This window comes from Centrocercus urophasianus, unplaced genomic scaffold (assembly GCF_019232065.1).
Source record: "Centrocercus urophasianus isolate 14NV4802_14NV808 unplaced genomic scaffold, USGS_Curo_1.0 seq_10, whole genome shotgun sequence".
Classification (NCBI taxonomy): Eukaryota; Metazoa; Chordata; class Aves; order Galliformes; family Phasianidae; genus Centrocercus; species Centrocercus urophasianus.
In genome coordinates this window covers 13,288,475-13,410,755 of record NW_024884142.1, presented here as the reverse complement: position 1 = coordinate 13,410,755, position 122,281 = coordinate 13,288,475, and the positions used below count along the sequence as shown (strand labels likewise).

General features: G+C 39.8%; 1 protein-coding gene across 7 annotated transcripts; it reads left to right on the top strand.

Moving 5' to 3' along the window:
* Window positions 1-3,843: 3,843 nt before the first annotated feature.
* Window positions 3,844-101,064, top strand: ERICH1 (glutamate rich 1). 7 transcript variants are annotated; one of them, XR_006168215.1, is made up of 8 exons: window positions 3,844-3,932; window positions 20,140-20,331; window positions 39,096-39,230; window positions 66,662-67,039; window positions 69,061-69,252; window positions 72,204-72,385; window positions 73,439-73,592; window positions 84,739-85,456. XR_006168215.1 is itself a non-coding variant. In XM_042815025.1 (7 exons), the coding sequence occupies exons 1-7, from the start codon at window positions 3,911-3,913 to the stop codon at window positions 99,997-99,999; spliced, it is 1,179 nt and encodes a 392-aa protein (XP_042670959.1). In that variant the 5' UTR covers window positions 3,859-3,910; the 3' UTR covers window positions 100,000-101,064. The 7 variants fall into 7 exon arrangements, 2 of the variants coding, with proteins under 2 accessions (XP_042670959.1, XP_042670941.1); XR_006168210.1 differs by having other exon boundaries at window positions 3,859-3,947; XR_006168212.1 differs by lacking the exons at window positions 73,439-73,592; window positions 84,739-85,456 and adding an exon at window positions 98,476-98,556 and having other exon boundaries at window positions 3,859-3,947.
* The last annotated feature ends 21,217 nt before the right edge of the window (window positions 101,065-122,281 follow it).

The following is a 122,281-nucleotide window of genomic DNA, read 5'->3' as shown; positions in this document are numbered from 1 at the left end:
GACCTTTCTGAGGAAGGCTTCATCTGGAGGCTTCTCCACCTCCAGGATGAACTATGGATGACAGACACCTTCAATGACAACCCCACCAGCACCTGGTGTCCAATCCTAATTCTCAGCTCCTTCATCTTCCACTTTCCTTCTCTATCTTTGTGATTTTATTATCAAGACTTAACCTTTACATTTGCTAGAATAAAATTTGTTGTTGCAAGACAGAGCTCAGTAGATGTGACAAACCTAGGATGCTTTTCTTTGACAAAGCAAATTGAATTTTCAAGAAAACATTCAACATGGGGATACAAGATTAAGAGCAGAGGAAGGACTTTGGGTGGAAAAGGAGCAGCTACGAAGGACGATGGGGAGGTAAAGATAAAAAGCTCTGCTGTATACTACTCCTTGTACTATTTGTGCATTATATTAATTCCGAGTCTCTAAATTACTGATATTGCCTTCTTGGATTTATGTATGTCTTTCACTGTATTTTTGTTCTGTTATATTACCATCAATGCGTCTACATATAGCATTAAGAACATCTACTGAAGACAACAGGTACTTGTGAGAAAAAAGCCCTCCTCTATATTATGCCTCGTACATTTAGTGCCAAATACATACTACCTTACACATACACTGTAAGGAAAGGAAACTTTTCAAGATGATAAGAATAAATGGTTATAAAATTAATAAATAAACAAATTTGAGGGCTAAGGGTCAAAGCCATACTGGAAGCTATCTGTTCAATTTTCAAAACTGGCAAGGACAGAGAAATACGAAGAGCAAGCAAGGAAAACATGTAGCAGATAAATGCCCTTGCTTGTGCACAGAAAAAATCAAAATGATAAACAGGAAAGAATAAAGTGAGACCAAGTATGTAGAAGCGATGACTGAGAAATCTGACTGCAGTGATTCCCTCCCTCTTATCACAACTGAGCGTGCACCAAATGAATAAACTGCCACTTGACATTTCCTTTAAAAAAAAAAAAAAGTAAAAGGAACAGTACTTACTCTAATGAATCATTTTGGCCTCTGCAGCAGAAAGTAGCTGTGATGAACTATAATCTGTTTCGGGAAGTATAATTCTATAATGGAGAATATATGGGCTGAAATATGAGAAGTTGTAGTCTCAGGTCTACTTTAAAAGAGATTCTGAATCATTCCTGCCCACTTCCACTTATATTTGATCATAGCTGTTGACACACTCTTTCTGCCATGCATAGATACATTTCCCTACTAGGGGTAGGAAAGCCATATGGTTCGTGGATGACTATGAATTTTCATAAGGCAAACTAAACTACATTTAATTTCTTTCCCTAGTTATCCAAACAAAACTACCCATTCATCAAACAGAATAGTTCACCATCAGGTGGGACATTCTGGCCCATACAGCATATTTCTAACAAGTGCAAGTCTCTCTTCAATTCCATCATCATCAACAAGCTAACGCTACATTTCAGCACTATTGGCTGCCCCATTTCCAAAGCCTGCTTAGACAAACTGCTTCGCTTGGTGGTAAACTGGAGCAGCTAATAACAATTGTCTTGTTCACACAGTAGAACTGAAACAGCTGTTTTTGTTTGACTGATACAGTTTGAAAGAGCCCCCTGATGGTGCACTTCAGAAAAAACAAGTCTTTATTTCAATGTTCTTTTTATTACAAAACTACTCATAGGACTATCACAGCTATGCAGGAAAATTGCTTTGACTATGTGCAACTGCAAACAGGGAAAAAAGTTCCTGCCTATTAGAGGCAGGTGTGAAATATTGCTTTGACACCTTAGTCAAAGCCCAAACTATGCCAGTGACTATTCCTATGTTAATAATTTAGCCAGACAATGCTCCCAGTCAGGCTGAAAGCAGTCACTACATTGTCCAAGAATATTCCCTATCAGGACTGTACCCTTGGCCACAGACTGCACTCAGAGGGGATGGAAGTCTCCTGCTGCTCTCAGGCTCAGGTGTGACGGCCCGCCTCATTTAGGAATGCATTGCTCTTTAAAGCCAGCGCACTTGTTCAGTGAGAGCTTACTTTACATTTTTGAACTGACTAGAAATAATTATTAGCTGGTCACAATGGACCTCCACGCGTGTAATTTCTGTCTTGGCTTGGCAGCTTGTGACAGCCCAGCATAGCCCACAGCATCACTGCTGATACTGATGAGCCTTTCCCCCACACTGACACAAACTCCTGCTCAGCACTGGGGAACCAGCACCCATGTGGGAGCCTTGGGCTCATCTGTGCAGCTCGGTCTGTTGCACAGACTGCGCAGATTCTCCCAGCACCTCCGCTGGGCAGGCTGCCTATTGAGGGCTCCTTTGCAGCCCTTAGGGTTTTGCTTTAAGCATATCTTCACTTTGTACCAGAGAAACTTAAAAATTGCACAAGGACTTCAAATTCTAAAAAGTTAACAAAGAGCAATCTATGCCCAGCACTGCTTTCAGGGCATGTAGCTAAGTGTATAGCCAGATATTAATACCACCAATAGCACTAAAATGAAAAGCTAAAAATAATCTATAACAGAACCAACGAATTTATTTGACAGTCCCAGTTTTCACTTCACGTTTGACTGAACGGCAGCACAATACGTGCATTATTTAACTTCAGGATATTATGTTGGATCACACAGGGTCTGACTGCAGCACCCAGAATTAACTCTCCAATGCTTAATAACATCGTAATTCATAAAACCATTGTACACGCTCGGAATTCATTTTAACCACATAGTGAACGTCTTGAAAAGACACGAAATGAGTCGGGGGGGACGAGGAGGGGAGGGCACGGCGGCAGCGCGTTAAATACAAATGCTAACAGCCGGCCAGCCTTGTAAGAAAAGCCGCACGCAGCGATATTAAAGCTTGTAACACCGAAAGAAAATTCTTCGCGAGGTTCATTTAGAAACGGCTTTTTTTTTAGAAAACGGGATTGCTGCAGAGCTGAAAGCGCGGCGGTACAAAAGTTTCACTCTTCCTCCTTTACCTATTTCTTCCGACACCACGCAAAGACAGAAGCGAAGCCGAGCGCAGGTGCGGCAGCACAGCACCCCGGGTCCACTCGCGTTACGGAACATCACCTGCCCGGCACGACAGCCACTTTTCCACAGCGGCCCCGCGCCAGCCGTTCCCTCCCGCGCCGCCCCCCGAGCCGCAGCGCGCGGCGCTCAGCTCGCAGCCGAGCACACGCCGCAGCTCCACTGCCCGCGGCCGCCGCTGCCCGCGGTTCTTGCAGCGGCCCAAATAGGGTACCTCGGGCTCCTCGCCGAGGACGCCGAGCCGCTGGAAGTTCGGCAAGTCGAGGCCGCGACACTTCGATACCTCTGCCAGAAGTGGGGCACGGCCGCCCGAACCGGGCTGCGGGCGGGACGGAGCCCGCCGGCGTCTCCTCATGGGTCGCGCGCTGCCCGCACCCCCGTCCCGTCGACGGCCGCCGAGCGCCCGGCCCCGCGCCTCACCTCCCGCCCGACGCCCCCCGGCCCCAGGCGCAGCGCCCGGACCCCGCGGTGCCGTCGCCCCCCTCCCTCAATCAGCGGTGCCCCGACGGCGGCCCCCGCCGCCCGCCTACCTTTCTCAGCGCTGACATTCTAGTGCATTATTCACCGGGCAGGTGCGGGCTGGGCGCGGCGGCGCCGCCGGCTCAGGGTCGGGGAGAGCGCGGCCGGCAGCGGCAGCAGCGCCCTACGCCCAGCATCCCGCCGCCGCGCGCGCCCCCGGCGGCTCTGCGCGGCAGCGCGCCCCCTACCGGAGCCGGCAGACGGTGCAGGTAAGGGGGGAGGGAGGGGCCACGCGAGGAAGGCACGCCCCCCGTCGCCGTGTCAGCCAATGGAGAGACCCCGAGCTCTTGACGGACGGGTGCGGCGGGGAACAGGAAGGAGGACGGGCGCGGGCCGGCTGACTGTGCGGTTAGGTCGGGCCGTGCTGGGCCATGGCGCTCAGCAGGAAGGAAGGTGAGGTTGCGGCAGGTGAGGCGAGCTGGGCAGCCTCGGCGGCGGTCGCCCAACGCGCTGGGCGGTGCTCTGGTGGTCTCTTGCCTCCGCCCTGCTCGCGGCGGGGCTCGGCCGTCCTCCTGTCCTGACTCGTCCCGGACCGCTGGGGCTGAGCGGGGTGGCAGGCGGCGGCAGGTCGGTGTCCGCGCCCGCCCCGAGTCCCGCGCTGCGCTCGCTGACCGCCGTTCCCCGTAGCGCCGGGCTGCTATGGAGACGGGACTTGGTTCGGTTCGTTCGGCGTTTGAGGGTGTGAGACCGCACCTCGCTCTGGAAGAATGCGGTTATAAACATCGGTGTTTGGTAAAGTGCTGTGCTGGTTGTTGTACGGTACGGCTGAGCGCTGGCCGTCTGAGTTCGTACCGTCTGTAGTGGCCGTGTGAGCGACTCGTAAGTTTTCACACAGTCCCAGACCCGACTCTCACCTAATTGATAGAGTGCGAGGTCGGTGGCAGCTCTGAAGGAGGTACGAAAGCAGAGCAGAGCTCTCTCGGTTCGAGATACAGCTCCATCCCATAGCCTGCGGAGCGATCACTGTGTATGCAGCATGCCTTCTGATAGGGCAAGGCAGGAGGACAGATGAGTGTTTTGAGAGAGAAGGTTAGCCAGTGGGGAAAAGAGAGTTTCGTTAGTGAACGTGGGACTCTGGGGCTGAGAGGAAGGAGAGCAGGTTTTGTCCAGGGGGTGGTGGGGCCCCAGCCCTGCAGATGCCCACGGTCAGGCTGGATGGGGCTGTGAGCACCTGACCTGGCTGTGGTGTCCCTGTTCATCTCAGGGGGTTGCACTGAATGGCCTTTAAAGGTTCCTTCCAGACAACTCTGTGAAATTCTAACTGACCCCAGCTCTGTTAAACCACAGATCAAATAGAAAAACACTCCTTTCTGTAAGGTGGAAGAAAAAGCTACGGTGATCTTGCTTGAGTTATAGTTTATACCCTTTAACAATAGAAGCCACTCATGTGCCTCTCTAAGCAGTGGTGGTTTGAAATTGGACAGAAAATCCAGCAAAGAATAGAAGGCTGATAGCATGCAATGCGGGCACCTGGGTTGAAATAAAAAAGTTGAAAGAGTCTGCAGCTTCATCTGAGCTGGCACTGCTGCTGATGGCAATAAGTAGAAGATACTGAAGATTGTTGTTTGGTTTTGTCCGAATTAGAAATGAACACTGGAGTTTTTAATTTTGCTTTGAACTTGGCCAAAAGATAGTATAAAAAGGCTGGTCAGCAGCTTGTTTGGGTCATTTGTCACTGGAAAGGATCAAAGTAACTTGTAGTAAACCAGCAGTGCTTATAGGCAGAGATCTACTTGGGAATGGGCTGGGAAAGTACAGTTCTCATTATTGTGGTGTTGCATGTGTAGTTTTTCTTGTTTTCAGTTGCATATATATCAATGATGCATAGCAGAGCTAGGTTCACTGAGCAGTTCTCATTCAATGCGTTATCAGCAGAATGATTATCCACAGCGGACAATATATTTCATTGCTGTTAATTATTAGTTGCTTCTTCAAAGCCATATTAATCACATTAATTAATCATATTAATCAATTAAAGCTTGCGTGGTTCCAAGATAAAGCTGCCATACAGGCTGACACGGTGGTGGCCTGGTAGGGGGTAAGCAGTGAGGTGCTGGTATTGCTGCCTTGCACATCACTGACCTTCATTGCTAGTAAGTGCTACCAAGCCATGTGAAGGATGATCCAGTGCTACTACGGGCTTCCTGTTTGGGGGGGTTATACTGGAAATGTGGTGACTGATAGCCAACACCTCCACTAACAAAAACATTTTGAACAGAGAGTATTGCGCTGCAGACTGCTATTTCAGTGTTTTTGTGGTGAAACTTAGGTTTTGGGCAGGAAGCTCCTACTTGTATGAAGGTTGGAAGGAAACTGTAGTTCTTAAGTTGTTGTTTTTTCCTTTTGATTTTAATGGCTATATTACGTACATGTACTTGATCCTTGCATCATATTTTTTTTTTTCTATTTGCTAATTAAGAGCAACTCTCCTTACAGATCTTAATGGGGTTATTTTTTAATCTATGTAATTTTTCTGAAAACCCTGTGAGGATCTTTTCTTTAGGGTAAGTGTCTTTTAATAGGTTTTTACAAATAAATGTGATCTAGAAATGGAGTTTGATGTCTGGCAAGGGCTGTCTGTGCTCTACAGAAGGTATATTGACTGTGTGGTTTTGTGTTTTGGCTGGCTTATAGAATTTGGTTTTTGTGGTGCTTTGTTTGCTTATTTGTTGATGGGCTTTTTTGTTTTTAGCTTTGGTGGTTTTTGGTTTTTTGTTTGTTTGGGGTTTTTTTGTTTTTTTTTTGTAGGGGCGGGAAAGGTGTCTTTTTTCTTGGGCAGCTCTCAATGCATCTTGCAGTCAGTGACCAAAGATTTATTATGGCTGATAGTGATCTAAACTTTATTTGAGAAAGTGGGTTTGTTTATTTGGATAGCAGCTAAATAAATCGGTGATAGCAATGTTTTCTGTGATTAAATGTAGGGGTTGCACTGGAATAAGCACGGTTGAATCTGCCATTAAAACTTATTAGGGGTTGGAGGAAATAAATTGTAGGCTGCTGTTGCTGAGTTCAGCTTTGAGCCTGAGTGAGTAATGTAGCCAGAGAAGGAGGCTGACATGGTAGGAACAAAGAAGCAGATGTGGTAGATCCACCAGCTTTGTATTTAGGAAGTCTGTGAGGGTAACACATGCAGATAACTGAATGTGATGTTTCTGATGTAACGCGGCCTTTAGGGTTCTTAGCAGTGGAAGGGGGTGTGTTGGGTTTATTGAGATTAGGGTTCTTGGGCTTTTTTTTTTTTTTTTTCGTGGAGAAATCCTTGAAGATCTACCAGGCTGTTTGCCATGGGCAGTCTTTGATTTCTTATAGAATCAGAAAATGGTTTGCATTGGAAGGGGGACACCTCCTTCTAGACCAGGTTGCTCGCAGCCCCTTTATGCTTTTGGTTGTCTCTAGTTCAAAAGGATTGCAAAGAAAATAGCCAACAAGTGTCTAGAAACTTGCACTTCTATGGCTTGCCTAATGATTTATATTATAGTGCCCTTACAACTACTTGAAAGAAAGGAAAATCTGTCATTGTAGCTCCATAATGATGGGCTATTTGACATGATATTGATTTTGTTGTTAGAGGCACGTGGGAACATCTGTAGCAATTGCTGGATATTATGCAGCAAATACTCAAGTCACAGCTGAGTGTGATGTATTTTCTCCCTGAGGAAGGCTAGATGGGCATGCAGTTGTTTATATTCTATGTATTCTATTTGCTCAGTGATACTTCTGGCAGTTTCAAGGTTTTAAGACGTGTATTCTGAAATTCATTTCAGTTGCTTTCAAGTGGAGAGAGCAAGTTCTTTTTAGAATTTTTTTTTTCTTTTTTTTATCGGTAACCTGTAGTCCGAATTGCTTTTTTCACTTGTTTAACTTAGAGCAGTGCTTCGAGCAGCTGAGTTACAGTTTGTTTTCCATGCTACCTGCAGCACACAGCAGAGGATCACCCAATACCAGCAGTGTTTCTAAGTTAGAATAGAAAAAGACCCTCCAAGACATAGCAAAAGCCTTACTGTAGTTGCTCAAAGGAAAAAGGCTACTACTTGAACTCTAGCTTGCGTGTATATGCTTGATTTGCTCCTCTCAGGCCATATAATCTTTGCGTTCTCTGAAGCAGGAAGAAGTTTCTAGGTTAAAGTAAGGCTTGAACTTTCTGAAGTTTGGGCAGTTTACACAGCCAGTGTTTGTAGGATTTCGGTGACCAGTGGTGTTTGAAGTGCACAGCTCGTGGAGCTTTGCTGAGGTTGGTTACTTTTTTTTCCTTCTTCACCACCCCTTGAACTCTCATCTCAATAAATAAATAATTACACTTGGACCAACTTAAGGTAGCAAGAAAGATTAATTTTATTAATTTTAATTATCAAACTTGTTCTTCTTTATAAGGATAGGTGTGAGACCTTTATGTTTTGAGTGAGATCTGTTTGATCCTGCAGTATGAGAGAAGTGTGATGACACACCTAGAAACATGGATAGTGTGCACAAATTGATGCGATGGTGCAGATGCTTTATTTTCCCAGGGTAGTAGTGAGAGCACACAGTTAACAAGGTTTTGCTGTGGGGCAGACAGGGTTCTCATGAACAGCTGGAACAAAATCCTCCTGTTCTCACTGTGTTGACTGTGTAACTTCTTGTTATCTGTGTCATGTCAAGTCAAGTTTATTAGATGTCTAGGAGCTTGCAGTCGCAATTAAAGTGGCCTACTGAGAGATCCCTAAAGCCTCTGTTGAGACAGGATGGCACGATCTATTAGTCAGATTCTTATTGAACTACACAGTCATGCAGAACTTGCTGACAGATGTAACACCAGTCGTACTGATTTGAAGCTGCAGGGTGACACAGAGATCATGCTTACTGAAGCTGAGTCAGTTTCATCTTAGGTAAGAAGGGAAAACAAATGTCTGCTTTCTGTTGTGTGTGTCTTAGTTTTGAATCTATGATTGCCATGAGTCACGTTGGCCTGGGGGGCCGCAGGTCAGTCTGAGTGGTACAGCAATGCCTCCTGAGACTTACTACTTAATTTAGGTGAATGCACAGCTGTGGGTTATGCAGACGCTGTTTCCTTTCTCCTCTACTGACATCTTAAGCTGTATACTTAAATAAGTTGCTCTTGTTCAAAAGTTGCCTCCAAGAAGGGAGAACGATGTATTACTGTCAGGTAACAAAGTGTTTTTTCTTATACTACAGAGCATAGCGCTAGGTGAAAGGTAAATGGAGATGCAATGTAATGGACTGCTATATCATAGCACAAAGCTGGAAGTTCTTTATTACAATTCAATAACTGCATTAAGAATAAGGCAAGTAAAAGCTAGGCTATTAGTATCCGATTTTAATGTCTAATGGGGCATGGAATGCTGATAAAATTTTGGAGAAAATGATGTATGAGATCTTGACGCAAGCTGTAAGATAGTGAGGTTAGTGTTACACAGATTAAAAATGACAGCATCTCAGCTTCTTGTGAAGCTCCCCATGATATAAAGGTTAACAGCTGTACTCGCATGCAGGTAGCTCAAACACAATTTGTGTGACCTTGAATACAAGTATATCCTTCTGTTTTATTTCCAAATGGGATGTTTCTTCCTTTTCCACCTAAATATGTGATGGTAGCTTTATTGAGAGTAACGTTTTCTGGTGTATAGAATGCCTATGAAATAAATTGTAAAACTGTTCCTGTGTTTGGACATTCAGCCAGAAATGTACTTTTTTCCTTTAAGCTGTCATTCACATTTGATCACAATAGAAAAATGTAAAAGCTGTATAAGGAAAATTGATTAAACAGTAGAAAATACTCAAGTAAACCATTTTTAGTGTTTACACTTCTTGAAGGGCTTCCAGAGTCTCGTGGAATATGTTGTGTGTATTCAGTGAGGGTAAAGCAAAATATTTTCTGCCATCTTCAGATGGGTTAGCCTTAGTGATTTTTCTGGCTTGAAAGTGCAAGTGAATTCCACCTTAAAATGTTAAGCTGAAAAACTACTTGGTAAATTCCTCAAGAAGGAGTTTCGGAGAATAGTAGTGCCTTTGAGAGACAAGGACTTTCTGGAATTAAAAAAAGAGAGAATCTTACTATGCAGAATTATTCATTTGTAGGTAAACACTGCCAGGTGGAAACAAGATATTGTGGCTGATCTGCAGAAGGGCGTACTCTTTGACCCAGACCTCTGTATTTATCTACAGTGGCATCTTTCAAGAGATGGATGGTCTGCCCTAGCCTGCGTTTTCTGCAACAGCTCCTTCAGTCCCTGCTTTTGTCATGCACTGTTGTTTAGCTGTCCTCATAAGAACCTGTTACCATAGCTTCACCTGCAGGATGAGGGATGTTTATAGACTGTGAACAGAAAGCAAAATAATGTGAAATTGGAGACTTCCCATTCTTCTACATGTAAAATTGTACTTTGAATGTATCTCAGATTCTGTATGTTTTGTACCAGTTATTTGTATCTTTTGGAAAGATCAATTTGATTGCCACCCATGCTGGTGTTTTGCTTTCATACTGTTGCGTTCATACTGTTTGTGGTGGAATGGGAGTATGTCAGTCTTAGCAGAGCTGAACTCATTGGTAGCGAGAAAATGATAACCTTTTTCTTCTTCTGACTTGGACAGGGGTACCCCTGTTATAAATATGACAGATATCCTTGTAGTGTGAACACTTAGGCAACGTGGTGTGTAATTGTATTCATAGTATACTTATTCTCTTCCTCATATCCATTTCAAAAATGGGAAAGTTGTATATATGTTTGTCTGTTGGTAGTTACATGTGAGTGAACTTGACTGGAAGATTGTCTTTGAACTGATGATTTGTGGCTTTGCTTTTGTCTGGAAGCAATGTATATGTGGCTCTTCTTGTATTATGAAACTTTCTTATCAGATGTGCTGTGCATTGATTTCCATTGACTGTAATGGGGCCTCTACAGTTTAATCCCTAGTGAAAGCATTTTAGATGCTGAGTGACTGGCCAGCTGAATACTCTTCAGTTTTCTTGGGGGGCCGGTTAATGTGTAAACAGTGTGATGTCTTGCACATGTCTATCAATAGGTGTTGTAACTGCAACTGCATGTTGTTTGTACTGTGCAGTATAAGCAGGGTATCTTTTGTCTTTTGGGAACTTGCGCTGATTCTTAGCTATAGCTCTGCATGCTAGGCCAAATAAATAAGAAGTCGATCAGCTTGGCCAGTTGAGCAACTCCTTCAGAAGTACAAAAGACCTAAAATACGAATGTCCATATTGTATGATAAAAGATGAAGTAAGCATTGTTGAAAATGGTTTAAGGGAATGGAAAACACCTCCTAGCCAGAAGTCCTTATCAGTTTTCTATCTGCTAGCTGGTAAAAATGACAATCTGGCTGATGTTTTCTGTATGTAGTGATCTCTTAAAATACTTTTGTACCTTGTCTCTTCAGGTCTTAGTGAAATCCATCTATCTTTTATTTTTTTTCTTCTGCAAGTGGTCTCACTGAGTGTCCTGGTTGAGAGTTGACTATGATTAGAGAAGCAATGATGATTGAGGTATCAGGGGGAAATTCTTTACAGAGAGAGTGGTGAGGTGCTGGAACAGGCTGCCCGGAGATGTTGTGGATGCCCCGTCCCTGGAGGTGTTCAAGGCCAGGTTGGATGGGGCCCTGGGCAGCCTGGTCTAGTATTAAATGGGGAGGTTGGTGGCCCTGCCTGTGGCAGGGGTGTTGGAGATTCATGATCCTTGAGGTCCCTTCCAACCCTGGCCATTCTATGATTCTTACACCTGATATAAACCATGGCCCTATGCAAGCTGCTCTAGCTGACCTAGTTTGAGCATTAAATGATGTCTGGAGGTCCTTTCTTGCCTTAACTGGCCTGTGATTTTGTGGCAGTTCTGTAAAATAAGCATCCCAAAATAGCCTTTGTAGGTGGTATGATACTTGGAGAACAACAGATCCTTCAACGATTATAATTCTGTTGAATGTTGGAGAATAATTCTGTGCTAACAGAGACGAACTGAACATTTTGATGAAGCCTTGTCCAAACATTCTGTTCATTCCGTTGTCTTCTGTTCTGCTGTACTCTTTTCTTCTCTGCATTAGCCAAAAAAATGAGTTAACCTATCTTGCACATGAGATGGTTTCAGAAGAAACTCCTGACTTCCCAATTTGCACAGCACTGCTGTTATTAGGAGAGAGATCAAGTAGGGCGAGTCGCGAGCCTCTCAGAGCTCTGTGTTTGTTGCTCCTGGTGCCATTTGTTTTATTCGTGCTGCCCAACTTACATGTGAGTAGGCAGCAGGCAACCAATTGAGAAACGCTGCGGGGGTGCTTACAGCATATGTGGCACGTAGCCAAAAGCAAGCGTTCTCCACAGAAATGTTTCTTGAGGACGCAGTCTCCTCCTACACTCAGCTGGACAGGAACACTTCTGATGCTGATCAGAACGTTATTTGTTCAATTATTGAAAGTGTTTTTGCCATAATCTGTAGTGCTAACTGAGTTTTCAGTTGTGCTGTCAACCCCAGGAGAATCTCTGTAAATCTGCAGTGCTATTCCTGTATTGGCACATGTGCAACTGTGGGTAGGTTGCACACGTACATAAGACAAGAAACTTAGTGGTGTCAGCTGAACACTTAGATACCAAACAATACATTTAACCGATGGAAGGCTTTTTCTTCTTAGGAAACTGTGGCAGAAAGATCCTGGATATTCATTGGTATCTCTACCCGATGTGCTCTGTACTTTCTCCTGAAGTTTGTTTTCCTTCTGTGATGTCAAACTGCAGGCACAGAGTGCTTTTTCAGTTTTCTGATATATTTGTTCTTCACTGTTTACATAGGCGAGTTGTCAAGTATTAGCCACTTAGCAGCTTACTACCTGTTACAAGTTGTTTTCCTTCCTGAAAATGTTGGCTTGTTGTTGTTGTTGCTGGGTAGTTCCTGGAAATATGCATCTTTGAGAGTTGCTTCAGCTCAATCATGAAGTAGGAAAATCCAGTGTGTATCGGTTACAAGCTGCTTGCTTTAGTAGCATTGTGCATCTTAATCTGGAAAGCAAACTTGTTTCACTTCTGAAATCTAAATGGAAAATGAATTCAGAAGACTAAAGAATGTATGGGTTTGGGGTTTTATGTTTGTAGGTATATCAGAATTGAAATTTTCTTAAAGGATGCATCAACTCTTCTCTTTGTATGGTGTTTACAGTTTTCTGCATTGGCTGCAAGACTCCAGTGCTTTTGTTTGAAGCCGTAGAAGTACAACAGAAACCATGTATTTTGCTGTAAAATGACTTAAGCATATAATAAAATCATAAAGAAGATCCACACTTTAAATGCAGTTATTTTTTGAATGAAAGTAGAGATTACTGTTCTCTATTATTGACTGTTTAAACTGGTGCTTACAACTACTGTAGGACAAATTGGGCTGCTTTTCCTTTAAGTAGAAAACTTGAAGTCTGTAGGATTCCTGTGAGGAAGTAGAGCAAAGTCTCACTCTAATGTTTTAACTGCTGGCCATATGCATTTTTATTTACTGCTTATAAGTATGACTGTGGCTTATGTACTGCTAGAGTCAGGGGGAAGGAGGTAGGGTTGCATGTAAGCAAAGTTTGGGATCTTGGTTATTTCACTAGCATTCAGTGTAACTCAGCTTTTTTTTTTTTTTTTTTTTTTTTTTTTTTTTTGTCAAGAATGCCTGTCTTGTGAACCATCAATAACTATGAAAGTCAGTTTAACCAATATTGTTTGTGCCATGTCTTCTTTCTGTTGGCTTTATCTTCAGAGACTTGCTTCAGATTCTTGATGGTCTGAGTTTACCTGTGTGTATGTAATGAATCCAGATTCCATTTTCATTTTATGTAATACAACTACTGTAGCATTTGGAAAACTTTGTTTCCCTTGGTGATAACTAAGAAACTTTTTTTCCTAGCTGTTTTTAACTAATATGGGACCTGGAGGGATTGTATGTACCTAATCTTTTGGCTTAGTTCTTTAGCATGTCAGTAATTGGCTGTAAGGATCCCTGGAGTAACTCTTGAAGAGCACAAGATTGAAAGTAACTTTGGGAGTTTGTTCTAGTCTTTTTTGTTGGAAACAGCCCTGTAGCTTTTATAGAAGTTTAGAGTTCAATGAAAGAGGTTTAATAACTGCCTTATTTTATTTTGTTTATGAGAAGATTGTAGAAAATCTTCTAGATGTCTATCATTGCACTTAGCTTGGCAGTTCTTATATATCGATAGTATTTTTGTGACCTGGTCTTATACAGCCTTATTCTTGAGCTACATAACACTTCCTACTATTTCATACTTGAAGTTCTTCTTACATTTCTTTGCTCATGCTAAACAGCTCAGGATTTGTGTTCTTCTGTGTCTTGCTGGTTATTGTAGAAACTTCTCTATACAGCAGACTTAAATTTGCACAGTGTTTCCAATGAGATCTTTCTGGAGTTGTATTTTAATGCAATACGTTTTCCTGTCTCATTAAAAACTGTTTGGCTCAGTAGGATCTGGATCACACTGTCATTACACACAACTTTAATCACCCTGGTGGCTGAGTCTCTGTCGTGATTGGTAATACACACAGGTTTTCTTGCACAGTCACCTCTGGTTTATTAATCTCTACTTAGGAATTTTTGCTTGTCTTCACAGAATCACAAGGTTGGAAACGGCCTGCAAGATCATCTAGTCCAACCACCCTCCTATTCCTATTAGTACCACAAGCTACTAAACCGTATCTCGTAGCTCCTCATTCAGGTGCCTCTTGAACACAACCAGGGACGGCGACTCCACCACCTCCCTGGGCAGGAGGATGCTCATAAGCATCGAGGCTACCCCAAGAAAAATGTAGTTCTTAAGGCATTTTTCTCTTTAATCTTTATAACCTTGTTAACAGAGGCAGTGTCAGTCTAGCTTGGTCTTTCCCTACAGCAGAGGAGCAAAGATTCTCTTAGAAATTGTGCCAGGTATTTCTGTTAGTAGTATTACTGTGCATTGCCTCCCTTTCTTTTTTATCTTTTATTTTTTTTTTTTTTTTGCCATGTCTGTAATAAGATTTCCCTTGTGCAATTTTGAACTACATTGGTGCAACACTCACAGCTGTGACCCTCCACTACTTCACTACGACATGGACCTCAAACATGCACAGTCTGGGGTCTGGCAAATTCAAGTACACCCAGCATGCAGAGTCATTTTTAGTTGATGATTACAGAAAGAGTAATGCTTTTATCCCCTTTGGTAGCTTGATTTCAACAACGTGTATCAGTGATATAAACAAAACTTATCCATTGCAGTATTAAAGTCCTGTCACCTTCTTAAAAAAGAGGACAAAAAATGTGGCAAGCAGTTCTCCACAGTTGTGTGCACTCATGTTTGGATTCTGAAGATGCTGGCGATGGACAAGTCTTCCCACATGTGACACTGAACTAAAAGAACAAGTAATTAAAATCACAGAATCATTAAGGTTGGAAAAGATCTCTAAGATTGTGGAGAGGTGTGGATTTGAAGGATGGACTGTTTGATGGATTAGGAACTGGCTGGCTGGATGCAGCCAAAGGGTTGTGATCAATGGTTCTTTGTCAGAGTGGAGGCCGGTCACAAGCGGTGTCCCTCAGGGGTCGGTCTTGGGACCGGTGCTCTGCAGCATCTTCATCAACGACACAGACGATGGCATCGAGTGCATCCTCAGCAAGTTTGCAGGTGACACCAAGCTGAGTGGTGCTGTTGACACGTTGGAGGGAAGCCAACCAGAGGGACCTGGGCAGGCTGGAGAAGTGGGCCCATGAAAACCTAACGCCCACCTGAGCACACTGCTGGCTCATGTTCAGCTGGCTGTTAGCCAGCGACTCCTGGTACTTTTCTGCCATGTGGCTTTCCAGCCACTTGGATGAGGTTATTGTGATCGAAAGTGCAGGATTTGGCAGTTGGTCATGTTGAAGCTCATCCTGTTGGCCTCAGTCCTTTGATCCAGTCTGTCCAGATCCCTTTGTAGGCCTTTCCTACCATAAGGCAGATCAGCACTTCCTCCCAGCTTGGTGTCATCTTTGAACTTGCTGAGAGTGCACTGTGTCCCCTTGTCAAAATAACCGATGAAGATATTGAACAGGACCGGTCCCAACACTCACTCCTGGGACACGCTGCTGTTTGCATATAGATTTAACTCCATTCGCCACCACTGGGCTTGGCCATTCAGCCAGTTTTTTATCCAGCAAGCCGTACACCTGTTTAAGCCATGAGCTGCCAACTTTCCCAGGAGAATGCTTTGGGAGACAGTGTCAAATTCCAGTGTGATTAACAGGGAGCTCCAAGACATGGAGACCCCTGAGCTGTGTTCATCAAGGGTAGAGGCTTTGAACTTCCATCTGTTGTCATAGTGTGGCCGAATGTTCAGAGTCATCTTTCTTCAGTAACACATAGCTATGGAGACATTCTTCTATGCATTGCAATATACATTCTCAATAGAACTCAGAAAGCGTCTTTAATTTTTGGCACATTGCAAATAATGTGTTGTCAATTGTACCTCAGAGGATCAGAGCCGTGATAAACTACTTTGGTAGCTTTTCAAGACCTGTTGTGCATTGGCCGAACTCAGAGCCCTGTTGAGCCTGACCTGAAGTGTCTCCAGGGTGGGACATGCACTGCCTCTCTGACAGCCTGCTTCAGTGCTTCACTGCCCTTATTTAAAAAAAAAAAAAAAAATAGAAAATAAATTAAAAAAAAAGTCGTCTTCTATCAAAAAGACCCTGCTAAAGACTCTGTCCCCTTCTTTCTTACAGCCCACCTTTGGATACTTAAGTGTGCCTTTATTAATTCTTGCTTAGCCTATATCCTATGAAACATATGGATGTCCTTTCGCTTTTTGGGAAATTAGGATTATTGAAAGCAATGAAGTGCTGTTGTTTATGTATGTTGTTCCTTTTGGCACATCTACACCACTGCCATTCTTTGCCCTTAAAATTCTTTGCTTCTTTCTCTCACTTGCGATTTCTCATCTGTTAGAACAAAGCAAACTCCAGAACTGAGAGCGCTGATATGTTTGCTGTATTTCTTGCAGCAGGGCTCTCCTTCTTCCTTGTAATTGGCTTCATATTGCTGTTCATCTTTCTTTCTTGTTCAAGTTCAGGCTCAGTTCTGGAGATAATTCCCTTTAAACTATTCTTTCTCTCCCAGACCGAAACACTACAATTTTCAAGAATATCTTCTGAAGCTTAGTGGGAAATATTAAATCATTTATGTCTTATGTGTGAGCATTGTATATGAATGTGGTGACTTTTTTTGGTTCTGATTCTGAATACCATATCCTTAACTTTTCTGTGCTTTATAAAGAATTAATTAGATCATTCAGAAGCGTATCTCAAAATTGCTTATGGTGGTTAAGAAACATCCATCTGCTATCAAGAGTAAAGTGTTCCTGGATCGCTTTCTTGAAGGAGAGTATAAATCAGCGTAGATCTTTCCTCAGTAATCCCTACTGGAAAACAACAGAAATAAATATGTTTACATAGCTGTGCTACTGGAATGGTGAGAGTGAGTCTTATTCTGTTTTGGAGCTCTGATAAGAAAGTTATTTCTCTGATAGATACTTTGCTCCATGCATTTTCTTCAGTCTTCTCTGAGTTCTGGGAATCTGAGGAGTTTTTACCAGATTTACAGATAGAGCTCTGGTGCTGCATAGTTCCAAACAAGTTAGGGAGAGTTCTAAATGCGGGAGAAAAGCCATTGAGTGGTGAGACTGACCAGCCTCCTGTAGTTAAGCCAACACTTGTTGACATAACAGGATTATTTTTTATTACTAGGGGGTTTTTTGTTTGTTTTTTAAGTAATTGCAGTAATAGAACCCCGAGGAGACAGTATCCTCTATCATCTGAGAGGTTTTGGTAGCTCAGCTCTGAGAGACTCTTAAAGCCAAAGCAGAGTGCTTGTAAAGCTGTTGTGGGGTAGCAGGATAGATATTGTTTCATCAGTCTAATTCCCTTGTTGGTATACAGGAAAACTTGTTGCAACAGTGTTGGACCATGGGCAGATTTCATTCATTTATTTGTTTATCGCAGGCCGCAACACAGTTAGGATTCTTAATATCTCAAGCTAAATTAGTCAGGTTTTTTTTCTAACTACTTAGGAATGCCATCTTTTAAAATTTTCCCAAGGAAGGTTTACCGCTGGGGTTCATTAATTCCTGCTGTACTCAGAAGGCTTGAAGTATACCTGGTTCCAAACAGGCAACTTGTTATGCCCTAGATGTCACTGCTACCTGTTTCCGTTCTGTTGTGGCTATTGGGCTTATTGGTTTCCTAAGGAGATGCCTGCTGTACTCAAAGGCATCAGATGCACAAGTGCTGCAGGCAGTAAAGAGCACCCAGCTTCTTCTCCCCTTGTTCATGCTGAAAACCAGAAAGCTTTTGTGTTGGCAGCTGAACTACATCTCTTCTGAGTAAATACATTGCTGCTACTGATCTAGACATTTATTTCTAACCAAGAGGGTTTTTGTTGAAAGTATGCCTTCCTAGGTATTTGTACCTTTCAAGGGCAAGTGTTTCAGGTTGCTTTCTCAGACATCGGTGTTACAGATGAAGAGAGTCCGTAAGAATAAATGTGTATTAAAAATGATCTCGTGTGTTGCCTTCTGAAGCAATGCCAATGTGCATATGAGTATAGTTTGGATATTTTTAAAATGAAGAAAGGAGCCATTCTGGGGAGAAGTGAAATGCGAACAGATGACTTGGGGAGTCCGACTTCAAGTGAGGAGTGGAACATCTACTGTAGCTACTAAGGAGGGTAGCTACAGCAGATTTGGAGAACACTTACCTCCTTGGTAAGATTTACCATTATCTCAAAGAAGTACTTGTTTTGGGTGCAGTACAGTACAAGTGCCTGAATCTGGGGTTGGTTGAAGTGTTGCAGTAGCTGTGCTCACGGAGAAAGGGTTCAGGGTAAACCTCTTAGACAGCTTCCTTTAGAGTCAGAGTTCTTCACAAAGCAATTAGGTTTGTCTTACTGTACTTGTTGGTTATTTCTCTTCTTTCCTTTGGAGTCAGTAACTGTGGGTTTTGTATTTCTAGTGGAAGAATACCTGGGCAAGGAAACTTCAGAAGGAAAAAGTGTGTTTGGTACATACTGATTTGTTGGTGTCTTTCTGCAATAATTATCCAGCAAAATGGTTGTTTTCTTGAAGTGGGTATCTCTTGTAGCTTGTATCAGTATATTTGATGCCACTTTATCAGGAGTATGTGTAGTAAAACTAAATTCAGGTGAAGCTTTCTGCTCAAGTGACTCTTCAAGCTCGGCTCTTTTCTTGGGTCTTTTTATAAGGTCAATGATTATTCAAGAAATTTGGTCCAAACAAAAAGTGATTATGCATAAACTAGTAGGAGCTCAAAAAAAAAATCCAAGACATTCTTCCCTGCAGCTGTGACATGACAATTGAAACCCATCACCAAGGCGGTGTGGGGAGATGATGGGAAGATGGAGCTTGTATCTCCAGGACTGGGAGTTCAAGGATTTCCCAACTCAACGAATCTGATTCTTTAGCTGTAAAGTTAGGCCATTTATTGAAGGGATCTGTGAACTGCTACTGTGTATTTCTATAAACTTCTTTAAGCAGAATTACTTCAAGAATCTGCACCAAGTCACTTGTATGAACCGTATAATTTCTGTTAAAATTGGAATTAAAGTCAGATATTTTCCTCTGAATCTCTGTTCCCTCCTTCTCGCTCCCCGTCTCCCTGCAATATCTGGTTGAAGGTTTGGAATTTATGAAACTGGGGATCATAGAATCACAAGGTTGGAAATGACCTATAAGATCATCTAGTCCAACCGTCTCCCCATCACCATTGCCACCACAAGCACTAAACCACATCACGCAGCACGTCGTCCAGACGCCTCTTGAACACTGCCAGGGACGGCGACTCCACCACCTCCCTGGGATTGTTCTGCAATAGACAAAAAATCAACAGAATGTTACTTGAACCAATTGAAATGTACATGCATTTGTATACAGATGATAATTTTGTTAATGACTAAATTCTTTGCGTATATTCCTTTTCTTTAATCAAATGATGCTTGCATTTGACTGCAGATTGCAGGTGAAATGAGAAGGTAGCCCATAAATAAGAGCAGTTCTACTTTGGTAGAAATGATTGTGTTACCATGTGTTTCTACTGCTGCTTACCAGCTTTTCTATATGATTAAGCAGTTTTAGCTTACTGATTTTTTTTTATTTTTTTTTTTTTTTAATGAGTGATTCAATTGTAATGCCCCATCCCAGGAGAGATCTGTACTTCAAGCAGCTTTGTAACACTTCTGTAAGAAATCTTTAAAAGTATCTGTTTTAAAAGAAAATTAAAAATAAATGTATTTAGTCTGGAAATGTACTGTGTTAATTTATTGCCAAAATCTAGTCAAATAGAGCACTTTATAAGTCACCTTGCTAGTGGTCCCTGGGGTTTCAAAGCTGGTCTATTCTGGCGCAGTTTAGGATTTTAATATATTAAATCTTCAACTTTATTACATGTGAGAGGTAGGGACTATTGAAGACAGATTTGCACTGGATATGAGGGAAACTCTTGTGTCAATTAGCGTTTGGTTTCATGTACTTTCAATGTCTTAAGCTACCTTTTAAATCACTGATTATTTTTTCCCTATTTAAAACTCTTCTATTACTCCACAGTGTTCATAAAGAAAGTGCTGAAACGCCTCTATCCTGAAACTTCATCTTCTCCTGTACATGATTCGAGTGGAAAAGAGGAGGCGGTTCTCATAAATCTGGGCTCAAAATCCAAAGAGAATGATTTGGAAAATGTTCAGGCTTTGTCAGCAGATGCTAGTACATCAAGTGGAACACTCAGCAAATCATCTCGAGGTGAGACTGCACGCTCCTTTTTCTGATAATATGCTTTTAATATAGTTATTTGAGAACAGTGTAATATCTACTACTTTTCATCCAATTGATGCTAGCAGACAAATAAAAGGGCTACTGGTGCTTAAAATACCTGTGGTCAGTGCAGAAGCCTTCCAAAATCATCCTTGTGTATGTGTGTGCATGTATCATTAGCAGTAACTAATATGAAATTGTGGGTTCAGGAGTTGGGCTCGATGATCCTTGTGGGTCCTCCTACCTCAGGATATTCTATGATTGTTTCTGTAATCTATTTATCAGTACAATTTTCTAATTGTTACAGCTCCCCTCAGTTATTAGAGATGCACCCAAAGATCAGGCGTGTGAAATGATCCAGCACTAATCCCTACCCTTATGTTGCAATAGAAACCCCAGGTGCCTGTAAGCACAATGGAAGTCAAATGCCAATTCAGTCAATGTATTCATATCCTGCTGAAGAGTATTATGTTCAGTAAATGTGCATGTGGTAAAAGTGACGCACTATTTTGACAGGTAGGTAAAAGGCCACTGGCAAATGGGTTGTAAAATGTGGATGCAATGCCAGAAGATGATGGAGTTGTGAAATAAAGTAGCTGTGATATTACTTGCGGGTGAAAGGCTCTTTGCTCAAGTATGGAAAAAGTGTGAATTGCTTTGTGTTGTTTGTCTACAATAAAGTTTGCATAACTGAAGGAGGCAATTAAACTGTTTGACTTGAAATTAAAAGCCATGTTTCCAGAGAGCATCCTTAGGGATGGTGCTTAGAGCTGTTACTTGCAAATAAGGAAGTGATGATCACAGATGTGGTCATAGACTGGAGATTGAAGTCCTGAAAGAAGTAACTGAATTGGCTGGTAGAATTAGAACCCTGGACTTCATGAGAACAGATTTCTCTGTTGTTCGCAGGTCTAATTGTTAGGATCCAGTGGAAGAGTGATCTAGATATGCAAAGGAGCTTAGGAGAGCTGGTTAATCTTGAAGAATAACTTTCCCAAAGCACGAGAGTGGCCTATTTTGACATGCAGAAAGTGAGCAGTTTTGGCAGGATGCCTGACTGCTTTCAAATGCATCAAGAAGCACAAAGGGAAGATGAGGCAAGACTCGCCTTCACAGGTCTTGATAGCCAGCTCTTTGTTCTTAACAACCAGGATAAACAACTGTGAGATATTGGCTACTTGCATTTATGGACTGCTAACCTCATGGAGGGAAGCTCATACAATACAAAAAGCAGCTCTACAGAAAAGGACCTACATCACTGATGAGCAGTGCATCCTAGCAAAGGGGACTGACTGCGTGTTGTGCTGTGTTAGCACTATGGCCAGCAGGTTGTAGGAAGCAATCATTCCTTTTGTGAGACCACAATGGATTAGCACTTCACTTTGAGACAGTTTTGGAGTGAGGCCATACTGAAATTACTGTGATCAGTGGGCTCCTTTGTAAAAGAAAGGTAGTTACAAACTAGAGTGGATCCAGTGGAGGACGCCATGGTACAGAGTGCTGGATCACAAATAAGGTGAGACTGAAAATTGAGCTTGTTTAGTTTTGAGATCATTAAGAGGAAATCTCATTACTTTCCTATGCCTATTTAGTAGTTAATACAGGGAATATTTCTTTCAGATGTTTAACAACAGAGCAAACATGTTGTGACAAGTGTAATTCTAGCTAGATACTGGATGGAGGGGGAATGTAATTCTGTCTTGAGACTGATGAAGCATTGGAATAGGCTAACTAGACAGGGTTGTGATATCTCCATCCTTGGAGGTGCTAAAAACTGAACAATGTACTGGAAAATGTAATCTAATTGGAACTGTTTTTGATGGGAATTGGAATGATGACCTTCTTAAGCTGTTCTTTCCCACAGTGGCTATTCTGTGCATCTATTGCCTTTTCTGGTTTGTTTTTGTTTGGACCCCACCTGGTCTGTTAGAATGGCTAGTAACAGCTTGGCTATAGGGCTTTCTTTCATCTGTCTGTGGTAGAATTTGTCTTTGTAGGTTGTGTGACTGCTGTTCCATATTGCATCTGGTTAAGGTGACAGAAGATTGCCTGAGAATCTCACCTTATTGGATTCCCATTTTGTTTGTTCTTTGATCAGTACTTTAAGTACTACTTTTCTGTAGTACTTTTCTGTAGTACTCTCTCTACAGAGTGGCACTATTTCAGAGGCTGATAAAGCATTAAGCTTATGCTGTAAAATGATATTTAATATCATTAATTTGGAAATAATTGTACTTTGGAAGCAGGTAATGAATAGCCTGTTATCTATGGTGAAAATATTGAATAAATGTAACTGGTGTAATTTCTGATGCCAAAAATGCTTCCATTTGTGTAAAGTGTGTTCTTAAAAATCGGGTTCTGCCCAGATTCCAACTGAAGTGGGAGGTGAGAAGGAGAACTTAGATGACCTTGTGATGTATAACTCCTCTGTTTCATTAACTGTAAGAAAGCAGTTCTGGGCACTAGATATAAACAGAGGCTCTTGATCCAAAATCCCAGTACAAGTACAATGCAACTTGTGGGGAGAACATAACGCAGTAGAAACACCTCCTTATTTAGGATTCTCACAGCAAAGCAACGAGGCTGTCCTTTAACAGCAAATTAACAGGGCTTATTTTCTATTGGAGGCAAGTAAATGCCATTAGCCATTCTTTTCTGGCCATGGTTTAGTTCAACTTTAATAAAAACTCTTGCATAATCATCATCTACATGTTGTGATTTTGTTTTTTATGGCATTGAACACTGAAAGTGTATGTTGAGTGATGGGCTATAAGAATTGGGGCCATGGACCGTGTAGCCTTGAAAAAAGATAGGTACGTTGATCAAAGTTTTTGGTCTTGTACTGTTTTATGTAACTTCTTTCTTGTAGCGCAGAGGTTATGGGCTACGTATGGGAAAGCTGATCATTTAAGTAGCAGTAGTTTAAGATGGGTAACGGAAACTGAGGGTATTTTTGTGCCTAGCTGTCGTCGTCTTTCTAGCTTTGGAAGTTATTGTTATGCCTACAAAAAAATACTGAAAAAATTTGGCATCAATAAGAAACTGATTATTTTCTTAGAATGAACGTGATTTAAGATCCAAGTATTTTCTAGCATTAAATAACAGTTTTTCCTGTGAATCACAACATTCAATTTAACAGCTATTTTCAAATTGGGAAGATACTATTACCAATATGCACAAGCTAACCCTTCTTCCCAGATTGTTGTTATTTATTAGCCCATAAAACTTTAAGGTTTTACTTTTGGAACTTGATCCTGTGAATATTTGCATTTATGTGCCTCTTTTGAGCTCAAGTTAAGGGTGCTTAAGTATTCAGAACACTGGGAACTGTGTTTATGACTTGTCCTCATTTAATCTTGAAAGAAACTTTAATTATGAAGTTTAGTATCAGAAATTATTGTACCATCAATTTTCATGCACAGTTCTGGAACTGAAGCTTACAATGAGACATGGCATAGTTGGAGGTGAAATGAAGATTCTGAGGGATGCTGTCCTTTGTGACTACATGTTGCTCTTTTGAACAACTTTTACATCTTCTTGTAGAAGGTGGTAGCTCTATAGTGTGGAGAAAACATGAGGATTCCTGTTCTTCTGAACTCCAAGGAGGGAGGATAGTTATTTACATCTCAAAATATTTTTAAAGGGACTTTAAAAAATAATAATAAAATGCAGAAAGCCACCAATGTCCAATATTTTTCCTTTGGATTTCTGTCCTCCTAAAGAAGATATTTTTTTCCTGATTCTGTTACAGTATTCAATGAGTAAATGAATGTAACAAAAATAGGAGTTTGTTTAGCCATAGAATTACTAATTAAGAATTCCTAAACATTTTTTCCTTTGAGGAACCAGATTCTTTTATTTCTAGAGCTATACCTCAGTTTTAGAGGATTCAAGAAAGTAAGTTTTATTCTGCTTCGATGTATTGTTAAGGAAGCTTTAGATAGACTGCTTTGTTACGTTAAACCCTTTAAAATCAAGGCATGCATGTAATTAACCTAAGCCTTTTTATGTGGCAGTATTAGAGAAAGCAAATGGAAAAATGAAAGTTCATGCGAAAAAGAGGACTTAATTTTCCTTTCCTTGACCTTGTGAATGTGTTTCTGAGTAATGTAATAAATATTTTAAAATGCTTAAAAACTTGCTTTCCCAGTCATTTGCCTGATAATTCTTTCAAGTAAAGCATTTCTCAGAATGACTTGCTGAAATATGGCCTTTATTAAATGTTGTACCTTAATGGGTTTTGTTCATTTCTGACCCTTGTTAGGGTCAGAACTAGCTACCTGCAACGAAGATTAACTTCATAGAGGATGTTTCTCTTGACTTATATGGTTCCTTGCTTTCTTTTCTTCTCTTTATGCTCTAAAATCTTAGTAGTTACTTACCATACCATTTATAGTGTATATTCAAAATCAATATACATGCTTCTGGCTAGAGTCCTGTTACCTGCCAATTTGGATTTTTAATAGCCTCTTTTGTCTTTGCTCTTTTCCTTGATCAGAATTATAGCTGCCTTTTAAAGGACTTGGGATTTACTGCTTAATGTTTAGTATCTTTATAAAAACTAAATTTAAAAAGTTGCTGAAGAATAATTCTATACATGTGAAATGCAATATATATATGTATGGAATATATATATATATATATATATATATATATATATATGTATGTATGTATTTATATATAAAGCATGCTGTTTCACTTTTTTCACTCTTTCCAAGTGAAAAATGAAGAATCTGGACAGTGTGAAATCTTTTGGGGACATCCTACCTGATGTTTGCTTCCTCCTCTTCAAGTGTTAATGAAGAAAAATGATTATTCCTAAGTTTTAATTAGGGGCAGAAGGGCACTATATCATTCCATCAGAGTAGACAAAAATGCAATTTAATCCATATGCTTGGAATAAAAATGTGAATGTGTGATGTAGAATGTAACTGTGAAATATCTCAGTACTGTTATCCTACATGTGAATTTTCTATTAAAATTCAGTACAGCTGTGTGGTGTGGGGCTTTTTGTTGTTGTCCATCTTACTTTTCCCATTGAAGTTGTTAATGCCAACCATATACTGTTTCAGAAATCATCAGTTTGGATGCTTGGACTGCTATGCCTAATCCTGTCTTCCCAGAGCCATTATGTTCTGGGAAGTCTAGGCTTGTGACAAAAGCACCTGGAAGACAAAGCTTTTTGAAAAAAGACGTGCAATAAGCACTGGCCTTTAGTTGATCAAACTGACAAAGTGCATAAACTTATGAGATCAACTCTAGCAGTACACAATGAACTAAGCAGCTTTAGAAACTGGTTCTGCAATTCAGCATCACTTCAGCTGTTAATTGTTATGTAAAGCTGTCTGTTGTGAATAAGGTGAAGAGCAGTGGAAATACAATTACTATAAAATGAAGTGTTGTCACACAGTCTTATCTCAAGGGCTTAAAATTCTTCTTGCTACCTGCTTTATTTCTATGGTGTTATACTTTGCAAATGAGACAAATGCATCTAGAAGTGAATGCTTGACAGAAGGCAATGACCTCTCTTGTCTATGGTAGAAATAGTGCTCAACCAGATTTCCAAGCTGACAGATATATGTTTGAGGGAGAATGTAGAGATATGGGGCTTGGGGGAGGAAAGAATGTAGATATGTCCCATCTATGTTCAGATTGAGTGGGCTGCCTATCTAATATTTGTAATTTTAGTTGTGATGGAAGCAGACTTGTAGTTTAAGTCTCCAGTTCCCCTAGCAATGTTTTTTTTGTGTTGTTTTTTTTTTTCCTTTGCTGCTGATTGACCAATTCCTTCTTTTTCCAGTGTTCTTGCATATGTGTGTTTACTCTTCTGCATCTTCACTCCAAACACTTTAGATGTCATAAAGAAATCTGCTGCTCCTCTGACAACTGAAAACAATTTAACGGATAGCTTATTTAATTGTATGTACTAGTGGTCTAATTGGAGTGGAAAATGCCAGCTTTAGCTATGTGTAAACATGCTCTAAACCTAAATCTAGTCAGCTACAGGGAAACTAATTATCTTCAGAAAGGAAACAGAAAATGCCTTCTGTAAGAACAACTCCATAAAATGGGCTTTTCCTCTAGAAAAGGGCTGAGAGACAATCCGGAGACAAGTTGAGCTGCTGTCTGTTGGCATTTGCACTGTCCATCCATTTGAAAATTAATTTTAATGCATTGAATCATAGAATCATAGAATCATAGAATCACCAAGGTTGGAAAAGACCTAAAAGATCACCCAGTCCAACCGTTCACCTATTCCCAATAGCTCCTACTAAACCATGTCCCTCAACACAACATCCAGTCTTTCCTTGAACACCCCTAGGGTCCTGTATTGATGACAATACAGGTTGTGTCTTGCTCCCTTATACAATGAGGGTTGTAGTGCTTAAGCTGCCACTGTCAAAATGATGGTATTGAGTCAAACTTTGTTTTCTGATTTTAGGCATTCTTGCTTCCTCTTTCCTTACTACCAACTGTAACTTCTAACCATAACTTGAAGTGAGTGGACGTGCTTACAATACAGACTTGTTACTGATTAAGTTCAGGGTAAAGAATTTTCCACAGCCTTTTTTTCTATGCTGCTTGTTATTTTTGAATGTAAAGAGAAGTGGACTCTTGCTGGCAACTGTGAAATAAGATCTGTGGGTTAGAAACATAGAATGACTTATGTTGGAAGAGACCTTAAAGGTCATTTAGTTCCAACCTCCCTGCCATGGGCAGGGTTTCCAGCCACCAGCTCAGGCTGCCTGGGGCCACATCCAGCCCTGGCCTTGAGCACCTCCACGGATGGGCATCTACAGTTTCTCTGTACAGCCTGTGCCAGTGTCTCACACCCTCTGAGTAAAGAGTTTCTTCCTGACATGTAACCTATATCTCTCCTCTTTCAGTTCAGAGCCATTTTCCCTTGTCCTATCACTCTCTGCTGGTGTAGAAAATTGGTCTGCCTCATGTTTAAAATGCTGCAGTGTGGTCTCCCTTGAGCATTCTCTTCTCCAAGCTGAACAAGTCGAGTTCTCCCAGTTTTTCTCCATAATCACAGAACCACAGAGTTGCAAGGTTGGAGAGAGACATCTCCATCTTCAATCATCTTTGTGGCCCTCCTTTGTATCCGCTCCAACAGCTCTGCATCTTTCCTGTGCTCGGAGCCCTCTGCTTGGATGAGATATTCCAGATGGAGCCTCATGAGGGTGGAATAAAGGGGTCAATCGTCTGCCTTGTTCTGCTGGCCACCTTATTTTAATACAGCCCAGGATACAGTTTGTCTTCCCTGCTGTGAAAGCATGCTGCTGTGCTGTACATGTGCTGTACATGTCCAGCTTCATTACCTTAAGGGTCATGGCTTGAACTGGCAATTAAGCACCTGTGAAGGAGCATGGCTGGCCACAGGCAAAGTGTACCTGTGCTCTCCACGTGAACAGAAGGGGTAGGCCCAGGTTGGAGCCACCCTGGGCTCATATAAGGGCCAGCCACTGGAGGGACAACATCTCTGGGACCTATGCTGTTTCCTGAGAAGGAGTGTTGCATAGCCAGAGATCCCTTCACCAGTGGGATGAGTTTAACTTCTCTTTCTGTATATGACTGGCCTGTCTATGAATACTTTACCTGGTATTGCCAAGAACCTCTAGGAAGTTATTATATTTATTCACAAGCAGAACACCAGCATTTTGTCTGTCAGTACCCTCAAGTTCTTCAGGGCTGCTCTGGAGTTCTTCTCAGGGTCTGTGCATATACCTGGGATTGCCCTGACCCAACTGCAACATTTTGCATTTGACCTTATTGAGCCTCATTCTGGTTTTCAAGATTACCCAGGTTCTTCTGCATTTCCTTCCATCTACTTTGTCAACTGTACCTCCCAGCTTGTTATCACTGGCAAACTTGTTGAGCATGCTCTCAATCCCCCTGTTTGTGGGAATGTTGAAGAGTACCAGTCCCAAGACAGATCCTTGCAGGTCGGTGACTGAATCCCACCTGGACATAGAGCTACTGGCCACAACCCTCTGGCTGCAATCATCCAACCAATTCCTTATTCACCAAGTATTCTTACCTTTAAATCCATCTCTCTCCAATTTAAAGAGAAGAATGTGGTACAGAACTATTTGAAAGCCTTGCACAAATCCAGATAGATGAGGTCATTTGTCCTTCCTTTGTCCACCAGTGCCATCCTTCCATTGTAGAAGGCCATTAGGTTGGTCGGGCAATATTGGCCCTTGGTGAAGGTGCATTGACTGTTTCCAACAATCTCATCTTGTTGTGTACCTTGTCTTCCAGGAGGATCTGCTCCACAGTCTTTCCAGGCACAGACACGATGCCCACTGGCTTATCGTTCCCAGGTCTTCCTTTCACCCCTTCAAGAAAATGGAAGCGGTATTTCCCTTTTTACAGTCACTGGAGACTTTGTCTGATAGCCATGACAAAGTGATTTGAGAACTACATCTGAAATACCTTATCAGTATGAGAGCCTGTAAGTTCAATGCCTTCTTTACGTCTGTCTTTAAAAGTCAGACCAGTTATCCTCAGGATACTCCTCTCTCTGACCTGGTAATCTCGGCTGGGGAGCACACTAACCCCCCTGTGATTCTGGAGGAAACAGTCAGAGACCTACTGCTCCAACTGGACTGCCACAAGTCGATGGGGCCAGATGAGATCCACCCGAGAGTGCTGAGGGAACTGGCGGAGGTGATAGCCGAGCCGCTTTCCATCATCTGTCAACGCTCCTTGTTGACTGGTGAGGTCCCAGAAGACTGGAGGCTTGCCAATGTGACTCCCATTTATAAGAAAGGTTGTAAGGAGGATCCGGGGAACTACAGGCCTGTTAGCCTGACCTCGGTGCCAGGGAAGGTTATGGAGCAGATCGTCTTGAGGGAGATCATGCGGCATGTGCAGGGTGAGCGGGGGATCAGGCCTAGCCAGCACGGGTTCATGAAGGGCAGGTCCTGTTTGACCAACCTGATCTCCTTCTATGATCTGGTGACCCATCTGGTGGATGAGGGAAAGGCTGTTGATGTGGTCTACCTAGACTTCAGCAAAGCCTTTGACACTGTCTCCCATAGCATTCTCCTGCAGAAGCTGGCAGCCAGAGGCTTGGATGGATACACTCTTGGCTGGGTAAGGAGCTGGTTGGAGGGCCGGGCACAGAGAGTGGTGGTAAATGGAGTCAAATCCAGCTGGCGACCGGTTGTGAGTGGTGTTCCCCAGGGATCGGTGCTGGGGCCTGTCCTCTTCAATATCTTTATTGATGACCTGGATGAGGGCATCGAGTGCACCCTCAGTAAGTTTGCAGATGACACCAAATTGGCTGGAAGTGTGGATCTGCCTGGGGGTGGCGAGGCCCTACAGAGGGATCTGGACAGGCTGGAGAGCTGGGCTGAAGCCAATGGGATGAGTTTCAACAAGGCCAAATGCCGGGTCCTGCACTTCGGCCACAACAACCCCAGGCGACGCTACAGGCTTGGGGCGGTGTGGCTGGAGGACTGCATAGAGGAAATGGACCTGGGGGTATTGATTGATGCTCGGCTGAATATGAGCCGACAGTGTGCCCAGGTGGCCAAGAAGGCCAATGGCATCCTGGCTTGCATCAGAAACGGTGTTGCAAGCAGGAGCAGAGAGGTGATTGTTCCCTTGTATTCAGCACTGGTGAGGCCGCACCTCGAGTACTGTGTCCAGTTTTGGGCCCCTCACTGCAAGAAAGATATTGAGGCCCTGGAACGTGTTCAAAGGAGGGCAACAAAGCTGGTGAGGGGTCTGGAACACAGGCCTTATGAGGAGAGGCTGAAGGAGCTGGGAATGTTCAGCCTGGAGAAGAGGAGGCTCAGGGGAGACCTCATTGCTCTCTATAACTTCCTGAAGGGAGGTTGTAGTGAGCTGGGGGTCGGCCTCTTCTCTCGTGTCATTAGTGATAGGACCAGGGGGAATGGCTTCAAGCTACGGCAGGGGAGATTCAGGCTGGACATGAGGAAGTATTACTTTTCAGAAAGGGTGGTCAGGCACTGGAATGGACTGCCCAGGGAGGTGGTGGAGTCACCGACCCTGGGGGTGTTCAAGGAAAGACTGGGTGTTGTGTTGAGGGACATGGTTTAGTAGCAGCTATTGGGAATAGGTGAACGGTTGGACTGGGTGATCTTTTAGGTCTTTTCCAACCTTGGTGATTCTATGATTCTATGATTCTATGATTCTTGTAGCTGAATTGAAAAACCTCAAATTTTGTTTACTTCTATTCTGATGGATATATATGTTTGTTTCCTGGACTAGTTTCAGATAAGTCCCAGTAATAACATAATCACTTAATCAGTGAGTGTAATTAACTAATTGCATCATAGACATGGCCTTTTAGATTTAGTGCTGTTGCATTTTTTTAATTACATTGATTGACAGGAATGACTTTGTTTTTACAAGGTGTGTTCATACAACATCTGCAGCACTAGGGAAAATAATTGAGCAAATGCTAGTTTAACACTTTGGGTAGCCTTATTCTCCTGTTTATACAACATGAATTCTTAGATATCTAACCAAAATGTTCTCTCTTGTCATGAACAAAGATGTATACAAGACAATTAAGCTTACCATATTCATTATATAGTGTTTCATTATTACCTCAGATCTTCAGATTTCAGAAAACTCTAAGCAGTACAAACTTTTTCCTAATATATATTAACTGGTGTACAGTGATCATTCTGTTGTCTCAATTCTAAAACTGCCATTTACCTGTCAGATTCTACTTTGGAAAGTATTCTTTCTCTTGCTTTCCTAGATCAAGGTTTTTCCCTACTTCATTCTCACTTTTTATTGTGCTTTGTTTTCATTGCTTTTCCCAAAAGAATATAGATTGTACAGCAGTTCCAGGAGAAAGGAAGCATTCCTATTTTTTCATCTTTTTTTTTTAATGTGACAAAGAATGTCTACTACTTACATTGTAATGAAACTGAGACTGAGTCATAATAGTAAGTCTATCTTCAATAAAATGAGCTATCATAGAGCCTTTCTTGGTGCTTTTTTTTTTTTTTTTTTTTTTTTTTTAAGAGAAAGAAAATAAGAAGAAGAAAGAAAGAAAAGCACCCATGTGGGAGGTGTTGAGACAAATAAATTTGAGCTCTCTTGTGTCTTGCTTCTTGTGAGTTTTCCTTTCCAGCTTTGGGCCATGTAAAATGGATATATCTTTATTGACCTAAACTTCTTCCTGATGATCTTAGTTTCCATCAAGGTGAAGGAAAAAACAGTGATGAGGAAATGCTTACTTTTTTCTTTTCCAGGTAGTTTTCTTCTTTTAACATGTCCTAGTCCTCTGAACATACTTGCTTCAAACTTTTTCAACCTACAGACTTCAGTAAAGTATGTGAAGTCAAAGTTTCGCCATTTGTTTTCATTGATAGCTGTTGCAGTTATTCCACTGGAGATACTATCAGGAAATAAAATAATTTAGAAATGGGTTTTAAACCAAATTTACAAATGGTGATGTCATTTATGCTAACCACAAAAAAAAAAAAAAAAAAAAAAAAGTAGTAGAAAACACTTTCTTGGTGTTTTGTTCTTTTTTTTCCTTTTATGTAGCTATATAATGACCTGCTGGGGTTAAGGGGAGCTAATGAAGTTCTTATGTCATCCTCCACCTGTGTCAGCTTCAAAAAGAAATTGGATTCGTGCTTTTAATACAAATCAGAATATAATAAGACCTAGTATTCAGTGGAAAGAAATCTTAATTATACTAAAGAAGCTGCAGTCTACAGTGAAATAAATACATAGCCCTAAAAAGTGTAAGAAATGCAAATATGTTAGTAGAAATAAGCTGCCAGCATTTAGAATGAGAGAAATTATAAGGCAAAATGGTAATATGTGAGAGCCTGCGGGCTGAATAAAGAGACGTCTTTGAGAAATAATTACAGATGATGAATTGCTGCAACAAAGACCTCTGTCCTATTCTAAAGCCCCCTGGAAGGTGTACTTCACATTTTTAGGAGTTGAAGATGTCAGTACAGAGGAAAAATAGTGTTATAGTTACAGGCTTCTCTGTTGATGGATCTGAATATGCTAGAAGTGTTAAGAAGGCCGGGAGGGGATCTTACCGATGCTTGTAACTACCTGAAAGGCAGGTGTCAAGTGGATGGGGCCAAGCTGTTTTTGGTAGTGTTCAGCAGCAGGACAAGGAGCAATGGGCACAAACAGGAGTACCACAAGCAGTTCTATCTGAGCATGAGAAAGAACAACTTCATTTTGGGGATGGCAGAACTTTACAGATAGACTCATCTTTCCAAAAAAATATTACCAGATGAAAAGGTTTGAGAGTCTGTCCCATCAAATCCATGGATGCCATTGAATAAGTATGCCTGATTTTTTTGAAAAGTGTAGTTATTACCATAGTGCACTGTGGAGGACAAATTATAATGCTGGCCAGTGGTTGCCTTCTTCCTTTTCCAGTCTGTTCAGCTTGTTCAGTCTCCACACTGGAGAGAGCTGTTGTAGGAATTGGTTTCATACCTTCCATTTATGCTAACGTAGGCAATTACTATCCCTGTAGTGAAATGCCTAGGGAAACCTTGTGCTCATCCAGTCTCCTGACAAGCCTGGTGGTCATGATATCAAAGTGCAGATTGTTATATATTAGTCCTATTTCTTCAAAGGAATTGAGGCAGGATGGAAGAGAAAACTGCTTCTGATAGTTCATCTTCTTAGTTTTGTAGTAGTGCAAACTGCTATGTGCCTAGAAGAAACAGATGTTGGTGGAGAGTTTTCATTCAAAAACAAATCTTGAAGATTAATTTTATTTATTTAAAGTATTAAATCTTAAAGATAGAAAAGTGAATGCTTAGGAAAGATTTCAGTAATGACTCAGTTTACTTTATATCACTTCCATTACTCAAGAAGAGAAAGCTGCCTCCTAGCCTTAGATTCTTCTCATTTAATGAAGACAACATGATGACATGAATTGTCAAAATGGAGGTTGGAAAGAAGTGAGTTGGGTGCTGCCAGAGGCAAAATGGTTTGCAACCTAAGGATGGGGAGCAGTCCTGTATTACGTGACTTCTACCAAAAATCTGGGAACGTAGTGGAAAACGTCATTTTTTGATCATCGGAGGATGGTGAACCTTTTCTGTTTAAAGAGAAGTGTGTAGCCTGTAACGGAAAGTAAGGTTAATCTAGAAATTAAGAAGGATTTTGCCCAAGGAGGTTGTGGAGTCTCCTTCTATGAAGATGCTGAAGACCTGTCTGGACACCTATCTGTGTGACCTATGGTAGGGTACCTGCTTTAGCAAGGGAGTTGGACTCAAAGATCTGTTGAGGTCCCTTCCAACCACTGTGATTCTGTGATGCCATCTAAACTGATATTGCCAAAAACAGCATTGCAATAAGGGAGGCATACTGTACAGCTACCCAACAGTGTTCTTCAATGGTTTACAACCTTGGGATTTTCTGAGCTGGAAGGCAACATGTTTAATTATTTTTTTTCTTTCATTGCTTTGTTTGCATCTATGTAAATTGTGATATTTCGAATAAAATAATATGCTTTGACATCTTACTTGTTAAACAAGGAAACCATTCAAAACTGCACAGCAGACATCTTCAAAACTGTAAAGCTGAAGCAAAGCGTGGAAGAATTTTTCAGTATTGCCTTCCAGTTATTGGTGCTAATAAAATATATTACAGTAGCAAATAGCATAATGAACTAATGAGATATTAAAAAACCATTCAGTTACATTTTATGTAGAAAATGGTGGAGGGTGTCTGGAAGGAATGCAACCCAAAAATTGGCTTGGGTCACTCTCCTCTTGCAGTTCACTAAAATACAGATAATAGGGGAAATGGAGTGGATGCTGGTATTCTCAGGTGAGAAGAATTATTTTAGGATTAGTTAAGTTAGAAAGATTGGGCGCTTAAGAAATATTAAGCAGGCTAAAGCAATTAGATTGTGATAGTAAATGATGTTAATTAGCTCTCCATAAAAGAGTTCCATAACTGTGAAAGCCAAGTTCCCACCTGAAGCAGAGACTTTGTACCTACCAAAATAGCACAAAGCTTCCATTAGTGTATGACAATTGTCATTTGGGTAAAATGGTAAGTGAACATCTATACTTTACAAGGCTGCTTATTATCATCATCACTTTTCTCTCCCTGGGATAACATCTAGTATGGAGAGAGGGAATCCTGCTGAAGGCCTAGGTCAAGCTGCAGGAATTATGCACTGCTCTGCAGAAAAGAACTGTACTTTCTGCTTTTATTGACAACTTGAAGTAAAAGGTTCTGCCTTTGCAGACAGCACGGTAATGTTTTTGACGTAAGACTGAAAAACAATCCTGTGACAGGCAGCCACATGAACAGCAACTGGTATGCAATATTTTGTGTCCCTGAGATTGTTCTAACTAAAAGAGCTAAAAACTTGTCATGGTTTTATGATTTTTGCTATCGACATTCCATATTGTAACATCATGCAAAGCTCAGGGAATTAAAGAGTTAATGTTCCGGTTCCATGGGCTGATGACTTTCCTGGATGCCTGGTTCTCAGAAGAGAAGAAGTGCGTACCCCAGAGGACTTTGTGTTTGGAGGGGAAGATAAGATCCGCAAGTCACAGGACTCTTTCGCTGCCTGGCAGTGTGTGGGTGTGCTCCCCAGCCACTTTGCCTTCAATTCAGAGTAAGGCTCTGCAAACGCTTTAAAGGAAACAGGGGACCTTCAAGCCTTATGTTTGTCAAGATTGTATGTACTGTGATGGTGTAAAATGGTAAATGCTAATCTGAAGATGACTGACTTCTGTAGAAAGCATAACATTGGACTAATCAGACCTTGGATTTGATCCAGCATCCATCCCTGTCTTCTTGTGGTTTTCCGTAAGGATCTATTATGAAAATAAACTCTCCTCTCCACATGGAGAAGTGATAGTTGGGAGCTTTCAAGGAGTTATTTTCTGTTGTCAAGTGCAGCTAACATGCCTCTTGACTACTGTTTGGAAAGATGGTGAGAGGTTTTAGCAGACCACTGATCATCCATCCTCTGTTTGTTCTACTAGTTTCACTGTGTGGAAACAAAGTACTTCATTTTGAGGCTTTCTCAGTTCCAGCAAAGTGCTCTACTAGAGAGTTTAAGATTGTTTAAGATGCAAGTTTTTGGTAGCAGAGCATCTGCAGGGATCACCTCTGTGAGAAGTGGCTGCCCCATTCTGGGAACAACCAGCTCTAGTTGGTTCCAAAATAGTCCCATAGCAAGACAGTTTGTTTCCAAATACCTGAACCTGTAAATAATGTTTAAATGAACTGGTGAGAAATTAATTTATCTTAGCCAAGTCTGGTTTGCCCACAGCAGTAATTGATAAGTGATGTCCTTGTTTTAATCTGGACCTGGGAACTTTCTCACTCCTGCTCTTTCTGTTCCCTCACTCCACCCTGCTCTCCTGCTGGGAGAGGAGCAAGTAGCTGGTTGGGAGTTTGGTTGCTCCCTGGGGCCGGCACACCACAAATACCAGAAGCTTTAACACTACCTAGAGTTTAATTTTACTTGCTAGCAAGTATAGGGCCATGAGTGAGTGAACCCATGCTAGCCACATCTGCATTGTTAGTGTTGCTAAGCATGCTTTCTGTCCAGGCAATGATATGGAAACTGCGTTTGGAGCTGCAGGTGGGGAAAACTTTTATGATTCTGAAATTAGCCTGAAACAACACATACTGTCTTTACCTGAAATGATAACAGAACAAGCAGTTGGAAATTTCACTTGGCTAAGGTAGAATGGAAGCTTTACCCTCAGCTCCTTAAGAGGTCCTATACTTGCTTGTCATAGAGTAGGCAGTGATAACATAGTGAGCCACGCTGCTGGTGTGCTTGTGGATGTAACTTTGGTAAGTGTGTTTAGATACACTTCCCTACTCTGTGCAAAATGTTGGTTTATATGCAGTGGAGCTTTGTGTGGGGAATGTGGTACAAAACAATATGCATAGAAGTTGATTATTTGTTCTGTATTCTTGGTTTACCTTCAAGAACAGTATTTTTTCATTTTGTTTTGTAAGCATTCTTTCAACATATTTTTTTCTGATCAAAATAAAACATCATGAACTGTTGACCATTTTCCTGTGGGCAACCTGTAGGTGAGCATCTATCTATTTAATGTATGCAGATACAGTAAGACATTTGAGGTTGTTTTTTTTTTTTTTTTTTTGTGACACAGTAGGTAAGGAAAAGACATCCACTCCACCTCTTGGATGACTGCATTTGTTCAATTTCATATGATGTGTTAACGCTATAAAAAAGTGAATCACTCTACATTGTGTGTGTTGATTTTTTTTAATGATTCTGCAACAAATCACTTAAAGATTGATTGTAACCAGTTTGGCCATTTTGGTCTTGGGTCTTTATTCAGTGGTTTGGTGAATTCATGGCATAACCGTTAGAAAGGAGGGAATTCTAGAGTACTTCAGTATTTGATTACTTTCATTGGTGAAAGAAAAGAAAAAAAAGTTGGAACAGTGCCGTGTTTTTTTGCTTTACAACAACGTTTAGGATTTTATAATCCATCCTTAGCCCAGGGAGATTTGCCACAGTATGGAAAAATTCAAACTTAATGTCTTGAGAATGGGAGATAGTTGGATGCTGATGTTATTCAGTTGAGCATGTACAGTTTTTATGATCCAGTAGCAGTTTGACTTTGCATACTGGATTGACAAATACTAATGCTTTCTTCATAGCTAGTAAACTAATTCAAGATGTACATAGGGTAAATAAAAGTCATTTAGGGACTCCCACTTAAACAGATCAACTTAAATTTGAGTCCTCTCTCTTTTACATAATAAAAATTGCTATTGTTCTTCATAACATTAGATGTTACAGATTTTCTCCTAAATCATGTTGCGTTAAACTATTTTGTCTTAGGAAGTTAGTATGTCCCTGTAAAGTCAGTTCTTGTGTGATTAAAAAGTTTAAATTAGTCTTCTGCAAATTGAGTTTAATGGTCTTTATGGTTGTCTTTGTTCTTATAGAACTTGAACCTAAGATGAAAAAGGTGAAACACGGGGGAAAAATGTTGAAATTATTCAGAAGAGGATAATAAAAGATATATGTATGCATACTTGTAATTTAAAATTGTCACCAATCAGCACTTCATCTTTCATCAACATGGGAAGGTAGGGAAAGAAATCAATGCAGGTGCTACCTGTTCTGTCATTTCACATCAGCTTAGCAAAGGGGACTTATTAGAGAATTACTCAAAATTAGTTTTAGTGGGTCTTTTTCCAAATCACATAATTGCTCTTCATCATACTGTATTAACTATTTAATGTCCTTTATTGTTCTGTATGATGAGCATCATCAACATCTGTTTGAAATTTTCTTTCTTGTTCAAGAAAAACAGTCATTTTCTAACGTATTCTCAAAATAAAAGGGTTGCATCCTGATGATAAAAACAGCTGTAGTGGAGCTTTTCAAAAGTGTTCTGAATGTAATCAGCATAGAAATCTGAGATAATCAGTCAAGCCAAAATTTTTTACAATGTTTTATCCGAGAAATTTCAACATGTATGATTAAGTTACATATGTGGATAGAGAAAGGACTAGGGGAAACAAAGCTATTTAATTACGGAAAGATTGATTCCTAACAAGAATTATTTCTGCCAGACAACAACTGCATTTTGAATATTGAGGTAGTAGTCTAACTATTGCTACAGCTTGGTGATGGCTTGAATCATCTCAGGTCTTCTGGCAAATTTGTGAAATGAGGAGGCTGAGCATGTGTGCCTGAATGAAGTTTTTTCCAAATAATGCTACAAGTTTCATCTATATGCTTTAAAAGAGCAAATTTCCAAATTACCTTCAAGGAGGGAAGCTTTGTGTTGTGTCAGTGCTGGCCAATGTAGAAAGAACATGCCAAACCATCTAAAATTATCTAAAATAAACACCAGGAGAGAGCCTGATCATCTCGTCCTTCTAGAAGATACTTTGTCTCCATGTGGTTGATCTTTCCTGTTGTCACTACTAATTAGAAACCAACAAACAAAAAAGTGGTATTTGGACTAATTTCATGTAACTGTAACACATATTTCATATGTTTCATTCATACAAAGATGTATACTATCACTCTTGCACATACTTCTGAGTAACTTTTTAAAGGTGAAAGAGGTCCTACGAAAACAATTTACTGCTATCATCACAAATAATGTTTCCCATGCAATGAAGAAGTTGGAAGGCTCCTGCTTGACACATTTCCCCCAGATTTCAATGGAAAAGAGGTGGGGAGATGAACTCTATTGGGTGTGAACTGCACACTTACTCCTGTGTGGTTTTCAAGCCCACTTTACCTTCCTGCGTTTGTAACAGCAGCTAGACTACATCTAAAAGGTCTGTAGGTGGACAAACTGAAGTTCTGTCATTCTTTTTCTATTACTTGTGTCACTTTGTAATCCCTACATCTTCTACAGAACAGTCCCTCCCCTACACACACACACACACACACACACGCACAAAAAGTGTCTGCGCGTGTTGATGAGGGAAAAATAGATTGTAAAATAGCACTGCAAGTGGAAGCTGCTGCTAAGTTAGGGCAGAATTGTTCACTGACATTTCTAATGGAAAGAACTAACCCCTAGATTATTTATTTATGTGCAGCTGCTACAGAATCATTGCACTTTTGTCAATCATTGAATTATTTGATTGTGCCACATCTGCCTTTCTCTTACTTTATTTTCATCCTTAAGGGACCATTTGTTATCATTGCTGTAATTGTGAAAATGTTTGAGAAAATCTTTACTGAGATCAATAGCCAGACACCTTGTTTTTCTGTTTTGTAGGTAGTGGCACCACATTCTTGCCTCCAAGGAGAGTGTACACTGTGAGTCCTCCTCCTGAGGGCTACGTTGCAGCTATTCCAGATACTGGTAACACTACAGTTTCTGAAAACTCCGAGGGTAGTGCTGACTCTACAGGTAAGTTTGTCTGCTTGTTGCTGTGATTAATTTTTCTGAGGGAAACATTCTTGCAAGCCTTACCAAGTAGATTTAAATTGCAACAATTAAGTATTTAAAGTGTTGCTGCCAGTGGGTGTCACTGTTTTGCAGTATAAGCAAAATGAGATGGGTTCATTCTTCTAGATTCATTTCCTTTGTTAGCTTGCAGACCATATTCAGCATTTGGTTATAGCCTTACAGTGCTGTAGACCTTATTGAAATTGGGAAGTCTTCAGCACCTCCCATTTGAGTACCACATGTATATTATGTCCACTTACATCATGTTGTTCTTAGATGTAACGTTAGATACAGCTCTACTGGTAAGTCTTACTGCTGAAATTGTGTGGAGTTGGGCAGAGGTTTAACATTCTTTCAGAGTGACCTCTCTCAATTACAGCAGAAATTCACCTGATTGATTGTGATGGAAATAGATACCGTTCCATAGATTTTGAGAGGCTTTCTGATGAGAAACTGTGACCAGGTCACTTTAGAATTGTCTGCTACAAGAGAAGCAGGGCATGATCTCTAGAGTGGTTTCTGAGTGAGCTTTGTTAAGAAACATGGCAATCCCAGTGAAGTTGCTAGAATTAAATTGATATCATCTGTCTTAGAAGTAAGTGCTAATCTTAGATAAAACAAATCAATTTAGGTTTTTTTTTTTTTTTTTCAATTACTGTGTTCCTATGGATATGTTTTTTCTAAATTGTCTATTGCTGTCATTTGCTACTATATTATTAACAGCAATCTACAGCAAAGGAAATATCCAGGTGAGCCTCCTGAAATGAAACATTTAATAAGTGGTATTTATTAAACTACTGTTTGTTTCAGCCTAGCAACTCTCTAAATTTAAGGAAAACCTGTGATTCAACTTAGAAATATAGAAAGACAACAGTGCCTTGCCTTTTGAAAACAGTACCTAAAGGGGTGAATTTTCAGCTTGAAATGCGGGTCTGTACCCTATTCTGAGCTCTATTCATGACATAACCTGTGGTTAGTGTCCTGGTTCTAACACGTAGGTATGCATCTCACCTTTGGTGGGGAAACATTCCATGAAGAAGCTATGATACATACCTGAATCAGAATATGAGTAGAATTACCAAAATACTGTGGTGGCATTTCAGTAATGTACTTTCTCACTGTGAAATTAAGAGATCTTTTTATTGGAGTGGGGAAGAAATGCCTTTATCAAAGTAAAATAGTAGTACGTCTTGTTGCTATTGAAATTAAGAGATTCGAATGCCCAACTGTATCTTCTGCATTTCCATTTGTTAGATAGGATTCACATTCAATCCCGAGTCTGTTCCTAAACTAACTGACTCACATTTGAATTACATTGTTCTCTTTGAACAGCATTTTGGGTTTCTGTCCTATAGCATTTCAGATTTAAACTGCGGTTTATTCTCATATAGAAGCAGTTTCTCTTCTCTGTACTTCATTATGTTTTCTTACTCTTGGATGTGGTCTTCTTTCAGTCATCAGAAGGACATTCCCCTTCTTTATTTTGCAGATGATAAGTTAAGTCTCACAGTACCTTGCAGGTAAATAGCCCTCTCACATTAACTTTTAGGCTACTTCTAAATAAAAGCTGATAGCAGAGCTCTCTCAGTGCACTGGCTGCTGTGCATCCTTACTGAGGTGTTGGTACAGAACTTTGTGGTAGAGTTACTCAGCTACAATTCAAAATCTACAAATAGATGAATACATGGTGGTGCATATTATACACTGATATACTGCATAGCAGTAGAACAGACTAGAATTTAGGATTGCATAAATCGTGCCTTCTGAGGGTCGCGTAAGTATTCATCTAAGTTTTACAATGGGTAGATTATTGAGCAATGATGTCACTTATTTTACATTTCATCTTTTTTTTCCCTCTCTTACTTCAGGGGAAAAAAAAAAAAAAAAAAAAAAACAAGAACAAAACTTTCCAACTATGATAGCAGAGAGTAGTGTTCTGGTGTTGCTTAGTGACAGTATCAACTGTTTGATGGTGACTCTTACATCTGATCCCAGTCTCAGTGCTCAGTACGAGTAGATTTTCAGCTTTAGCCACTGTGTTACAGTTAGCAAATACATCTGGACTTTTGAGAGGCTTTTATTTTTTGACTGGTTTGCTATTTGACTATACATGTTATCACAGAATTAAAAAAAAATACATTTGAAGTAATGTGTGGGGCCATTTGCTCTTCGCAAGATAAGATCGGCTCTATTCTTGCCAAGCAAGGAAATCTCCATGTAGAGAAATTTTCTTACCACCCTTTTTACATTTGCATTTGTTTCACTGTCCTTTTATGTATGCTAGATCTTGCTGCAGCTGAAGGCTCTTGTTGGTTCCATCTAAAGATGACTTTAGGCATCAATGCTAATTTTGCAAGGCTGTGGGGGGCGTGGTTAATTTTACATTAATCTAAGCATATGTACAAAATTGGGGTGAAGACTGTAATTTCAGGCAGTGCTCATAAAGCATGAAAAGAACAATTTCAGCAGTCACACCGTGGATTATTTCATTTTCTGATTTGAGTGTAAAACATAACAGACAAAAAATACGTTAAAATGTGATGAGACATGCATAGGAAAGCAAAGAAAAAAAAAAAAAAAAAAAAAAAAAAAAAAGTATGTTGTTTAACCTCTTCTGTATGCCTGTAGGGATGAAAGCTCAGAGATCTTGCCACTTAAGCACTTATGGCTTTAAGTTGCACCAGTGTAAGTTTAGGTTGGATATCAGGAAACACTTCTTTACAGAAAGGGTTGTTAAGCACTGGAATAGGCTCCACAGGGAGGTGGTTGAGTCACCATCCCTGGATGTGTTTAAAAACCATTTGGATGTGGTGCTCAGGGACATGATTTAGCAGAGGGTTGTTAATTAGGGTAGTATGGTTAGGTTGTGGTTGGACTTGATGATCTTTAAGGTCTTTTCCAACCTGAGTGATTCTATGATTTTGTGATTCTATGATTCTAAGCAATGTTGCCTTTCTCAAAGATGTTGTGTTATCATTAAGCGTGCCATTTAATTCCTGAATTTTCTGTGAAATAATTTTAGAGAAGTAAAACAAAGAAATAATCAGACATGCATTTATTGAGACTAGAAATGTAGTTGAGCAAATGTCTAGGGATGAACTCTGAGGTCAAAATCTGTGTGGCTTTCAAATATACAACAAAACCCCTCAGATAGCTAAGTGGATTAGTTAAAATCTGACAATGATAAATGGCAAGAGTACATCTTCAGTTTATGTTCATTCAACTAGATAAGGTTAAACCTCTGAGAGGATGTGCTTTTTTTTTTTTTTTAATTTAATTTGTTCAAGTCCACATCCATTTACTACAGATTTCGTGCTGCATCTAGCACCCTGATAGCCATTTTTAGCATTCACACCCAGACGAAAGGGAAATAAATTCTGCTGAAATTCTAATAAACAGAAAATGACTTTGTTGTTTATTGAGCCTATCTCATTAAAATAATCCAACTGTATTTTGAGATTAAAATTCTTCAGTTGCAGATTTTAGTGGACAAGGCAGAGTGGGCACAAAATAGAACACGCGGGTATGTCTAAACACAAGGAAGCATTTAAGTACAGTGTGAGTGATGGAACCCCGGCACAGGCTGCCCAAAGGTAGGGTAGTTTGGAGGTTTCCAGAAGCTGCCTGGATGTGGCCTTGGGCACCCATGTCTGGGTGTCCCTGCTGGAGCAGGGGTTGGACCAGATGGACCCAGAGGTCCCAACCTCTGCCATTCTGTCATTCTGTGAACTTAACTACGTATCAGCACAGATTTCTTACATAACTTTTCCCATAAATGAGGAAAACCGAATATGTGTCTATCTAAATTAGTATAATAAGATTATCAGGAGGAGTAGATGCATCATGGCGGATACTTGACTGCATTGCATTCATCTGTGAAGAAAGGAAATATTCAGTCACTAGAATATGAATTTATATATTACCCTTTTTAAAAAGTTATTTGAAAGTCGAAGTTAATTACAGTCGTACATAAACTTCTTGTTAGCAAATACAAACATATCAAACATATTTGATTCTTCTTTTTATCTAAACTTGTAGCTTATGGTTGGTCTTGTCATAATTAAATGAACCTTGTTAAGAAGTACTGAAAAAGTAGATCTACAGGATTTCAGTGTGACATTTTCTCCATCTATGTCTGTAAGCTGCTTTTAACATTTCAAATACTTTTCCAAATATTTTTCCCTCTTGTGTCAAGTAGGTGAATTGCATAAGGGTAAGGGTATGGTTAACTTGTGGTATATGCATAAATGACTTAGTGGAGTTAAATAAAGTTGCTCTTTTGGGTTTGTTTATGTAAGCAGGTGGTAATTAATCTTTAGTAATGAGAAGGAAAATCTAAAACTCTTTTGTCTTCCGATAAAATAATGAAAGTTAAATTTATCCTTGTTCTTAGAGCAATAAATTACACCTAAGCTTTTTTAGGATCTCCCCTGATTTGAATGTTTTGTCGGAATTGAGTCACTATAATGGTGTGGTCAGATCAATGTTTTGTTGAAGGAATTGAATGGAATATTGAAGAGAAGAAATAAAAAGAGATTTATTTTTAGTATAATTGCTGTGGTACATGTTAATGTATTGCTAACTCTCTTCTAGCTATAGATTTTATACTTTTGATGAAGGCATAAAAACGTGTGATGTCAAGCTATAGATGAGTATCAAAGTCAGTATCTGCGCAGATTGAAACTCTCTAATTTTGATCTCTGATTCAATTCATTTGTTTTTATTATTTGTTTGCTGAGAAATATTTCTTTAGGAGTAGTTCCTTAACAGATACACTATCACTTATCAAAAGATGTTCTCAATAAAAGGAGAATTCAGGAAAGTTTAATTGCGTGTTCATTAACTTAATATTAAGAAATGACTTTGTTTTGTTTTGTTTATTTTGAAAGATTTAGCTCTTGCTAGTTATTTGAAGACAGGTAAAAGGCTATATTTTTAATTACAATTAAATGCTAAAAACGTAGCTGTACTCCGTCTGAAAGACAATTGATTTCTCCAGCAATATTTCATGTTTAATAGTACAAGCAAATATATTAAGATATAACTTACAAAATAATTTTATTATGCACAAGTTAGACTGGAACGTTATTTCTTCACAAAATGCTTTAATATTAAATTCATACCTTTATGCAATTCCCAAAGAGCTATTTGATGTTTCTTAGATTAATAGCAGAGCAAATACTTGACCCAGGGACTTTGGAAAATAGACTGCACATGTAACAGTGTATGTTAAAGTTGGGGCACCTGGAAGAATAGAAAACTAAAAGAGAAATGTACTGTAAGGTAATTTCTTATTTCATAATCCTTTTTCTTGTCAAATCTCACTTATTTTTCCATCATAATCTTAATCCACAGTGCATTAATTGTCTGATGGTGTCCTGCTGTTACTATGTTTTAATAACCTACCAGTTTGTCTGAAGTCTTCTACACAGACAGAAGAAGCAAGGCCTATCTGTGCATTGTCCTATCCGTTAGGGGAGTAGGACAAACTTGACTATGAGATAATGCTTTAGCTAGGAGGAAGAGAGTCCAGTTTATATACTTTATTCCCATGCTGTAAAGAAATCAAGTTAGAGAAATGGAAGTAAGCAAACTATTTTCCTCTACATTTTGAGAACTGACAAGTCAGAAATAATATGAAAGGTACTTGTCTGGGAAATAACTTCACCTAGTTAAATTTGTTTGCTGGCCCAAGGCAGTGCAGTTGCATGTGAGAGATGCAAACGAGTCAGTTGTTAATGGACGTGACATCTGGACTTTTGATTTTTGTTATTTATTTCTGTTTAGTTCTGTTACTAAAAAGAACTGCTGCTGCAGTAAGAGGTTCAAGGTGAGGGAACGGACTTAGAGATCTCTCTCTCAAGTCAATTTAGTTACTGAACAGAGATGCAAAATGCATCCCAGGAAATTACTAGCCGTGTCCATGAGAGATAGTGACTTTGAGTGGATCCACAACAGACCTCCTAAAAATTGCTGCTTTTCTGAATGCAGTTCTGTAGCAGGAATGCTTAGATTTATTGTTCAAGTAAAAGTAAGTTTCTGTAGCGTCTTCTAATTCACTTAAGGTTTAAGGTGGCCATTTTAAGAAGGATTAATTATATTATGCCTGTGTTTGTCATTAATGATGCTAGATGGAATCATGTGCTGACTGCTTGGCGGGTGGTTGGGAATGTGATGCATTAGAGAGCTGATGTACTCACCACACCAAGGGAACGATACATTTTGAGCAGCAAAGGCTGCGAGCAAACCTTTTTCAGTAGTGGATAGCACCACTTGTGGAATTAAAGGCTACAAAAAAGTTCATAATATTTGAAACCAGAGGAATGATGAAACCATGTAATTTAATCTTCAGTATCTGTTAGAGCAGTCTTATAATGTGTGTGTCTCAGCAGTTTGTTTGCAAAAAAATACCATATGTGTTTTAAAGATTCAGAGGGTCTGCATTATAGATAGGTAATTTGTTCCAGTTGTTAACTGGCCTCACCCTATTTAAAATAAAATTAAAAAAAAAAAAAAAAGACAATTTTAAAATGGTGTTGTTCTGCTTTTCTTCCTTTGAGTTAAGAACCTTTATTAAACAATATTTTCTTCCCACAAAAAGTGCAATAATGTCCTCATCCATCAATCTTTTTTAATTTGATATAACTGATTCACTGATGGTGTGTTGCTCTAAAATACTTACTTTAGTCCTCAAGTCACTTCTGTAGCTCTTTCCTGTATCTCCTTTTTTTTCACTGCATCCTCTTTTGAAATATGACCTCACTGCTGCTTGTAGTATTTGCAGTTTCAACAAGGCCATGTGTTGAAGTGCAAGAGTCTTTGTATTTCTACCCACGACTGTCTCTTTTCTATGGCTTGAAATTGCTCCAACTTTTTTTTCCCACAGTATTACCCCAAGAGCTCAGATCATTTGATTCATTGATCTCCTGGAAAATGTTTCCTGATAAAGCAGCTGTATTTGACTTTGGTTAAAGTGTGTTTGTTAGCATTTGTTTTTTAAGGACCACGTTACCAAGTAGGGCTTTTGTATGATTTGCTTATTCTCATTGTTTTGTTTATTTGTTGCAACACTAGTTTTGGTATTAATCACTGATGAAAATGCCAGTTTTCCTGCCAGTCCCCTTAGAACCTTGCTTAGAATACAATTTTACATTGACAGCTATGTTTTTTAAGCAGTCTCAAACTATATTTCAATGCTATGAATTCACAGGCAAGGAAAGAGGATTCAAAGCTGTGAATATTTGTATTTTTCATATGTATTAGTAACTTATGTCTTACAGTTGTCATTCTAAGTGCCTTAACATTCTAACTTGTTCCAGCATCCAAGTTTCAATACTCCAGTTACAGCAGATTTCCCAAAGTTATGTCATTGCAGAAACTAATATTGGATCAAAGTTTTTGTTTGCTTTTTTTTTTTTTTTTTTAATTTAATTGAAAGAAGTAACAGTAGAAGATATAAGAGATTTATATTAAAAATCCCTGCAATTCTAAATGATGATCAATCAATGAATGCTTACACTTATCTCAGTGGTGTTAAAATATGTATTGTCTTTGTTGTAGATCTCAAGTAACAGTAATCAACAGTGACTGCAACTGATCTTAAATGAGAGATTTCAGTTCAGAAAAGAACTTAACTACAAATAAAGTCATTTACATTGAAGTTTAAGGAATTTAAGCGTATTAACAGTTGCTCTTCTGAGTATCTGTAAGTGGAAGCTGTGGAGATTTGGATTTGAGGGTATTGCATTTACAAACAAAAATTAATTAAGTCCCTTCCATCCAGATTTCTTCCATTAGGTAATAAATCGAGCAACAAAGGGGTGCTTACAGATGAAATATATATATATTCTAATTTAGAACCTCATTATGTCCAAATAACATTAGTAACTGAAATGCTAAAATGCAACTCTTAATTTAGTGCTATAATCAGTGTTTTGCAGCACATCAACCAAATCATATTTCAAATCACAATATTAACACATTAGTATTATTTATAAGCATATATCTGTATTTTTCCACAATTTGCTGGAAGAGTTTCCTGTTCCCCTATTCAGCTTCTCCTAAAACTGTTTTGCTGTAATGTTTGTTTTTCTCTCTTCCTAGTTGGTATGGGTCTTTCTCCTTCTAGAAAGGAAAGATAAAGGGAAAGATAAAGATAAAGATTTGCACTTTGTAAACTTGCTGTAGAAGTTTTGTTACATTGAAAAATTGCTTTTCAATACATCAAGAAGAAATAGTGATTTTGTTTCTGTACTTCTATTAAGCAAGTAACTTTAAAAATGATAATAATAATAATAATAATAATAATAATAATAATAATAATAATATTTGATGTTCTAATTCCCCTAATTTATTTTGGATGTTCTAGTTCTGATTCTCTACCGGTTTGGTTGTCACTGTTTACACTGTTGCAGTGTGTTAATGCATGATGCAATTATTCATGATAGAGTTCTGTGTGTTCACACTGTCCTTACAGAAATGAATGCTTGGCTCCTGTCTGTAAATGCTGCCTTTTCCTGAGCTGCTGACTGCTCCAAGCAGTTGTCAGCCTTGGAAAGCAAGCTTGTTGCAGCTATGACATCTCTGTTAGGGTTGTTAATATAAGCCTTTCCATAATGTTCTTGATGTTCATAGATAAATCAATAACTTGATAGAGGAGTTGTCTATGAGGTTAAGCAACTTCTTTCTCTGCAGCCAATTTTGTCTGCAGATTAACTGTTATTGACATTTTGGAGCTAGTTACAGCTACAAACAAGTAAAGATGTTGGATGGGTATGTTTTCCCTCTTAAAAGTCCTCTTTTCTGACCTTACATTTGATAGATGCAATGATATTCCTAATAGGTAAAATTACCTCAGATTTCTTTCTGAAATTAGTAAGATCAAGGTTGCATTTTTTAGAATTAAGATGCATTATTTAATCGCTTGTTGTCTCTGTCTTATTTAAAAATAAAAATAAAAATCTGGATCCAGTGGTGCTCATATTTGCAGTCTTACACTGCTACCAGAAGAATTGAGCAAATTCTCAGCTACAAAGCCCTGTTTTTCAACATAGTCACCACCATTTCCTATGCCTTTTCACCAGTGGTGAACAAGAGCCTGCATGCTGTGCTTGTGAAAATCTACAGCATCCGCAGTGATGCACTGCAGCTGTTGTCACTTCTAAAACGCACCACCCACTGCCTCACTGTGCTCTCAATCCACTGTTTGGTCTCCAGAAGCGTTCAGCAAGCATCAATGAATGTCAGTGGGTGCAGTTTTTTCCACACTGAGGAATTCATTGACATACCTTTCCATTGTACACTGTTCCATGGCAGATGCCATTTTGTCAGTCTACCCTTCTGCTGCCATCTGTTGCAGGGCAAGAACTCATAATTGTTCCCATCAGTAAGTGGGAAGGTTCAGCCTCTACTGCCATACCACCTACATGTGCGTCTGACATCATGGGCCAGGACATGCTGCAAAAGCTAGCTGATTTGTGTGACTGGTTGGGGAGGTGGGGGGATGTAATTCTTTTAGTGCACTACATGTGATGCAGATTATATATGTGTTTGAGGTAGGTGTAGTTTGGGCAGTCTCTTTTATAGAACATCCCCAGACTACCAGTATCTTGCAGTAGTATTACAAGCATCAAACAAGTTGTGTCCTGAAGGTGAGCATTAAATTCATCAAGACATTCACTTCTGCCTACGGACAATCTTTAAAAACAGGATTGGCCTATCATTCTAAACTCTTAAGTATGAATCATGAAGTTAAGGTTTATATATAACGAACAAACCACTCATTTCTAACTTTCACTGCCTGTAACTATTTACATCTTCTAAATGCCAATATATCCACAAGCATATGGGTTTATTACAGAACTCATGTGTTATGGCATAGATACAAGTTGTTTAATGCTTCTGAAGTCTTCAGTAGTTCATGGAATCACAGAATCATAGAATGGCCTGGGTTGAAAAGGACCATAATGATCATCTAGTTTCAACCCACTGCTGTGAGCAAGGTTGCCGACTGCTAGACCAGGCTGCCCAGAGCCACATCCAGCATCTTCCAGTTCTTCCTGTGTGATAGTTTGCAATATTAAGATACTGTTAAATACCCCATGAAAAATAAATCCACTCTGGAAAGCATCTTTAGAAGTATTAATAGAAAAGAATTCTGCCCCAGAGTTTTAGTCCATATTGTATGATAGGAAAGGCAGTAAATGCTGAAAATGTGTTAAGGAATAACAGAGATTATACTAATGTCATGTACAGGTAATGGCTGTGTGTTATTTAGGAAAAATCTTTGATTTGTGTTTCTATAATTGTAAGAAAATATATACATATATACAAAAGCTGTAATTCATTTAATTAATTTTATGCATACTTTTGCGAAAGCATTACGTACCTGAATGACAAAAGTGTACCTTTGAAATGAGACCTCCTTCCTGTGTGTTTCTGTAGTGCCCAGGCTGTGCTCTCCTATTTTTAGTGTGTGCCTTTGCGTTTCAACAAAGAAAACACTTGATGGAACCCAAAAGGAAAATGTGTGCAGAAACAGGAAAAGAACCAATAACCAAGTGCATTTTGCTGAGACATTTTTACTCTGCTCCTTTTACTCTGCTCTTCTACCTTTCCTTTTTGTGGTACACTTGTCCTTCATTCCTTTGTTTCTCGTTCCATCTTCCATGATACAGTCTGCATTGTAAACTGAATCTTTAGTTTACATATCTGTAATTTGATTGGATTAGGTTCAGCTGATCAGGTGGCAATAAATGAAGGCGGAAGAGAAAATTAGGGCTCTTGTCTTTGTGGAAATTTTTTCTTGCTTTTCTTTTTTGGTGTGGTGGGGCACAATTATGGTGATTTCAAACATTTTTTATAAGCGTCCCCTCCTCTGATGATTCAGCATCACAGAATCAAGAGGTACTGTGGTCTTTTCTATCCTGAATGCATTTGTTTAACTTCCAATACCACTTCTTACCCCCACCCACTCAGTCCCTTTTCCCCTCTCAAGTGGAGTACACTCCCCTTTTTCCCTCCTTGCAGCTGTGTTGCAGCCTTTCTGTTGTCATAGTGACAGCAGGCAACTGATAAGAAGGAAGAAGAACTAGTGAACAAGCAGCCAATGACACAACCTTCTTAGATCCAAGCAAAAAATCAAACAGCAAATGTTGTTGTAATTGCTGCCTCACTCAAGCAGACCCCCAGCAGTTTGGAAATTCAGTGCTGCTTGACTGCTTTCAGCTCCTGATTTCATAATGAATACAATCAAGACCTAAGCTTTTGTACTTAAATTGTTGTGGTGCAGCTGGATAAAGTCAATAGGGTACTGAATTAAGTGGAAAGACAAGTCAGTAAATTTACTGCTTTGTCTCTGCATCTCTGGCTGTTTAAGTGCTTCATTGTTCTGTATCTCAGTTCATCATCTGCAAAAGCAGGAGATAAAATTGTTTTGCAGATATTGGAGAGGTTTCTGTCACTGTTAATATACATGGCATTTTCATATTGACTGCCATATACTTGGTTCATGCTCTGCTATAGCATGTGTATCTGTTTGTACTGAACAAAAACGTTTATATCGTACATCTCAAAACTACCCACTGACAAGTTTGTGAATACCAAGCAGAAGATGTGACCCTGACTTATCCTCTCATAATTAATGCTTGTGTTGCTTTTTCTGTTTAATCTGACTTGTAGCATTTTAAATTCTCACATTTTAAGTATAGGTGCAAAAGGAAAGCAGTTTGAATGCAGATTTTCTATTATTCTGTATTGCCATGCTGTTTAAATACTCTAGACACTGTAAAAACAGATTTACAATCAGTATGGCTGAGTGGATAAGGAAAATGAAGATAGCAAGAAAAACAATGCATGCATAGTTGTAACCATGTCTCTTCTAATATATAGCAGTTTTTTGTTAGTGTTTTACATAACGTACAGAACATGCTGCTGATCCAGTCCTTGTGGAAATGCTGCTGCCTCATACTGGAAGCCAGAATCAAGCCTACCCAATGGTTTCATTTTATCACTATTCTGTTATAGCAGCTGTTGTAATTTATGACAGTTTGTAGGCTTACAGCCTTGCATTGATAGAGTTTTCAGCAGAGTGTCTCCATTCAGCTTCCACTTGGGAAATTTCTTGATGTGATATCCTTTGCCTTTGGTTATTTCTCTCTACAAAAGATACGGGTTTCAGTCTTTTTAAAGTACCAAATAGCCCCTTGTGCAACTGTACCCTTGTCAAGGAACCTTTGAAAATTGCCCTTCATCCATCTCCCTTTCCCAGTACATTTGTTAAATAATTGTGTTTGGTAGTTTCATGCTATCTTCCTTCTATTTGAGCTCTGCAAATGGAAATAGGATCATAATTGGAGTATGCTCTGTAACAGCCTTCTGTGGAAATGTAGTAGACTAATGGAAAGGAAGTCCCTTACTTCATTGTAGAATCTCAATTGCTTGGTATTGTAGGATATGCATTATGTGTGGCATGTATCAGTCTTGCTCACCCTCTTACTTCCTAGGGATCTGTGGAGAGCTGAAAAAGTAGAAGTAATATTGATACAGCAAAAGATAGGAATATCAGCACACAAAATTTATTGCTGTAATCTAGCCAAAGTGCATTACAAGCAATCTGAGTGCATTCTTCAGATACTCAGTTGATTTGAGCAGTATGAACTAGCTGACCAAAACTACTACATTTTTTCTTATTGCTACCAAAATTGTGTACTCATTTGTTGCATCTACATACCACTAGTTTCATTTCCAGGACACGGATACTCAGTGCAGTGTTCCACTTTGGTTCTGATTGCAGTATTGTACTGCCACAAGATCCACTAAGACCTGTGTACTGAACAAATTGGAATTGGCAAAATTTGTTGATACCAATAATGATTTTATATCACATGACACTTTTCATCCTGCCCCACACACTCACTGGTAGGATTCCACAGGGCTCCATTTTAGGCTCAGTTTTCTTCAAAATTTTCTTAAAATGGATTCAAATGCACAATAAAAAGAGGGAGTGAATATTGTAGTAGCTTGTGCGTCTCAGTTGAACACCTCAGTTGAACTGCAGCATTTTTACTGAGAAGAACCTAATGTCCATCCTTCCTCTTCTGCAAGAGAAGAGAATGAATAGATTGATTCTGTTTTCAAGTAATCTTTACTTGGTACATAGTTGAACACAGTGTAGGAGTGAAATATTAATTTGTGCTTCTTACAGCTCCTTAAGAAATGGCATTACTAGCTGTAGGCTTATTTGTAAAAGCTAAAGTAATAAAGCAGTGATACAGCTCTTCTGTTTTTATCTCAGGATCCGGGTTTAATCTTGTCCTTCATTTTGTCCAGCTTTTCTCCTTCCAAAAAAAGTCATGTTTTATTGCCATCTCCTTCATAGCATTTGCTAATAGAAATCTCAGATTTATCTCTACTAATAAGTCACTTTCTGTTGTGCTTCTCTGTTGTGCTTTTTTGTTTACTTTTGGCTCTTTTTTAACACCTTTTCTGTTATCCTATTCAGGTTTTCTCCTCTTCAGTGATTCTTCAGCTTTGCTAGCTCATGATTGTTTTAAAGCATATAGATGCAGTTCTAAAATGCTGCTCAGCCGAACTTTGGTACCATAATCTTGAATACACCTTTGATAGGTTGAGTGTTTTAACACTAAGAATTATTAAATTTTTATTTTCTTCTTTCCTGAAAGAACAGTACACCAAGGAAGAATGAGAGATGATCAAATACAACGGACAGTATTTTCTTGCCTTTGTGTGTGTATATATATGTGTGTGTATATCAGTTTTTCTAATTTCAGGCAGATTACAGGATATTTAACCTGTATGGAATTTAGATGATGTTTAAATCATCTCCAAAAATACATTCTCCATGGAAAAAAATCTGAAACATAGTTTTCTTTGACATGCATCACCCACTAATAATCAGAAATGTGTGCATGTGAAACTAAATATTACACTTCAAGAGTTTAGCTCAAAACCATATATACAGCTTTGAAAACTTCAAGATAAGCTTTACAGATGCTGTAATTGTTGCATGTATGTAGAGAAATATGTAAGTAAAGATGCAAAGGTCAAGTTAATTGACTCAACTCTATTTGTCACAATGCTTTTCCTTTTCACTCTGTCTCAGGTGTTTTTGCTTTGTTAAGAATGCAAGCTTGGTTAAATATGTATGTATTGAAGTGACATGTCTCTAGAGATTATATTACAACTTCACTGCATATTATGTATCTGTGAGTTCCAGTTTTTCTATAAATTTTTATATGCTTCCCTCTTTTATACCTTCTCTTTTAATGACAGTAATTCCAAATACTTCCTTATGGTTAAATCCTTATCTTCAAAGCCAAATAAATTGAAGGCTCTGCATTATTTTGAGCTATTTGAAATTATTTTCTGGTGAATTTCTCCCAGGTTTTTTGTCACAGTACTTACTAGTACAGTGGAAACTCTCTGCTGCATATAAGGTAATGGCAGAAAAAGTGAACTTTGTGTAATGTCCTGGTTAGCATATCTCTTCTTCAGTGAAAGAGTGAGTAGTAAAAATTAGGGCTGCAGTCTCCCCTTATCTCCTCTCACACAGAAAAGTAGCCAAAGCCACAAGCAAGCCCCTCCTGTCTCCATCAGGTGCCCCTCATTCCCACCCCTGCCTTCACAGAGCTCATCAGTACACTGGCCCCAATCTGCAGAGAGCCCCAAACCAATGGTGCAGTTTGCTGGTCATGCCACTGCCGTGAGATTTTTCCTGAATTCTTTAGTACTTCAGGATGAAATGAGTCCAGGAAGAAAGCGGGATCTGACTACCAAAGTTAATCTGCTGATTCTTTGAGAGCACAGAAACCTGTAGTGGGTTGTGTCTTTTCTAACTTAACTGAAGATAGATTTTATGAAGAGTTAGGTATGTGATTTCAAATGAGATATTACAGTGGAACCTTAAGAAACTTGATTTAGCTACTGAGGTGTTCTGCTGACTTGTAATCCTAATGCAGATTTATTTTGCTTTATTTTTTTTAATAAGTTACTTTTTACTTTTTTTTTTTTTTAGTTCCTGTCCCGTTTTCTATTGCTGTTCATCAGTTTATTATAAAATTACTTGGTTTTTCCTTATGTTTCACGGAATTGTAGGCACTGGAAGGGACCTCCAGAGGTCATCGAATCCATAAACATTATTAAGATCCCCTCTCAGTCTTCTTTTCTCAAGGCTGAACAGACCCAGTTCACTCAGCCTTTCCTCATAGGAGAGTTGCTCCAGGCCCTTCATCATCTGTGTGGCCCTCTGCTGGACTCCTTCCAGGAGATCCCTGTCATTTTTGTACCAGGAAGCTCAGAACTGGACACAGTACTCCAGGTGAGACTTGACCAGGGCAGAGTAGAGGAGGAGGATCACCTCCCTCGACCTGCTGGGTTCATTTTCCAACTTGCTGAGTTGTCCTTTGGAAAGAATTGAAAGTGAACTGAGTTGTGCATAAAAACATGTATCTTTAGGACCTTTATAGAACATAAATCATTCACTTAAAAAAAAAATGAGTATACAGCCATTTAGACATTTCATGCCAGAAATAAAACAAATGCAGAGAAAACCATTTTAGTTTTGTTTCCTGTTACATAGCCAACAGAGTAACAGTAGCAGAGTGTTAAAGAGGTTTTTTTTTTGGTACAGATAGGAACAGTAGCAACCATGTAAGATACAAAATTATTCCAGAAGCGCACAAATCATTTTAAATTCATGATACCAAGTTAGTCAGCCAGCATTGTCTAATCAGCTGTAAAAAATATATGTATTCTGAAGGTTTGCAGGAAAAGGCCAAATGAAGCTGTACTCTGACCCCAGGAAAACATTTGCATTTACAATGAGATTTTTTTTTCTGCCAGATTTGCACTTCTTAATTAAAGTTCAGGAAGCTGTTACTATTTCAACAAACTAAGAAAGTGACCTCAAACCTGTTTTCCTCTCATCCAAATCCAGCACCTTCAATTTAACAGACTTAGTGTGAGGTATTGTAACTGCGGCCTATGAGCAGGCTCCTTTTTGTTCTGTCCAAGTAAAATGAAGAAAGAATTTTTACACTGTTTCATGTTTAAAACAAATTCTTTTGGGGGCATGTAATGGGCCTCAATATAGAATATTCTGAAAGTAGTGCCTCCTATTTATTTCTGTGGAAACTACATCAGATACAAAAAAGCACAATAATATTATTTGATGTAGAAAATTCTCAGCAACAAAACCACTGTTTTTCAACATAGTCACCATCACTAGCTCTGAATTTTCACTGGTGCTGAACAGCAGCCTGCATGCTGCACTCATAAAAACCTGCACCAGGGGAGGTCTCCCACTGTCAGTGTTGCCTCTGCTGAAACCACCACCATCTTGCTGTGTTCACATCCACTGTTCAGTCTCCAGAAATACTCAACAAGTGTTGATGAATGTCAGTAAATGCTGTTTTTTCTCCATGGAGGAACTCAGTTCCATACCTTTGCTTTCCCCGCTCTTCCATGGGTGCCACACTTCACACACCATTGTGTCAGACTGCCCCTCTGCTGCCATCTGTCACTTGGCAACAAAATGTAACAGAATATTGGTGAGAAGGTTCAACGTTTGAACCATAACACCATATTTGCCATAACACCAATATTTGTCTCTGGTGTCGTAAGCCAACATAATAAAATAGGAGACGTTACTTTGGGAGCAGCACTCATACAGTTCTTTAGTGTCAGAAAGCTTTCTATGGTGTAGTACTTGAGAAAAATCAATTATGACCTGGCTACCCTAAGTATTGGAGGAAATAATTACTGCATCTTTAGCAAAAAACGTCTGCCATGCTGTCCAGTTTCATCAGGGCCAAAGCATCGCTCAGTTACACCTCAGTTTGCCTGTCTCAGATGGAGGCAACTGGTTTAAAATTAAGCCAGGGAAATGTGTTTTCTTTTGAAACTTTGTCCTCCCTGAGTCCAAAAAGACTTTGATGCAAATTGCATAAGGGAGAAACGTAAATAGGAAGAATCATTAAGGCCTAGAACTGGATTTATTCCCCTTTCTTAACTGCTGCTGGGCATTCTATTTAGGGAGAACCTCCTTCTTGAAAGTCAGTGTACACTGAAGTTAAGTGCTTGTGTTAGAATGAATTCTCTTCAAAATGCTTTCATTCTTTCTGTGAGGCAATGGTTTTTTATGCCAGCGAGAGAATTTGCCTTCCTCTCAATGGCATTATTAGTAGCATACATCAGCCAGTTCTCTAAAGTGTGTGAGATAGACAGTAACACTCATTTAAGTGTATGCACACTTATTGAAGTGTATATTGAAGGGAAAGAAAAATGAAGCATGTCTGTGTTATATTTAGTGTGGGACTTAACACTGTTAATACCTCAAGTTCTATGAAATGGAAAAGAAAAAAATAATTTTCAGTTTGTAAAGGTACCAGGTAAGTAAAAGCAAAAAAGCAAAAGCACCGTCATGAGTCTGATTCAGGGTGCAATGTATGATGGAAGATGTAATGCAAGTAGATGATATTTCAAGATTTGTATGAAGTGTAGTGTCATATTTAGACAAATGAACATCGTTGTTTCACAGATCATGTCATGTAACTGAAAAACAGTTAGCAAGTCTCTCATTTTCAAAGAAAGATACTGTCCTTCAATGAGATGCTGAGCAGTTCCTGTTTTTCACCAAACTAATTGGGAAGTAAAAAGAACATGGCATGTTACTAAGCTGAACAGATAGGTCACTGTGCTCACATTGCTATTCTATGTTCTTCACTTATAGGTAGCAACGTAAGGAATTCTAGAAGAGATAGACTGAGTGATCCATGTTATCCCAGTAACAATTTGCACGGCAATCTAGAAGCATAGAGTAGAAGTACAGAGGGATCAGTTCCTAGGAAACAACAGTATGTGTTGTCTTGTTGAGAAAATGTATCAAAATTATTCCAGTCCTTTCGCAAATGTCTGTTTGTGTAGACGATGGTTTTGTTGCTTATCTGTTGTTTTTGTTGTTGTTGTTTTTCTTTGCCATTTGTTAGGGATAATCACAGTTTAGTATCTTCTTTCATTCTTTGAAACACTTCAGTTGCCCAGTAGAGAAGGCAGGACAGAGTCCTTAGTTGATGAGGAGACATTTGCTGAAAGAGATACGTTTTGTAGAAGAGATATATTTACATATTGTTTGGTTTTGTTCTGCCTTATTTTGAGCTTTCACTCCTAGAAAGTCCCCTCTCCTATTGTCTGTTCATGAGCAAGCTAACTTTCCTATAAAAAAGCTGTTTCAGTGTTTTAAGAATGCTCGTTGTTGATAAAAGATCTGCCTAGTCTACCCTCACAGCTCTGGCCAGGTGTGAACCCCAGTGCAGCACAGCTTGCAACAAAGAACTGCACACATCACTGGAAAGACTGTGGCACCAGATTCCCAACTATTACAGATTGGCAGTTGAATGGTTTACGTTACTTTCCAGGATCTTTCCTATAGTATTTCTCATTTTTACAGCATACTTGTTTGCATATTTATGTGTATGATTAGCTCACGATTGGACACTTGGTCATTACGAAATTATTTACATTGTTTTCAGTAGCTCTTTAAAAGAAAGCTGCTTTACTGTGTGACTGATAAAAATAAGGTGAACCTGGACCCTGATTCATCCCTGTTTTTACGAAACTGCTTACACACACTGACATTTAATTAGAATCCCAAAATCACCAAGGTTGGAAAAGGCCTCCAGGATCATCTAGTCCAACTATCAATTAAATTTAATTAAAATCAGAGTTAACATCCCAGGACAAATGGATTAAGGAAATCATGCAAAATAAAACACTTGGAAGATTTGCATTCTGCCAGACTTTCTATTTCCAATGTATTCTGAATTATGATTCACTGAGAGAACCGTGTGATGAATTGTAGCTGTGGCAACTGTCACATGTGATGTTGAATGTGATTGGTTATTGTATATGATGTAAAAAATTAAGAAATGTTGTAAAATATTACAGTAATTGAATTGAGTACTTATCACATCGAAATATTTTATTACTTTGATTATGAAGTTGATAAATTGAGATTGGATTTTATTGCTAAGTGTCTTAATTTTGCTATTTCAGCATCTGCGTGCTGTTACATTGCAGCTTAGATCTGCTCTTTGGTACCACTTATCACAAGGGAAAACTAAATACCATTTTTCCATTAGGTTGCTTATCATTTAGTATTCTGTGCTCTTGTAGTCTCAATACCTTCTTACACATTTCAGCTGGTGTATTTGGAAATAACATTTTAAAAGCTGATAAGGATTTTAAGCTTGCATCTTTTCTCATCATTTCTGAGCAAAGGGAGAAGTTTGGATTATATAAACATTCACTGCAATCTAGATCAGAAAAAAAAAAAGATTTTAAAGTAAACTCTGAAAATAAAGCAGTTGCATACAAAGATAGAAGAAAGAATAAGATTTCTAAGTGCACATATGTCATCAAATGTTTAAAATACCTCCTATTTTTTTAATATACATGTTACAAGTCTCCCCCTCCAATTCATGGTGTTGCTGTCTGTTCAAATACAAAAATGGGATCTTATTAGCCAGACACTAAGAAGAGTTCTGTATTTAGTAGCAATTAGTCTTTGGAGCTGCTAAGCTTTAAAAACTCCATAGGCAGTTTTAGGCTCCTTGAACACTTCTGATTTGGGAGCCTTCAGAAGAATGACTGCTTGTTATTGAATCTCCGTTCTGTTTTCATGGCTGTGAAATCTGCTCAGCTCCCTATTTTTCTTATTGAATCCATACAATCATTTTCAGTGGCTTTTGTGCTCACCATTGAGTTCAGTTAGGAAATGCTCTGTGATGCCTCCATACAAACGTTGTTTGCACATCACCCCAAGAAAGCAAAAATAAAGACAAGGAACTTGAAATTAAAAAATAACATTAATGAGAAAGATCTTTAAAAGGTCAAAATATTTCCTTTTGTTTAAAAATTAAGTCACTGAACTGTACTGAATTTATAATAGCAAAGTTGTTATTTACAAAAGGGACTTCATAAAACACATTTTGCATAAAGGGGCAGAAGGCCCAAAACATATTGTTGATATTAATCTATTCATTGGAATAATTTCAAATATCTCCTGGATGCCTTAGATCAATGTGTTTGTGTACTGACTGTACATATCAGAGAGCAAAGCAAGCTCGGATTCTGTTTCATCATGTATCCAGCTGGGATTGTGAATACACATTGCTGCTGTGTACTGTAAGATCAGAGAAGCAGCAGATACAGAGCAGTAATGGGGTCTTCAGTTTCTCCCTGTACAGATAATGTGACTGTCACAAATGAGAGTGTTGTGCAAAGCCTCATTTTAGACACAGTCAATAGCTAAGACATTGGTTAATAGAACTGAAGGAGGAAATTTGACCCTGGACCTCATCCTGAGTAAAGTTGTGTGCTGTGGTTCAGAAGAGGCACATTGCTACAGTGACTGTATTGCAGTTAGGCTCAACAGCCTACCGAAACAACAACAAAATTCACAACAGTTTTGATCCACTTAAGAAAAGACAGTACAGAAAAGTAAAGATTCTTACCAGGAAGAACAAAGAAGACAGCAGCTATGAGAAAAACACTACACCAGGTGGTGTGGGAGCTACTTAAGGACGCCATATGTGAAAGTCCAGCACCCACCTCCTGTTTTGAAAGCCTTGAGAAAAAGTGAAAGGAAGACGACACAACTAAACAAGTGAACAGAGGAAGTTGATAGAAACTATTGGGTTCCTATTGGGTTATATACTCAAATGATGTTTCAGATTTTTAAATGTCAAAACTCAGCAAGGCAGGCAAAGGGAGATTCTTCATTGGGATTTTTCAAAGCACGTGTGATTTAGTGATCATGGAACAAAAATAATGGTATAATAAGATCACCAGTATGAGACTTAAAAAATCTAAAAGAATTCAAGGAAAGGAAAGACCAAATAGCTGGCACTAATGCATAACCACTCAAAATTCCTTTGTTATCAAAGACTTTGAGGATGGATACTGTGATGCCAGTTTTTAAAAACAGTTTTTAAACCATTCAGGGAACTGCAAGCTTGTTATTGTGGTTTTGGCCTTAGGCAGCTTAGCACAAATTATAATGCAAAATAAGATTCATGGTGCCTGAAGAGCTGTGATCTATGTGGGAAAGATAACATGAATTTTGCAAAAAGGAAATTGCAAACATCCTGGATTTCTTTGAAGAGCCATGAAATATGTGGTTATGGGTAGTACAGCTGATGTGCTTTCCTTAAATTTCCAAAGGTTTTTGAGACGTAGCGTAAAAGAGAAAGTCCCAGAATTGGTAACTGGACAAATAGCAGCACACATCAATGTAGAGGGAGGTCAAAATTTATGTTCAATAATAGTTGGTCAGGTAAAAAGGGTGACTGGGGAGGTCAGGTTTCTTGTTGATACACAGATATTAACTGTGGTAATGACAAGAGCTGGTTACAGTGTCATCCCAAATAGATTGGCTTGTCAAAAACAGCAGGTGAAACCCAGGTAGTTGTCAAGTGATACAGTTGGGAAAAAACAGTCAAGTTCACCTGTCACTGAGTTGGCTGTACCAAGCAGGAGTCAGATTTTGCAGTGTGAAAAATAACCATGAAAACGTCAGTACTTGTTTGCAGTCAAAAAAAAAACCCAACCAAAATGATGGGAATTATTAGTGTAAAAAGCAGCAGTTTGCTACAGTTCATACAGGTCTGTGTATAAAGCCAGGTAAACATTCATGGTAGAAATGCACTGTGAGCTATATGCCTTTACTTATCATTGTCATCACTGTTAATTGAATTTGCCTGAAATCAGGAAGGTAGTACCCAGTTGTGGTAAGCAGCATATAGAATGGCCTGGGTTGAAAAGGACCATAATCATATAGTTTCAACCCCCCTGCTATGTGTAGGGTCACAAGAGATGTACAACGTTTACCAATTCACCAACATCAAAAATGCTGAAGATCACTAAGAACATGAGAAGGGTTTTTTTTTTCTGATTCAAATTATCAGATGACATTACTGCACTCTCCAAAAAAGAGACTGAAAATATTTATGTGCTCCTGAGATCTTTTCAGTATTGCTCTTTTTATAATGAGCCATTATATTTTGTTGCATTTGTTAACCAAAGTTTTTCGATCTTAGTCAAATTATAGCCTGCTGATATTTTAATTTGCACGAAAAATAACTTTTTTTTCTCTTGCAAGATTCTAAACCAAAATGAAATTATTCTGCATTGACTGCTTGATACATGGAAAATTCATCTTGTGTATCAGAGGAAAAAAAAAAAAAAAAAAGTTTAAATTAGATGAAATACCAGGAGAGAGAGAGAGACTCATGTCCTGTTTCATCTCAGCAAAAAAGCAGAACTGCTATGAACAAGGTCTGGAAAGCATACTGTCGGAGTTGGTCCTTGAGCAGGAGAACCAGCTACTGTACTTGAGTTATGATGAGTGTGTTATAGAGGAGCTCAGAGGATGTTCTTTGTCTTTTCCTCAGGCTGCTTTATCTTCTTTTTCTTTTGGGCTGTGCTGTTCTAAAGGAAAGTTCTAATAATACTTAGGGATCTTTAAAAATCCTTACCATCATCTGTTTGTTTTCGGGTAGTTGGAGTTTGGCATGCTATGAAATTTTGCATACCTTTCTTAGACTTGCAGACACCTGAATAAATAGTCTTCCTGCTTTCATTGTCTTATGTGATGCTTTCCCTGGATATTTTCCTCTGTTGTTTGTATGAAGGCACTTGGAAAATACAGCTGGGCTTGAAGCCCTTTTCAATCATGTATTTGCCAGCAATGTGTTCATACTCATGGTTAGTGGGAGTGGGAGACACAGCAGAAGTAGTTTGCTCTTACCTTATGGAATTTAATCTCTTTGTGTCTCCAGCTACTGATGAATTACATAAATTAGCTCCCTAACTCCATAGAGGTTAATAAATAAAGTCAGCAAATTCAAAGTTCTAATGTAAACTGTTATTTATGTTATATGCTTTTTTTTTTTTTTCCAAAGAAACGAGCTGGATGGGAACTTTTCATTATCAAAATTCAGTAAGTAGTTTTTATAAACCATCTTCAAGTCTTCATTGGTGGAGCTGTGCCCCTCTTCTGTTAAGGAGACATGAGATTTGCATAGAGAAGATTTTTTACGTTTCAGACCACATAAAATGAGTTGTTAATAAATCATTTATCCTTTGTCTTTTTTTCAGGCTATTCATTACCACTTTTACATCACTCTGTCAGTCAGACTAGTGTGACTGTGCATCTGCGTGGTAAACTACATCGAGAAAGGCTAAAAATAATCCAGTCGGGAAAAAAAAGTTAAATTCCTAGCAGATCCTGAAGAGTGTTCCTATTAACACTTACTTAAGGCTAAAAGAAATTACCATAGGTGAAAAATGGTCATGAACATTCTATCTGGGAGCTACTTTGCTCAGTCAGACAGAGGATAGCAAGTCTAGGCTAAACAGATTGAAGACAGTTGCTTCTGGATAATTAGATTATGTGATAAACTAAGCTGCATGTGGAGCAAAGAGGGGTCACAGGAGGGAGAGAGGTGACAGCTGGTAGGTACAGAGAGAGAAGAATCTTGTTGGGTTGGGACAAGGTTGTGAGTACAGTTTGTGTGGTCAAAAGCTGGTGTCTTTCTGTGGTAGTTAAGTATCTATATTCATTTGGAGGTGGTCAGGGCCTGGTTGGATGGGGCCCTGGCTCCTGATCTAGTATTAAATGTGGAGATTGGCAGCCCAGTGGGTTGGAGATTCCTGATCCTTGAGGTTCCTTCCAACCCAAGCCTTCTATCATTCGATGATACTATGATCTAACTTGTCATTAAGTCTGCTTAAGTAATATACGTGACACATTTTTCATATAGTGACACTGTGACATAATAAGCCTCTTCAGCCCATGTGAAAAATTATTGCAGCCAGGTTGATATCTACTGATATTTTTTAAATTCCTGCCGGTTTGAAATGTTGAGAATCAGACAAAAGTTTGTGTGCACAGGACAGTGGATTTTGTTCATTAATAAAAAATCAGAGCCAGACTTTGGTGCTCTTGTAAAGAAGAATCTTTTTCCATGTTGCCAATTTTTGTAAAAGAGACTAACTCTTCTCAATTGTTGAAAGTATCTAATACAAATTCACTGTCTGCATTTCCTCTGTAGTTAAGAGAGGGAGGGAGATAGAGGTGGTGAAGACCATCGGGGTGCTTTTCCATTGCAGGTGGTTTAGGATGAGGCAAATTGCTTTACGAAAATTCTGGCCTCTGGATTTAATAGAGGGAGCATACTTCTAAGTGTGGACTAAGTACATACTTTTTAGACAGCTCAAGTTATAGGAGCTGACTCCCACTGAACATTTGATTTAATATCACTCTGTGGGCTGTGACTTAAACATTAGCGTTTGTATTTTTTCTACAACTCCTATTTATGTATTAGCATAACTGTTGTAACCAGGTAGCCTTGCTGCCTGTATAAACAACCATTTCTTGAATCCCTTTAATCTCTTGGCTTCTCTGCTTACTGCACGCTTGTCAATTTAATAAGTTAACTGTATTGTTCAGAAAACAGGTGTTTACTTTTTTCTATTTGCTTGTGAAACTGCTCAGATTAATTAGGTGTCACCTTGTTCTTGCATAAGGAGGCAGAAATAGAGCCCATTTTATTAATCTTTGTTTCAGTCAAGTAATACATACATTTTTGGCATGTCTCTGATAACTTCTATGAGAGTCATGTTCTCTTCTGACAACATCTTGTGCTGGGACTGTGCTAAGAATAAAATCTATGAAGCTTGAGGAGTACAGCAGATTTATGTAATAGCTTTGTAATGTTGTTGTTGTTTTCCATCCTGTTTCTTTGGTATGCATACAAGGTGTTTGCTGATTTGCTCGCTGATACCCACTGAACGTATGTTTTTGTTGAGCTTCCCATAGGTCTGGTTTTTGGTTGCTTTTCCCATATTTAGAACAGTTCACTCCGACCATAGCAGTGAGTTGTCCAGACTAATCGATTTGTGTACATTGCTTTGCATTTCCCAGCATTTAATTTCATTTCTTGCTGGTGTCAGACCATGACTAGTTCCATACATCGGGCAGTGGTTGTCAAGAGGGGAAAACTGGAATAATCAGAGCAAAATTTCAGTCTTACTGAGAAGTTGTTACAATATGTGAGAAGGAACGGTAAAAAGTTGAAAAGAACTTGGTAATGTCTTGAATTTTATTTGTTTCTTGTGTTGGAGGAAGCTCAGTACAGCTCTAATTTCCTTTTAATCAGGTAATCCTAATAACACTGGTATATAGGAATGCTACAAGAAATCTGCATTTTGACGCTTTCACCTACTCTCTTCAGACCTTTTGCTGTCCTGATCTACCACAGATAAGGAAACTTCTGGATTTGGAACAAAACTTAATTATCTTAAGCCCTGTTTTCCCTTGTGCACCATTTTTCTTTCAGGTGGCTTAAAATCAATTGAGAGTGCTTAACTACACAACATGCCATAGTTTTGCTGTGATTTAGGGATTCTTGGATGCATAAAAACATGTTGTACCACTTCGCTGAGAGCCCAAATTAGAGTAGCTGTATTAGCAAACAGTGTGTTCAGGTTAACAGAGGGCTGAGAAATTTTAAGGAACTGCGTTTATAGTGGAATTCACCTATTATAACACAAGTACTCCCATGAAATTCCAAATTAAGATCTTGAGATGAAACACTGATGTTTTGTTTATATTATCTTTCACCATTCATATCTGCCTTCAGTTCTTCTATTTTATTCCTACAGGACCACATAGACGTTATTTTTCCCACGTTCCATATGCTCAAATCATGTATAAAGATATTTAGCTCAAATACCATGCATGCAAAACATTCCACACTGTGGATATGAGGTGATGTTTGGTGTGTCTTTAACATGCTGTGCCGTTCAATTACAATACAGCAAATTTATTTTTATGCAGCCTTCTTCATAGAAAGTATAGAAAATTGCTTTGTGGTGAGTCATCTGTCAGCTAAAGAACTAAAAGTCTTGTAGTGATATTTAAAGAGAGAAAGTGGCTCAGAGCTGACAGAGTTCAAGACAGAAAAAGAAACAGAAATGAAAGAGAAGGCCTCTATCTATGGAGAAAATAGAGGCAAAGACTGGAGGGGGAGGAGTGATGAGAAAGCCAAACGCTCTGGGGATGTCAGAGGCAGCTCAGGATACCACGCAGATCACTTGGAAACGTAATTTGGGCTCCAGATGTCTCTGCTGGATCACTCTGGCATTAGACAAGCAAAGATTCTAGAGAGAATTGCATAAAATCAGGTGATCGGGCTCGGTGTGATGAGAGGAATTTAGAAATGTGCAGGTAGAGGTTAAGGGAAGGATAAATGGCTTAACTTACAATGGCAGAGCATTAGAGGAGCACTGGTATTCAGGGCTCCGTGATTAAATGTGTGAGCATTTTGTTAGACTATGGAAGAGGGAATTTTACTTCATTACATGGGAAATTATTATAGGCTTGAATACAGATTTCAGCAGCAGCGCAGTCAAAAGGAGGATGGATTCTGGCAGTCTTCCTTTGCTAGTGCCAGGAGGGCTTGCATTCAGAAGTGAACTTGTGTGGGAGCAAGTCAGTTCAGGGTCAGAAATGAGGTCAGGGTGAGAAATTCAGAGGTCTAGTTTTGTGTACACTGATAAGATATGAATAAAGCAACATAAAAGCTGTCTTGGAGAGCAGGAGGGACTTCTTTCCCTTGATGTTTGAACCTTTTGAAGAATTAGCTTGTAAGGAAATTACAGTGTATCAAGGGAATGGCAGAACCAAGGCAGGCTGTTAAAGGAACACAGATTACTTTCCAAGGTCACTGATGCCCTGCATGCTTTCCCTAGAAAGATGATGTCCAAAGCTGAGCTAGCAGTATGATACCCCAAAGAACAATGATGCTTAAGAAGAAGAAAGTAGAAGAATCAGAAACAGATGTCTGATGTTTTTAAGGCACGGTACTATCATGGAGGGATGCATCAGTCCTTCATTGTGAATTACATGCTTTTTTGCATTCTTGGTCAAGTCCAGCAGCTGGTAGTGTGGACCTCTTAGGAGAGTTCTTCATCCCATACTCCCCAGCCTGCACACACTGGTTTTGGCCCTGATGCTTCTTTTGGCTTTTCTCTCTGTGCAGAACCATATTATGTGTAATATAATCTAAAGTATGTAGCACAAAGGAGAATACAGTCTTTATTGAAAGTAAAAGGGAGAAGAGCTTTTCTTAATGCATTCAAAGAAGTTGGCTTCGACATTGTAGAACTCAAAGGCATTCTAATCATAAAAGCAAAGTTAGAGACACTCAGATGTCCCAAAATTTGAAAAGAGTAATGTATCATTTTATGCAGTTCCAAAGTGCTTATTACAAATCTTATTTACAACTATCATTTTGTTTTTGAATCTGCAGAGGAGGAACATGAAGTACAAACCAAGAGAAAACGCATTCGAAGAAAGAAACTAAAGAACAGTTTACAAGATTCTAGTGATTTACATGGAGAACAAGTAGAATCTGGAATGCGGGAGACTCTTGTTCAAGATAATTTACATCTGCAGCAGACAGACAGCTCCAAAATCAGCAAAAACAAAAGGAGAAAAATGAAAAAGAAGCGACAGAAAGAAAAAATGAGAGCAGCTGGCTTGCTAACAAAAACTACCGGTGTGGATTTTACATATCAGCCTGACAAAAGCAACAGAGAAGGAGCAGCAGACTTAAAAGACACAGATGAAAAGGCAGATAGTATTCTGGACTTCTTGCAGGCAACACAGCAAATTTATTTTGCTGACAGTATGTATTACTTTCTCCTTTTTCTTCTGTGAATATTGCCACGTGAGGAAAATAGATGTTCACTTCTTATTTCCATAGAATGGGCCAAGTCTACTAGAGAAGTGTATCTTTTGAGCTTGTAAGTCATGCAGATAATTAGCATTTGTCCCATTTTCTGGTGTATACAAGAAAACATCCTTATCAACATAAAAAACTGTAGTCCTAATTGATTTGTTTCTCTGTGTTTGAAAACGCACATAATATTCCTTTCTCATTTTTAAAATATTCCAGCGTGTTCAGAGTAAGTGTAGTGGTTAGCATGGACCAAATTCTTCTGTTCTCTGAAAGCAAACATCCAGCGGTATTACTTGCTTTTGGAAACGCTCAGATGAAGGCAATAATTGCTGTTCTAAACTGCTTTCATGCTTAGTGTCTCCAATCCAACCTACTTTTCAAAAAGCTCTCCTTCCCAGGAGGAGGTTTGTTTCTAATTTACAATGAAATCTAGACAGATTGCATTCAAGAGGAAAGAGGAAGGTACTGTTGGCGTCGGGAATGACTTTTCATATTTTCATAATGTATTTTCACTTTTCCTTAAAGTAGTTGTGAAAAAGATGAATGTCAGCTGATGCTTAATGCACTTTCTGTAGCACTTTAGATAGGATTACGTAGTTATGATCCCTAATAGCCTATTGTACAACCACTTTGGCCACTAAAATCAGGGAAGTTCTTACTGTTGTAGCTAAATGTGTTTCTTCTCTTGCCCTCCAAAAAAGTTTTGTGTATGATGCTTTCTATGGCGTCATAAATGTCTTCCAGAAATAATGATGTTTTAATGGTAGGTATCATAATTATATGTACTTACACCAGATTCTGTTGGTATCTTCTAGAAGTAAATGTGTTTTCTCAAAGGTAAGATACTGTGCTCTTTAGCTGCTCAGCTCAGAACGTAGCTTTAAAATTATAACTGTTTTATGAAATTGGAAAAAAAAAAGCAGTGAAAATATTTTCCGAGTGCATGGCCTTGGCTGTCTTTGTGGAGCTACATGAAGAATATTAAACAGCTTACCTACCTATATAACCCACCTTAAGTTAGAGCTGTCAAAACTACTCCCATAAAATTCATCTTTCGACTACTGAATTACTTTAAAAGCCCTATTAGGATGACACGAGGGATTTCATGCTATTTTTTTTCTCAAGATTTATGCGTAGAATTTTCTTTGCTTACTGTTAAAATATTTCTGCTGTGTCAAGTCTTCATGTGACGTCTAGTATTTGAAAACCATCCTACTTTCTAGCTAATGTACTTCCATCATCAGAAATCAGAATTTTCCTACTTTATTGTGTGGCTAAGTAAATGTAGCCTACACCATTTGCATGTGCAGTAGTGTAATTCCAGACTGAGTAAAACTGCAAACTCAGTTAACCATTCTGTTATTAATATGTGTCCAAGAACAGAAAACTGGTCAGTTCTGCACAGCTGACAGAAAACCTGTGCAGGTAAGACATTACATCTGTAAGTCAGCATGACTAACTCTCTTACTAAGAGAGTCTTAGTATATATATTGTTCTGCCATTATGCTCTTTGCCTTATCCAGTTGAGTGACTTCTAAATTATCCATTTTTTTGGATAAAATTGGAAACCATTGTTTTTAGCAGCACTTTCAAATGGTCACATTGGGTTACAGTCCTTCTACTTAAATCAGAAAGCTGAGTCAGGAAAAGCCTGCTCTTGTAACTTGGTTTGCTGGTTTAATAAAAAAACACATTTTTATAATGCATATTGTGTAAGAACCAAAGGCTTTGGCGACAGTTCACTCTCTACATCATACTTTTCTCATACAAATTTAGATTTCTCTTGCTTTCGTGTCATGATGAATTTTATTGTCCTTTTTACAGTTTCCCTTTTTATAATTGTTTAAATAATTAATTAAAAGTAGAGCTGTTTAGTACGTGATATTTGGTTGTAAGTTGTAGTAAAAAGAAAGTTGCCATCTGTGAAAATTCTCTGTGCATGTTGAATATTCTTATTGTTTTTCCAGATAAATCAAAATGCACAGATTCTACTGTAAATTCAGCTGCTCAAGAGCTTTTACAGTGTCTTGAATCTCGCAACATATCTTCTTCAGATCTAACTCTTCTACATCAGATGAAATCCCTTATATTGCTACAGGATATTGACAGACTGAAGGATGCTTTGAAACAATTCCAAGAACATTCCGTGATGCCTCCTGGTATGTACTATTGACTCATGATCGTTCACTGATGTTCTTTTTTTGTGTGGCTAAAATTCAGATTTGTCACAGATTTTTGTGTTGCGAGGCAGTAAATAATTGTATACTAGTAAGCCTACGCTTAGGCAAGATTTGAAAGGATCAATCCCACAGAAAATGTAACAATTCCCCCTATTTCTTGTTTAGTTATGAAGTTTCTGTATTCTGCAGTTGCAGAGTGCAAGATGATTAAGGTTCTTAAAGCACTTTCTTTACATTAAATACAGATTCTTTAAGATACAAAAAAGGATTATGGCAGCCCTCAGAGTTCTAATAGATACAAAATGTCCAGGTGTGCATGGAACAAAATCATTCCTGCATTTAAGAATTTGGTTCAAGAATTAATTGCAAGCCCAGATTTTATGATCTTAATTCTTGTCAGATAGTCTTGTCAGATGTAATACACATTTGCAAACTAAGCAAGACTCAGCAGGAATAGTGGTAATGGTAATTCTCCCCTTATTAAATGACCTAAATCAGCTTCTATTGATTAAATCCAAGTGGAACTGTTGAAGTGACCACATTCAAGATATTCCTCATGGGCCTTACCCAAATTCTGCACAAGATAGCAGGAATTCTGCTAGTTTTGCAGTCTCTAGGCAAGCTGCCCTTGTTTCCTCTTCTATAACAGAAATATCAAATTGAAAAGAGAAAATGAAACAAGTAAGAATCAAATCCATAGAATTACTGTCGTTTTCAAGTATCTGTATTTGTCACTTAAAAAAAACAGAAAACAATTTGCTGAAGTGTTTTGGGTTTTTTGTGATGTGGTTTTTTTTTTTCTTTTTAATTAAATTTTATTTTTATTGATGCAACTTAGAACTTTACTTTTCAGTTGATTTTTCTGCCAGTGACTCCTGTCACTGGGCTCAATTCTGATCTTGTGCCAGGTTCACAGTTCATTCAAGGCCAGGCTAGATGGGCTTTGAGCAACGTGGTCTGGTGGGGGGTGTCCCTGCCTATAACAGGGGGTTGGAACTATATGATCTTAAAGGTCCCTTCCAACCGAAACCATTCTGTGATTCCACGATTCTATGATATTGTTGTGAGTTATTAAAGGATAATTAAACACCTGCTAAATATTAATTTGACTCAGCCAAGTTTAGCAGTTAGTAATTGAGGAATTTCAGTAAATGAGAATATAATGCTCTGAAATTTTTTCTTGAATTACACATTTAATTATACATTTATTTTCCCTATCTTTGACACAACAATAGGCAGTTTTGCACAGTTTTTAACATTTCAGATTTCTTTCCCAATGAGCAGGTGATAAAAGTCACAATTATAAAGATTTGTTGTCTCAGTAGATTCAAGTACTTGTTACAGAAATGCAGAATATGGCTTTTTATGAAGAATGTCTACATATTAGAAATCTTGATTTTTTTTACAAGCTGGTTTTTTCAGATTTTATTTAACTTCACTAGGATGTGATGTCCTAGAAAGAAAGGTTATTCCTTGCTAGAAGAGAGCAAGCACCTCTATGATTAAGACTTACTGGTTGATCTGTCCAGTCGTCATCGTCTCATAAATGGCAGACTGCGTAGCATCTGAATAATTACTTTGTCCATCAGTGATCATGTAAAATTGAGGCTGGTCAACAAGCTTTGTTTGAAAATGATTGTCTGAATTGTCACTGTTCAGGTTAAAAACAAAAAAGTCCTATTGGTATTTCCATTTATTTTGTAGCCTTTAACAAAAAATACTCTTCAGTCTTCTATGAATATAGGGAAGAGAATGTTTAGAACTCAAATAAGCACACATTTCTAGCAATGTGAGCTTTGCAGGTCTAAATCAATAAGTTGGTAGCCATTTGTAGAAGGCAGCCAGTTGTCTTCAGGGTTCTCCACAGTGCAGTGTGCAAAAGCAAAGAGATGCAACTGGAAGTGATGCTCCATTTGCTGGTTAGAAACTGGTTGAAATGAGAGCTACTTAATTCTCATTTCACATCAGTTATTAAAGCATAGGTGATCACCTAATTTAAAACAATGTAGTTATCTCCTAACTTACCAACTTATTCAGTTTTTACTCATCAACTTCATTCCATTATCTATTAACATTTTCCCTTTGCTGGTTAGTATCAAGTTTCAAATATATTCTTCCCTCGTTGCCTGGGAAATTATCACTCAGAGATGAGCTAGAAACTTCTTTTAACTGTCTTTTTTTGAAGAGTTGTCCTTTATATATGTCTCCTTTGTGTGAGAGGTACATTTTGCACATCAGAAGTAGTGGAGTTACTGTGTGCCAACAATAAGCAGGCTGGATACATAGAGGCCCTGAAATGACTAAATTAAACTTCTTTTTTTTGAATGTGCATTCAAAGAAAAGGAAATTAAATGTGGAAGCTGTATTAACATAACATTATAAAATAATCTTGAATGTGATGTTATGTGATAAGCAACATGGAAATCCCTATCATAAAAAAAGAAATAAAGTTAAATAGACAATCCTTGAATTAAGACAGAAATTTTAGGGCAATTTTAATACAGCAGTCTTTATGTGATTCAATGCAAAAATTCTCATTTCAGCTCAAACTTTGTGAAGTTACTCTGCAGAAAGAAATGGAGACGATTGCACTCTTTTAGATGATCATGTCATTTAAATCTCATTTCTTCGGAAATAATGAACCATAATAAAAAGGCATTCAAATATATAAACCAAAATTGTATCTCATATAAATAACTGACATCCTGTAAGAAAATGTTCCTGTTGATCTAGGAATTCATATGTATTAGCCTTCAATCTCAAGTCTCTGTATGGTTTTTAAAGAAATGATAATACGGAATGAAAATAGATATTCACTCAACTCTTTTCCTTTAATGTTCAGAAATATCATAAAAATGTTTCAGGAGAAATATTCTGCATAGAATCATAGCATGATTTTTTTTGATAGAGTGATTTTTTCTTTGTTTCAGATCACACCAAGTTCATCATTACTCTGTTTCACTACTGGATTACAGATATCCTTCCTACAAGGAACAGGAAATAAAGCCTTGTTTATGTCCATATGTGCAGGGTTAAAATTTAATATACAAGCACTTAGTCAAGTAGCAATTATTCAGAAAGAGCAGTGCCAATATACATTCTACATCTTCAGGTAAATGAATTATTTTTTATTTTTATAAACTCCAAAAGCAGGGTACGGCTAGTTATGATCTGTGTTACTGATCAAGACACACAAGCTGTGTGGCCTGAATCTTCATCTGGATGAGTATATGTATTTCATTTTGGGATAAGGGCCTTATCTACAACTGTTTCAGTTTGTATCAAATATTTTGTTCAAGAAATATGGTAATTTTTACGTTTATAAACTGATAGTTTCTTTCTGGAAGTACTTGAAAAACAGAAATGTATTTTTATATATAAATTTAAGGAAAAATGCACCCGAGGACTGTATTTTTTATGAATAAACTGATAATTTATGGAAGTAGATAAATTTCTACATCTACATCATGTAGATACTCTTTGGAATTATACAGGAGTTTTGACTGCAGTTTTAGAATGACTCTGTTTCCCATTGTGTTAGTTTGGTGGGCTTCACTGACCACAGAACTATGGGTCAAGGTTCTCTTTGTGGTTACTGTGCAGCCCCTCTGCACCTGCATTTATCTTTGTGTAGATGTACAATAAATAATATCTATGGCGTAGTTGTAAAATATTTTCAAATTCTGAAGAACACAGTGCTTTGTAAGCAAGGGACTCTTCTCTCAGTTGAGTGATCCACCTAGTAGGTGATACAAAGGAAGCCATTTCATTCCTTACTATGTTAGTTTCCCCATCAATATGATGGGGACAACATGTTTATCTCTTCCAACATATTCTTGAAGATACACTGCCAGCAGGTATACATATTGCATGTGTTCTTTATCCTCTTATTATTTTGTTGGGTATATCCTACTCAGAGGCATTGTTTTAGTGGTAGGCAAGCGTATATTTTTTTCATACTTCTTTCTCATTAACTGAATGGCTAAGGCAAGTGTATGCAGGCCTGGAGAATTTGAGTTATGTCTGTACCTAAACCAGATCTCGTACTGGGGAAACTAATAGCGTATTTCCTGTTTTAAAGTTCCTGACTTGCTGACACATAAGCACTGAATTGTAGTTGTCATTTTTTACTGATGTCATGTGTGCTTCAATCCCATAACTGAAGGATGAAGAAAATACTAGCTGAATGTGAAGCTCCTAGATACTATATTGATGGATTCCACAGGAAATTAATCACTTCATTCTCAGTTTGAGATGTGAATGTTGTGCATAAATGGGGCCTAGTAACAGCACAAAGAGGATATGTAGCATCTCATTAGGTAAGCATCATCTATCCTGTACAGTGAAAGTGGAAAAATAATAGAGACCATGCAATTAAAGAAAGTGCTGTAAAACACAGGTCTAGACTGGTCTGTGAGAACTGTGCAAACCACTGTACTTCCTGTATTTACTAATACTAGAGGGACAGTGTTAAGGGATGTTTTAAGGATGCTGCCTTTGAGAAGCTCCAGAACTAAGGGACTCTATTACTGCTTCCTGCCCACTAGAGCCCAGCCACTGGAGTTCCCCCTGGAGAACAGGATGTCTCTGTCATCACCATTGGATGCAACTGCAGCTCTCATGTTTCCAGGTTCAGCCAGTAGTAAGGCATGGCACATATCCCAGGGAGCCATGCACATCCACATTCACACGCATGCACACAACAGTAGTGTGAAGCAGCAGTGTGCCTGTGTGGTAAAGGAGTCTAATAGTATTCTGGGGTGTATTGAAAAGAGCATGGCTAGCAGGTTGAGGGAGGTGATTCTTCCCCTCTACTCTGCCCTGGTGAGGACACATCTGAAGCACTGTGTCCAGATCTAGGTTCCTCAGTTCAAGAAAGACAATGAACTTCTTAGGAGAGTCCTGTGGAGGGCCACAAAGATGATGAGGGGCCTGGAGCATCTTTCTTGCAAGAAAAAGCTGAGAGACCTTGGCCTTTTTATCCTGGAGAAAGAGAATGCTGAGAGGAGATCTTATCAATGCTTATAGATATTTGGTGAGAAGGTAGGTGTGAAGGCTCTTTTCAGAGGCACCCAGCAACAGGACAAGGAGCAACAGGCACAAACTGGAACACAGGAGGTTCCATCCGAACACGAGACAGAAATTCTTTACTTTGAGGGTGACAGAGCGCTGGAACAGGCTGGCCAGAAAGGTTGTGGTGTGTCCTCTGGAGTTAAAACCTGCCTTACAGCTTACCTACTGTAGGGAACCTGCTGTAAAGGGGGGGAGATGGACTAGATGGTCTCCAGATGTCCATTCTAACCCCTACAGTTCTGTAATTCTGTGACATGGCTGTCTACATGGACTGACACAGACTGGACACTGTCTTTAACAACACTGATGAGTAACCCTACATAAAACCTCAGTACAGTCAGTCATCTCCTCTGGCTGGTTGTGACTGCAGCTCACAAGTGAGAACACACATGCTTTTACTGCCCAGGCGCACAAGCTTGCGCACATTGTCAGCTGCCTCGAATATCAGCACAGGCACTCAGACTGTCTGATACCCCTGCCTGGATACTGGGCCTTCTTACCTGCTCTGTGGGTCCGCTACTCCCCAGCTAGCCCTGCCTGACAAAATCCAAACAGGGACATTTTCCCATCTCTTAAGCATTGAGCACTCACAAAGCCTTTGAGCATCAGACTGGACTCTCAGCCTTGCAAGAGACCCTTGCTCACTGTGAAGTCCAGGCTGATGTTTGCTGATCAACTACACATAGGCACAAAAATCAGACTAGGAGAAAATAAAAATGTACTGGTCCCAAAGCTGCTGATGCTGAAACTCTCATTCAGTCCACTTGCTGTCAGCACGGATGTCACCCAAGTCTGTCACCAGCTGATGGTTCTTAATTCACTTGCTCTACTTTTTGCAGTGGAGGGTATCTAGGATTTGCAGCACTCGCAGGGTGTCAAGATTGAGATTTACGTGGAAAGATAGTTAAAAAAGGATTTAATTAGAAAATGGGATTGACTGTGGTGATCAGGCTCAGTGTAAGTTAGATAAGTGAATGGACTTGTGGCTGGTTGCACGTGGCTGGTCCCCTTTGTTCTTCTGCCTCACTGTGCCCCTTGTTGCTCCCTAGTTCACCCCTTTTCTGTCTTTCAGCCTTTCTCTTAAGCATTTCTTAATAAATTATGAATAGTCCCACAGGCCCCTTCAAGTATCCATAATCCAGTTGAACTTGTTTCTCCTTTTTTATTAGCTATGAAGTCCAGATTGGTGATATCCAAAGCTATGCCTATAGTTTCTTAATGGACCATCAATTAGTGACTGGGGAGCTTTAGTCTTTGTTATAATCTCAGTTATTGCTTGCTGTGGGTTTTGTTTATTGCTTTCTCTGTTACTTGTAATTCCCTTTGAAGTGGAAAGGTCCTTGATCTGATAATGCGAATTAAGCAAATACTCTCACATTCCACACACCCTTACAGATTGGCCATGTAACATTAGCAATGACATATTAATGTACGGTCATGGATCTGTTGTTTTATTATTTTAACGCATGTATGTCAAGAAAAGGGCTGCTACTGCCCAAGCCAGCTAGAAGAGAGACTGCAGAGACTCCCTTGGTCCTCACATACAACAGAGAATACTGGAAGAACTAGTCAGTGCACACAAGGCCCTGCACATACTGATTTTAGATGGAGCTGTGCTTCATTTGCTTCCTATGCATTTATGGCCTTTCTAGAATTAATTACACAGTGCTAGGGGTTATTGTTAATCATGGACTGGGAGAAGCTAAGATTTAAAAAAAAAATAGATTCTTGATAACGAGGAAACACATATCATTTTGATCTTCTAGGTGGAAAAATACTATATATATTAATTAAATTTGGCTAGTGGTCTCTTGACCACAGCTTCTGGGCTGAAGTATTATTTTGCTTTCCTATTACTTACATAATTTACAAAAGTAACTTACATCAGATTGGGCCACTTTGTTATGATAAGACCATAATTTTATTATGGTCTCCATTATGACCAAGACCTTTTAAAGAGGTGGAAGAGTTTAATAGTGGAATGCCATCCTTAGTATAACACAATTCTGCATTAGGAATTTTTCATTATTGTTTCTGTTTCTATGCTTGGCCATTTCTAATACTATTAAAAAATTCTATGAATTGAGCTGAATTTTAAATAGCTGCATGCAGAGCAGCAGACCTGGGTATCTTTGCTAATCAGAAGTGTTTTGTACTGTCAATAGTCTAATCCCAGAATGTGAATAAAATTTCTTAGCTCAGAAATGTCCTTTGCTTGAATCAGGCAATAATGAGGAAACAATTGTTTTCAGTCTCTTTTTTCTTTTTACTTCAGCCACTGTAAGAGCCTTATATTTTGTGCAGGCATCAACTGGTCCTAACAAAGCAAGCCTGGGAAATGCTTCAGAGCATGGCAAATTTTTTTTATAGGCAGTGATATCTGATGTCTTTGTAAATGACCTGAATTATGAGCTGAATCTTATATTTACCAAACCTACCACTATTACACTAAAAGAGATTAGAAAGAGTGGAGGTTAAAGTAAAATCTGAGATGTGTGAAGGTTTGGAAAATTGGACCAAATTCAAGAAGATAGATTGTAGGTTGTCACTGTAGGTAAACATGGTCACACAAGAGTGTACTTGTTTCTGGAACAAGCACACCAAACAATGTCATGTTAAACCATAAGATGCAGAAGGACTTGGGAGCAGTTTGTGAAAGTATCCTGCAGAAAGATATGGTTTAAAAGTGAAAGAAATATTATTTATCCTATAATAATATCAGTAAGCCAATATGCTAAAAATTGCAGAGGAATTTTGGTTCCATGTTTACCACCCTATTTGCAGTCAAAGATTTTCACAGATCACAGTTTTAATGCCCGGTCACTTTTCTTTGTTTCTTCTCTAGAAGAAGTAATATTGATTCTATCTATACTTTTTATTGTTTAATTGGACAGGGTTATTACCTATTTGTCTGGAATACAAAAACTGAAAAAATTAAATGAATATCCATCAGTGAGCACTGTGTGTTTTACATTTCATGGCTCCTTCAGCATACCAATGAAGCATTTATTGCTTTGGTTTTTATGCTAAACCTATCAATGACACAGGAGACAGACTTAAGTTTTACCTCTTGAATGTTGTTCAGTCTATTGAATGTGCACTTTGGTAGGATTTTCAAGGCATTTCTATAGCAAACTTTGCATCAGAGAATTTCTGACTGAACTGTACATACAGTGTTATAAGCGTATTTCAAACTTCTGGGAAGACAGAACTTTTACATACTCTGTTTTAAGAATTAATATAGAATCCAAGAGTATGAAAAGTTTAGGGATCAACTAGAAAGCAGTCTGCATGTGGATTCAACAGTTAAATTTCTTGTTCACCTAATTAAATATTACTTAGCAAGGGAGAATCAGCAGCATGATGGAAGATGAGTATGCACTCTGAGTATGTGCTGGCCCCATCCCTAGGCTCCACGTACAGGGGAGAAGAGAGAGGCTGAAGTAGTTTTGAGCCTCTGCAGCACTGACTGTGCTTGTCTGCAAGGATATGAGACTGAAGCCATTATTGCTGTAAATAAGTACCTGTCTATTCTCAAAATTGCCGATATAGCCTTAATTCTTTTATTCTGTGGGTTTGTAATATGGGGAGCAGTCTCTGATGCTGTAGATTGCTACTGCTTCGTAAATGGTGCAGTATTTTTATAATACTTGACAAAACTGTAGGGTTATAAATTCCCTCATGTGTTTTCTATGGCAGCTGGCTTTTCTCCTCTGCACCAGTGCAGGGGGGTTCTACTCTGCAGGCTGAAACTCTGAAATGACATGTCGAAAAGAACGGCTTTCAAAAAAAGACAAGGATGGAAAAAAATAGTGAGAGGCTGCGTGAAAGCAGAGAATTGTTAAGCTGTCTTTGACCAAAGAAAACATATTTCACTTTGGTGTATCATAAAATATCTGGTCATAAGTGCAGTCTACAGAAGTAGAGTGGTGCGTGTTACATTTGTGCAGCATTCTATGCACGAAGTGTAACAACAAAAAGAGTATGAAAAAAACAGCAAACTGAAACTGGAAAAAAAAATACTGATATTTAAGCCCCTCAGCTTTTTAAGTAGATTTTGTGGTTAATTGCATCAGCCCTAGATTGCACCTAAGGAGGCTGCATTGCATGTGTTTGTGTAACTCATTTATCTTCACCATTAACAATTTGATCTTTTGTGTTGTATCTATAATTTTTTAATAGGGTAATTATAATGTCTGAGTATTTCACAATTTTTAAAACATGTTTTCCTTAGATGAAGGAGATTTACCTTTTTAAACTGCCAAATATAATGAATTAAGCCATGGGAGAAAAACATACTACATAAATATGAGGAAAAAGCAGAGATTGAAAAGTATTATGTGTGTTTCCTACATTTAAAGATCATAGGAAAAGCTGTATATTATATGTATTATTTGAAAACAATATAAATGCTCCACAGTCAGTCAAGGCCAAACATAGAGCTTTAATAAGGACATTCTCCAAGTTTAGTGCTTAAGTTTGTAGAATTAGTAGTCTGTGTTCATTTTAATGAACCGTGTGTATTTTTAAATAGATAAACAAGCTGTAGTTTTCTTTTCCATTATTATATTTCAATTTAGGATATATAATGAAAAAAAAAAAAGTGTTCTCGAAGATTGAAGAGAACCACACAGAAATAGAGAAGAAATGAATCTGGGTTCAGTTCTTTTTCTGTTGCATCAACTGTAGGCTTTTAGGTTGCCTTAACTAAAGACTGCCTTCCTTTTTCAAGATCCTGCCAGTCTTCTCAGTCCTCAGTGCACAGATGGTACCTCCATCCTCTCAGCCTCTGGTACTAGCTTTCATCACCCATTTGCTACATTTTCAGATCAACATGTTTGTGCTTTTTCCCACAGTGCCCTCCACAGATCTCTGTGGTTTTTCTATCTCTGTAGTTTTTCTATCTTCTTCCCTTCCTTCTCCTTTGCTGTAATGCTGCCCAAAAGCTCGGCAACAGATAGGTCAGTAGTGTGCTAAGACAACTGCATGCTGTGCTGACTAATGTGTCTCTGTACTCTCACATCAATCTGCCTATATTCTCATCTGTTTTCTCTTTTCTTAAAAAAGCAACAATTTGATGCAGGCCCCATCTGCAGCACTGTGTCCAGGCCTGGGGCCCCACCACAGGAAGGATGTGGAGCTCTTGGAACGGGTCCAGAGGAGAGTCACTAAGATGAGCAGAGGGCTGGAGCACCTCTCCTATGAGGAAACATTGAGGGAACTGGGCTTGTTTAGCTTGGAGAAGAGAAGGCTCCAGGGAGACCTCATTGTGGCCTTCCAGAACTTGAAGGGAGCATATATACGAGGGGGAACGGCTGTTTATGAGGGTGGATAGTGATAGGACAAGGGGGAATGGTTTTAAACTGAGACAAGGAGGTTTAGGTTAGATATTGGGAGGAAGTTTTTCACCCAGAGGGTGGTGACGCACTGGAACAGGTTGCACTGGATGCCCCATCCCTGGAGGCATTCAAGGCCAGGCTGGATGTGGCTCTGGGCAGCCTGGTCTGGTGATTGGCGACCCTGCACATAGCAGGGGGTTGGAACTAGATGAGCATTGTGGTCCTTTTCAACCCAGGCCACTGTATGATTCTATGATTCTATGATTCTGTGCTGAAGGAATAGTACAATGTAGTATATGTAGTTACTGATTTACACACAGGTAGAACCAGCAGCCAGCCTTCTGTACATTTTTATCTAGAGACCTGCGTATGGCCTCTGCTGACATTGAATGGGCTTCTTCTAATAACTGTTCTTGAAGTCATCGGCAGATCTGCATCAGGCTTCATGAAATTAGATGTAAAAATATCCAAGGGTAAAAATGTGGATAATATGTGTCTAGATATTAACAGGATTCTATTACAAAAAGGGTTTGGTCTTTTTTCTTTTTTAATTTTCTTTTAGACGTAGGATTACTTGAGTGTCCAAAACAATGCAGCAAAGGTTGGAGTTGTATCAGTGAGATATGCATAATTTTCTAGATGAAAAGAAGAGGTATGTGTGTAAAGGTATACCCTTTCTACATTAAACATAGGCGTGCATAGCTGCTTCTCTCCAAATGGCCTTTTGTCAGCGCTGTTCTTTAAAGGCACATACAATTGAGCAGGGAGGTTGAAACTAGATGATTATTGTGGTCCTTTTCAACCCAGGCCACTCTGTGATTCTGTGATATGATTCTATGATTGTGAGTTTGTAAAGCATCCAGCACAGTGAATTTCTATTACATCGAAGGTGGCAGTGTGTTAGGGTAGTGTGATAGAATAAAGTGTTATCAAGGAAGTGATAGAAGATTTTGTAAGCAAGGTTAAAAATTTTAAGCAAGGTTTAATAATCCTCTATTGCACACATGGTCTGTCTACTAAAAGTGATACAAAGTACCCTCTACCCTTAGGGTAGTATCCGTCTGTAACTTAGTAAAGAAAGTTTGGAGACAGGATTCATTTCTCCTAACTTCTGATGTCAGCAGTGTCAATATTACCATCTGAGAACCTTTTTAATTGCTCAGATGAAATAAATCCCTGTACAGCCCTGTGTATCTGATTGTTTCTAGATATCTATTTTAGGATGATGACAGTGGTACAAAGAGAATTAATTTATGTCTTCAGTATGGCTGAGAGCATAAACAGGTAGGTCAGGTAGAAACATCTGCATTACCTATGGATCTGGATCTTATTGAAAACAAATGCATTTGTTGCAGCTGAGAAAAAAACAGGAAGGTACACATTGCATTATCAAAGCATCACCATTCAAGGTGCTGCTCTGGTAGTGACAAGCTCCTTCAACTTGGACAGAGCCATATCTCCCTTTCTTGCTGCTTCTACAGGGAAACCAGTGCCCAGGAATAGTAAAAGGGAGAAGAGTAAGGAGCAATATACATCTGTACTTGGAATGTGATGAGGAGAAGCTTCTGCTTTTCCTCATTCCCTTTCTCCTTTATGTATTCATGCACAAGGTGGCCTTCACCACTTACCATGTAGGCTCAGTAAAAGATTGGTGTGTAATTTAGTTCACCTCCCAGTAACAACAGTAAAGTGGAAGTGAACATAAAAGCACAACAAAATAACAGTTGCTAATTATAGCAAACTGATTGCCCGTTGCCTATGTTTTAGGGAGTGAACCAGTGGTGAATACAGAGTTGATTCACAGAAGTAGTCACCAAGCTCTGTAGATGTAATGATAGTTAGTTTGATCTGAATCTGGCGTGTTAGGGGCTTAAAATGAAGGACATGTTCAAATCTGATTTAAATTCAGGGAAAGCATCTTTGCCTATTACCATTACTATAGTGCTGGATTCTATTTACATTGATAAACAGTTAAAATACTTGACATGTTATTCAATTAAATCTCTGATTGCTAACTGACAGACCAAAGTGCATTGATTTTTCCAACCGCATTAAGCTAAGTACATGGCACAGTGTTTCATTAGCCTGTCTGCTTAACCCTTTCACATTAATTCAATTACCCGGTATAAAATTAATCTGTAAAATATTAAATAACTCTGAACTTTTAAATTAGAAGGCAATGCAAGGATATATTCATCTTGATAGTTTCTGACATATACTTATTACTGGGTGATTTGCAATCTGCTGTGAATCACATTGTTCTACAGATGGCAAAAGTCACTCAAGTTTTTTTTTTTCTCCGTACTCACTCGGTAAATTGATGGATTCATGGAGGTTAAGGCTGGAAAGGACAAAAGATTATCCTTTATAACCCCATCTAAATATCAGGTCATAAATTTTCCTTGTACTTCAGGGTGAAAACCAGTAACTTGAATCTGACAAAAGCGCCGTTTGTTGGTTTGGGGCTTTTTGCTGAAGTCTTCTTCCGAGACAGTCAAGCTTGATTTAAAGACATGAGAACTTAGCTCCTTCTGTGATCATTCATTTCAGTACTCGGTCGCTCTCACTGTTAGAAACTTGCATTATTTTTTATTTCAGTTTGACTAGATTTAACTTTAAACCATTGGTTCTTGGTACACTTTCCTTCACTAGATTAAAAAAGTCCCTCACTAGCCAATATTTTCTGTCTGTGAAAGCATTTGAACGCCATAATCAAGCTGCATTGCATCCTTCCGACTTGGTATCCTAAGAATTCTCTCTAAATTATTTGCTTTAAGGCATTTTCTACTGTCTTCAAACTTTTTTTTTTTTTTTTTTTTTTTACACCATTGGAGAACAAAAGTGCACAGACTGCACACAAACTTCATTTAAATTCTCAGCACTTTCATACTCACACCATTGTTTATATCCACTTTTTGCTCTAGAATTGTATAGAGACACCATGTAGAATTATGTGCAATACAATTACCTATAGTTAATCTTGACGTTTATAGCTTTCCAGCATATAGTCCTTGCTTCTGTCCTTCTTGTTCTCCAGTGTCTGAGCTTTTGTTTGACAGTATTAACATTCTTTTACTGTGTCTGGGTCAGTAAATGATGGATTGTTTCACATGCCTGTATGCTTTCATTAATAACTGCTACCTGCTAAGCCTGGTGTCATCTGCAAATCTTAACAGCGATGATTATGCATTTTCTTATAGTTCATTAATAAAAATGCTGAACGCTACTGAATCTAGTCCTACTCTTGATGGGGTCCAAAGAGAAACAACATAATGACTCCCTGTGTCTACCTTCTTTTTGAAAATTGAGTGCTGAGATCATCTAGATGATTTCTAATGTATTTAATCTGCACTTTATTGTGTTTTATGCTTGTTTCCCCTTGATCAGAAAGCCACATGACATTAGGTAACTTCACAGGAACCTAATAGCACAAAGTGTAATAATGACTGTACTTCAGTTTTCTGCAAGAAAAGCATTTTTTGTTTTAGATAAGGATAGGAAGCCAAACAAAAGACACACACAAAAAGCAACAACGACAACAACAACAAAAACTATACAAATGTTTGTTATTAAGGTATGTTTAAGGGGAAGCAGAAGAACTGAAAAGCAGTCATAGTAAATACCCTTTCAACTTTGTCTTAGATATTTATTTTGAATTTGTTGCTCTGCAGGGAATCGTTTGTATTAGTTAAGAATGTTTATTCTGAAAGATTCCTTTTTAAAAAAAGCATCAAAGGAAAATTCATAGTTGTTTCTTTTCCTGCAAAATGTGATCTATAGCTTGAGTTCTGTCACCACGTTTCCAGTATTTTCTTGTGTTCAACAAGACAATCTCATGGTGGTGTCTAATGTGTGTATTATGTGTGTCGCATTTCTTCCAGCTGGCTCTTTAAGAAAGATCCTTGCAATAAGCACATTAACTGCTAATGAAAAATACAGTTTTGAGACTTAGAAATTTGTGTAGGATGTTGCACTCACAGTTTTCTAGCGAGGTGTGCAGATTTTATGCAGTTTTTACATAAGCAGTTCTGTAAGCAGATTTCCAGGGATACAGCATTGACCTACTAACTCTCTCAGTACTAGCATTAACTACCTAAACATCTGCCCCCTAATCCATTGTTGGACACACGTGTGAGGATTCATCAGAGGCGTTCATCTAACTTCGGCTTAGTCTCCCAGCTTCTGCTGCTCACCGAGTGCTGAGCTGCAGAGGAGAGACAGGTGGTACGAAGAACCAAAAAGCAAGCTGTGCTAACATTATCTGCTGGAGCTAGAAATGTTACAGAGAAGCCCCATTTACTCTGCCCAGAGCTGTCACAGTACAGAAGTAAGCAGGAGCAGATTCTCAGGAGGATCTTTATAAGAGGCCAAGCTGCCTATGGGATTCCCACTTGAGTGCAGTGGTTTCTCACTCTCACAGCCCCCTTTAATCAAGGCTGTATCACAGCCTGGCCCCAAAGCTGCACAATAGAAACACAAAGGAGGAATAACAGGATAACAGCGCAGCAACCAAAGTCACAGTACATCCAATTAGCGTAGGAACTAAGTGTGAAAAGAAAAGGATTTTAAAACAACTTGTAACTAGAAGTACCACTCCTACACCAGCTGCAGGTGCCTGCAGTTAGAAGGCAGAAAAGAGAACTGAAATGTTTTGTAACAGAAACTGGAAAAAAAGAAAAACAACAACGAGAAGTAGCCAAAGAAAAGAGACATTCAGAGCAGTACATTGGTTTCTTTTAATTATGTGAATCAAGCAGCTGAATGCACTTCTACAGCTTTATCTGAGCAAAATCTAATTGCCCCAACTAGAATCTGACCTGTAGAAACCCCTCACATACAAACAGGTAGCATGCAGCCTTCTGCTCCCAAATTCTGACTATGCTAACAGAGTTAGGTTTTAGGATTCCAAAAGGTCCTTTTACTCCTGGAAACGTGCATTCTTTCAATCCAGTTTCCTCCTGCATGAGCAAAAACCCATCAGAGTTAAATGCCAAGCCAGAATATTTCAAGGGCACCTGGGACACAAATGCTAAGCTGACTATTGTGTTTCTAGGTGTTCAGTCCACTTTCTCAATAATTTCCAAGGCTTCTCCTCCACTGGATGTGTAAGGTAACTCAGCCCTCTTCTGCAGAGTGAAAAGCAGTCTCAAAATACTTGGCATGTGATGTATGATGGAAGCCTGAGCATGGCCAGGTCCTGGGAAGCAGCTGGAAACAATGACTTACCAAGAAGAGGTGAATGGGACAGAAGCAGAAATGGAACTATGCATGTGTGAGTCTGGTATTTCCCCTGCAGGTAATGATTCCCAGAGCTGTTTAGTTCTATTTAGCAACATTCTCGTGAACTACTTAAGACTTGTACTTTCAGATGAGAGTGATGAGAAACTTGGAAAGTGAAAGTCACAAAGTTGAGATGGTATTGAGCAAGTATCTCTAAGAGGATAGTCTTTTGAATAGCAACTCAGGGTCCTTCATCAACCTTAATGCAGAGCCAGTTGTCCATGGCTGATCCAAATCATAGGATTTAATTATTCACAATTTATTGATGCTTTGTACTGCAGGCATTTGAACAGGAATTTTTCTGTATGAAGCCAAGAAATCCTTGTTACCTTCTTTTTTCCCGAGTCCCTCAATTTGTTGCTGTTACTGTTTGTGAATATACAGGATAAGTCATCTGAAAACCTACCCAATAAAGGCATTCTGCACACAGTTTCTGTTCCTTCTCTTCTCTAGTATTAAATTTGAATCTGTGGACCTGGATGTTATCTCAATGCATGGAATCTTGTGTGTTTGCACTGCCATCCATTATGCCCTGCCGGAGCATTAACTTTCATTCCCAGTCTGGCAGTGTGTACTTGTGAGTGAGCAGGAGTCATTGCAGCTGAGCATTTTGTTCTGTGCAGAGCCCTCACACGGTGGAAATAATTGCATTCCAACTCTCAGTTCAGTAGCATTGTGCAGCAGGATATTACTGTATAACTGTCAGTGCTGCTTTGGTATAGAAGTTTCCTCCAGGCACCCACAAGACAGATGGCTGTATCTTCCCATAGCCATTCAACTCTGTATTGCAAAAAAGAAGTACAAACAAAAAATTCTAACTATTTATACTAAGCAATTTTACAGCTGTCTATCTGAAATTAAAGCATCCTCTCTTGTTTGCTTTGCTTTTTTATTGTGATACTTTTTTTTTTTTTTCCCAAGTATTACACTGTGAGTAAGTAAGCTTCCACTGAGCTTTTAATGCTCACCAAAAAAATAGGACACTAGGATCCAAGAACCATGCTTCAAACTGTAGGAGATCAAGCACGAGAGGATTCTGAAAAACAGCGTAAATTGAACACTTTCTATAGGCCAGTGTAAAAAGCAGTCTCTTGTAGCAAAGGACTTTTGTCCTTTGAAGTTGAGGATAACTTCCTGGCTCTGGTACTGGGCAGACCAAGCAGAGGTGAAGTGTTACTGGACCTGCTGCTCATCAGTGTGGAGGAGATTGTTAAAGTGGTTAAGATGGAGGCAGCCTGGGTTGCAGTGACCACGCTCTGATTGAGTTCATGATTGTGAAGAAGGGCCTGGCAAGGAGCAGAGTCAGGACCCTGAAGTTCAGGAGAGTGAAATTCCAGTTGTATAAGGAATTACTGGATGATCTCCCCGAGGGAGATTGTCCTTAGGGACATCAGAATGGAACAGAGCTGGCAGATCTTTAGGACACCTTTCTGACTGTGTAAGACCTCTTCCCTCCCCCAGCATAAGAAATCGGAGAGGAGGCAGGAAACTAGCATGGCTAAGCAAGGACTGCTGGTTAAATTGAGGAAAAAGAAGTAAAAGTACAGGCAACGGAAGCAAGGATGGGTGGCTTGGGAAGAATTCAAGGATGTCATACAAGAAATATGCGGAGCTGTTGGAGGACCACAATGATGATCAGAGGGGCTGGAGCACTTCTCCTTTGAAGAAAAGCTGAGGGAACTGGTCTTGTTTAGCTTGGAGAAGGGAAAACTCTGGGGAGATCTTATTGTGGCTTTCCAGTACCTGAGGAGAGCTTATAAGCAGAAAAGAGACTGACTTTTTACATTGTCTTATAGTGATAGGACAAGGGGGAATGTCTTTAAATTAGAAGAGGGGATATCTCAGAGCAGCTCTTAGAGAATGGTGCAGCACTGGCTCACATTGCCCAGGGAAGTTCTGGAGGTGTTGGATGGAGTCCTGGGAAGCCTGATTTAGTGGTGGGTGCATGTTATTAAAAACACAGATTCACCATACAGGTTTGAGCTGTTTTTTTATTTGTCTTGCAGTCAAATGATTTGGTTGCTTTCTTGACCCCTTACTGAACTGGCATTTTCATAGAAATGCTATTTCATTTCCTAATATTCTTAATTACCCTACATAGCTGTGTGTACAGCTTTGCTATGCCTTACGTAGAATCTTGTCTGCCATTTTGCCACAAGTTGTTCGTGATCAAGCTGTGCTTCTGCAGCTCTGCACAGTCAGCTTTCAGTTGTAGTCACTGTAATAAACATAGTGGAATCAGCAGTCTTTGTTCTCCCATTATTCATCACCTTTTTAAGGTCATTCAGAACTTTGCTGAGCAGCACACAACTTGGCATGAAATCCCATAGGATTGCATTGGTGATTTCCTTCCAGTGGGACTCTTGCATTCCTGCTTTGTTTTTGTGTCTTTTAATTGCTTATTCATACAAATGAGGATCTTCTTAGCCCACGTGAACTCCTTTTGCAAGTTGTTTTGTTTTGTTTTGTTTTCAATTTAAACAAATCCAGTTTAGTACACAGCTTAACCAGTTATTATAAAGGCGGTGGGCTTGTGAAATGTATTTTCCCTTTGCAGAAGTTTTATGAACTGTTGCACAAAGTATCTTCTCATGTGTCTGCTCCTTCTTTTTCTTGCAGTGGTTACTACTGATTTGCTGAACAAAGACAGCAGGTGTGGTGGTCTTATAGAACCAAGGAATCATGCGTTGGAAGGTACCCACAAAGATCATCATGTCCAACTCTGGTTCCATATAGGACCACAAAGGGAAAAACCCTTCTCCGGTCCCGTTGGCAGTGCTGCGCCTGTAGTTCCTCGGGTCACTTCTGGATCCCTTTGTTAAAATGATCCATTTTACCACCATGCAGGCCTCTGATACTGACACAATTCCCAGAGGTAACACACTGCAGCTAGCAGTTGTGTTATTTCATCCCTCAGTTAGTTTAGAGCTGTTAGATGAATACTGTCTGGTCCTAGTGATCCTTAGCATTGTGTCATGGGAGATACAATCTCTGAAGAGAGCAATCAGTCCTAAGTCCATTGTGTCACGTTTAAATGCAAGTGTTCACTACTGTTCCCCTCTTGGGTTTGGCTTTCCACCTCTAGGTAATTTAACTTCTGTTTTAATCATTTCTGTTTGGCCTACAGACAGACAGACAGCCACAACACTTAATCAGAATAGAGACTGCATAATGAAAAAATAAGCATTATAGAAATGCTACTCCTTTGATTAATGAATTTTTCATGCTTTACCTCCTGCATAGATTGTTTTACACTCTACTGATGCTGATGAAAGAATCTTCTAGTGTTCATCTAGAGAATTCACAACAGAATAAATGTACCTTTACTCTGGATTATGCCTAGAAATAGATTACTGATCCTGCTAAGTAGCCACAGCTGTGCTGGCACAATGCCATTCCAGAAATAATAGAAGTCTTATTAAGGGATTAGAGCATTTAAATAGGAATACAGATATCATGGATCACTGTATGTAATTGGCAATGTGAGGGTGATTACAAGGAAACAAAACAAGGGAATATGTCAGAAACTGCATGAGAACATAAATTTAATAAGTTTCCACTAAGTCCATGTAATTTAACCTATCACTTTGAAGCATTTTCTATCATTCTTGGAAGACTACAGTAATCTTTATCTTACTGAATTGCAGTTTTAACTTTTACAGGACAATTTTTTTCAGCCCCTTTTTATTTTACATAGGTTAATTCATTAGCCTGTTGCACTGGAAACATGCAGCATGGAAATATACTGCATCCAGGCTTTTATATCTACCAGAATGGATCAAAGTGTTTACATTTTCCAAATTAGAAACTATATGTGAGTGCTACAGATCTAGATATCCATTACTGCCAAATGTGAAGAACATCAGACCACTAAGGAAAACTTTAGACAAATAGTTTAGATACATGGGTCTATGTGTGCCCAACCTTTTGGCTTGCCTGGGCCACAATGAGTAAAGAAGAATTATCTTGGGCTGCATATGAATTATATAATGTAGTTAATGTCTGTAAGTAACAAAATGGTTTTTTTTAAACTATTTTTAAATTAAAACATTTGAAAAAGAGGGCAAGAAAATCATAAAACTAGTAGGATGGGCATGTATGATTTTGAACTTCTTGACGTTCTGATGCATTTCTTTACACAGTAATGGAAATTTTTTATAAAGTTCTGCATTTTAGAATAGCTCAAGATTCACTGTTACTGTGATAGCACATGCCTTTCACAAGGGTATTCTTCAGGTTTTAGCAGGTAGGTCAGGTACTTTGAAGTTTGAGTTTGAAGAAAAACAAAACAACAACAACAAAAACCCTTACAAACTTTTTTTTAGGGTTTATGACTCAATTTATAAAACCATATGGAATACAATAACCCACACATTTTGAGTATCTGAAATAGTATTTGAAAAGAACAGAGATGTACCAGTGTCACGGTTGACTGGAGTTGTATTCTTCTGTTATTCTTCTTGTAAATCAGTGCTTTAGAAGCAGAACTAAAATTATGGTCATGATTTGAATGTATCCATGTTATCTTAAAACAAAGCCTTTTCCATTCAGGAGTCCTAGTACCCCAAACATCCCTTCTGCAGATGTTTTTTTCGTATTGCAGTGCTGCTCTGAGATAAATTAGAAGTGCCCCTAGCTACAAAAAAGCAAGTTACAGATGGCAGGATATGGACTAAGTGCAGGGCTTATTGTATATTAGGATCTTTCTCATACGTAAAATATGATAGTTCTTCACAAGCCTCCATTTGCAGGCACCACAGCAGATCTCACGGCCTTCTAAACCTCAGCTAATACACCTAAGTACTTCTGGAATTACGTGCCAGAAGGCTATTTCTTAAGATTTCTCATTTGTGTGATTCACTTCAAAAACTTGACATATGTGTAATAGGATGTCAGCGTGGGATGTAGAGCAGGAGGGAAAAGAGCCCTGCTCAGTAGCTGCACATGCATCTGCCCATATGCACAGATTTACTGATGAGAAAAGTTCTCAGCAGCAATATAGAACTGGTAGGAATGAACTGTTCAGTTTCTTACAAATGGTTCAAATTCCAAAAGCTCTAGGCTGTGTGTATACATGTGTTGGATAAGTAACCACCCAGCATGTCAGTATAGCTGTTTGCTGCGTATCAAACTGCATAAGAGATCTGGAACTCTATGTGGTGGAGCCACTCATAATCTGAGATCCTCTACAGATGGAGCGAGGGAAGTCTGCGAGACCATGGAATCTGACAGTCAAGCTTTCTATCACATCAGCCACAGTGGGAACAAAGGACACAGTGTGAAGAGTTCTTAGCACAGATTGTAATAAATTTTCTCGTATTGTTTCTCACAGTGACAAACACCCACTGTTCAGCCTGGCACACGAGCCAATATGTGGTGGGTGTGTTGAGGTAGATGGAGTCTAGTGAACTTTGTGAAGGAGAGCAGAGTGAGGGATCGTGCCTTATTCCTTAACAAGCTCCCTCTTCTTTGCACCATCTTTTCTAAGTGGACATTTCAGGCTCTTCACAGGAAAGAGCCTAATGCCTTGTTTCTAGATGTGCCCTTGAGTAATGAATTGTCTTGTGAGTGCTGCTTAAGTTTTCCTATCCACATCAGCAGTGAGACAGGAGTTGAAGAATGGCATTCCAGCGTATGAATATACTCACCTTCTTCACAACTGTCAGCATGGCACTGAACGTGCTCCCATTGCACTACCTTCCTGAAGTGTTTGCATATGCTCTGAGTAGTGGGACTGTTGCAAGACTGTGCATTGCATCTCTTATTCGTGGATTAACTGGGACCTCCAGGACCTCCACTGGAAGTCTGTTCATTGCCTGCCAGATAAGAACCTTCCCAAAATAATTGATGTAGATAAATCTTTCCACCCATGTAGTTCCTAGTCCAATGAGAACAGCCCAGCATCTCTGGTATCTTAGAAGCAGCAAGCCATAAAGCTCTTTTTTAAAAAAGACGGCCGTTATTCCACCGTGGGTTTTAAGGCCTGGATTTAAAGCAGAAAACACAACAGGGAAATGCTTGTGCTGTAATATCACTTGCACAGCAGAGGTGGGCAAGCTTCTATCCTCTTTCCTCACCTTGCCCCTGTCTGCTAGTTCAGCTCTCTGTTGCTGTCCAATCCCTACTTTCTGGAAAGTTGTATGAATGATTACTGTAGAACCAAATATCAGAGTTGCCGTGCTGTGAGCATTGCAGCACCTTTTTTAAACATGCTAATTCCCATTAAGGACTTCAGAGCTGCAAGATCCCAGGTCTTCTCTCTGCCTTTTGCTTATCTTACTGATTTTCGGTTTTCTGGTTTGTTTGTTTGCTTTGCATTTTGGTTAAGTTCTTTGGATCTTCAGTTGTAAAATGAGTAAATATTTCTGTACTGCTGTACATGTAAATTACAGAAAAACAGTCAGTGAATTTATTTACTCAGTCATTGTACAGAATGGGACGTTCTGTAGGGCAGTGGCTGTCTAATGGGGCTCGGGTAATGGAAGCCCAAAAGATGCTGTAGTGTGCTTTGTGTCACATTGTGTATCTCTTCCTGCAGGCCCTTAAATTCAGTCCTTCTCATTAATTGACTTTTCTGTGTTAGTGGGCCAATCCATGAACCTCAGTGTTGCTCTGCCTCTTTGAAGACCTCCACTGAGTGAGGGAAATTGCAGCTGAGACACTGAGATCCACTAGCTGGGAGCTAAGGTAAAAATTACAGTGCAAGGACAGCAGTGCCCCTCCTCTGGACACACTCCAACAGATCCACATATCTCCCATGCTGAGGACTCCACATCTGAGCACAGCACTCCAGGTGGAGTTTCACCAGCACAGAGTAGAGGAACAGGATCATCTCCCTCAACTTGCTGGCCACGCTTCTTTAGGTGCAGCCCAGCAAACAGTTGGTGTTCTGGGCTGCAGGGGCACATTGCTGGCTCATGTCCAGCTTGCCATCTGCCAGTAGACTCAGGTTCTTTTCAGCAGGGCTGTGCTCCATCCTTACATCCCCAGCTTGTACTGATAGTGGGAGTGGCTACAATACAGGTGCAAGTCCTTGGGCTCTGTTGATCCTCACAAGGTTCACCTGGGCCCACTGCTCAAGCCTGTCTAGGTCCTTCTGGATAACATCCTGTCCCTCATGTCAACTGCACCACACAGAAAACAGAAAAAGTACATGCTGTGTCATCTGCAAACTCGCACTCAATCCCACTGTCAGTGTTATTGATGAAGATGTTAAAGCATAGTACTGCTTTAATACTAGTACTGACCCCTGAGGGACACCAATCGTCACTGATCTCTGCTTAGACATTGAGTCACCACTCTCTGGGTATGATTTTGCTACCAGTTCCTCATCTATCGAACAGTCCACTCATCAAATCCATATCTTTCCAATTTGGAGAGAAGGATGTGATGGGAGACTGTGTCAAAGGCCACTGAAGTCCAGATAGATGACATCAGTGGTTCTTCCCTTGTCCATTGATGGAGTTACACCATCATGAAAACCAGCAAGGTTGGTCCATGAATACCTCCCTCTCTTCCGTATGCACAGCTTCTAGGAAGATCTGCTCCATGATCTTCCCTGGCAGGGAGGTGAGGCTGAGGCTGAAAGTTTGATAGTTCCGTGGGGTCATCCCTTATATCTGTCTTAAAAATAGGTTCTATATTGCCTTTTGTTCAGTCATTAGGATCTTCACTTGATCACAGTAACTTTTCAAATATCATCAAGAGTGGCTTGGTGACTACATCAGCCAATTCCTTCAGGACTCTAGGATGCATCTCATTGTAATCCATAGACTTATGGATGTTCAGGTTCTTCAGGCAGTTGCAAACCTGATATTTGCTTACAGTGGTTAGGCACATTGCTCCCCCTACTCCCAACTTCCAAACCATCCTCTCCAGGGCTGTATGTAGAGCAGTCACTAGTGAAAGCTTAGGCAAAAAATATATGTTTAATGTATCACCCTTTTCCTTGCTCGCTGTTACTAGTCTGGCTGTTGCTCACTAGGGAGGGTGCACTCTCGACTTTCCTTTCCTGGTTGTCATATAGAAGCCTTTCTTTGCCCTCTTGCCAAGTTCAGTTCCAGTTGGGCCTTGACCTTCCTGACTCCACCTTTACACAGCCCTATACTCCTCCCAGGTTACCACTCCCTGTTTCCACTGCCTGTGTATTTTCTTCTTACTCTCCAGTTTGACCAGCGGGTCCCAGTTCAGCCATGCCAGTCTCTTGCCTGTCTTTCCTGACTTCGTACACGGTGGATGGAGAGCTCTTGTGCCCTGAGGAAAACTTTGTAGGAAGGCAGCTAAGTACAGTGTGCATGTAACCCTACCAGGACTATTTGAATTGAACACTGTGCTGTAGAAGTTCAGTGTAATATGAAGAAGAATGGGGATGAGTCATTTTGTTACTATCCCTTGTATTATTATGAATCTAAGAGTAATTTTTCTGAATGCTTTTACACTGCCATAAACCTGTCAGCTCTTTACTGCTAGGCACTGCAATGGAAGTAGCAGTGTTCCAAAGAATCCGCTTTTGTCATATGGTCCCCAGTGTCTGTGATTTAACACAGCTAATAATGAATCAGGTATCTACTACAGATTTATGCACCTGCTTTGTTATAGTACATGAGCTTTCCATGTTATACCATAAGGTCTTGGGGTACAGAAGAAAAGCCAAATTACGTGTTAAAACTATTTTATCTGCTTTCTTTCCTGTAAAGCTTCGGAAACACATGCTTCATCAAAAGCCGCCTTTTTTCTACACTAAATCTCCTCATGGCTGTATTGTTTGTTAGTGCTGTATTAGCCTTTGGCCTAAGCAGCATTCCACTTTCTCTGGTGTTTGTTCCCTTTACATTTATAGGAAGTAATCAAATGCCTCCCAGTCTTCCATTTGCAAGGTTGAACAAGATAATTTCTTCAGGTAATATGCTGTTCTTCTTCATACCAAGTTTACTTTGAACTCCCCTGTTACAATCAATGGAGAGCAATCCATGTGACTGCATTTACACTTTTGATATCTACATCTGAGCATGCTGCATCATCTCACTGTATTATCCATCATCACTTCTTTTTGTTCACAACATCAATATGTAAAATATGTATACTGCGGTGGCTGTTTAAAGCAGTTAGTTCAGCTAGTGCAGAGGCAGACATATGTGCTATACAGGTCTAAGACAGCAGAGAGAAATCCAGCCCAGAAACACATGCCAGAGGGCTTGTGCATTTGTGCTATGTCTGTGCTACTGCCAGTGACAGCAATGCTTACCTATCTTTACTTGGAAATACTTAAAAAAAAAAAAAAAGAGTTCCAGTTCCAGGATCACTTCTCCCATTTCCACAACGGCATCCTGGTAAGGTCTCTTAGAAGTCTTCTGAGATAATTCTTCTCCTTTTTATTTTTCCTTCTTATTATGCAATTTCTATCAGGTACGGTCTGCAGTAATTTCTAATGTACAATTTTCTTCCAGAGCAGTTGTTCTCCTTTACCCATAGCAGAAATTAACGTGATTTTCTGCTATTATGTGGGGGATTTTTGCCGGTAAATTTTTGTCTATTATTCTGTCCTTTGATGTCATCAAAGCAATGTGGATAGGCAGGCTGCAAATACAGAAGTAACCAGTTGGCAATGGAGCTGTGGGAGGTGAACGAGTCAATTCACAGAATGAAATAAAGGAGTAGTTTATGCTGTTTCACTGGTAACTCCATAAGCCTCAGCAACTCTCTTGCTACTGTCTATCCATAACCTTAGATGACTTTTAGGGCTGAACTGTTTACAGTTGGTGATCTATGCCTCAGTTTATCCACATGGTATTCCATTCCTCTTCTATTTACAGCATTTTCTACTTCCACCAGCAACATATTCCAATACAGCTCCCTCATTTTGTGCTCCACAAAGATAGTACTGTGTAATGCAACATTATGACTAACATTGTTCCTGTTTCTTGCCTGGCTCATCGTCTTAAAATTCATTAACTACCTTCAGATCCCTCCTTAACACCGTGCTTTGCTGCAACGCCCACAAAAATTTGGAAACAGTCTGACTGTGAGTGAGCTGAGAACATTGCCTTGCATGCCAAGCACTATATTCTCTTTGTTTCCCAGTGCTCCTCCATCTGTTGGCACCCACCTGCTTCTAAATGGATTGTGAGCACTTTGGGGCAGGACCCCGGCCTTCTTTGATGAGCTCGTGGGGTTGGGGTCTAATCCTTTTACCATTGAAGAGCTGGTGTTTTTAGTTACATTTGTGTCAGGCAAAATTCCTTTGAACTTAGCTTTAATTTTTAAATAACTCATAGAATGATTTGTGAGGAAGTACTCTCAGATCTAATATCTGTTTCAGATATCTGTTGCTTGGGTCCCCTGTCACTTCTCTTCCCAATGGCCAATGAGTAGATTTCACTTTTCCCTATTTTTATTTTTTCTCTTCTTCCCCTTCCTCTCTGGTTTGCATTTTTACTCTCCATATTAGACTTGGGGTTTGCTGGCAGCTGCAGACTCAGCTGATGGATCTTTATGCATGTGAACTCAACTCAGCATCCTTTGCAGAGCACTGTATGCCGCTGCAGCTCTGTGGGTGAAAGATGCTGCTCTTGCCAGCTGCTGTTCCAATGCTCTGTCTCTTGCACACTACCAGCTTGCATTGCTCTTCTCTCCCTCTGCTTCAGGAAGGAGAAAGATGTGGTGAGGCACTGGCACAGGCTAGATGGGGCTCTGGGCAACCTGGTCCTGTGGAAGAAGTCCCTACCTACGCTACGCTAGGGGGGCTGGAACTAGTTGGCCTTTGAGGTTCCTTCCAATCTCCAAGTATGTCCAAATAAGTTGTTCACCTTAGTTGACTCCTACTGCATTTGGGAAAGCAGCACATGCTCATCCTGAAGGCATGGGTTTACATCAAGAAACATTTAATTTCATCATTGATTCCTCCTCTTAATGGAGTAGAACACAAGGTTGTAAATACAGATGAGTTGGGTCAAAGAATTCCTCACCTTTAATTCTGGAATGGGGAGGGAAGGGAGGATGTCAGCATGTAATTTGCATTTGTGCCTGCTTGTTGCCTATTAGAAAACTGTCTGTCAAGCAACACGTAGGTGCCAGTAGATGAATGAGTTGAGCAGTCTGCTCTGCTAGCAGGATCCTCGTGTATTTGCCAAGAGAGCAAATCTCTCTTGTAACGAGAGCCATGCACTGATTGGGGTTCTCTTGCTCCCTCAGCCCAACCCAGAATTGACTGTGGAGGGGATCTGTAGCTCTGCAGAACTTCTGGCTGATGTGGCAGTCATGGTTCCTTTCTGGGATGTGAACTTCCAAAGGAACTGAAGCAGACTTCTGTTTGTTCAAAGAACTGAAATAACGTAGAAGCCAGGTATGTGGTTCTTTCAGAGACCTTGGGAAAGTCATACAGATTTTGGTAACACCTTCAGTTACAGAAAACATTTTTCTCTTTAACTATGTTGAGCACAGCCAAGAAATAACTTTTAAAAGATCTGTGGCATTCAAGGCATCCTGTTTCCCTTTTATTTTTAGCAGAAGGATGCTGGATGGGAGGTTCTCCCTGTCTGAACACCGTGCCCCAGGAAGCCCTCCTCCCCACTGCCATTCTCTGAACTAGAAAAGTCACACAAGTACAAACATGATTAGTAATGCCTTTTGAACTCTACTGAAATTGTGATACTGCTTTGAATGTGAGCAAGATGGGAAATTTAAAGGAAAAAACCTGCATTCCTCATTTCCATACAAATGCAGGCTTTAGGAACCTGCTCTGAGCAGCAATCCTGGGTGCTTTTCTTGTACACAAAGAACAACATTTGGCAGACTGTGAGAAACAGAAACAAGAAGAAATGGCTTTGCCTTTTTCCAGTGTAGATTTTAAGCTCGAACTTGTGTGTACAGACACAGTGACTTACATTCACTAATGCACTGTGTTTCAGTGGTGTCTCCTGTTATGATAATGTGAACCCAAATTATGAAGAAGTCTTTCAGCGAGCTCCCCATTTTATTGCATTAATGAGAAACAATCAACATATTTCCTACAGCTGAGACACGCAACAGTTAAGATTTAGCATGGGACCACTGTTCAAGTGTGTATTTTAAAAGGACCAGATTAGCAATTTCCCGATCTGCTTAATATTTAGATTTATGCTATAGAACCAGTGCAACTTACCTTAGCTTTTCAGCAGATAATACATAACTTCACTGATGCTAACAGAGTTCATATGATATAAATGTGGTGTGGCAAGAGAAAGGTGAAATCTACCCACAAGCCAGAGCCTCAGAATAAAGTAGCATCACTCCTTTCTATTACGTTAATTAAACACCAGCTGAAAAGTAAACGAGTTACAGTAATTCTTGATAACTGATATCACTGCAGAATGCCTAATGTAGAATATTTCTCCAAGCAGAAAACTTTCATTTTTCTGCTGGTTTATGGCAGGAATGTTACAGAACTTTGGAATGCCATAGTAAAGAGCCTGGAGGGGTGTAAATCAGCACTGTTCTGTCAAGCGCTTCTGATGTACGCTGATGTGGTCTCGCAGAGCACACTGGTGCTGTGCTGGTTGACATCTCCTGAAGATTTATCCTACATGCTTAGAAGTGTGACTAACTGGAGCTGAATTGTGCCTTGCTATCCTTATTCAAGGTTGCATCTATTGATGGTGAAAAGGAAGAGTTTTGTCATTGCAGTCTATCCATGGAAACTTTTTAAAGAAAGACAAATGGATTTTATAGATCAGATTTTACCACCCCAGGAGCTGAACTGAGTCCAAGCTCACTGCAAAGGAATCACAGTTAAGAGAAAGTAGTACTAACAGTAAAAATAAATATTAGATTAGGTGTTTTCTAGAGGTAAGGCTTCAGCAGTTGAAAAGGGAGGCAAGAACATGCATCATACCAGGTAAAGGAGATCGCTCCCAGAAAAGAAAGATTATTTTTAAATGTGCTTCCAAATAACCTTGTTATATTATTAACACATCCTTTCAACTTGGGTCATGGCTGAATAAAGCTTCCTACACAGGTTGTCCTACAGATATAAACGTATACTCTAAGTCACATAAAAGCAATCCAATCCTATTTGCATTGTTAGTCTGTGATACAAAATGCTGTAACGACCTCTTTTTTTAAGTCCAGTGCTATCTATAAAACGGGCTTAGGCCTTGTTGTTCTTAGAGAGGTCAGCTGTTGCTTTGGTTTCTTAATGAGCTTCAGACATTCCCAGAGAGCTTTCTAATATTGCAGACATACCTAGCCCCAGGCAAGACACATGCAGCCTCTGCCAACACCTAAGCTTTGCAGACGGATCACATGTGACAGGTTATGCAACTCAGCTGGGCTTTATATATGAGTACGATGTTAGCATTTAAGGAACCTACAGGGAAAAGAGCACCAGGTAAGGAGAAAATGTTTGTGCATGTTGCTTCTTGGAGTACTCTGGCACTCCTAACAAAGCATATTAAATTTAATCATTGTTTCCTTTGAAGGTCAGTGTAGAAAGTCCTTGGGAGTTAATAATGTTTTCTGTGTTCTAAAATTACAGAGATTGAAGTTCAACAAAGACTTAGAAATAATGGTTATCCCCCTGCGGAGAATGACACCTGGGTATATAAGGTTGCTGCAGGTATGAAAATTCCAACTCTTTTTCTGCTCTTAATTAGTTTGTTGAAATACTTTTCTTGCTCAGATGGATTTTTGTTTCAAATTTTTGCCTGACCAACCCAAGGGAGCCCTGGCTTCTATTTGGTTAACATTCATAAAAACTCAAAGAGGTCTTAATTAAGCTTCTGCTGGAAAGTAAATGAATTACGATAATTCTTGATAATTGGTATCATGTTGGAATACCAAGTGCAGGGTACTTAAAAGAAACTTGTGTTTCTGCAGTGCTTCTCTATCACTTTTGATTGTGTTTGGGGCAGCAGGAAAACATTAATAGGAATGAGAATGGTGGGGTTCTGAACACCTTGTAATAAGTTCTCGTTAAAACAGTTCAACCAACTTCTATGATTATGACTGCAGAATCACAGAATGGTTCGGCTTGGAATTTAAACCATCAAGTTCCAACCCCTCCCTACCATGGGCAGGGACACCTCCCACAAGATCAGATTGTCCAAAGCCCCATCCAACCTGGCCCTGAACACCTCCAGTAATAGAGTATCCACAGCTTCTCTGGGCAGCCTGTGCCAGTGCCTCACCAACTCAGAGTGAAGAATTTCTTCCTTATGTATAAGGACATAAGGATGATAAAGAAGCTGCCAACAGTATTGATCTGCCCAGGGTGGCGTTGGCTCAGTGTACCTGGAAATGTTCAAGGAATATTATGCCTTTACTAAAGTAGCCACACTGTTAACTATACTTGAGCACTGAGCTCTGATTATTTAAGCTCACACAGAATCTGGAAGTGAATCTTAGGTTCCTTGAAATGGGAGCTTTGTGAATCATTTCAGAGGTGCCACACTTTCCATCCGCTGATTGCAAAGGAAAGCTTAAAGAATGAAGGTTTTGTGTAAGAAATGCCACAACTAGAAAGATGCACAGTATGTTTTAATTCACATTGTCAATATATGTAAGAAACTGTTTTGCTTTATAGAGAATCCATGCAATTATGTTTCATCTTGGTGTATCATATACTTCCATTACTCTGAGAATTGATAAATAATGAACTTTTTGTCTTTACTTTGATTGGCATTTCCTGCTGCTTTCTTACACTTAAAGAGTTTGTGTTAACGCTTGTCTGTTTGGTCCAGTGCTACCTATGGAGCTAATGAAAGATGTTACTGATCCCTTTTAGCTTTACTTTCGTGGATTTATAACTACTATTCTGGAGAGCATCATTGAAATTAGGAGTTTTTCTGTTGAAATCAGCAGAATCAGCATAATAACTTGCTCTGTTTTCCCTATAGACTCAAGCTGCAGGAAAGATAGTTATCAACTCATCGGACGTACTGCTGCAACGGGCAGCCTTGCTCCTGGGCACACTTGGGATCAGCCTCTCCAGCTACAGTACACACCAGCTGGCTCAACAGAAGAGACTTTCTGTGACCCTTTAAGCTGTGCTGAGATGTGACCTGAGAAGTAAATGCTTGTGTCAGTAATGCTGATGAGTAGCTTTTCTGTCTCCATTGCTGGTGTGGAGGTAATGAGACACGTTACAGCCTTGATTTCTACATGCAGAGTTAGAAAAGATGAAAGAATACAGACTTCTCCAGGGAAGAAAAAAGTATCATGACTAATGAAAGTCAGATTTCCAGGAACTTGTAAATACAGTGGATCTCGGTGGTCTCATGAGGTCCCTTCCAACCCCTGCAGTTCTGTGATTCCTTGATTTTGATTGTTTTCCAGTGTATACATAAAGAGACATCCAAATGTATATAATACAGTTTAAATCAGAGTAGATGTAAGCAGATGGATGAGAGTGCCGTGCTTGTTTGGCATCACCTTGCTCCTGCTTTAGCAAATTGACTCCTATACGAAGACTGGCTTTGAAAAGGAAAGTCAGAAACAATACATTCCTCATGATAAGAGTCAAACCAGATAAAGAGAATCTTTCATAGGCTGTTTGTATGTTTATGTCTAACTAGAAATACACGTCTGTGTGAGTTACAGGAATTGTGCACTCTAACCGTTAACATTGAATCTTAAACTTTTCAATGCCTTTTGTATAGAAATGTGTGTGCGTTGTAGCACATGCTGATTTCTTTGTGCAGCAGCAGAGATGCTGAAGGCTCTGCCATCTCTACATTGCTGGAAAGGAACCATGACAGCAGTCCAGATGACTTTGTAATCCTGTACAGAAACCTTCTACTCTAGAAAGGATCAGTAAAAATTTTGGGCTGAGTCTTGTTGTAGAGCTAAACATCTGATTGTATTCCTCTGCAGAAACCCCTCATCGAAAAATATGCATGCTGATTGAAATAGAGATTAACCTTCCTTTCTTTTCCCCTGTTTTCTTGTTCTTCTTACTCAATATAATAGCTTATTCAGGAATGTTCTGACTGCTGGTTAGCATTTGTCCAGCCGTTTCCAACGCTCTGTGTGAACATGGCTTTGTAGACTCTTCCATGCATATGTTACTGTTTGAAATCCTTTGTTCTCACTTAATAAATGCAAATATATTTTTTCAGTGTTTAAATTTGTTTCTTCTGTCAACAGTGTTTGTATTCAACCACTAAGGGGCATCCTTCACAGCTGAATGTTCTGAAGTCCTCAGATTGTTCAGTGCAACATGACAAACCACACCTGGAATCAGGTTGAAGTTCTTATCTGTCCTTTTCAGAGCTGTTCTGGCTCCTATATCCTATTGTCACCCCCTCCAAGAGATGTGTCTTTCTCCTACCACTGTGGTTAAATTGAAGAAGATTAGAAATGGATGTTTTTCTACAGTTTACTAAGACACAGACTTTCTCCATCTTCTATAGCCTTCTGTTTATATTCAACATTAAAAGTCACGTAATGGAATATTCCATCCTCTGCCTCTCCCTACAAGAAATTATTTTAGAAAAGACTGTTTTGACAAAAATAAGTGATGTATCTGGAAAGTGTTTGATCACGGTTAGTGAAGATACTAATGGGACACCTTCCTCCCATGTGAGATCTGTATGGCTTTCTAATCAGAGCACATGATCTTTGTGAGCTGTTTTTATCAACCCTTTTCCTGCTCCCATTCAAGGTGAATACAAAATCAGTAGCTGTTATCAGTTCTGTTACTATGCTAATATGAACTATTCTGTTAGGTAAAAGCTAAGTATAATAGCATGATGCAATTTTTAAATATAATCACAGTATAATTTTCGGAAGATATACAAGAACAAAATAAAAGAATTGATAACTTGACCAGGGCTGCATTCTCATTTTACTGCATCATGAAAATGGAGCTGATGAGAACCATGTACTTTTACCATGAGAACTGCTTTGAATAGTTTTGGAGATCTTATTTGAGACTGATTAAAATGACAGACAGAAGAACAACCCTGGCAATAGATGAATTGGACCATGGAGGAGTCAGAAAGATGGGGACTTGGGAGCCTCAGGGCACGCAGGAAGGTGTAATGGGAATTAGTTACAAAATGAATACATTTATGCTTGATGATGGAGATTTAGATCTAGACTAAAAAACATCTTTGGGTGAAAAGTTTGGTCTCCATCCAGCAGTGCTTTCCTCTTGAGATGTTTTCCTTGGCAGAACTGGCACAGTCCTGTGGATTCCTGGTCCTACAGGAGGTTCAAGATATGAATGTCAGAGCTGCGCATCCGCTTCAGGAAGGGATCAAAACTCAGAATTTTGATAAACAAAAGCTGCTTTCCTTCTAATTGCATATTCACTAAGAACTCCCCCTTTCCCAGTGTACCACCTTTAGTTTTTGGACCCTACCTTTGTTTGCCACTCTTACAGGCACCTGATGTCAGCTGTGGAATCCCATACGAGGCACAGCTCCTAAAAGCTGGGCAGGACACCACTTTGCCAAACGGAGGTATTTAATCTCTTCCTTTATCTACCCCAAAAAGCATTTACATTTTAAACATGTTAGTACTTTTGTTTATACGGATTTTACTTCAAAAACTGCTGGCAAGTCCTCAGCAATTGAAAGCTGATGAAGCCTGGTGAGCTTGGGGAGGATAATGCTGCTTACTCAGTTTTGTGAAGCTTCTAAGAAACACCAGCAGTGAATTTCCTTTGGCACGTAAGTTGTTATGTTTGTGAAATTATGCTTCAGGAAATACTTCTTACTTTTCCTAGCTTGTAAAAATATTGTAACAGAAGTACTGTTTAAGCAAGTAAATTTTAGACCTTCTTCAGAAATACAGTTTAAAAGTAATTTCATAAAATGCATTTTTCTAGTTTTACCTCAAAAATTGGACAAATATCTGTTAATATCTCCTGATGCCAAAAATTTAAACTAAACAAATCCATTTCTCTCAGCAGTAGCCTCTCTACTTTGAATTATGTCTTGATACATCAAGCTAATTACTTCATCCTTTGAGTCCTAGGGGATTTTGTAACTGCTGGGTTTGTACGTCCACCTCCTGAAGTCAGGTGAAGTGAAAGTATCAAGCTATCAGAAAGTCAAACGTGTTTGGTATTCTGTTCAAATAGATGTAGCATAGACTGGAAAGGTTTTTAGAGAAATGGCGTTGCTGATATAGATGAGGGAGCATTCAAGCTTGAACTTTTGTGCTAATAAAGCCCATTACAGTCACTTGCAATGGCATGTTTTATGAAAAACTTTCACACACGTATACTCAGTTGTCCAAAGCAGAATTTCTGTCTTTTTCACAGCAGCCCAGCACAACTACTCAAGGTAACACTCCACTAAGAAGCAGAGTATAAAATGCATGCAGCGCCTCTGATGTCTTTTCACAGATCTTCTGGAAATTGTGTTTCTGCTTCAAAGTTCCCACTCTAAAGCATTTTTATCTATAAAGCTAATCTCTAGCTTTGTGGAGCTGCAGACTGTGAGTTTCCAGATATGCCACAGACCAAGAAATTGAGTACCTACCAACCAGCCGTCGCTTGGTCACTTATTACACTGCGATTATGTGATTGTGACTCTGAGCCTTTAATGCGCATATCAAAGAAAGGATGAAACCAAACCCAGAGTTCTTCTACCCCTGAATTATGTACACACATCTGTTTATACAGTAGCTGTGCCACAGTCTGAAGCAGCCCATCTCTGGTATGGGCTGTTTCCTATCCTACAGCCGCCCTGAAGTTTTCTGTGGGGCAGAATGGGCTCCTAGATAAAGAGCCTCAGCCCCAGCCCTCGCTGAAGCTGCTGGTGGCTCACTGCTGTTCTGGCAGGGATGTGGCACAGACCGGGGGGAGGCACCTTACTGACAAACCCTTCATTTTGTACCCTGTGAGGATGTTAGTGCCAGACAGATGGATTTTTGGCACAACTGTGATGGTAATCCTTTTAAATGGCATCCTTTTAAGTATGTTCTGTGCCCACATCACCTTTTCAATTACTAATTATACTTCCCACCGATGATAAAGCAACCAAACAAGAAGGTTACTAATGCTTATCTTTGCCTTTTCCTCTTAGTTATGAGTAGCCAATGACAACATAAAATAAATCTTGTCTTTCATATGACTTTCTTGTTACTGTTCTACAAAGATAGCAATTTAATAAGGTAGCTTAGGTAGTTTAATCAAACGATAGATTAATATGATTCCTGGAGCTGTGTTCACTTCAGGTTTTAACTGAGCATGTAATCATGAGCTATGGTGTGGCACTGACTTTTAATCAGAGTTCCTCTGTCTTTGCAGCAAGTGTTTGTACATACAAATATCGTCCAAAAAGACCTAGAAATAGCTGCTTCTCCACCTCCATAGCAACATTTCTGTGAATGACCACTTAAGTGCTCCACACCTTCTCCAAATCTTGTAGGAACTTCATATAACCCTCAGCACCCCACTGATAAAATGTAAGTGAAAAGTTTGCAGCAGGGTGGTTAAAGGATGGCAGACTGAGTGGGGGTTTGAATTAACTCCCAGTACTTGCTTCCATACGTTTCCACTCAGAAATTGTGGGTGGGATTTATCTCCATTTACAAGTGGAATCCAATTAGCTCTCTATGCATACAGTGAAGACAGGTCTGGGAGCGACCTCCAGCCTGTGGCCTGGCAGCTGCTTGGAGGGACTTCGGGAGGAGATGAAGGTGTGTGGATGGTTTCTTTATGCATGCAGGAACTTCCTGCAAGGGGGCTGTTTTCTTTTTCTGTAATTTTCCTGGCTGGGGAAAAGGGGTGTCTCTCGTTGCTGTGATTTAAACCAGAGTAGGGAAGAAATACCAATGGAAAGTGACCCTGCTGCTGATAAATATCTTGAATCTTTGAAAAACATAGCGAATAACAAACTGGTTTGTCCTTCGCTGTGTGTTCTTCAGTAATGAATTAGTGGGACTTGAAACTCTCAGCCCAAAAGGGATGATGGCACACGAAGTCGAAGTGCATAAAAGCTTGAACAGAATCATCACTGCCTGGGAATAACTCAAGCAATGTGTGGCTCTCCTGTCATAACTGAGCCATATTTCTTTTTAAAAAGCAAGCTTCGTCCCAAGGAAAAAAAAAAATATGTGTAGGACTGTGCTCTGCGCTCAGCAGCACCGTGATAGGTCCTATCTGTAGATGGAGAAAGAAAGGGTATAGGGACAGCACAGAAGCCTTGGTTTACCCTCAAGCTACAGGAGGAGGTGAGTGATGAGGTGCAGGGAGGGATGCCATGAGCCCTGCACCTCATCACTGAGTGCAATGCAGTCTCCTTCTGAGTCTTGGTGTTTGTCACACAGCTCTGCCGATGTTTCTTTCATCGGTAACTCAGGGTCCCTCTCTCATCCACTTGCTGGGTTATAACCATTCATTAGCCCTGGCGTTCACCTAAGGGGTTATTTGTAAGGTTTCATCCCCTGCTGGAATTAGACTGTGAATTTGATAATGTTTGTGGAGGAACTGTAAAAACACCGGCAGTGTTGGCCGTGAAAAGATACCTGCAGTGGTTTTTTTTTCCTCTCTGTAGTCTTTTTTTTTTTTCAATAAAAAAAACAGTTCTACTCTTTGCATTCATGTCCCTGCATCTCTTCTGTCTTTTCTTTGCCAAGCAGAAAGGCACCACAGCCTCAGATGACCTCATCCTGCAGAACAGTACGCAATGGAAGGATGGGCGTAACTTCATAAGAGCAAGGGGAGTAAAACATCCTCCACCCAGAGGAGAGGAGGTGAAAATCTGATCCCCCAGGCTATGCAGTGAGCCCAGAATCCATCAGAGCCTAGAGCAGATTCAGTGAGCCAGTGCTCTGCAGCCATTTAGCAAAGCTGGGACTCATTTAAACTCTATGTACCTTCAGCTGTGTTTTAACTCTGCAACTATCTCAGTACAAGTTTGCATCAAAAGGGCAAGGGAAATGAATGTAAACCAACCAGCTTATACTGGGTCATAAACAAGTTGCTGGGGTTTTGTGTGTGTGTGTTTTTTTTTTCTCTTGAATCATACAGGCTGACTTATGCTTTATAACTGCTCTCCCACACTAAAGCAAAATTATTTCTTCACTGCGTAGCACATTAAAAATCCCAGAGTATTCTTGAGGATATTGACACTGAAGTAGGATTCCTAAGCATTTCCGTCGGTTTTCTACATAGCCAGCACCAAAAATCAGCACTCTGCAGAGCAGCTCACTCCCTTTGGGTGCCCAGAAGAGGAGGCTCTCCCTCCCCTCTTTACTGACTGCAGACATGGAGATTTCACTTGGACTGGGCACCTCGCTTTTAGAAAGCCCATGGGAGCTGAGATGAATTGTCTCTATCTCTACAGAAACAGCTGCCAGTAAGAGCCATTTCATATTGAAGACACAGAGATATGGAGATGGTCAGTTAGCAGATTTGGAGGCATGGTTGCCAGGACCTGCATAAGGCTTTCAAAGAGAGAGCAGCTCAGCTGCAGAAAGCAGAGACTGGGTACAGACCAGAGGCACCTGGAGCAGTGCTGAATAAGAGTAAGCTTACACTGGAGATGTAAATACTGAGCAAGCTCTTTCTATTCAAAGCCAGCACCTGGCTGCAGCAGAGCGCAGCAAAGTGGAAGCAATGATGTGCAGTGCCCTCATGCTGTCTTCCCTCCTTTCTCCTGCAGGAACTGGAAGGAGCACAGGGTTTTTCCTTGAATAACAAGTCTGTGAGTGTGAACTGCAGAGAAAGAACCCCCATAGCAGTGGGGTTGTGGCGCTTGCTGCTGTCAAGAGTTGTGAGGCTGCAGGTGCCTGAAGTGCTGGGTGCAGCCCAGTGCCACTACAGCTGAGACCAGGCTTGGGACATGAGGCTCAGGCAGCAGCAGAGCCCGGCCTCATGCTGCAGCAGCACACAGATGCTTTGTGCTGTGCCACCTTCCTACACCACCAGGAGGGCTGACTGAGGCTCTGGGCACTCGTTTCGCCCGAGTCAGAGATGCCCCTTTGGTGAGAAATAATGGTCATCATCCTGAGACGCCCAGCACCACACAATGCACATAAAGCAGGGCTGAAAGCAGGGCTGTGTGTACCTCTGTAGTTCAGCAGAAAAGAAAAATTATTATGTCAATACCTATACGATAGTATTCTTTCTGTTAACACAATGTTTGGTATAAAATGTTACTGGTTATTATATTCTTTACTTCCAGGGACTACTGAGAAGTTCTCAATAAATAATAATTTTCATTTACTTTCAACGCAGGCATCTATAAGTAATTGTGTAATATTGCTGAGGTTGAATTATCTGCAGACCCACGCTGCACTGTAAATAAAGTGCTGTGTGTGCTCTGTGCTGCATGAGCCGAGGTGGTGCCAAGAACCCGAAATCATTGGCTTTGCTGAAAGAGAGAGCAGAGAGAGCCGTGGAGCTCTGCACGTCTGAGCGGGGTCCTGCCCTGCCCTCACGCCTCTGCCCAGCACCTCCAGGCAGAGCACCAGAGAGCCTTGGTCTTTGGGGCACCTACAAAGACAGGCTGAGGGAGTTGGGCTTGTTCAGTCTGGAGAAAAGAAGGCTTTGGGGAGATCCCATTGCAGCCTTCCGGTACTTGAAGGGAGCTTGTAAGCAGGAGGGGGACTGACTTTTTATACAGTCTGATAATGACAGGATAAGGGGGAATGGCTTTAAACTAAAAAAGGAGAAACTTGGGTTAGATGCTAGGAAGAAATTCTTTCCACAAAGGGCAGAGAGGCCCTGGCATAAGCTGATCAGAGAAGCTGTGGGTGTTCCATCCCTAAAAGCATTCAAGGCCAGGATAGATGGGGCCCTGGGCAGCCTGATAAGATGGGTAGAAACACTGCCCATGGCAGAGGAGTTTGGAACTAGATGGTGTTTCTGATCCCTTTAAACCCAGGCCATTCAATGATTCTGTGATTTCTGGGGAGATATGAGCTGCTGCCATAGGTAGAGATACAGCAGTGAAATTAACGGTCTCTGTCTAAAAAAATGATAATAATCTTGGATAGAAATGATGGCCTCCTGGGTGCTTGAGGTCCTCCTGAGAGAAGTTACAAGCCTGCCAAGATCTTAAGTCATCTGGCTCTGCATCCATCTGCAACTGACTCAGCGGTCTTCCCTTCCTCCAGCTGCATAAGTAGCTTGTTAAGTGTCTTAAAGCCAGGGATGATATCAGTCCTTAATGAATGACTGTTTACTACTGCTGTTGCAATTGCTCCTAGAGGCCCCCAGGATGTCCCCATTGTGTTCCGCATGTACAAATGAGCTGAACGTATTATCCTCAATGGCTTTCCATGCAAATAAGCAAGATGCAAAGTTTGACAGGTCGCCCTGACAACCTGTTACTGGTAGTAAAAATGCAAAGGGGAGCAACGGAGTGTTTTTTCTCCCTTATTTGCCACTAGCTCCTAATAAGGATTGGGAAGAACATCAATTTCCTTGCACAGTGAGAACAAGGCAATAACTGAATCACTCAGACCATCAACCTTGCTGAAAATGTCTGTGCCATACTGCATAATGCCAAAAGGGAGTTATGCCAATGTCTCAGATGCTCTGTACATACCAAGTCTGAAACTGCACTCTTAGTTGTGATATCTAATTATCATAATCGGTATATGTATTTTTTAAGTAGTATTTTAAACAGAGGACCCATTTGCTTTCATTACCTGAGAGGTGCTGCTGCTTGAGAGCATTATTATTATTATTCACTTAATAATTATGCTATTGCCATGTGGACCTGAGGAAATTCATACTGAAGTATTTTAGGATCTGGCTGAAGCACTTGGAGCCATTAGTGATTAGTGATTGCATTTGAAGTGCATGAAAGATAGGTGAGTTCCCAGAAGACTGAAATAGGGTAAAAATCCCAAAAAGCCCAGGGTCAGTCTGCAACTCAACAGCACTCAACACACACTCAGCAGTGCTTAACAAATAATCAGAGCTGTCTGCAAACCTACAGAAAATTAAGATGATCAAAAGCGGCTAATTTGTTTACCAGGAATAAATCATGTGGAACCAACCCCATTTCCTTAGACAAGCTAACAAGCAAGTGGGCAAGCACCGTGCTATATGGCATATTAGTATGAGTAAGACGGTCACAAAAGATTCTCACAAGCAAGCTGGGGAAATGCACTCTTAAATGAGTTGCTGTAATGAGATCTTGTCTAAGAAGTACAAGGAACGAACGATTTTCTTTGAATGTCTGGGAAGAAAAGTACAGAATGGGTTGCTGCACGCTGCTGTGAATGGGGGCTGACTGATATTTTTACTAATGACTCATATTACAAAAGTGGGTATGCATAAAACATCAACCCAGGAAGGACAGCAAGTGCCTAAGGCTGAAGCAGAATTCTCAATGATCTAAAATCTGGAAAGTAATCTCAAATTGGCAGTGCAGTTCAAAAAAAAGTGCAAAAAGCTTGAGGCCTGGGTAAAAACATCAGCTGTACAAACACAGGATGAGGAGGAACACAAGACTGATACAGTGAGTCACAGCACAAGTCACCCTGTCACAGTGGGGGTGGGAGGCATCTGAGGGACATCCCAAGCAGGGTTGACACCAAGTTGTGTCTTGTTTGTTCACCTGCCCTATACACCGTGTTACAGCACCCTAGCAAAGATAATGCTGCCCTGCTTGATGATGTTTTAGTGGACTCATAAAAGAGTTCCATATGCTGTGCTACTTCTGTATAAATCTGGTTTGGATAGGAGGTTCAACAAGCCTGGAAGTGGCCAACACAACAACCAACACTTCATTCTGGAGGGTGGTCAAAAAGAAGATGCCACCTAACATTCAAGCAGGGACTGAGCAATCTCAGAGCTTTTCTTCCAGCAATTTGATGTACGTAGCTGCATTGCCAAGAGCTTCCAAGGGTTGTGCCTGGTACAAGGGCAGAACTAGAAATCATCATCTCCGTTTTAAGTTTATTCAGTAAAACAAGTTTCAGCACAGATGATTTCTTGCTGTTCTGCCCACTCTTCCTAGGAAGAAGTCCATAGTATTAAAGGGAAAAAAAGCGTGGTTTAGATAGTAAAGGCACTGAAGTCAAATTCAGGTGGCTTGCTTTAGTTATCACAAAGCTTGACCTCACTGAAATGAACAGCACCACATCAGGTGGGTGCCACAGCTCAGAATCACAGAGTTACAGACTGGCTGAGGCTGGCAGGGCCATCAGCCCAACACTGCTCCAGCAGGGACACCCAGGGCAGGGTGCCCAGCACCACATCCAGGAGGCTTTTGAGGATCTCCAAGGAGGAAACTCCACAACTTCTGGGCAGCCTGCACCGGTGCTGCAGCACTTACACAGAAGTGCTTCCCAGTGTTGAGACAGCACCTTCTGTTCCCCATTCCTGATAAGGGCAGAAGGAAAGAAGAAATTCTGCAGAAGGCCTGCAGGACACCAGCCCTGGCAAGAGGAGCTACCCCAAAATACCAGCTTGAAATGAGAGCCCTCTTCAGTGCTATATTCCCAGCAGGCCAGTGGTCAAAGCTCCTGTTCCAGGGTAGGGGTACAAAGTGGCACCAGGAGCTCTGCTGGCAGCCTCGTGACATGCCCTCTGCAGTAGGGATGGGGAGGAGACCAGTTTCTGCTGCAGGAGAGAGGGGTACAGGGGATACTGGTGAGCAGGAGAACAGTAGTCTAACAGCCAGAGTATGAAACCTTCATGCCACAGCTCTCCCAGTGCTCTGCTTGCTCCCAAAACAAATGTGATTAAACACAGAATCAGACTGACTGAACTTCCATATAAGTAACCCGGTATGTTTCATTAGTTCTTCCTCCCATTATAAACTCTGAGACAGAACCACAGTTCTGTCTGTGCTCTGTTTGCAAATGGTAAACAACCACAGTCATCTCCAGAGGAAAAAAAAACTTCTCAAGTGAATCACATCAAGAATACAGTAGGTCAGGTGGCCCCTTTACAGGAACAAAGATAGATAAGATAGAAAGATAAACTCACCTCTATCCTCATCTTCCCGTTCCAAGACAGGGCCACTGGAGCACAATGGTTGGACATCTCAGGATGGACATCTGGCCTCACCAGCCACAGCTGCACATCCACAGGGCAAAGCCCTCCTGAGGCTCACTGTGGGACTCCACTTTGCACTCATGACCATTAGACATAGTTTAGGTCCAGCCTTCAGTTCAGTTTCAGTTCCCAGTTCTAGAGTGTGAATTTTTAGCATTTTATCCACTTCATGTCCTGTTTCTAACTTTTGACTTTTTAAATATACACAACTGTTCTTGTTACTGTCATTGTTGTGCATGGCCCAATTCATTACTCCAGTGCTGGTGGTTTTTTAATATCAATATTATGTCACCGAAATAATAGCTCATATGCCCAAGGTAAAGTCAAGTCAAGTCATGAGAATGCAGAAATTTATGTTAATTTTTAGTAACAGCTTTTATTTCACACACTACTGATTCAGACACAAAATATTGTTGTGGATTTCCTTTCTAGCTCTGATCTGCTCACGTAGCACTACTGTGGGTGAAGACCAAGAGAGAAGAGGAAAGATATTTCTTTAAGAAATGTAGGATGAAAACACTCAGTGAAAAATTACATATCTGTGGTAACCTCTTGTTGATATCTAGCTCTTTGCTCAGCCAGCTCGAGGACAGCTCAAAGAATAGTAAGGAAGAACTTTCCTGTGAGGATGACAGAGCACTGCAACAAACTGCTCAGCGATGTTGTGGAATCTCCTTCTCTGGAGATATCCGAGATCCATCTGGACACCCACCTGTGTGACCTATTGTAGGATACCTCCTTTAGCAGGTTTAGGAGGGTTGGATTTGATGGTCTCCAAAAGTCCCAACCTCTGCAAATCTGAGATGCTGTCAACTTGGGCAAACACCAGACTCAAACTGCTTTTAGCAATGGCCTGAAACGTTGGCTACCTTTTGCAGGTGGAGGACTTTAAATTTAAACATTCAATCTCATAACAGGCATAATTTCGTTGCAGTTGCACAAATCAACAGCCTTTCCCTGCTGGAGATGAAGATGTCCATGTAAGCTCCCTCTGAGCTGTTGATCAATGTGGGACTTTCCCACCCTGCAGCAGCCCCACAGCTGGCAGCACATCAGGAATGCAGCAGGTCCAGGGTTTGCACACCCTTAGGACTCACAGCAAATGGATCTCGTTTGATTCGCCGTACATCATTTGTCTGTGCCTGCTGAGACTACTCCATAAAAACGATGTACATGTTTCATTTTAAGTAATCTCTGATGCCTCGTAGACTTGCTCTTTGAAATAACTGTATCTGAATATCCATTACTGCAAGGTATCTGGGCAAATTTCCAGATGAGATCCTTAAAGCATGCCTGTAACATGGATACGTCCATAAACCAAACTATGCAAAGTCTTGCATTTACAAATGAAGAAGATAGAGTTGTTTGGGTTTTTTTAAATTTTTTTGGATGCCTAATTATTTTTGCCAAACCAGGAAACTTTCACAAGACAGGAACAAGTAAAGATGCAGCCAACCACCTGCATCTGTGCTTAAAAGATAAAGAAAGAAGCAGAAGGGAATGGAGTTTTGAAAAGGAAAACAAATCAATCCCTAGCCCCAGCTGCTGATTATTCTAAGTAGCATGAAAATTGTAATGTTAGCAAGTTTAATTTTTCCTCTTTCCGGCAAGTGATATTTTCTTCCTTGGGAGTCTGTGAGCACAGACCTGGGTGTGACTTCTGTTTACCAGATGAGTGTATAACAAGGTTGATTGGTTTAAACAAATGAATCATCCTTCCCATCACTGCCAAAAGATCCAAAAGACCACCTAGCCCCATGGAACGCCATGCTGGGAATAAGGAACTCTGTCACTTTGAAAGAACTCTAAATATCTGCAAAGGAGCCAGAAGATGCAAACCGGACGCAAAAGCTGCTGGGTGAGGTTCTTTCTGCTGTGCTGTGGTCACCCACTCTGGTTTAATTCACAGCAGTTCCTTCAGCCTGCTAACACATTTGTGAAGAGCATGCAGTGAAATACGCAGTTATTGCTCAGTAGGAAATGTTCAGGGACTAAATGCAGGCGATGGGCTGTTTGAACTGCAATAGATGGAAACAGAAATGAGGGGGCTAGAGGTGTGGCAGGCAACTTTTAAAATACCATCCATAAACAAATGCTGTAGATGAAAGCCTATTTACAATCATAGAACTGTTTAGACTGGAAAACACCCTGAGGATCTGATCCAACCACAGTACTCCATATAGTGATTGCAAGAGGGGATTTCTGGGGTGGATTTTCACTCAGAGCTCTTCAATATACAAAGAAAGGTGGATTGGTTTTCTTTTTCCTTCACTCTGAGCCCTCAATCCAATTACGGACGTATGCATTGTGTATATTTATCTCAGTTCTGATCTAAGTGGGTGCACATACACTTATGCCACCAGTGTGTTTCTTCAATTGCAACTGTTTTTTCTAATAGCTCAAGTACTTCCCTGTACAATGCCCTCAATGGAAACACGAGTCTCAAATATGCTCTGTGTTGAAACAGCCCATGAACTAAGAAAAGGCAACTTGAAATAAGGTAAGAAGCCTCAGACTGTACATTGGGGCAGCACGTCTCTGTTCTCCCTGAGAGGAGGCATTAAAAGCAGTCCTGTTATAAAGACACTCTGCAGGTAGCCTGCAGAAACAGTGGTCCCCATGAAGACTCACCTGTACTTCTTGGTGCAGAAGGTACAAGGGGTTGTGGTGTCACTGCCAGCAGGACTGGCTGCCACTGCCTCTCACGCACACTGATGCAACCCACTGAGCTGCTCAGCAGATCCTGTTACTGGGCCAGCTTCACATTCCTCAGTATCCGGACTATGAAGTGGTATACTGAGTCATGTATATCATTATCTACTTAACAGTATGCCTTGGGTAACGGGGGGTTCTCTGTAATTAATCTACAAACAGATGAGAGCTTGCTCTTTAGGGTGCATTTCTGGCAAAGTGCTACTTGTGAATTGTGGCTCCATGAAAAGTGTTAAGTTTTGAGGGTGCTGAAACACATCTTTCTGATGGAGACAGAGCTGACTGGCAGTGCAGAATCTGAAGTGGGAGGCAGTTCAGCTCACAGAACAAATGCTACCAGGTATCTCAAAACATCCTGGTCTCAAATAGCTCCAGCATTGCTAATCAAAAATTCAGATTTTACTCACATTGATTCAACTCCACTGCTTTCGGTAGCACTCAGCACTGTTACCAGAGGAAATGATGTGACAAGGCAATTCTTTAAAATCAAAATTGATTTAATTTTTTTCCCTTACTTGCATTCCATCCTTTCTGCTCAGTCTTGCCTTTGAACTTCATTTGCCTGCCTCCTCAGTCATGCTGGTGCAACAGCTCACAGCACTGCATTTGATTCCTAATAGTAAGAGGTGTTGGTGTAATAAGAGGTATTCTTAACTATGAATTATTTTACTCTTCAAATCTTGCCTTGGTCTCAGGTAGAGAACAACAGCTTCCACTCACTGACTTTGTGAGAGCTGGACTGAGAGTGGAAAGCTTCTTTTCCCATTTTCTGTTACCATCTGACTTGGTCTACCAACAGGATGGCTTCTGACTACTAAGTGTTATGGCTGTACTTAGAGAAGCTAAGAAGAGGGAACAATTTCTATTATTCTAAATTACTAGCTGTAGCGCATTGGCCTCTGAGACAACACTCCACAGACAGCAGGGAAGGTCTGCTGCTGCAGATGGTACTTGTGTTACCTTTGTTGGGAATGGATTAGGATCTAAATTCATGCAAAAATACATCACCAAAAAAATTGTGCTTAACTCCTGAATTCTCCAGACTGACTGTATTATTACTATTATAGAGTTGTTTCTGAAAGATCAACAAAGAAAAAAATAGGATATGTGTAGTAACATATTTTACACATAGCTAATGCCTTTCCCTCGCAAGATAAGAAATTTTCAAAGTAATTCCCAAAGAAAAAACAAAAATAAGGATGCCTGTCAACTTCAGTGAATGAACTGGAAATTCTGTCATAAAAGTTAACTGAAAGCAGTTCTGTGGAAAGCCAGAGAAGAAAATTTGAAAAATATATATTTATGTATGACTGGTCTGATCAGATAAGTGTCAGTGTGGTTGGAAAATGGGAAATCAATCATTGCTGTTGGTTGTCTGTACAACATTTTTGCCTGAGCTGAGTCACCCAAAGCTATTACTCAAAATTCCAATCTCAAGGCTCCACAACCACCACATTACTTTTTGTGCAATAATTATTAGCTTTTCTTCTTCTTATTTTTTTTTTGCCTAGAGAATTCTGAGTATTTTGCTTCAGCAAGAAGCGACTACAGTGATAAGCATTACTTTGAAAGTACCAAAAAACCACATTCTGCTCAAGAAATACTTCACAAGCTCTTTAGGTAAATGGCTCTTCAAATGTTTTTCCTAAGGTAGCTTCAGGGTTCTGTTGTGAGACATGCATTATATCCTCCCCAGGACATAAATTTCATCACTCCCAGGGAAACCTCCACCCAGTCATTGTTCCCACTAAAGGAATCATCTTCATACAATATTTTTGTCCAAGCTATTTCCTGGGAATCAAATGTGATCCCTAAAAAAAAAAAAAAAAAAAAAAAAAGTGTCTGGACAAAAGCATGTTGTAGCAGGGATATCCCTCTCTGGCAGAGTAACATTAAGAGAGGTCCTACACAGAGCTCTTATCACCACCAAAATAGATGTTATCTGTGAAAAACAGTGTTAAAGTGGAGAAAAGCAAAAGCTGGATACCACAATCTCATTTCCCAATTTGAAGTTTTCTAAGAGCTGTGGAACGGGACACTGGGGAACCTCTGCTTTAAAATCAGAGTCTTTGAGCTCCCATCACAGTGCTAGAGGAATCAGGACTGTTTATAAGTTGCTATTTAATGTTTTGGAAATAGTCTTTCACTAATCTGTGATATTTGTTGTTTTTCACTTCTTGTCTCAGGTTAATCTGGATATTCAGTACCTACCTCTAGACATACAGGTGGCATAAGTCACTGACAGGTCTCTTTTCATTATCTTCAAATCCAACCAACAATAAGGAAAAACTCTTCCATGTGTATCCTCCTCACCAGCTATTTCACCTACAGTAAATAGCACTCCTGTAAAAAGTAACCGAAGTGAAGATAGCAACTTGCACCTTTCTTTCACTCAGGGCTTTACAAACAGTGCACCCTTCCTTAAGGCACTGCTACGATGGAGACACTGTGCACCAACTGAGCCAGAGAAGTTACAGGTCATCAAGCCCATGTGTTCCAAGATCACAGGTTTTTTAATTCTCCTGCCAGTCACCAACCATGTCGTTGCTGTCGATCCAACAGGTCTTATGTACACAAAGAGAAGTACTCAGTTCACACCCTTGCATTATATATATGTTACTATATTCATACGATTGTATGTTGAACTCAAAATGGAAGACTTTTCTTGCTAACATTGTCTAAAAGGCATTCCAACTGCCATGTGATGAAGACTTGGAGCTACCAAGGAGTGCCAACAAAAATCCAGTCTCCCAAAGTCATATTGAAATCCTGCTACGTTTTGATGCACAGCTCCTTTAAAGTAGTAACCAGAAATGGTAAAGGCATTTTGTGGGGTGGTGCGGCAAAAAGAAAAGAACCGTGAGCCCATGACAGCCCATGACAAAGGTACAGGGGAGGCACACTCAGATGAAATCTGAGCTGCTGCTTTATGAAGGGAAACAGGAAAAAACAGCAGAGCAGAAAGCCTAGAGAAATTGAACTCAGAAGAGGAACTAGAATGTGACCCTGAGAAGAGCAAATAAAGCTTTTCATTGGCACCCTGGCAGGGAAAGAAGCTGGGAAGCCTGAGCACAGGTGTTTGCTCCATTCTTGCTGTCAACAGGAAAACAGTCACCTGATTCAACCATAAATTTATCTACATATGCAGTAAAAAAAAAAAAATCTTCCAAAAATATGAATTTTCTTGAATTAACTAGTTCAGGAAAGAGAGGATACCATCGGGAGGACCCCATGCAAAGTATGATCTGTTGTGCTGTGGCTGTGGTGCTCAGTTCCTGGATGAAATGTATTTTCAATAGGTCTAGAAGAAAAAGGCAACGTGAAGGAAAAAGAAAAACAAAACAAAACACTACAATACCAAGATGATAAAGACAAGGGAAAACTAGAAAGTGAGCAGTAATGTGGTTTCAGCTCAGATGGTAGAAGATTTAAGAGGAAGGAGAAGAAAGCTACAGGAGAACAATCTTTTCCTCAATCTGCTGACCATACTTCTTTTGATGCATCCCAGGATACAGCTGGCTTTCTGAACTGCAAGCACACATTACCAGCTCACATCATGATTTTTACCAGGCAGAAGAAGAGGAACAAGGATGCAAGAAAGAAGGAGAACTGGGGAAACCAAGAGCTACTTCCAGTATTCCCTATTCAGACACATGACCTTCCTAAAATGGCCCTGGAAAACGTCCCCTCTCTTCTTGAGATTTCTATTCCAGCAAGTTTGAGGAGAAGCATGCCATTCCCACAGTTAGCTAGAAGATAACAGACTTCCCATCTTCTGCTCCCTAGACAAGTCCCCTCTGCTCGCTCCCTGCCCCCAGTCCCTCTCAGTCAAGACAGCAGGTTACCAAAGATGCTATTTAAAGTGTCCTGGCTGACTCCTATTCACTCTGATGAAGATGTCAATCCCAGAAGGAGGACATCCAACAGCTCTTGGGCCACAGAGTAAGTTCAAAATGCAAAATGGAGAAAGTAGATAGGAAGAAAGAATATGCTGGACAAAAAATAACCTCGTCATCTGACACAGCTGCACATGGTTTCTAAATATAAATACAAATGTTAACTTAATTATCCTGATTACTTAGCGTAAGATTATTAGTTGTTTATTTCCCTTGTTCCACTCTGATTGGAATCTTAATTAAATTCAGCTGTTGAATAACTTGTTCCTATTGTTTCATCAGGCCTTTGAGTATGATGATGCTCTCAGGATTATGGAACTGGAAGTACAATATCCTGTAAACTTATGATGAGTTAGCTATAGCACAGCAGCTGCTAATCTGGACAGTTTTACTCCATGATAAGTATGATGTTATTTCACTTTAAGGAGAAAGCAAGCAAGCAATCTAGAATTATCTTGTATTTCCCTTTGGGTTCAAGAAATGTCTTTGGGCAATTACTGTAAAGCAGCTGAATGAAAGTAGCATGTTAATCACTGATGTGTTGATGTCCTCATTTATGTTAGTGTTTATAAGGGCTAGTTCCCTTGAGGATAACAGGTGATATCTGTCTTTTGGCAGCATGCTTTGACTTGAAGGGAGGCATTTGTACCTTATTGCCTTAAAGAAAACTGTTGTTGTTGCCTCAGGGTAGGCTTTGTTCTTTTTGGGTTGTGAACTAGAAACCCCTAAAGTTTTAAGGAGGGCTTCCAATGAGAGCACTTGGGATGAGGGATGTGTGCTGCCCATGTGACCTTTGGAGACGTCCCCTTCTTAAAAATTGAGTATGTTTTAGATTAATTAAATGCTGTGACTATCACAAGCACTTACAGATTATTTCCAAATACATCTCCTCCTTATGCTACCCCTTGAGACCATAATCTTGTTCTTCTAAACTCCTTGATGTTTTTTATTTCCGGCATACCGATGTGAACAGCTGTGCTACAATTAAATAACCAAGATCTTGTATTTGGGATTAGCTCCAAATACTGTTCTACCTAAATTAATTTCTGCTTAAGTCTTCCTTTGGCCTGCACTCTGATGTTTTGGTTGTGGCACTCCATAAGGAAGTTACCCTTTCTGGAGGATAATTTGTTAAAATATCTGCAAACACATACCTGCATAAAATCCAAGAAAATTTTAAGATTGGAACACAACACGCCATATTTGATATGTGAAAATTCCCCAGGTCAAATCCATACTGAAAGGCCAAGGCTGAAATCCTCTTCCAGTCAGAGGAAGAAGTCAGAAGTTTCACCTTCCTATAAAATATTTGGGGGAAGATTTGTGCTGTTGCTTTCCCCTGGGCCAGCACTAGGCTGCCTACTGGAAGACCACCAGCCCTGCAGAAGACCTGGCACTCCTTTTGAAGCGCAGTTCTGCAGAGAGTGCTGAAGCAATGCGCAAGTTGGATTAGAGAAGCTATGTTAACTGGGGTCATCCCTATCAGTAAGGAGCTGTTAGGTTAAGACTGCCTTTGGGAAGAATGAAGGTTAGTGAAAAGATGTAGTCTTGAGATACTGTCCCAGCAGTACGAGAAAGTTGCTTTAAGACAGTCTCTGCTGGGACCTCTTTTTGAACAAAACTGTAGTGTCCCTGGATATTTCATACTACCAATGAAGTAGGTATGCTGAAGCAGTGAATTATTGGTCTGAAGATGGAAGACTTAAGAGAATACTTGAATTGTCTGTCAGTGGACTTGTCATCACTGATGACTTGTGGTGATAGGAAAGCAGATTCTATCTATATTTCTGTCCATTATGCTGTGGCCTTTTGAACTAATAGCAGGAGAATATGAAAAATAGGTACTGTCTTCCCTGACTGAATGGCAGACTGAAGATGTTTTGATCTGAATACATATAAATTCCTCTTAATATGGAATTCTGTATAAAAGCCTAGGCTGCTTTGCAATCTAGTGTAACATGAAACAAATTAAACTTGTTGCTCAGGGCTCAAGAACTTGGAATAAATGATCATATCTCTCTGAGATCAGTTTCTTACAGCTGGAAATGATTGAGGAATGTTTACTTATTCCAGAAATTTTGATCATGGTATGAACTGGTAAAGACAGTGAAAAGTTTGATGACCTGCATGGAACTGATAAAATGCATATGTTTTCATATGTGTTTAATTGACAACACATCACAGCACATATTGGTCCTGTCTTGCTCATGGTGGAGCCAGCTCAGGAAGGGTGTGTAGGGTACAATCAGGGGCAAGAGCTATCCTTAATCTGCAAATTATCTAGGAAAAGTAGAGTTCTTGTCCTTCTGGGGCTGCCTGCTTGGCACACGGGAGATCCAGTGTGTTAAGCAGAGACATGAAAGTACTGTGAGCTTGCTACAACCAGTAGAGACTTCCCTTGGCCATCTGCTGGGTAATATGGAAGTGAGAAAAAAACAGTCTTATGAATCAAAAGCTACAAACTAATAAACAAGCCTTCTGAATCCAACTTATGCTACAGTAAGAGACTAAATATTTTTTTTTAACTGAAGAAGGGAAGTATCAGGTAGCGAAGTTTCCTCTTCCTTATATTTCAAGTGGATCTTTCTTACAGACCCTATGCCATCTTGGGGGCAGTAGGAAAGCTCTTCTTCACTGTCATTTCATACTGTAATACTACATACAGTGGATTTTTAGCAGATAAAGCTGCTAATTATTTTTATGACTAACTATACGCTATCTTATTATTTTTTCTTTTTTTTCTTTTTTTGGAGAAGTTGAGTGATTGCAAGATTGAATCACTTGAGTGGTTGATACTGCTGGGTACTGCATGCAAAAATTAGTTATGCTCCTCAGATAACAGCCCTATACAATTTTTGATCAGCAGGATGTTTCCAACTTGCAGAAAAACTGCTCATTTGAGGCTTGCAGTATTGCTGCTTTATCTTCACCAACAACAGGAACACTGACATATGTTAACATTGGGATCTTCTCCATAGATAATACCTCTTCCATTCTGGCAGTTCTTTCACATTTTATTGTCAGTGGAGCATTATAAATGCAAGAAATAATCTGTGAAGCTGATTACAGCATCCAGGTTTTAGCAAAGTAATAAACATTTGAAAGCAACTTGTAAACTTCTGTAGCTTCACGCCTGAGTTCTCTCCTTTATTATTTATATTGATTGGAACGTGTGTGAATCAAACAGAAACATAAATGTCAGACATTCAGCAGTGTGAACACAAAGTAATTCTGAAAATCAGTAAAAGGAGAGCTTAAGACATGCAATAAGTTAGCAGAAATTGAAGTGGGTCTCCCTATTTCCTCTCTTCCGTATTTTGTCCTGATTTCACCGTGAAGTAAAATGCAAACATAAAATAAAAAAATGCAGTAAAATGAAGGACTGTGCTATTTCCTTCCTGTTTATTGGAAAGAGATGTGCATGGATGCAGAAAGTTTCATGTAGGAATGAAGAGGAAAGAAAGCAGAGTAGGAATGTGGGAAATGAGAAGAATTAGCAAAATGTAATTAGATTTGGGAATATGGAAAATGAAAGCTTCTGTATGCTAATACTTGTTCCAGCGATTACTTTAGGATTTACTGTGTATTTACTCCTCTTAAAACTCATCCTCTGTTCTTCATTACATTTCAGTAATAACAATCCAGCCATCATTACTACTTGAAGATACAGTTATGTATTCATAATAATGAGTGTTCCCTTGTTTTGGAGTATGTTCAAGCAGCTGATCCATTTCGAAGCTGAAAAACAGTAACTACCAGAAGCTATTTAACCCACTGAAACTCAATAAGCTTACAACTAGTAATTAACCTCAGCTTGGCCCTGCAGAAAAAAAGTTGTTGCCAGGAGAGTTGCCATTTTATGAAGTAAAGATGGCTGTGGATGATAGAGGCCAGGATGCTTAAAGTCTGTTAATGAGCATGCTTTGCATACTGGCATAGCAAAATATAGTAACCAGCTGGTGAATTGACATCTCACAGTGACGATTAACACATCTGCTCCTGAATCAAACAGTCATGGGCTGGTCATTGCTCTTCTTGGTGTGGAAACAGGGTCTGGATGGACAGTACCTCAGCTTTCCTTCAGCAGGTGGGGTTGGCTCCTGCTATCCACACTTTAATTCCCATTAGCTGCATATGACTGGTGTGTTACAGGTACAGGCAGGACACCCGGTAAGATGGGGAAATCATCCCATTTTCAAGTTATCTCATCCCAGTTTCATTTGAAAGGTTTTTGTATCAGCAGCAGATTCATTTCAACAAGCAAGCAATACAGCTAAAAATCTCACATATCAGCAGAAGATTCTTCACCATTGCCGCTATCAGCAAAAGAAGAGTTTAAAAGTTTCTGCTATACACAGCTGAGAGATTAATAAATCTGTGCATTGAGCTGTGCTACAGCCAGTGCTGTGTCTGCGCTGCAAGGCTCCAGCAGTGCAAGGGATGGCTTCAGCAGTCCTCATAGAAGAGACATTAATAAGTTTCTTATTTCTAATTAATAGACAACATATTTTAATTATTTTTATCAAGAGCATTAGATTAATTTAGAGCAACCTGTGGTCAACGGATCTATGTCTAGGTAGAGGCCAGTCACATGTGGTGGCCCCAGGGGTCCATCTTGAGACCAGTCCTCTTCAACATCAATATCAGTGACACAGTGGGATCGAGTGCACCCTCAGCAAGTTTTCTGATGACAACAAGATGAGTGGTGCAGTTGATACAACAGAAGGAAGAAATGCCATCCAAAGGGACCTGGACAGGGT

Bases quoted from the DNA above. Each gene is read 5' to 3' on its own strand.
- ERICH1 (XM_042815025.1), top strand. From the start codon at position 3,911: ATGGCGCTCAGCAGGAAGGAAGGTGAGGTTGCGGCAG. The intron at 20,332-39,095 runs GTGAGACTGCAC...TCTGTTTTGTAG, and splicing joins ACTCAGCAAATCATCTCGAG to GTAGTGGCACCACATTCTTG. The intron at 39,231-66,661 runs GTAAGTTTGTCT...TTGAATCTGCAG, and splicing joins GGGTAGTGCTGACTCTACAG to AGGAGGAACATGAAGTACAA.